Source organism: Podarcis cretensis (genome assembly GCF_951804945.1).
Source record: "Podarcis cretensis genome assembly, chromosome: 1".
Lineage (NCBI taxonomy): Eukaryota > Metazoa > Chordata > Lepidosauria > Squamata > Lacertidae > Podarcis > Podarcis cretensis.
In genome coordinates, this window is record NC_137170.1 from 4,295,859 (window position 1) to 4,440,037 (window position 144,179).

At 48.0% G+C, this 144,179-nt stretch overlaps 1 protein-coding gene and 1 long non-coding RNA gene across 6 annotated transcripts; one reads left to right on the forward strand and one right to left on the reverse strand.

Moving 5' to 3' along the window:
• Window positions 1-7,846: 7,846 nt before the first annotated feature.
• TRIM9 (tripartite motif containing 9) lies at window positions 7,847-88,373 on the reverse strand. 5 transcript variants are annotated; one of them, XM_079989908.1, is made up of 13 exons: window positions 87,409-88,373; window positions 57,136-57,231; window positions 52,538-52,660; window positions 39,243-39,353; window positions 37,113-37,266; window positions 32,943-33,088; window positions 29,672-29,810; window positions 25,950-26,138; window positions 20,691-20,726; window positions 19,198-19,221; window positions 17,542-17,845; window positions 14,952-15,114; window positions 7,847-12,510 (listed from the first exon to the last, which is right to left on the reverse strand). In XM_079989908.1, the coding sequence occupies exons 1-13, from the start codon at window positions 88,243-88,245 to the stop codon at window positions 12,448-12,450; spliced, it is 2,385 nt and encodes a 794-aa protein (XP_079846034.1). In that variant the 5' UTR covers window positions 88,246-88,373; the 3' UTR covers window positions 7,847-12,447. The 5 variants fall into 5 exon arrangements, with proteins under 5 accessions (XP_079846034.1, XP_079846033.1, XP_079846035.1 ...); XM_079989907.1 differs by having other exon boundaries at window positions 32,943-33,100; window positions 87,409-88,355; XM_079989909.1 differs by lacking the exon at window positions 20,691-20,726 and having other exon boundaries at window positions 32,943-33,100; window positions 87,409-88,355.
• LOC307221830 lies at window positions 44,399-44,973 on the forward strand. Its single transcript, XR_013841556.1, has 2 exons — window positions 44,399-44,494; window positions 44,852-44,973. It is a non-coding gene; the product is annotated as an uncharacterized lncRNA (long non-coding RNA).
• Window positions 88,374-144,179: the final 55,806 nt, after the last annotated feature.

The following is a 144,179-nucleotide window of genomic DNA, read 5'->3' on the forward strand; positions in this document are numbered from 1 at the left end:
TCTGCTTTAGAGAGTTGGCTGAGGCCCATGATATTAGAGGCAACAGGAGAAATGAGCTTTCCCTGATGCTGCACCTCCGAGGAGGGCAAAGGAGCTGCAGGAGTAGGGCCACGATCCCTGGCTGTGACTGAATATAGACCTGACATCAATCCATCCTGAAGCCATTGCTCTGGGCAGCTTCCTGCATTACGGTTGCTGGGGGGAAATCGGATGTTGAAGCCGGAGTTTCCTGCAGGGAGGAAGTCAGAGAGGAACACAAGATGCTGCCTTCTACTGAGCCAGACCCAGTGGTCCTTCTAGTTCCATAATGCCTGCACTGACCGGCAGCAGCTCCCCAGGATTTCACAGAGAGAGGCATTCCCCCCCCCCCCGTCTGGAGATTGAACTGGGAATGCATTGTGTTGTTTGTTTGTTTGTTTCAGAATTATATCTTTCCTCCAAGGAGCTCAAAGCGACCTACTTATCGTATTGTTCGCTCTATAGGATGCACTTTTTCCCTTCCAAAAATGAAGGGGAAATGTGTGTGTGTCCTATGGAGCAAATGCAGGCTTTCGCTGAAGCCTGGAGAGCGAGAGGGGTCGGTGCGCACTGACCCCTCTCGCTCTCCAGGCTTCAGGCAGCTATCCGCAAGCCTTCTGAGTGTGGTGGGAGTTCCCGCCGGGCTCCCAAGGCTTGCAGATAGCAGCCTGTTCTGGGGGCTGGGGTCGGGGGAAGCTCAGGCTGGCTGGGGCGGATCCCGCTGGCTGTCTTGGCTTCTTTGCTCTGTGGGGCTGGCGGGGGAAAAAATAATTCCCCCCCTTTATTCCCCCCCCCTAAAAACTAGGTGCGCCCTATGGTCCAGTGTGCCCTATGGAGCGAAAAATACGGTAGTTCTTCCGCTCCCCATTTTATCCTCACAAGAACCCTGTGAGGTCGGTTGTGGGACTCCCAGAGGCCTCTGGGTGGCCACTCTGAGAACAAAAGCTGTCCTAGGTGAGCCCCCTTTGGCCTGATCCTGCGTGCGGGCTCCTCGTATTCTTAAGAGCACGTGAGGCTTTGCAGGTACAGGAAACACAGAGACCCAACTTGCTAGGCATAATAGCTTTAGGGACATTTCATGCTATCTCGCCATTCCATCTGAATCAGAAGAGGCAGTTCAGGTACTGAACTGGTTTCCGGAGGCAGGGATGGGGGCCAATAAACCAAACCGGAATCCTGGCAAGGCAGAGGTCATATGAGTCAGTGGTGCTGAGGTTCAGGAATCAGGGTGCTGGCCTATTCAAGGTGAGGTGCCCCCCCAAAAAAGCAGGTAAGTAGTTTGGAAGTGCTTCGCAATTCTAAGCTGTGTCCAGAGACACAGGTGACTTCAGTGGCAAGGAGGGCTTATGGCTACCTGTGGATTGTTCACCAGCTATAGACATTCCTGGACTGAGAGGGTTTGGCCTCTCACTTGTGGGGTGCCTCAGGGTTTCGTCCTCTCCCCCATGCCTTTTAATATCTATATGAAGCCGCTGGGAGAAATCACCAGGAGGTTTGGGCTGGGTGTCCATCAGTATGCAGATGACACCCAGCTCTACCTCTCTTTTAAATCAGAACCAGTGAAGGTGGTGAAGGTCCTGTGTGAGTGCCTGGAGGCAGTTGGAGGATGGATGGCAGCTAACAGATTGAGGTTGAATCCTGACAAGACAGAAGTACTGTTTTGGGGGGACAGGAGACGGGCTGGTGTGGAGGAGTCCCTGGTCCTGGATGGGGCAACTGTGCCCCTGAAGGACCAGGTGCGCAGCCTGGGAGTCATTTTGGACTCACAGCTGTCCATGGAGGCACAGGTCAATTCTGTGTCCAGGTCGGCTGTCTACCAGCTCCATCTGGTACGTAGGCTGAGACCCTATCTGCCTGCGGACTGCCTCGCCAGAGTGGTGCATGCTCTGGTTATCTCCCACTTGGACTACTACAATGCGCTCTCCGTGGGGCTACCTTTGAAGGTGACCTGGAAACTGCAATTAATCCAGAATGCGGCAGCTAGACTGGTGACTGAGGGCGGCCGCCAGGACTACATAACCCTGGTCCTGAGAGATCTGCATTGGCTCCCAGTACATTTCCGAGCACAATTCAGTGTTGGTGCTGACCTTTAAAGCCCTAAACGGCCTCGGCTCAAGATACCTGAAGGAGCATCTCCACCCCCATCGTTCTGCCCAGACACTGAGATCCAGCGCCTAGGGCCTTCTGGCAGTTCCCTCATTGTGAGAAGTGAGGTTACAGGGAACCAGACAGAGGGCCTTCTCGGCAGTGGTGCCCGCCCTGTGGAACACCCTCCCTTCAGATGGGAAGGAAATAAGCAGCTATCCTATCTTTAAAAGACATCTGAAGGCAGCCCTGTTTAGGGAAGTTTTTACTATTTAATGCTGTATTGTTTTTAACACTCGATTGGGAGCTGCCCAGAGTGCGGTTGGGGAAACTCAGCCAGATGGGCGGGGTATAAATAATAATTATTATTATTATTATTATTATTATTATTATTATTATTATTATTATTATATCAGTGACCCATGCACTAATAACCTTTGGGATAGATTACTGCAGTGCACTCTGCATGGGGCTGCCCTTGAAGATGGTCTGGAAATGCAGAATGATCAAGGGGATGGAGTGAGTCCCCTATGAAGAATGATTGCAGCGTTTGGGGCTTAGGGGAAAGGCGGTGAGAGGTGACGTGATATAAGTTCATAGAATTATACATGACATGCAGAAATTGGAAACCGGTCCGCATCGCACACCTGATCTGTCACATGGAGTCTTGCTTTCCCGTAACCTCTCCAACTGAACCAAGAGCCAATGATAGGATTATAGTCTGAAAGGGAGCTTAGATCCCATTTGCCCATCAAGGAGATGCTAACTCCAGACAGAAGAGGAGCTCAGGGGGCCCTTGTAAATGGAATTTAGAAGTCAAGGAGAGGGTGTCCTTTGCCTGGCGACGGCGCCCGCGATAATTCTGCTTTAGAGGGTTGGCTGAGGCCCGTGATATTAGAGGCGACAGGAGAAATGAGCTTTCCTGATGTTGGGTCTGGGAAGGATGCAAAGATTCTGAGCGGGGTGGACTGCTCACAGCAGGGGGTGCCCGCTGCACCTCAGAGGAGGGCAAAGGAGCTGCAGGAGGAGGGCCACCCCCCCCTGGCTGCGACTGAATATAGACCTGACATCAATCCATCCTGAAGCCATCGCTCTGGGCAGCTTCCTGCATTACGGTTGCTGGGGGGAAATCGGATGTTGAAGCCGGAGTTTCCTGCAGGGAGGAAGTCAGAAAGGAACACGAGATGCTGCCTTCTACTGAGCCAGACCTAGTGGTCCTTCTAGTTCCATAAAGCCTGCACTGACTGGCAGCAGCTCCCCAGGATTTCACAGAGAGAGGCATTCCCCCCCCCCCCCCGTCTGGAGATTGAACTGGGAATGCATTGTGTTGTTTGTTTGTTTGTTTGTTTCAAAATTATATCTTTCCTCCAAGGAGCTCAAAGCAACCTATTTAGTTCTTCTGCTCCCCATTTTATCCTCACAAGAACCCTGTGAGGTAGGTTGGGCTGAGGTGAGCAGCTGGCCCAAGGTCGCCCAGTGAGCTTTACGGTTGAGTAGAGATTTGAACCCTGGTCTCTCAGGTCCTAGACCAACACTCTTCACCACAAACCACACCGGCTTAATTCGCAAAGCCTCAACAACAGCACACGAAAGCTCATGCCAAGAACAAACTTAGTTGGTCTCTAAGGTGCTACTTAGGGATGCGGGTGGCACTGTGGGTTAAACTACAGAGCCTAGGGCTTGCCGATCAGAAGGTCGGCGGTTCAGATCCCCGCAACAGGGTGAGCTCCCATTGCTCAGTCCCTGCTCCTGCCCACCTAGCAGTTCGAAAGCACGTCAAAGTGCAAGTAGATAAATAGGTGCCGCTCTGGCGGGAAGGTAAACGGTGTTTCCGTGTGCGGCTCTGGTTCGCCAGAAGCGGCTTAGTCATGCTAGCCACATGACCCGGAAGCTGTACGCTGGCTTCCTCGGCCAATAAAGCGAGATGAGCGCCGCAACCCCAGAGTCGTTCGAGACTGGACCTAATGGTCAGGGGTCCCTTTACCTTTAAGGTGCTACTGGACAATTTTCTTCTTCTTGTTTTTATATACCGTATATACTCGAGTATAAGCCGACTTTTTCAGCACATTATTTATGCTGAAAAAGCCCCCCTCGGCTTATACTCGAGTGAGGGTCCTTTGGGGCTGCTTGTTCTTCCTCCGCCACTGCCTCCACCACCAGGTTTGTGGTGTGGTGAACCGGCTTATACTCGAGTCAATAAGTTTCCCCAGTTTTTTGTCCTAAAATTAGGTGCCTCGGCTTATATTTGGGTCAGCTTATACTCGAGTATAAGTTTAAGAAAGTGATGAGGAATTAAATAACATTTTAATGAGGGTGAAAGAGGAGAGTGCAAAATATGGTCTGTAGCTCAACATCAAAAAAACGAAGATCATGGCCACTGGTCCCATCACCTCCTGGCAAATAGAAGAGGAAGAAATGGAGGCAGTGAGACATTTTACTTTCTTGGGCTCCATGATCACTGCAGATGGTGACAGCAGCCTCGAAATTAAAACACTCCTGCTTCTTGGGAGAAAAGCAATGACAAACCTAGACAGCATCTTAAAAAGCAGAGACGTCACCTTGCCGACAAAGGTCTGTATAGTTAAAGCCATGGTTCTCCCAGAAGTATGGAAGTGAGAGCTGGACCACAAAGAAAGCTGATCGCCGAAGAATTGATGCTTTTGAATTATGGTGCTGGAGGAGACTCTTGAGAGTCCCATGGACTGCAAGAAGACCAAACGCATCCATTCTGAAGGAAATCAGCCCTGAGTGCTCACTGGAAGGACAGATCCTGAAGCTGAGGCTCCAAGACTTTGGCCACCTCATGAGAAGAGAAGACTCCCTGGAAAAGACCCTGATGTTGGGAAAGAAGGAGGGCACAAGGAGAAGGGTCCATTGGGTTATGAAGAGTCGGACACGACTAAACGACTAAACAACAAATACTCGAGTATATACGATATTTCAACAACAGAGACATACCTAGGCTCTCTCCATTGCCCCCTTGGCAAGGAGCTGAATGGGAGCTGCACTCCTAAGTACACCACTGAGCAACTGGGGAGGGGACCCGGCTGCCGTGGCCGGTGCCAGGAAGCAGATTCCTCCGCTGGGGCACCCAGAGAAACTACGCAGAGCAGGGGAAGAGGCGCTCAGGGAGTGGACAGCTGGGTGGGCTCCTACCCACTCCAAGCCAGAGTGAGGAGGCATGAGATTTGTGCCTCCCTGGGCCTGCCTTCTTGGCAGTGGCCAATCTTGCCATTCCATTGGCACTCCGCCACTGAACAACTTAGCCAAACCCTCCAACATCTGGAGTCCCCAACCGATCCTTGGTGGGGCTAGAGAGTCTTCTTCTTTGGCGATCCCTCATAGCTGAGTAAGATTGTCTTCCATAAACACAGTTTTAGCAATGAGTCCATAAGTGACTGTGGAGGCCAATTCTGGATCCACACGTCCTTCCGCAGTGGGGACATTGGTTTCCGGGCAGGGGGTTCCCCCTCCTTCTTGTTGTTATTGTTTAGTCGTTTAGTCGTGTCTGACTCTTCGTGACCCCCTGGACCAGAGCACGCCAGACACTCCTGTCTTCCACTGCCTCCCGCAGTTTGGTCAAACTCATGCTGGTAGCTTCGAGAACACTGTCCCACCATCTCGTCCTCTGTCGTCCCCTTCTCCTTGTGCCCTCCATCTTTCCCAACATCAGGGTCTTTTCCAGGGAGTCTTCTCTTCTCATGAGGTGGCCAAAGTCTTGGAGCCTCAGCTTCAGGATCTGTCCTTCCAGTGAGCACTCAGGGCTGATTTCCTTCAGAATGGAGAGGTTTGATCTTCTTGCAGTCCATGGGACCCTCAAGAGTCTCCTCCAGCACCATAATTCAAAAGCATAAATTCTTCCCTCCTTCTTAGGAAGACTTAAGATATGGGCATGCAAGCAAGAAGAAAGGTTACAACATCTGGGACTTTTCTGTTGGAGAAGAAGTGAGCAAAGTGTGGGGGAGGAACATGATGTGGAGACAGTGGGCCGTCTCTGTCATAATGCTAAAACTCCTGTCTATCCCATGAAGCAGATTGTTGGAAGATTCAGGAGAAGTTTTGGTGCGAAAACGGTGCCATTCATACCACAGAATACGTGGAACATGCAGTGGCGTAGTGTGGGGGGTGCAGGGGGGGCCGGCCGCACCAGGCGCAACATCTGGGGGTTAGGGGCACAAATCCATGGGTTAGGGGGAGCATATCCACGGGTTAGGGGGTGCAAATTACTTGCCTTGCCCCGGGTGCTGACAACCCACACTATACCACTGGGAACATGGCCAGTGGCATAGCAAGGTCAGGTGGTACCCGGTGCGGAAAATTTGAATTTTATTATTTTTCTGCCTGCAAGAATGGTTTTTTTTTTTTTTTTTTTTTTTTTTTGCAGAGCCAAAGTTGTTCAGTTGGCAAAGGCTGGGAACAGAATGTGACTATGGCTCCATCTGCTGGGGGACGATGGTCTCTTCTGATCTCCGGCTAGTTTTTAAAACGAAAGCAGGCGGTGATAAAAAAATAAATAAATGATGCCGTAGCCCGTTTTCCCTTAGGGGGAAGAATGCTGCAAAATCAAAATGGCAGCACCAGCATTTCAAAAATCCAATTTTTTGATCAGCTGCCATTTTGGGGCTTGCAGGACTGCACAGAAAGACCATCTGTGTTTCTGAAGAAGTGTGCATGCACACGAAAGCTCATACCAAGAACTAACTTAGTTGGTCTTTAAGGTGCTACTGGAAGGAATTTTTTTATCATATTTCCAGAGGCACTGAGGAAGAGGGCGGCCAACTCAGCAGCTGTGCCTTGGATTCACTTGACGGATTTGTTTCTGTAGCACAGAAATACATGTCATCATTACTAAAGGCCAAGTTGCAGGGGCCAACGAAAGAGCTGGCAGCCCTAGAATTGCATCAGGATGCAGTGTGAGATGTGCAGCTCTGGAAGGCAATAATAATAATAATAATAATAATAATAATAATAATAATAATAATATATTATTTATACCCCACCCATCTGGCTGGGTTTCCCCAGCCACTCTGGGCGGCTTCCAACAAAGTATTAAAATACAGTGGTCTGTTAAACATTAAAAGCTTCCCTAAACAGGGCTGCCTTCAGATGTCTTCTAAAAGTCTGGTAGTTGTTCTCCTCTTTGACATCTGGTGGGAGGGCGTTCCACAGGGAGGGTGCCACCACCGAGAAGGCCCTCTGCCTAGTTCCCTGTAACTTGGCTTCTCGCAGTGAGGGAACTGCCAGAAGGCCCTCGGAGCTGGACCTCAGTGTCCGGGCAGAATGATGGGGGTGGAGATGAGAAGGGGGAAACAGACCTCTTGCACTTTTAATAGCTGCCATGAAATATACATGTGCTGCAATTCCCTCTTCTACACAACTGTTGAAAGTGCAGGAGGCCTTTGTCCTCTATGGCATCTGGCCAATGTAACCCATGCTTTTATTATCCTTATGACTTAAGAGCAGGAGAACACATTGCAAAACCAATTGAGAGACGGCCTATCAGCCGATACTCTGCAGCAACAACAAAAATGATTCTTCTTCTTACTATTATATTTATTAAATTATTATTATTATTATTATTATTATTATTATTATTATTATTATTAGGCAGATGTTGTATTGTAGACACTCCTGGGCTTTGGGTTGTATTTCGATAGGTGTTCTCTTACACTTCCTCCCTCCCGACTTCCTCTTCCAGATCCAGGCACCCCCCCCCCAAAGAAACAGTCAGAAACACTGACAATTCTCTGGCTAAAATCTTTTATTAGAACAACACACAGGACCCCTTTTGGGCCTGGGAGGGCGGCTGTCTGCAGCTAAGGATTGCAATAAGTTGCCAACAACATGTTACGAAGTCACTAGGAATCTATTCTAAGCATCAGAAACATCATCAAGAAGCAAGATCGATGCTGATGGGAAAACAAGGCCGCAGGTGGCCCAGCCACCCAAGCCCAGGAGGAGATCGGCGTCACCCTGCAACCTGTCTCCTCTGCAGCCGAGAAAAATGGAGAGCGTGACTGCGAGGTTAGCACCCATTCAATAAATTATGTTTAACGTAATGCTGGTACAACATCACCATAACAGAGAAAAATCAGTTCTAAGGGGAAGGAAATCCTAGAAGGGAACAATTACTTATTTACAGACATCTCCTTTGTTGTTTTGCTTTGGGTTTTTTTTTTTTTTTTTTTTGCTGTTAACATTTATTACATTGGATTGTTTTCTTCCCACCATTCCTGATTTATCTCCACTCCTGGTTAAATGAATCAAAGCAGATAATTAAATAACTTACGATGAGAAACAATGGTAGAAGAAAGAAAACAATATCTCAACCCTCTGCAGACAACTATCTCTAGAGAGCGCCACCAATCTGAAAGCAAAAGGAAAGGTCAGACCAGCATGCAGTCCATGAAAGAATATTATGGCACCAACCACATGTATGAACTTGAGGCATCATGGGGTATGTACATGACATTCGCCAAATTTAGCAGCCGGTCCCAAGATGGGAACAGATTCCGATGGAACGGTTTGTTAAGGTTTTCTAAAGTTGCCTCCTCCAAAATGGAATGTGGATGGTTGGTATGACCACAGATATCAGCACCCCTATCATTTATGCCCCCCCCCACTCTCCTGTAGACCCCAAATGCCACAAAACTGCCAGGCTCCAAGACAGAGTGCTGTCCCATTGAAGGATTGGGCTTCCACAAAATCCAGGGTTGCACCATTGAAATACAAGGGCTTCTTCTCTTGTTGGAACAACGTCTCTGATGCTCTGGAGCTGTCCCAGGTCCTGACTTGCCACCTGTTGACAGCTACCAGCCTCCTACCAACCTCCTGACCACATTGCCTGCTCTCAGGCATAATCCAGACTAGTTTCCTTATAAGGTGTTGCTCAGCAACTGCTCAGCAAATCCTTCTGCCCCCGGTGTAAACTGATACATGGAAATACATGCAAATATGCAACTGCCGAGGCCTTATCTGCGCTCGCATTTTACTGGGTCACATGCACTGCGCCCATCTCAAATTGCAGTTAGAGGCAGCTGCTAGGTGGGTCTTTCGGGAGCAGAGGTGGCTGAGTATTTCATTGCAATGTGGTTCCTTCCAGTTCGGCAGAAACGGAATGACAGAGAGCCAGCCTGGGTTGACATTGCGACACAGTTAATCAAACAATGCAAAGAGCAGATAATAATATTATGGTGATACAGAAGAAGTGCGTTCGGATGGGTGGGGGTAATGCTGGTTGGTCTGGTTTCAAACCAGGAAGGTGGCAACCGTGAGAGGTAGCCATGGCAATGAGAATATTTAATTTCCTGAGATTGTGAAAGGAAGGCATTCCTGCTCTCTTCTTTTTTCCCCTCTCCATGTCTGTCGTTGACCACAAAGGAATGCTAGATCTGCCTCGTAGTTGTTGGTTTTTTTAAGGCAAAGTCATCACTGTAGCTAATTTTGAAATGCTGCTATGCAAAACTATGTCCTGACACACACGTGGACATGAGGCGAGATGGATGCTATGCACCGGGATGCAGTCAGAGAAAATGGAAACATGCCACATCAAGCTTGTTTGCAGAATCAAAAAGGACCCCGCAAGCAGCCCCCCACCGAGCAAAAAAGCAGCTGCCCATTTAGAGCGGGCTATCCAAAATTGACAGCTCCGTGTTGACGTGGTCAGAGAATCTCACATTGTTAATACAGCATCAGACTAGCCAAAGAGCTGGTTTCATTAGTTACCTACGTGGTATGGAAGCCACCCATAGATGCCTGCCTCTGATATCTGTAGGAAGCAATCAGTAAGTCCAAGACTACAAAGCCCAGCATCAAGCAGAAGGCAAGAGGGGTGCTATTCAAGGGAGGTCCAGTGGCAGATACCTGCCTCTGCCTTGTTTCAGACCATGCATGAGTTTATTCTTAATTAATATCTGCACCTCTGGCCTCCCAATGGTCTGCACACATATGCAATCCTGTTTGCTTGTTCAAAAGGAAGCCATGCAAGTCCCGCTGTGCTCAACAAGATTTACTTCAAGTTAAGTGCATTTAGGACTGCAGATGTGTCCCCGAGCAACCCTGTGCATGCTTACTCAGAAGGAAATTGCATTAAGCTGTGTTTACCCCCATGCTAGCATGCATGGGGTTGCAGCCACAGTGACCAATGTCACAAACAATTAAATGGGCCTGCGCACCAGGTCAGGGTGTCAAAGGACCAAGCCTCTTTGCCTTGGAAATATAGAGAGATAGAGGAAGGAAGATGACTGTTTGACTGGTGCTGATAATGTGGCATTATTACGGCATGAAAATGAAACACAACGAATTGGCTGGTTTACAAGGGAAACTTGAACATATCTAAGAGACAGCCTTTGAGCCTTGCTGTGAATATGGATCTCTCCCAGTCTGAAATCTCTCCCTGCACCGTGACCAGTCTGGAGTCGCATCTCTGCAAACTGACTTGGCACACAAAACAATCATGTAAGAAGCTGTTTCCAGTCAAAGCCGCAATAATCACTGCAGCATGAAGGATGTCCCACAGGGCCGGCCCTAACAAGAGGCGGCTGCCTCAGGCGGCAAATATTGAAGGGCGTCAAGCAGAAGGAGCTCTGTGTATGTGCGTGTTATGCACTGTCCTGTGCCCTCGGGGTTCAGCGGGGGATGTTGAAATAAGATTCAAAGGTCTGTTGAGGTTTCGTACTTGGAATACGACTAGGAGGACCTCTCACATTTTGCTTCAGTCCGAAACAGCCAGAGGGTATCAGGATAGCAAAGGCCGATGTAAACAAATGAGAAACAGAAGTGCATTATGGGAGCTGCCGTCTCTAGCTTGCAACGGGCCCTTGTTGCACACTAGAGCAAATTGTGGGTGCCTCCTTCTACTTCAGGCATTCAGAGACAGATTGGTGACCCCCCCTCCGTTTACAGAGGTACAGGACAAATGTCTGGATAAGCAGCCAATTAACTTGATCCAGACGTTTGTCACGTTCTGCTGTATACAACCATCCATCCCAATCAGAAAAGAAATGGGATATTGGATATATTTGCTGAATGTGGGTGGCGGGGGCATTTCTGGGTGGCATTTTGGGGGGAGCATTCAGAAATCGGAATGTTGGCATTTGAGTTTTGAAACTCACTGAAAATGGAAATGTTCTGCTCCTACAAAGTGATAATTTACGCAGAACTCAAATACAAAGTTCTGCCAATAGAATTCCAAATTTGAAAATGGTGCTAATTTCATATGCAGATTTAAGTGTTGAGGAATTCTCCGTAGAGTGATCTAAATCGTACACCTCACCCTCACAGGTGTGTTAGACCTGTATCTGAGCTGTACCACTTCAGATGTGGGTACTGGGAGCAGCTCCCATCACATCTGGGCTGGAGAACCAGGCCTCAGTTCCTTAGGGCCCAAAGGATGCCCTGCTAAAGTATCATCCTTCATAACCAACATTATTATTTTCCAGCATTGATTTGTTTATACCTGTGTTCTGTGCTTTGTGGTGAACTGCCTTGAACATCCTCTGGATAAAAAAGGGGGTGCCTGATCTTTGAAAAACAAAAAACTAAACACTGTAATTGGGGGGGGGGGGAATCATGTGACCTTTCCCCTCCAACTCTCTGCTTTGACTGGAAAAAAATTAAGATAAATCCCGTCTCCCCAGGCTTCATTCATCATCCTGCATGGCTTTTGTATGTCAATTAAGTGGTGATACCAAGCTGATGTCTATGAGAAGGTATCATTCAGCAAGGAAGGCCACGAGGACAGAGGAGGCAAAAGTCAACTGGACTCTGCAAACCCTTCAAGGGCCAGCCAATTCTTGCCCGCCCAGGGGCTTGGGGTGGGGGTCTGGCTGATGTTATATGCACAAATCTCCATCCATAGCAAGTGAAGCTCAGTTTTCCTTCTGGCTGGAGAATCCGCAAGTTGGTTCAGCCGCTGCGCCCTTGGGAATCTGATCCACATTTAGGGGAAAGGGGAAATCCCAAACTGAAAGAATAACTGAACCCAAAAGCTGATTCGAGAGAGTCGCATCTCAGGCTCTCTCTGGGAACGCTGTCGTCAGCCGAAAGAGCAAAATTAGCAAAGCAAACACACACTCGTGCACACACACAGAGAGAGAGCACAGATGGGGCTGGAAAGGCGGAGAGGGGTGGCCCTGGCAGGTGCCCAAAGTCTGCTTGGTCCTTTCTCTTCTCTAGATTCCACCCCGCTTTTTGTCTGTTTAAAAAATTTGGTTTCCGCTGGCCTGGAGTTACCAGACGACCAGATATTCTCCTCCGTTCTCCCATGAGGTCAATTCCTGAAGAAAACGAACGCAGGTCTCTCGGTGTGTCCTGAGAAAAAGCCGCCGGGCACCTCCTGACTCCTTACTGCATGGAGCCTCGTGCGTTGTAGAAGTCCGGGACTGGGAGACCGGTGTGCAGTGTCACCTGAAAGCAAAGAGCACTTGCTGCAAATACCCTCCAACATTTCTCCAGTGAAGTTACAGTGGAACCTCGGGTTGTGGACGTAATCTGTGACGGAGGCACGGCCGCAACCCGCAGCGTTCGTAACCTGCAGCGCCACATCTGCACATGTGCGTGACATGATTTGGTCTTCTGTGCATGCGTGAAGCACAATTTAGTGCTTCTGCACATGCACAAGTAGCAAAACCCGGAAGTAACCCTTTCTGGTACTTCCGGGTTTCCCGTGGTCCGTCACCTGAAAACGCGTACTCTGAAGTGTCTGTAACCCGAGGTACCACTGTAGGAACATCTCATTCCACAATGATAAATTTACTATTTACAGTGGTGCCTCGCAAGACGAAAAGAATCCGTTCCGCGAGTCTCTTTGTCTAGCGGTTTTTTCGTCTTGCGAAGCAAGCCCATTAGCGGATTAGCGGATTAGCGCTATTAGCGGCTTAGCGGCTTTTAGCGGCTTAGCGGATAAGCAGCTTAGCTGATAAGCGGCTTAGCGGCTTAGAAAAAGGGGGGGAGGAGAAAAAAGTCGGAAAAACTCGCAAGACATTTTCATCTTGCGAAGCAAGCCCATAGGGAAATTCGTCTTGCGAAGCGCCTCCAAATCGGAAAACCCTTTCGTCTAGCGGGTTTTTCGTCTTGCGAGGCATTCGTCTTGCGGGGCACCACTGTATACCCCACACATCTGACTGGGTTTTCCCAGCCACTCTGGGTCTGGGCAGCTTCCAACATATATAAAAACACAATGAAGCATTAAACATTAAAAAAACAAAACCCTTCCCTATATAGGATTGCCTTCAGACAGCTTGGGGGTTGGATATCTCCATACTCTCCAATGAAAATAGGGACATTCCAGGATCAAATCAGAAACCGGGACGGCGTCTCTAAATCAGGGAGTTCCTGGAAAATAGGGACAGTTGGAGGTTCTGAGTACAGGGTTCAACAAGAGGTGGCAGGGCCGGCCCTACGATGTGGCAAAGTCAGGCAGCCGCCTCAGGCGGCAGATGCTGAGCTGCGGGGATTGTGAGTGTTATGTTGGCATGTTGCATTCAACTGGAGTGGAAGACACTTCCCTTTCCCAGTACTGGAGTAAGATTCAACCACCAGTCCGGTGGGCTTTTGCCTGTGCCTTGGGGAAGGGCACCATCTTGCCCCTTGCCTCGGGCAGCAAAATGTCTTGAGTGGGCCCTGAGGAGTGGGGGTGGCATTTTTAATCCCATCACAGCTGCAGGATTTGATCTTCCCATGCTCACAGAACCATATCTGTGTGTGTGTGTGTGTGTGTGTTTGTGTGTGATGGCCTAGGACTTGGGCTCAGACTCGGAACCAGAGGAGTGTCAGTCCGCACTGGATCCTTTGCCTCAGGCATCATCTGAACCAAGTCTGGGGCCTGATCCTGAAGAGTCTCAGTGTTTTAAATTTGTTGTTAGCCACCCTGAGCCTGTTTTTTGAACCGGGAAGGGCGGGGTATAAATAAAATTTTATTATTATTATTATTATTATTATTATTATTATTATTATTATTATTCCGAGAAAGTCACTAGGACTTGAGGGGTCATTATGGCAGGACCATGACTGTATATTTACATATTACCGTATTTTTCGCTCTATAACACGCACCCGACCATAACACGCACATAGTTTTTAGAGGAGGAAAATCCGTAGGCATGCCACCCGTAGGCATTTCCTCCATAACACGCACAGACATTTCCCCTTACTTTCTAGGAGGAAAAAAGTGAGTGTTATGGTGCAAAAAATACGGTAAATGAATCCCCTGCTTTATTTACATCATAGGCATCAACTCCTAGGGGCCCAGCTCTTTGGGCCCTCCCAATAATTTTTTGGGGGGACTGCCCTTCCCAATGATCAGGGAGTGGAGGAGGCCGAGTATCAGTTGGTGCCTTTGCTTTAGTCATTGTTGTGTATATTCCCTAATTCCACACAAGAGCAGACAATGAGGGCTCGGGCAGAACACTACTCACCCCCACTGCCATGTTTATGAGTAGCAAAATTGGAGTGTTTGGGCAATTCAGAACAGGACATTTGGGGGGGGCGGCTGTTTGAACCTGCCACCTTCTGCCCAGCCCACCCCCTGCCCAGAATGCCCTGCTTGAGGGCACTAGCTTTGAGTACCAAACTGATTCGGAATATTAAACCCAGCAACCTGAGAACCACAGCTTGCTTGCTTTTCGTCAAGGCAAGTTTCTAGTCCTTGGCGTTCCTCCGCCTTTTTCGGACTGCAACTCCCGTCATTGCCAGCCAACGCAACTCTGCGTTTCCCGTTCTGATTCCTGTTCTTCCCACTCTCTGCCCTGCCCCTCTCCAACAACTGACGGGAGCGCCTCATCCTGAGATCCAAGAAACCTCCCGGTCTCTCCTCCCAGAGGCCCAGACTCATTTCCACTCCTCCTTACTTGCACATTTCTGTTCAGACTGACAGCCGGGAAGAAGAGACCTTCCAGGTTCTCAAAGGCCACCGGCCCCTGCTGGTCCTCATTGATGGAGAAGGTCAACGTCCTCCTGGTTAGGTCAAGCAGGATCCCGACCGTAGCCCCTTTGGTGATGCCCCCTTCGGTCCTGCCAAGAAAGAAAGCGCTCCTCATTAGCTCGGGTGAGGGGGGCTAGATGACATTTGTGGGTTTTTTTATATAATATTTATTGGTGTTTCAAAAAGTTACAAGAATAAAAAAAGAAAGAAAAAGAAAAACAGAAAATACAAAATACAGAAAAAAAACAAAAAAACAATTAAGAACAAATCCATCTTTCCATATCTTATCTATCATTTGCTTGTTTCCTTGACCTCCTCGCACCTCCCTTTTTTGTATTCTAGTTCATTAGTTGTTTCAGCAAATCCTTTCCTTCTTTGTTTTTATCTTACTAATTTATCTTAATATATTGTAACTTTACATTCTGACCTGTTAACAATCCATTTTTACTTAATCCTTTATAACATTACTGCTAAAACCACATAGCTTCCTTCCAGCATCCTTCTAACATTCCTTAATTTTACAATGTTTCTGTAGATAGACTTTAAATTTCTTCCAATCTTCTTCCACCGACTCTTCTCCCTGGTCTCGGATTCTGCCAGTCATTTCCGCCAGTTCCATGTAATCCATCACCTTCATCTGCCACTCTTCCAGGGTGGGTAGATCTTGTGTCTTCCAATACTTTGCAATAAGTATTCTTGCTGCTGTTGTAGCATACATAAAAAAATTTCTATCCTTCTTTGGCACCAATTGGCCGACCATGCCCAGGAGAAAGGCCTCTGGTTTCTTCAGGAAGGTATATTTAAATACCTTTTTCATTTCATTATAGATCATCTCCCAGAAAGCCTTAATCTTTGGGCACGTCCACCAAAGGTGAAAGAATGTTCCTTCAGGGGGGCTAGATGACATTTGGGGTCCCTTCCAAGCGTACAAGTCTATGGTTAAGCTCTCTCTCTCTACACACAGTGCTTAAAAAAAAAATAAATGTTGAGAGCCAGTGTGGTGTAGTGGCTAAGAGCAATAGACTCGTAATCTGGTGAACCGGGTTCGCGTCTCCGCTCCTCCACATGCAGCTGCTGGGTGACCTTGGGCCAGTCACACTTCTCTGAAGTCTCTCAGCCCCACTCACCTCACAGTGTGTTTGTTGTGGGGGAGGAAGGGAAAGGAGATTGTTAGCCGCTTTGAGACTCCTTAGGGTAGTGATAAAGTGGGATATCAAGTCCAAACTCTTCTTCTTCTTAAGGGTACTCTGGTACCTCTGGTTGCGAACGGGATCCATTCCGGAGCCCCGTTCGCAACATGAGCAGAAGGCAACCTGCGTCTGCGCATGCGCAGGTCACGATTCACTGCTTCTGCACATGCGCATGACATCATTTTGAGCATCTGCGCATACGTGAGCGGCGAAACCCGGAAGTAACCCTTTCCGGTACTTCCGGGTCCCTGCAGGACGCAACCTGAAAAGACGTGACCTGAACCGAACGTAACAAGAGGTCTGACTGTACTCTCATTTTCACTCAGTAAAACCACCATTTTATAGTTCAAATCAGGAAAAATAAATACAGTAAATGGACAAAAGTACAAAGATTCGCAAAATGTTTAGGGGTATGCGTACCCCTGCGTCGCCCCAGAAAAAAACACTGTGTGTGTGTGTAAATTTTTAATTAAATTTTCTGTTTTACCATTTAAAACACCCATTTTACATCCTTAAGATATCAATAACTTCCCTTCTTCTCTTTCCACAGTTCATTTTACATATCATAAATCCCTGCACATTTTACAAAAAAACTATACCATTCAGTATTGCATTATTGCATCCATCAAAACTTGTTTACACTGTTGAGTTTATCATAATGCTGCCAGCATTTTCAGCTGTGCACAATTATTTCCCGTATACAGTGGTACCTTGGTTTAAGAACCGTCTGGTTTAAGAACGATTCAGTTTACAAACTCTGCAAAACCGGAAATAGTGTCTTGGTTTGAGAACTTTACCTTGGTTTAAGAACGAAAGCCGAATGGTGGAAGGGCACCGGTGGCGGCAGGCCTCATTAGGGAAAGAACGCCTTGGTTTAAGAATAGTTTTGGTATAAGAACAGACTTCCAGAATGGATTAAGTTCATAAACTGAGGTACCACTGTATCCAATAAACATCTCCCAATCTTCTTTAAACATATGTTCTTCTTGTTCTCTTATTCTATATGTTAAGTCTGCGAGTTGTGCATATTCTGTCAACTTAAGTTGCCATTCTTTTTTAGTTGGGACCTCGCTCGTTTTCCATTTTGGGGCTAACGAAACACGGGCTGCAGCAGTAGCATACATAAATAACCTTTTTTGACACCTGGGGATTTCAGTATGAATCATCCCCAGGACTTATCGTAACCCTCTTCTAAAACTATCCAAGTTGGTAGCCATCACACTACGTCTTGTGGCAGAGAGTTCCATAGTCTAACTGCGTGCTTGCAACGTTCCAAGGACGGGGGGAAGAGACAGAGGGAACCAGAGATGCTCTGGGGCCACGTACCTGTTGGTGTGTGAATTGTTATGCATGAACCAGCTCCGGTTGTTGTCCACATACATGGCCCAGGCCTTGTCATCTTTCCCCAGCATGACGTCCTTGAGAACATCCATACGGGCCACACCAAAGGCCGGGTCCGGGTGGTTGTCGTAGCGGTCGATGGACAGCTCCCAGTAGTGGAGCCCCTTGGAGAAGCCCGTTTTGCCCAACACCACCCGGTCGTCATAGCTGTTGCAGGTGACGGTCAGGTTGTCGTTAGAGAAGATGACGTCCGAGTGGGCCGTATTTGGGTCAAACGAAAACCAGGCCACTGCAATGGACACAAGGGAAGAGAAGTTACCTGTGTGAATGGGATGGCAGTCCCTGGGCTGGGGGGGGGGAGGCACAAAATGCATTCCATGCAGGCATGCAGGAGGAAGAGAGTTGCAGGTTGCTCAAAGGCCACGATTCCACATGCTTTCTGGGACAGCGCTGGCCCAAGGCATTTTGCCGCCTGAAGCAGGGGGCAAGAAGTTGCCACCACCCAGTCCCATTCCACGTACAAAAGCTCTGCAGACCATTGCATCTTATTTCAGCATCCTCCACTGCACCCTGAGGGCTCTCTCTGTTAGTTTCTGTTTGCCACTGTGCAGCTGCTTAGAGTCACAAGACTCTGTTTACATTCCAGAGACATTCCGGGCTGTTGGAAGTCTCACGGGAGACGGGAGATGGATGTGATGTTACTGGTTTCCTCTTCCTTTGTTTGTTTCAGTTGCTCTCTGCCTCTCACAGAGAGAGGATGTGGTTTTCTGTCTGCATAGTAAGAAATAAAGCATAGCGGTGTAGCCATAAATCTCATCACTTCCGCATGCCGTTTTGATTCTCTGCATAATGGGGAATGTGCCTGGAGCCTTATCAAAGGCTCAGGTCGTTAATCACGTCGGAGGCAATTCCGGAGGAGCTCGGCCGATCGCAGGTTCCGACACTCTCCACTCAATGCTCATCAGTATTTGCCACCCGAGGCACTTGTCTTACTCTGCCTCATGGTAGGGCCAGCCCTGTTCTGGGGACAAATCCAAAGGGATTTGAATCCCTCCCTATGTAAGTTATGCAAGCTGCGTATAGTAACTCCCCACAGCAGGTAGGGAGATAAATGGTTGAGTTTTTGTTGGAAGGTGACTTGCAGCAGAATGGAAACGATGCTGTGTGCGACAAATAGAGGCAAGAACAGAAAATGGGTGGATGACAGGCTCATGGGGAAGAGCCAGGGGCTGACGCCCCTCCCCTGCACCTGCCGCCTGAAGGCCGGTGTCTCACTCTGTCTAATGTCAGGGCTGCCCTGGGCCTGCAGACTTGGCTCCCTGATTGCCCTTGTCTTTGCCTGCTGGTTTTGTATAGGCTTTTCACTGCAATTGCACATTGTCCGAATGCAGAGGACAGCAGAGGATGCCGCTGGGTTGCTGAGTTTTGCTGCACCAACTGGGAACCCACAGAGCTTTGGGGTTCTGGGCATGTGCCAACTGCATGGCTTGGACTTGGCTACCAGAACTCCTACAGGCAAGACGTCATCTTGAGGACAACACACGTGCCGCAAAGTTTTCAAAACACACTCACAAACACACACAAACTGTTGCAGCCAGTCAGTAGGTTCCATTGGCCCCAAGCATCCAAACTGGGTCCTACCTGCTACCAGTTTTTTAATATCAACTGTTGTCGTTCCGAGCGAAAGGCATGGAGGGGAACAAATGAAAAGCGGGGTCGGCATTGACAGAGGACAAAAGCGCCAACCGCAAGGTTCATTGTAGCTTGGTCTCCTTGGCTGCATACTTTAGTTTGCCCCTCCCGGCCAAAGCTGTCACATCAATTTGGCATTAGCAGAAACCTCGCACAGTTAAACATAATGTGTACCGGAGACCCACACAGCTTTTGCAGACAGGGAAGGGCTCAAGGAAAGGCTACCAAATTCTGCAAGAGGCTGGTTTCCTTTAGCTCCTCCTGCCTCCCCACAACTTGGCTAAGAAACCAAGTAGAATCCCTCACCCAATTAAAGAAAAACCAGGTCTAAATTTCACTTCTTCAAAGGGTTGACTCCAAGCTAGGTTTATTGGACTGCTTCCATAGTGCCATAACTCGATCCATCCCTTATGAGTTTCAGAGGCTCCGACGGACATCTTGAGCCAGGTGTGATGTGATGCTGAGAGTGAGTTCGCTCAGACCAGGGAGATCTGGGTTCAAATCTCTGCTTAACTATGCTGTGTCCAGGCAGGGGGCAGACTGGAGCAGTCATATGCTCTAAGACAGCTTTCCTCCAAAGGCGCCCCCTAGAGGCATTCTAGCAGGCTCTGCGAATTCATTTACCGTATTTTTCGCTCCATAGGACACACCTTTTCCCTCTTAAAAACTAAGGGGAAAAGTCTGTGCAGCCTATGGAGCGAATGCAGGGGGGAGGCAGGCAGGTAACGCCCCCATGAGCCGCACACAAGCTTCCTGCGGCTCTTGCGGGCTTTTCCCCAGGAGGGAGAAGGGACTGACGCAGCCAGTCAGTCCCTTCTCCCTCATCGTAGAAAAGCCCGCAGGAGCCGCACGCTCCTTAAAGGGTGCACGGCTCCTGTGGGCTTTTGCGGGAGGTGAGGGAATTGCCATAGCCGTGCACAGACTCTCCAGCCGGGAGAGGCTGTGCAAGGCTAAAGAATCCAAGGCAGCGAGCGCGATCCATCCCGCTCACTGCCTTGGCTTCCTCTTTAGCCTTGCACAGCCTCTCCAGCCAAGGGATCCCTATGGCTGTCTTGGCTTCTTTGCTCTTTGGGTCAGGGGGGGATAATATTTTTTTTCTTGATCTCCCCCTCCAAAAACTAGGTGCGTCTTGTAGTCTGGTGCATCTTATAGAGTGAAAAATACGGTATATTCTTATGAGCTGATGGCTTTGTCTTCTAGCTAAAAACAGCTGTTTCTCATTTCAGAATCACTTCCTGGGCTGCCTCCCCTCTTCCCCCACCCCTCAAAGATGTTACAAACAAGGTGGGGGGGGACAGACTGGACCAAACATAGTGTTAGTTTAAACATCGGGTGTATAGCTGGAGGTCTCTCCTTGTCACGTACGAATGGGGGGAGTCGAGGGTTAAAAACAAGTGAGCGAAACAAATGCCACCGAAATGTGGAAGGAAGTATATACTTGCCCAATTGGGAGAAAGGTCCTGACTGAGCCTCAAAACCTATAAAGAGACACACTGCATTTCATACGTCGACACGGAGAAAGGGCAACCGGACTCGGGCGGCAGAAGCCACGCAGCTGGGGCATCAGCGGGCGGCAGCCGCCGGAACGGATTTGCCAGATTCACTTGCAAAACCAGAGGCCCACCATCAGAACCAGAGACATGTGCATTTCATGGAGTTTCCCCAACCTGCCTCTCTCCAGGCCAATTGGACTCCCAATTCCCGTCAGCCCCGATCATCCTGGCAGGGGCTGATGGGAGTCGGAGTCAAAGCTCCCGGAGAGGCCCATTCTAGAACCCAGGCCTGGCACCCGTGAAGTGGATCGACAGCAGCGGATTCTAGGCAAGCAACAAGTGGCACTTTGACCATGCACAGCACATAGCCAGTGGAACTCCCTGCCACTGGCTTTTAGACAACCCAGTGGAGAGGTCCATCCATCAGGCCATCACCTGCCTTGCTCCACCTTTTAGTTTCTGCTTCTCAATTTGTATTGTATTATTTTATGTACTGTGGCTTGCCGTTGTCTTATTGATTATAGTTTAGAAATTATTTATTGTAATTGTTGAGTGGATTTCTGTTTAACTTTTATATGCTGATATTATTATTTTGTACTGTTCTAATAATTGTTGAATGTTACTTTTTGATGTAGGTTGCTTATTTTAGTGTTTCGTTTTATTATCACATTTTTTGTATTGCATCAGATTGTTATAAGTTGTACATTTTTTGTTTCTTCAGCTTGTAAACCGCCTTGAGTATTGCAAGATAGAAAGACAGTATACAAATAATAATAATAATAATAATAATAATAATAATAATAATAATAATAATATCATCAACCATTAGCTATGCGACTAGAGCAGGCTTCCTCAAACTCAGCCCTCCAGATGTTTTTTTGGCCTACAACTCCCATGATCCCTAGCTAGCAGGACCAGTGGTCAGGGATCATGGGAATTGTAGTCTCAAAAACATTAAATACAACATTAAATACAATTTGGTATATTGAGCATTCTAGTTTCAATGTCCGCTCCCCCTTCCTTCCTATCTGTCCTACTTTTTCTTCCTATCCTATCTGGGTGGCATTTCAGGGGGTTGGACTAGATGACCCTTGGGGTACCCTCAAACGCTACAATTCTATGATGGTGATGATAAAAATAATAAATTACTTATATTCTGCCTTTCCTACCGAAGGAGGAGACCAGGGCAGCAAACAAGTCAATAACGGAAGTCAATTAAAACTTCTAAAAACAGTTTTAAAACCTGGTAAAAACAGTAAAAGAAACACCCTCATTTCTCCTTGTCCATCACTGTTCTTTTTCGTGTGTGTGTTGGCAAAGACTAGAAAATCACAGGGCCAGTATTAATGGATGAAAAAATAAAAATAAGGGTGCCTAATTGAGCTGGCATAAATTGGAGAATGAATTGGTGGGGGTGGAATTTGAGCATCAATGGAAGAAATGCACATAACCCTGATCATGTGGAACTTAGCAAAAGCCTTTTAAATGAATCTGGACTCAGACCAACTTAGGGGATTGTGACCTTCACATTTTGGGGGGCAATTTCCCATTGTGCAACGTCTCCCAAGAGAAGCAAAAGGTGTCAGTTTTAGGGAAGAGCTCCACCAACCAGCTACGGATAGGTGAATCTGTGAATTTCACACACTGTGTGAATTTCCTCTTTTCCCACTCTTAAGCTCTCCACATTTGCACACCAGTTCGTGAATTTTTTAAAAAGACGTTCTCATGAAAATTCGTCAGCATATCACACACTTGTTTTGTACGCAACGTTGTTCGACGTGCACATTTTTGCAAAGCAATTCCTCCCAGAATGCGTTTTTATCTGTTATCTCCACAAATACCATATTTTTGCTCTATAAGACTCACTTTTTCCCTCCTAAAAAGTAAGGGGAAATGTATGTGCGTCTTATGGCGCAAATGCAGGCTGCGCAGCTATCACAGAAGCCAGAACAGCAAGAGGGATTGCTGCTTTCACTGCGCAGCGATCCCTCTTGCTGTTCTGGCTTCTGAGATTCAGAATATTTTTTTTCTTGTTTTCCTCCTCCAAAAACTAGGTGCGTCTTGTGGTCTGGTGCGTTTTATAGAGCGAAAAATACAGCATGTCAATTTCCCCTTAAGAGATTTGTTTTTGTACAAACTACTTGGCTGGGGAACTGCGCTGCAAAGTTCAGAGAACGGCGAATCTCAAACAATGGAAACGTTTCAGTTTCAGAAAGCACAAATTATGCAGCTTTGCTTTTTAAAAGAGAACCGAATCCAGTTTATCCTCCCTTCCGCACATCCCTACTTCCACCCCACAAATCCGGCCCCCAAGCCACCCGCCCAGCTTGAGACCGATTCACTCCAAAGATACAGACTCCAAGAACGTACAAGGAAGCAAGCAGAACCACCAACTCTTCGTACACGGGACACAAGATCAAAAACGTTTGGGGATGGATTATGTCGAAAGCCAGTCGCACAAAAGCAGTGGGATGGGGTAACCCATAAAAGGACGATGGGGAAAATAGAATGAAACCGGGGTTGTGCGTCCAGCCCCTCGGTGTAGCCCAGCAACTAAAAGACTGTGCCATTCCTCATTCCAAAGTATGGGGTGGACGGAAAGAAAGAAATCTATGTCAGGGCTATTCTCCTTTAGCTTACGCCGGTGTCAGGCAGGTGCCAATGGAGGTTACATCAGCGTAAGCTTGTAGCAATGGGAGAATCCTAAAAAAAAAAAAAAAAATGCAACCCAAACGGAAAAGGTTGGTTCTTGCAAAGGTGGGAGGGTAAGGGTGGGTGGTGGCTGCGGAGAGAAGGGGCGCCGGAGGCCTTGGCGCCATAATTCCAGAATATCCCGCAGGAAAATGCATGTGAAGAGCTGCTATCAGTGGCGTAGCGTGGGGGGTGCAGGGGGGGCCGGCCGCACCGGGCGCAACATCTGGGGGTTAGGGAAATCCACGGGTTAGGGGGCGCAAATCCACGGGTTAGGGGGCGCAAATCCATGGGTTAGGGGGCGCAAATTACTTGCCTTGCCCCGGGTGCTGATAACCCATGCTACGCCACTGGCTGCTATTACACCCCAAGGCTCAGGACAGCTTTCTAGAACCTTCCTTCTCCTTGGTTGCTCTCTTGCTGAAGGCATCACAGTGGAAATCACCTTGCCCCTTACTCGGCTGCTTTGATCTGCGGAAACTGGCACTGCTGCAGATGCCATGTAAGACCTGTTCTGCGCTTGCAAGAACTTGATCTTTTCCTGTGGCCTACACTTCGGAACTCCCTGCCTATTGAGATCAGCTTATCATTATTTTAAACCTTTTGAATGTCTTAAATCATTTTTCTTTGTGTTATGTACTGAGTCGAATAGGATTCAAAATGCAGCAGCCTGATTGGTCCTAGAACAATAGGATTCAGAATGCAGCAGCCTGATTGGTCCTAGAACAATAGGTTCCAGAATGCAGCAGTCTGATTGGTCCACAGGAGCCACCCAATCCAGCTCCAGGTGGAAGTGAATCCGCGACCTGATTGGCCTACAGGAGAATCCCGGAATTAGCCAATCACGAGGGGCCCATTGTGTAAATAATGTATATAAAGCAGACATTCTGGGGGAACTTCCATTCCTCCTTACCACTATGAGCTGAATAAAGAGCATGAAATCCACTCTCGACTCCAAGTATATTTCACTTTGTGACCATTTTAATGTTTTCTTTTTTTGTAAACCACTTTGAAGTGTGTGTGTGTGTGTGTGTTTACAATCCAGCGGTGCATACATTTTAGGAAACAAATAACAAATAAATGTGTGGCACCTGGCCACAGATTCAGTGTTATAGACAGTGGGCACCCATCTCCCACCCAGGAATTATACACCTTCAGGAACCCCAACGCAGCTTGGATGTTTTCCTACGTGGCAGCAGCCAACATTTTGCCTTCCAGATGTTGTTGGACAACAACTCCTCTGGCCACTGGCCAAGCTGGCTGGAGGTGATGGGCGCTTCAGCCCAACATCTGGAGAGACAACATTGGGTCTCCTGTCCTGCACCAAAACCTCTGCACTGGGGGAAGTTTAGCCTGTTAGGGAGACGTTTCCTGGCCCAGTCTTCTTGCTGACATGCTGTGCCACAGTTAGTCGGTGTGGTGTTTATTCCAGATATTGTTGGACTACAACTCCCATCATCCCTGATCATTGGCACACCTGTGATCTAACCTGCTTCTTCTGTTACAGCACCAATCGGGTGCTCAACAGTCTTGTTGGACTACAACTCCCATCAGCCTGAGGCAGAATGGCCCTATGCTCCTGAGGGCGCTGGCCGGGTGTTCATGGGAGTTGTAGTCCAAAATATTTGCAGAGCACCAGGTTGGCAAAGGTTGTGTCATGCCCTCAAGTTGCACTTTTAAAATCCCCAATCTAGTAGTGAAATCCAGTAACTGCTGCCTGCCCTGGGCTCCTCTGGGAGGAACAGCAGGATAGAAATTTAATAAATGGAATACTGTTAAGTAAATAGTTTTTTTTAAAAAAATCCTTCTAAATGCTATTTGAACTTTGCATATTTGTGACTTTTCCCCCCTTCTCAAAGACAATGCTGCTGACTGCAGGTCCACGTAAAGGACGTCAGCAACAATACAGTGGTGGCTCGCAAGACGAAATTAATCCATTCCGCGAGTCTCTTCATCTTGCGGTTTTTTCGTCTTGCGAAGCACGGCTATTAGCGGCTTAGCGGCTATTAACGGCTTAGCGGCTTTAAGAAAAAGGAAACAAACTTGCAAGAACTCGCAAGACGTTTTGTCTTGCCAAGCAAGCCCATAGGGAAATTCGTCTTGCAGAACGACTCACAAAACGGAAAACTCTTTCGTCTTGCGCATTTTTCGTCTTGCGAGGCGTTTGTCTTGCGCGGTACCACTGTATCCCTGCTTGCTGGTGCTGTTCAAACAAAGTCTACAAACTTGTAACACAGAAACAAACACGTCACACATTATGTCTACATCCTCAGAGTTTCCTCCACGGTGGAACGCGGGCCACTGACAACATAGAACAGCAAGTCCCGTCTCACACGGATGCCATGGGCAGGGGAAGAAGGGGAGGAGGGTCCCCCCCAAAAAATTAAAAAGAAAAGCAAAAAAAAAAAAAAAAAGCAAACAGCAACAAAACAAGAGCCAAACCCCCAAAACAAAAAACGGGGGGACGTCCAGAAGCACAGCGCAAGAGGCAACGCCAGGCACGCTCGGCTCACCCACCGGCCGAATTCAGAGATTGTAAAGAAGAGTGCAAGCTCATTTGGTGGGACGAGGATCTGAGCTCAAAGTAGGATCTCCCCGGAAAGCTGTTTTGCAGGTTAAGGGTGGAAGAGAAGGGGCTGGATCTACGCAGCTGCAGCCTTTCCAAAGGCACTGGGAAAGTCAGGGCCTGCTCCTCCGGTTCGGAGTCTAGATGCAAGATCAAGGCAAACTCAAGGTCAGAGCTCCCCAAAGAGGCGATTCGAATAAGGCACCAAAGCCCTTCCTTACCTGTGCAGGTACCAGTGGTGTAGCGTGGGGGGTGCAGGGGGGCCCGGCCGCACCGGGCGCAACATCTGGGGGTTAGGGTTAGGGGGCGCAAATCCACGGGTTAGAGGGCGCAAATCCACGGGTTAGGGGGCGCAAATTACTTGCCTTGCCCCGGGTGCTGACAACCCACGCTACGCCACTGGCAGGTACAAAGGAGTCTCCCAAGGGGAGTGTGGCCCCTGGGGCAGAATGTCAGCTCCCAGCAGCGGCGGAGCATATGCCTCCATTACCCAGGGTGGGGGGCTCACAGGGAGAGGAGAGGAAGGGGAAGCCCCACCCCACCAACAGCATTCTGCTAGCTCATAATAATAATAATAATAATAATTTTTATTTATACCCCGCCCTCCCCAGCCAAGGCCGGGCTCAGGGCGGCTAACAAGCAATAATAAAAACAAATTGAATGAATACAACTTAAAAAACAAGATTAAAATACAGCATTAAAAGTAAAACATTAAAATATTAAAATGCAGCCTCATCATAGGAGAAGAAGGAAAAAGAAAGAGGGGGAGGGAATCAAATTGGCTCCAAGCCAAAGGCCAGGGGGAACAACTCTGTCTTACAGGCACTGTGGAAAGAAATCAGATCCTGCAGGGCCCTGGTCTCATGAGGCAGAGTGTTCCACCAGGCCGGAGCCACCACTGAGAAGGCCCTGGCTCTGGTTGAGGCTAATCTGACTTCCTTAGGGGCCGGGACCTCTAGGGTGTTGCTATTTATGGACCTTAAGGTCCTCCATGGGGCATACTGGGAGAGGCGGTCCCGTAGGTACGAGGGTCCTAGGCCGTGAAGAGCTTTAAAGGTCAAAAGCAGCACCTTAAATCTGACCCTGTACTCCACCGGGAGCCAGTGCAGCTGGAAAAGCACTGGGTGAATATGCTCCCATGGCAAAAACCCCTTGAGGAGCCTCGCTGCAGCATTCTGCACCCGCTGGAGTTTCTGGGACAGCTTCAAGGGCAGCTCCGTGTAGAGCGAATTACAGTAGTCAAGCCTGGAGATGACCATCGCATGGATCACTGTGGCCAGGGCAGGGCGAAAAAGGAAAGAGACCAACAATGTCGGATGCAACCCTATATACAAAACTCTGCATACAGATCTACAAAGCTGGATACAAATCTATAGATATACACGTGTGTATGTGTGTGCGTGTGCGCGTGCAAGTGTGTGCACGCACACACACACACTCCTCAGCCGAAATCCTTGAACAAGCAAGTAAGAGCCGTGGAACAGTAAGAAGAGACATTGGCTGTGGACTCTCGTTCCCTGGAGGTCTTTAAGCAGAGGTTGGGTGGCCACTTGTCAAGGATCCTTCAGGTGAGATTCCTGCCTTGCAAGGGATTGGACTAGGGTTGTAGTGTTGGGAGGGGGGAGGGACTCCCAGGGCAATTGCTCTGGGCACATTTTTTGGGAGGGAGCGCTGCTTATGCCACCTTCCTTGAGCCGGCCCTTTGCAAGGCTGGAATATGATCAGATCCCAGCCCCGCAAAGCAGCTCAGGGAGGGTGCCTTGAGAAATAATCTTAATAACAATACATTTTTATTTATACCCCACCCTTCCCAGTTCAGAAAACTGGGCTCAGGGCAGCTAACAACAAATTTAAAACACTTAATTGATGCAACAAAAAAATAGCATAAAATACAGTATAAAACATGAATAACAATAAATTCAGAATTAATCAAAAATCAATTTAGGGGGGAAATCCATCCAATAAATATTAGACGATCACCAGGGCTAGCTGGCTAAATTAGTCCTGTTTGGGCCAGTGAGGAGACCAGGGGAGAATTAGCTGTGGGATCCCAGAGTGGGGAATTTTCATAAAAGGGGAGGGGGAGGGAAGGAAGGGGAATAAAAGATCAGGCTAAGTTCAGAGACAGCCAGAATAGCTCTGTCTTACAGGCCCAGTGGAAGGAGGTTAAATCCTGCAGGGCCCTGGTCTCATGGGACAGAGCATTCCACCAAGTCGGAGCCTTCACTGAGAAGGCCCTGGCCCTGGTGGAGGATAGTCTGACTTCCTTAGGGCCCTCTAAACTATGGTTATTCATGGACCTTAAGGTCCTCTGCGGGGCAGACCAGGAGAGATGGTAGCATAAATACGAGGAAGATGCCATGCACCTTTCGATCCCAGCCCCAGCCTCGAAACCCTTTGCAAAGCATTGCAAGGCCCTGTGCCGCTTTCGGAGGCTGGGGCCATTCCAGCCTCGCAAAGCAGCTTGGGCTGGGGTCACTCCAGTGGCTGTGGTGGCCGGGGCTGGGCTGGTCCACAGCAGGCTACGTTCGCCCTCCACACCCCCCAGTGCGTGCCCCCCCGGCGCCATGGATACATGCTCCACTGCTGGGTTGGACTAGGGGTCCTTTCCAACTCCCCTGTTCTATGATTCCATCTTGCCGAAGTTTCACAAGAGCTCACAGAGAGCAGGGGATCTTGTGAGATTTCGGCAAGATCCTCTGTCGGAAGATGGCACTGCTGCCAGTGCTTTTTGGGCTCTGGCACACAATGCAGGAAGAGAGCCACAGCGCCAGTGGCGAGGCGAGCAGCGCAGGGAGGGGTGGCCCATGCCTGTTCCGTCTCAAGTGGCAAAACCGGGTGCGCCTACCCCACCCCGATTAGGGGCTGAAGGGAGAAATAGGAAAACGGAGGCCAAGGGGGAGTTTGAAGGCTGTGCGTGTCAGAAGAGAGGGAGGCGGAGGAAAGCTTTATGGGACCTGTTTCCCACTCAAGAGAGAGAGAGATAAAAGAAATAGACTCTGGGTCTCAAGGAGTTGCCTCTGCGCTCCAACAAAACACCAGGCGCTCCCACCTGCAGGTGCACCTGCGGACTCATACAAGGTGAAAAAGAAGTCAGGATTAAAAAACTGTGAACGATCTCACTGCCTGGGAGTGGGCTGCCTGAGCCAAGAAGTGGCCCCTCCCCAGGGAGAGGATGTCATCCGCTCTAGGGCTGGTGCCCAGCAGCTCTTCCCCATATTCTGACGTTACTGAATCACACTGACGGATGAATTTGTTGTTGCCCGTTTGCTTTATTCATACGACACTGCGTTAGAGATATTAGAGCGGTCACTGCTGCTGCTGCATTTGTTGCTTTTCAGCGCTGCTGTGATTGTCGCAAGCCGCTTTGAGCCCCACGTACATTGTCGGAAAAGCAGGATGCAACTATTAAATAGAAAACATGGCCAACTGCGCGGCACGTTTTTGGAACGGAGGGGGCAGGGAGGACAGAAATCGCTTTTGACATCTGAATTCCGTTCTTTCCCAGGTGACATTTCTCCCCTTTTTTAAGGGAAGGGGGGTCTCCAGTTTAGCAACCCAAAGAAGGAAGGCCATCTCCTGCAAGAATTCCTAAGATGCGCCTAGGCAAGGAGGACCCCCCTGCTCTTCAGTGGAAAATGCCTCACCCCTGATCCCGGCAGCCATGACTTACCCTCAGAGGTCTGCAGGACTAGCATCTTGCTGTAGTGGCTGACCCCGGTCTTGTTGAAGGCCTTGACCCGAGCACTGTAGGTGCTGTTAAAGTGGAGTCCATCCACAGTGCACATCGTCTCCTTCCCGACATACACCTCCTAAGGACCCAAAGACACAAAGCTGATGTATGTGTGGGAATGTTCAGGGAGGTATACATTGTTTATTAATATCCTTCCTAACTTGCGCTAGCAGGTTCCTTTACTTAGCAGAGTTTACATTCCCCTTCTCACGCACAGCAGATAGCTGGTTGCAGGCTCGTGTGAGTCTCTCACTGTTATACAATTCAGTCTGTCTCAGAATGAATTGTATAGTTCCTGGTAAGTTCCCTTGAATCCCTCTTAAAAGAACGAAGACACGGCAATCTTATTTAAAGCCAATAAAAGAAGTTTACTCACATCAGTTCACAGTTGGATTCCTGAAGGCAGACTTAGTTACAAAATATGTACATGTGGATCTACCCCATATGGGGGAATCATCCAGTGCTTATGCTAGATGAGAAGCTAGCATAGCAGTCCTAGCTAAGAAGGAAGTCAAAGAGAGAGAGAGAGTGCTGCGTGACTTGTCCTTTTTGTTACCTGGACAGGTAAGGTCACAGGTAGTCACATGCAAGGAAGGATGCTCCAGGCCAGTAGGAAACAGGAAGTTTCGACTGGCTGACCAATATCCCCTTGCATGTCCACTCTAGGAAAACAAGGAATGTTGCATTTGACTGCTCCCACAGGGAACGGGCCCTTTCAGGGAAGCTGTGCAACGCAGCAGAGATCTGGTGTGCACGGTGGGAGGCAAGATCATAGCCCAGCCTTTGCCAACCTGACACCCTCCAGATGTTTTGTACCACTACTCCAAAAGTCCACGCTGGTTGGGGCCAGTCAGAGTTGTAGTCCAAAATATCGGTATGCGTCAGGTTGGCAAAGGAAGACTCTGTGTGATGGCCTGGGAATCCGATTCAGAGGCTGAACCGGAGGAATCCCAGCCTGCACAGGAGTCCCCGCCTCCAGGGCCGGCTGAAATGGGGCAGGGCCTTGATTCTGAAGCGCCTGCACCTGTGCCGGATCCTCAGGAGCAGGAACCAGGTGAATCCACTCTGGCTCCGGAGGTGGTTGAGGACTCAGTGCCTACAGGTGAGTCTCCCCCTGGGCCCAGTAACCCTTCAGCCTCTCCTGAACTGCAGAGGCGAAGGGCAGAGAGGCGAAGGGAACTGGTTTCTCCCAGGAGGAGTGCTCGCCTCCAGGCCAGGAGAGGCGGGTCTCCTGGGGGCCGGGACCACCCCTGGCCTCAGAGAAGGTAAAGGCCAGTCAGCCCGGTCCCAGGTTGCGGGAGCAACGTCGTTGATGAGCTGTTTCGGCCAGCATCCAGTCCTGTTTCCCCCAGAGTTCCTGTCCTTGCCCGGCTTCCCTCTGTGGACCCCGCTTCGGCCAAGGAGGACTGTCTGCCGACCCTCAATTCAGGTCCTGGACCTCGCCCCACGGTAACCTCCCCCCTGGACCAGCACACTCTGGCTCAAATCTCGGTTGAGTCAAAGACAATTGCTGAATGTCCAAAAAATTAGGATTGTGGGAAGCTGCCTTGTGCTCACTGCTGTCTACACTGACTTGGCAGCAGCTCTCCAGGGATTCAGGAAGGGAGACTTTTCCAGCCCAACTTGGAGATCTGGGGACTGAAGCAGGGTGCTTCTGCATGCAGAGCAGGTGCTCTGCCACTGAACAATGATCCTACCTTAAATATATAGGGTAATACAGGAATCTGCCTTACACAGCCAGGCCACTGGACCATCCAGGCCAATATTGTCCACACTGGCTGGCAGCAGCTCTCCAGGGTTTCAGCCAGGGGCATCTCAGGGGCATCGGAAATTGAACCTTGGACCTTCTACAAGCAAAGCAGATGTCCAACCACGCAGCTGAGGCTGCTCCCCAGCGAATATATTACATATATATATATTTGTTCTTGTTTTTGTTTTTTGATTGCTGCTCCTAAAAAAAATTGATTGTTGAGTAACTGTCCCTGAAACTCACAGCTCCTCAGAGAAACGAGGAGGCTAGGAAGCAATTGCCTTTTATTTCCAAGATGTTGGAGGCAGCTATTTTAAGCCTGCCCCCCTCCAAAAGGCATCTGTGCTGGCTTAGCTTTCCACCCACCCAAGTCTCACATCACAAATCTATTCTCGATTGCCTACGCACACAAAGCGTCAGTGGTTTCAACCCCTGCATTTCAGGGACTCGGACTAGACCCTTGGGGTCCCTTCCACCTCTGCAGTTCTGTGATTCTAGGGTCCCAAAGCCACTTCTGCCCTTCCGAGGAGGTGGGGTTGTGCGCTTCACGGCCCCCCCACGCGCGCGGTGGGTGGAGGCCAGCCCCCGTGCGATTGGGGGGATCCCCGGCCGCGTCACCCCCTGGCTGGCCAATCAGCCGGTTCAGGGGGCGTGGACTGCCCTATAAAGGTGGGACATGGCCAGGGATCGCCCTCTTTGCCACTCATCAGCTGTTCCGGTTTCCCACCCTCCCGCCCTATAAGGTTTTCATTCCTTGACCTTGCTATGGACCTTGGTTGGTTACCATTGAGGGGCCTGGTATGAATTTCCCCACTTGGCAAATTGGCACCAGCCACTTGGTTTTCGCTTACCTCGTAGCAAATCATCACAACTTTCTGGGTATTGGCAGTTAGGCATTGGTATAGTTCGGTAATTGGAAGAGGAGAGGTAATGCCATCACCTGCCCCACATATTGAAGGGTAGTCCGGTAAAGGATTCCGGGGGGCGTGGCCCTGTCTGAAGCCTGGGGAGGTGAGGACCTAAGGCACGCCCCCAAGTGGTGACCCCGGGGGAGTTCCTAGTTGATGTGCATCAGCAGGACTCCCCCTACTGGTGGTTAACCCCGGACTTTCAGCGGACGGGCTGGAGTCAGATATAGTGGGTTAGGACCAATGCCTAAGCCAATACCGCTCATCACCTGTAACCAATAAAAGTTGTGGCCTTTTTTAGCCCATTAACCTTAATAATTGTGTCATGTGTCATTATTTCCACCTGGGGGGGGGGATCTCGCCACGCAATTCTATTTGAGTTTAATGGTCTTTTAACGAGGTTGAGTGGCCACCTGTTAGTTGAGATCCCTGCATCACACGGGGTTGGACTAGATGACCCCAGGAACCCTTCAAACTCTAAAACCCGGAGCCAGCACTATTCTCCCTCCCACCCACCACCCACAATGTAAAAGCGCCTCTCCATAAAACGTACCCTGAACTGACCACCGTTCCCATCATCCAGCTCCAGGATGTATCCGTCCACTTGCACCGCGGAAAGTGGGGGCTGCTTCCACGACAAGGTGGCGCTGTTGTTCTGGGTGCAGCACTCTTCCAGCTGCAGGATTGGGGGAGCCGGCACTGGGGAGGAAGCTAAACAGAAATTAGTGTAACCCCGACTTCTACCGCCAGACAGGGTGGAAATCGGGGCCTCTGAGTTCTGCAAGAGTTTGTCGGCTTATTACCCATCCTTCACCTCTGGTTGCGAACGGGATCCGTTCCGGAGCCCCGTTCACAACATGAGCAGAACACAACCCGCGTCTGCGCATGCCGCAATTCGCCGCTTCTGTTCAGGGAAGTTTTTAATATTTAACACTGTACTGTTTTTAACACTTGATTGGGAAACTCAGCCAAATGGGCGGGGTATAAATAAACTATTATTATTATTATTATTATTATTATTATTATGCGCATGCGCGCGACGTCATTTTGCGCGTCTGCACATGCGAGTGGCGAAACCCAGAAGTAACTCTTTCATGTACTTCTGGGTCGCCGCGGGACACAACCTGAAAAGATTTAACCTGAAGTAAACCTAACAAGAGGTATGACTGTATTATAATTATAATAATTATAATTTATACTCCAGCCATCTGGCTGGGTTTCCCCAGCCACTCTGGGCAGCTCCCAACAGAATATTAAAAGCACGATAAAACATCAAGCATTAAAAACTTTCCTCAACAGGGCTGCCTTCAGATGTCTTCTAAACGTCATATAGTTGTTTATTTCCTTGGCATCTGCTGGGAGGGCGTTCCACAGGACGGGCACATTGAGGGGCGTCCCACATTGAGGGAACCGCCAGAAGGCCCTCGGAGCTGGACCTCAGTGTTCGGACTGGACGATGGGGATGGGGACGCTCCTTCAGGTATACTGGGTATACTGAGGTCCAGCGCCGACGGCCTTCTGGCGGTTCCCTCGCTGCAAGAAGCCAAGTTACAGGGAACCAGGCAGAGGGCCTTCTCGGTAGTGGCGCCCGCCCTGTGGAACGCCCTTCCAGCAGATGTCAAAGAAATAAACAACTATTTGTTGTTTAGAAGACATCTGAAGGCAGACTTGAAGTTTTTAATGACTGATGTTTTAATGTATTTTTAATCTTTTGTTGGAAGCCGCCCAGAGTGGCTGGGTAAACCCAGCCAGATGGGTGGGGTATAAATTATTATTATTATTATTATTATTATTATTATTATTATTATTACTATTATTATTATCATCATCATCATCATCACTATCATTATCTTTCTTATTATTATTAGTAGTAGTAGTATTGTAAGAGGCTGTCCATGGCTATAATAACCCTTCAAGTAATATAAGTAGTGACGTTTCTGTACCTTGGCATTATATGTTCTGTTTTAATTTTTGTACTGGAATTGTAGATGATAGTCCTGGGGCGAGCTAAAACTTGCCCATTTTTCTTCTATTCTAAATTACTGAGTGTACAGAAATCAGTAAGCTACTTCATCTTCTTGTTCATTAGCCCCACTTTTGGGGGGAAAGCTATATAAATACTGTCATTACTGCAAACTGAGACCAAATTGCCAGTTCAGAACTTCCTTCTCATTAGCCCTGGGAACCGCAGTTCCCCACAAGCCTACAGTTCCCACCCAGGTGGCAGGCACCCTGAGCGTCGCCCTACAACAAAGCCTGTTTCAAGACGGGGGTCTGGATATCCGTTCCCCTTGCGAGGCTTTGAAGTGCCACAATGGCGCAGATGGGCACCTCGCAGCTGGCAGGTTGCCCAGGGGCATCGCCAGCAAACGTCTGCCTGTTGCTGTGTCTCTCTGCTCTGCTGCTCTGCCCCAGAAGGGGCCTGTTGCGATGTGCCAATGCAGCTGAGCTGGCAAGGAGGAGAGGAACGGATGCGAAGGCAGCTGGGCATGTCGCAGGCAAGGAGGGCTGCATTGTGCCCAGTCGTGTGAATGCAGGAAGAACAGATCTTGGAATGAACGGCATACAGAGGAAGGAGGGAGGGAAAGGCTCCCATTTCTGCTTCAGATTTATTTCCCCTGTTTCCTAAAATGGCAATTGTGCAGCCATTACTGCAGGCATGTAAACATGGGGATTTTCCATCCTGAGAAACCTAGATTGTCATACTCTCTCTCTCTCTCTCTCTCTCTCTCTCTCTCTCTCACACACACACACACACACACACACACCACACACATATGAATAATTTTAATTGAATTTTCTGTTTCGCCATATAAAATACTCATTTTACACCCTTAAGATATCAGTGACTTCCTTTCTTCTCTTTCCATGGATCGTTTTACATATCATAAATCCCTGCACATTTTACAAAAACTATACCATTCAATATTCTATTATTGCATCCATCAAAACTTGTTTACACTGTTGAATTTATCTTAACTGTACTGGCTCCCGGTGGAGTACAGGGTCAGGTTTAAGGTGCTGTTTTGACCTTTAAAGCCCTATACGGCCTAGGACTCTCGTACCTACGGTACCGCCTCTCCTGGTATGCCCCACAGAGGACCTTAAGGTCCACAAATGACGACATTTTGGAGGTCCCAGGTCACAAGGTGGTTAGATTGGTCTCAACTAGGGCCAGGGCCTTTTCAGTACTGGCCCCGACTTGGTGGAACGCTCTGTCACGAGAGACCAGGGCCCTGCGGGGCTTGACATCTTTCCGCAGGGCCTGCAAGACAGAGCTGTTCCACCTGGCCCTTGGTTTGGACTTGGTCTGACCCTTACGTTTCCCTCCCCTTATGGTTTTGACTTTTAAAATGAGGCTGCATTTTAAGTTGCATTTTAACCTGTATTTTAAATTGTCCCCCCCCCCCAATTATGCTTTAATTGTAATTTTGCCGGTGTTAGCTGCCCTGAGCCCGGCTCTGACCGGGGAGGGCGGGATCTAAATAAATATTATTATTATTATTATTATTATTATTATTATTATTATTACTATTATTATTACTGCCAGCATTTTTAGCTGCACACAATAATTTCCCATATATTCAATAAACGTTTTCCAATCTTCTCTAAATGTATGTTCTATATGTTAAGTCTACAAGTTGTGCATATTCTCTCAACTTAAGTTGCCATTCTTCTTTGGTTGGGACCTCGTTCGTTTTCCACTTTGGTGCTAACAAAACACAGGCTGCAGTAGCAGTATCATACATAAATAAGCTTTTGACTCTAGTTTTTTTAGGAAAGTACTTTTAAACATTTTTTTTCAATTCCTTAGGGATCGTTTCCCAATGCTCTTTTCCCCTTTTACAGGTCCACTGGACTGTCATTTTCCTAGCCCAGAGGCTATGTCCGCAACTAAGGACATAAGAATGGCGCAATCAGTTGGTGCGCTCCACGTCTGTTGTGCTCCTGTTTTAGTAAGATGGTGTTGTGAATCTCTAGGATTCTATCTAAGAAGAGCCTGTTAAGGTAAAGGTAAAGGGACCCCTGACCATTAGATTCAGTCGTGACCGACTCTGGGGTTGAGGCGCTCATCTCGCTTTATTAGCTGAGGGAGCAGGTGTACAGCTTCCAGGTCATGTGGCCAGCATGACTAAGCCGCTTCTGGTGAACCAGAGCAGTGCACGGAAATGCTGTTTACCTTCCCACCAGAGCAGTACCTATTTATCTACTTGCACTGTGTTGCTTTCGAACTGCTAGGTTGGCAGGAGCTGGGACCAAGCAATGGGAGCTCACCCCATCGCGGGGATTCGAACCGCCGGACCTTCTGATCAGCAAATCCTAGGCTCTGTGGTTTAACCCACAACGCCACCCGCGCCCCTTAAGAAGAGCCTGTTAGATCAGGCCAATTGGAGACTGGAGACTGGGGTGCCAGGTAACATTCCTAAAGAAACAAGTTAACATTACTCGTCTTGGTCCATATGGAAATGTTATCTCCCCAGACTCACTAGCAAAGCTCAGCTTTTAAAACTGGTTTCTAGGGAACAGTGTTTCAAAAAAGACATTTAATTATTATGCAATTGTTAGTCACCCTGAGAACTTTGTTCAAGCATGGGAGATAACATGCCTAAAATAAATTTCTAACTTGCGGCTATTTAAAACCTGCTGTTCTTTCCTCCCCCTCGTATTTTCATGCCTGGCACTCCTTCCAAACAGACAGAGACAGGATTGCTCTGACATTTACCTTTCATTTGCATGAAGTCCAGCTGGTGGATGGTCTGAAGCAAAGGCCCGCTGTCCAGGTTCAGATCAAAGTCTGTCGTCATCCTTGGGGAGAGGGTTCCTTTCCCCCACTGGTCCTCTGTCAGGTGGACTCTCCTTATCAGCGCATCAGAGATCTGGTGGCAACGGAGACGGGTGAATCAGAGTGTGCGAGGCTTGGATAAATATAGGGATGAGGAAGGTCACAAGCCTTGATAGCCAAAATGCAAATTCCATCCTTAGACACAGGATACCCTTTGACTGCCATACACTTGTGGGATGTGAAACACAAGAGCAGTCAAGTACAACATTCCTAGAGTGAACATCTTTACACATGGGGAGGAATGTTTGTCTATCGGTCTTCGGGTCTATCAAGCCCACTACTGTCTCTTTATACCAGCTGTGTTTTCCCCTAAGGACTCAGACAGAGACACTTTGCAGTGACTCTGCCTGAGATCCTTTTAACCAGAGATACCAGGAATTGAATTTAGGGGTCTTCTGCATGTGATGTGCTCAGTCCCTGTACTTCGCTCCGGCCATCCCTGATGGAATGAGAAGGACTGAGTCTTAAAAGGTTAAACAGATCAGCAGGTTTATCTTCTCAAGACGACTTGCAAACCTGCAGCCAATTCCTCCTCTTTCCACAAGCGCCTTGTCCTCCTAGGCCAAGTAGCCTTGAGTTGCTCAGAGGCATAGCTGTCAAGTGTCCCTTATTTGAAGGGACAGTCCCTTATTCCAGCGCCATGTCCTGCTGCTGTCCCTTATTGATGGATGTCCCTTAAATGATGTCCCTTAAATTTCAAAGGAAGCAGCTCCTCTCCCTCCCTCCCTCCCTCCCTGCCGGCCAGGGAGGAGGGAGGCTCCAACTGTGTTGCTTGGCTATGTTGCTCACCCAATAAGAAGTCTAAGAACGACTGGGGGGGTGGAGCTTGCATGCCTTGTGTGTGGCTAGTTAATGCAAGCTGAGGGGTTTTTTGAATGCTGGACGCCATTTTGTGGCACGTGCTGCTGCAAACTTTGCAGTGCAAAGCCAGGCCGGGGAGCCATTTTAAGTTGAGGCTGCATAGGCCTTGTGGTGCATGTGATTCAGATTCTATTCAGTTGAACCTCTGGTTACAAAGTTGGTTGGACAGTGTTCTCGAAGCTACCAGCATGAGTTTGACCAGACTGCAGGAGGAACTGGAGTGCCTGGAACAGGTGAGGCTGCAGGTCCCTGATTTTGGCTGCTGGTCCCTTATTTTCAAATCTGTAAGTTCACAGCTATGCTTAGAGGACTGGTCATGAACACCACCACAATGTACAGTGGACGCTCGGGTTGCAATTGTGATCCGAGTGGGATGCATGTTTGCAACCAGCAGCGTTCACAACCTGCAGTGGCTGCATGCGCGACCCCTGAAACCCAGAAGTAACCCGTTCCGATACTTCCGGTTTTCACCAGTCCGTAACCCAAAAAAACTCAACCTTAAGCGTCTGTAACCCGAGGTATGACTGTATACATGAACTCAAGGAGGTCTGAATTAGGGCTTTTGCAGCAATAAGAGGAAATCTACGCTTCTTTTAGGAGTATGTGAGGAGATTTCACCCATCCCATATCCAAGAATCTCCTGACGAGTCTGCTGATTCTCCAGAGCGGAGGAGCAGTGTTTTGCTTTCTACTTATTCAGCTCCAGCACCAAGTCAGTCAGTCAGTGTGTCGGAGAGAGAGAGAGACTGAGTGTTAGAGATCGTGTGTAGAGATAAGGTTGCTGCTAAGAGCAGCTGCAGACAGTGTAGCATTCATTTATGCTTAGACCTATTTAGCTCTGTATATAGTTTTGTATCATAGTTGTAGTTATAGAATAAAAGAAGATATTCTACGGAGCTGCTCTCCGAGTCGTGTATACACTGCTAGACTCTGCTATACTCTGCTGTGCAACGACTGTATTGTGGAAGTGAATCCGGTGCTCACAACTTTAAGCTGTGAGTCCACAACACTTTGACCTGGTGGTCTCTGGAAGTGCTACCCAGCTCGCCTAGCCCAGTCGGGGGTTGAAGTGCATGAGTCCAGTTGGTGACACTGGCTCAAGGGCGATGCTGACAGTATGAACGGGGGGGGAGGGAATCAAGCCACAACCTGGAGGAATCCGCTGGGATCGTTCTCCTTGATGACCTCCAAGCAGTATTCCATGAGTCCCGTCGTCTGGCGTAGTTTCACTGTGCAGTGGGAGATCTGGTCCCGCACCACCTGCAACGAGACACACAAGACAGCAATGTTTCCAGAGCTAGGAGTTATGCTGTTCTATCTCTGTACCATTGTCCAGCCCAGACACTGAGGTCCAGCGCCGAGGGCCTACTGGGGGGTTCCCTCCCTGTGAGAAGTGAGGTTGCAGGGAACCAGGCAGAGGGCCTTCTCAGTGGTTGCACCTGCCCTGTGGAAGGCCCTCCCGTCAGATGTCAAAGAGAGAAACAACTACCTGACATTTAGAAGACATCGGAAGGCAGCCCTGTTCAGGGAAGTTTTTAATGTGTGACATTTTAATGTATTTTTAATCTTTGTTGGAAGCCGCCCAGAGTGGCTGGGGAGACCCAGCCCGATGGGCGGGGTATAAATAAATTATTATTATTATTATTATTTTATGTATTCAGTGGTCTGTGTTGTCTGGACTAGGGATTCTGAGCCCTCTTGTTCTGATTTGATTAATAATAATAATAATAATAATAATAATAATAATAATAATAATTTATTATTTATATCCCGCCCTCCCCAGCCGAAGCCGGGCTCAGGGCGGCTAACAACAATAAAATAATACAACATTCTAATACAATTACAGAACATTTCAGGATTTGGGCCTCCGCCATTGGCCCTTAAACTCTGACTTGTGATTCGCAGCTTGGAAGTTTAGACAGCCAATCACGTTGAGAGTGGGAGTGGCCCAGGCCTCCAGAAATGTATATAAGCAGTTGCTTTGCCCCTCTTGTCCAGTTCTGTAGTTCGATAAAGGTTCTTGCTGTTATCACTTTGTCTTGCCTCGTGGGAACCCACCTACACTTCAGCTTCTGAACACCAGCTGCTGAAAACAACAGGAGGGGAATGTTGCTCTTGTGCTCAGGTCCTGATCCAGCATATGCTCTTCTTAAGTTCCTATACTGCAATACTGCACGCATCCAGTAGGAGGGGCTCGCACATTGTGTTGCTTCTTTGCGATTACATTTGACATTTGAGTTCATGCAAGTTTCTGCCAAGTTGCAGAAAAGGAGTACATGAAGTCCTTATCACACTGATTCCAAATGGCAGGCCAGATATCGCCTCGCCAATGGTGGACTTGTGGAATCAGCAGCTATTGCCATTCCTGGCTTGGGAAGGTCTTGCCACAGTAATTCCTGGGTCCTCTTTTTCCAGGACACGTCCTCTTTTTCAGGGGTAAAATTTGGGTTTCTTTTATTTGAATGGCCATCATAGTGTCCTCTTTTTTTTGCTCTTCAAGATACGGCAACCCGAGTTATATCAAGACTGGATTACTGCAATGCCCTCTATGCGTGGCTTCCCTTGTGCTTGATCTGGAAGCTGCAGTTGGTGCAGAATGCTGCAGCACAATTGCTGACGGGAACAAGACATACTCAGCATGGAACATCTGTGCTCAGAGATTGGCACTGCTTGCCAATCTGCTACTGGGGCAAATTCAAACTGTTGCTATTATCTGCAAAGCCCTTAGTAACTCAGGGCCACTTTACCTACGAAATCTCCTTACCCAACATGTCCTCCATCAACCACTTCAGTCGATGGAACTGGCAGCACTACATCTGCCACATGTAGTATGTGGGCTGGATGAATCCCAAGCTGGAATTAAGATTGCCGGAAGAAATATCAACAACCTCAGATATGCAGATGACACAACCTTGATGGCAGAAAGTGAGGAGGAATTAAAGAACCTTTTAATGAGGGTGAAAGAGGAGAGCGCAAAATATGGTCTAAAGCTCAACATAAAAAACAAACAAACAAAGATCATGGCCACTGGGAAGAAATGGAGGCAGTGAGAGATTTTACTTTCTTGGGCTCCATGATCACTGCACATGGTGATAGCAGTCATGAAATTAAAAGACGCCTGCTTTTTGGGAGAAAAGTGATGACAAACCTAGACAGCATCTTAAAAAGCAGAGACATCACCTTGCCAACAAAGGCCCGTATAGTTAAAGCTATGGATTTCCCAGTAGTGATGTATGGAAGTGAGAGCTGGACCACAAAGAAGGCTGATCGCAGAAGAATTGATGCTTTTGAATTATGGTGCTGGAGGAGACTCTTGAGAGTCCCATGGACTGCAAGAAGATCAAACCTCTCCATTCTGAAGGAAATCAGCCCTGAGTGCTCACTGGAAGGACAGATCCTGAAGCTGAGACTCCAATACTTTGGCCACCTCATGAGAAGAGAAGACTCCCTGGAAAAGACCCTGATGTTGGGAAAGATGGAGGGCACAAGGAGAAGGGGACGACAGAGTACGAGATGGTGGGACAGTGTTCTCGAAGCTACCAGCATGAGTTTGACTAAACCGCGGGAGGCAGTGGAAGATAGGAGTGCCTGGCGTGCTCTGGTCCAGGGGGTCACGAAGAGTTGGACACGACTAAACGACTAAACGACAACAACACATCTGCCACATAACACCCACCCCGCATTTCTAAGAACTCAATTGTTTAGTATGGCAGCGCCTATACATCGGAACCCCCTGCCTCTTGTACCAAGCAGGGACCTTCACTGTCTTCTTTTTGGTGCCTGCTAAAAATATTCTTGTTCAGGCTAAGCCTACCCAGATGCTTAGAAATGCTAATGTGAATTTTAATCTGTTGTAGTATCTCAACTTTTAGCATGTTGAAAAGGATTGCAAATGTTTCTTGGTTTTATTGCTTTATCTTTTTGTAAGCCGCTTTGTGGGTTGTTTTATTGGTTTATTTTTACAAACAACCAGTTTATAAATCTTATGAAATGAATATAAATAAGATATACAGACACAGTTCTGAGTAGCATTCCCTTTTTAAAAAAACTGAAGTCAATGTGTTCCCAGTAGTTTGCTCCCCTTTGCAAATGTTGATGTCGACTCTCAATGTTCAAATATTTGCCAGTTGCTTGGTGTCTACATTAATGGTATTCAATTTCAATGTTTGCTACCTGGTGGTAGGCAGTTGTCATCCAGTAGTATTCGGGTGCTTAATTTATTACAGGGCATGCAATGGCGTTCAGCATAAGGCAGCTTCCTCTGTTCCTATAAAATCTCCAGCCTCAGGACAAGTAAGCAAAGCATTGAAAGAGCCTTCCCTTTCATCACGTTGGCCTCCGGCAGTGGCGTAGCGTGGGTTGTCAGCACCCGGGGCAAGGCAAGTAATTTGCGCCCCCTAACCCGTGGATTTGCGCCCCCTAACCCTATCCCTAACCCTAACCCCCAGATGTTGTGCCCGGTGCGGCCGGCCCCCCCTGCACCCCCCACGCTACGCCACTGGCCTCCGGTAATGCTCTTTGCGGAGATGAGCCCAGCCCTGGAGAGCGAGATTGCAAATATGGGATTTGCGGGGGAAACCATCTTTTATCTCCTTATCTTCTTTACAGCTTAAGTCGAGGTTCCTGCTCTTCCCAGATAATGAAATCTCTCGCCTCTCCACTCAAAGTTGACACTTTCAGAATATTATTGAAGGAGCCACCATCTGCTCTGCACATAAACTCTGTGTGTATAAATCACAGGGTGATGCATGGTCTGTCTCAGGTATGGCAAGGAAGGAGTTTCAGGGGCTCCGGAAATTCAATAATGGCTCATAATCTTAGCTTCACAGAAGGAGGTTCAACACAGTCCCAGAGGGGCCTTAACTGGCGTCAGGGGACAGTGAGGTTAGGGCTTGACCTGGGCCAGGGGTGACTCCTGACCTATGACCTTTTTATAACCTCTACAGCAAGCCCAGTTGAAGGCCAACATGTCTGTACAATAATACATTACAGACAAAATCTGCAAAGGACTTGATATGCATTGCCTCTGATTCAATGCACTACCAGCTGCCTCTAATTCTCTTGAATAAGGCCCATTCCACACTATATATTTAACGGGGGCTCATACCACTTTAAACAGCGGTTCCTTCCCCCCCCCAGAGAATCCTGGGAACTGTAGTTTGCTATTCCACTCTGAGAGCTGCAATTCTCAGAGTTTCCTGGGGAAAGTGATTGATTATTAAACCACTTTGGGAACTACAGCTCTGTGAGGGCGGAGGTATGGTGAGTGTCTGAATCTACTTGTGCAAATACCGTATTTGCAATACCAGACATCTCTCATCCCTATCAACAAACCTTTGAACCAAAGAATCATAAAGTTGGAAGGCAAGAGCCTGCGATAAAGAATCTCAGCTAAAGCATCCATGACTGATGGCCATCCCAAAATAAAGGTAAAGAAGAAGAAGAAGAGTTTGGATTTGATATCCCGCTTTATCACTACCCGAAGGAGTCTCAAAGTGGCTCACAATCTCCTTTCCCTTCCTCTCCCACAACAAACTCTCTGTGAGGTGAGTGGGGCTGAAAGACTTCAGAGAAGTGTGACTAGCCCAAGGTCACCCAGCAGCTGCATGTGGAGGAGCGGGGAAGCGAACCCGGTTCCCCAGATTACGAGACTACCGCTCTTAACCACTAAACTGCACTGGCTGGTAAAGGACCCCTGACCATTAAGTCCAGTCGCAGACGACTCTGGGGTTGCGACACTCATCTTGCTTTACAGGCCGAGGGAGCCAGTGTTTGTCTGTAGACAGTTTTTCCGGGTCATGTGGCCAGCATAACTAAGCCGCTTCTGGCGCAACGGAACACCGAAACCAGAGCAGTGCACGGAAACGCCATTTACCTTCCCACCACAGTGGTACCTATTTATCTACTTGCACTTTTTGGTGTGCTTTCGAACTGCTAGGTTGGCAGGAGCAGGGACCGAGCAACGGGAGCTCACCCCATTGCGGGGATTCGAACCACCGACCTTCTGATCGGCAAGCCCAAGAGGCTCAGTGGTTTAGACCACAGCGCCACCTGCATCCCTGACGCCCATCCAACCTCTGGTTAAAAGCTTTCAAGGAAGGAGAGTCCACCACCTCCCAAGGGAGACCTTTCCACTGCTGAGCAGCTCTTACCATCAGAAAGCTATTCCTGATGATTAGTCGGAATCTCCTTTCTTGTAACTTAAATCCATTGGTTTGGGACATACTCTTAAAAGCAGGAGAAAACAAGCTTGCTCCCTCCTCCACATGGCAGCCGTTAAGATATCTGAAGATGGCTCTCATATATCCTCTTAGTCTCCTCTTTTTCAGGCTATATTATTTATAATATAAAAGCTTTAATGTAAAATTTCAAACTGTGTTGTATTTGTATACAGAAATACAGTGGTGCCCCGCAAGACGAATGCCTCGTAAGACGAAAAACGCGCAAGACGAAAGGGTTTTTCGATTTTTGAGTTGCTTCGCAAGACGAATTTCCCTATGGGCTTGCTTCGCAAGACGAAAACGTCTTGCAGGTTACAGTTCAGAGAACAAAAGGATGGAAGGTGCTCCGCCTGGTGGCTTTTGCATAACACTGCAAATTGTGGAAATAAATCATGACGGGGAGTCAAGGTTCTAGTTTATGAATGAATACTTCCTCAATGCATTCCTATGGGAATCCGTGCTTCGCAAGATGAAAAATTCGCTAGACGAAAAAACTCGCGGAACGAATTAATTTCGTCTTGCGAGGCACCACTGTAGAAGTTTAGTGTAATTAGGTATATTTTAATTTAGTTAATTATGTAATAGGTTTGTGTTAGAAAATGAATATGGATGTTGAATTTGATGTTTGTAATTTTTCTTTTTTCAGTTTTGGAAGTAAATAATGACGATGATGATGATGATAGAATAATAAAAAAAGATATTTGAAGATGGCTCTCATATCTCCTCTCAGTCTCCTCTTTTTCAGGCTAAACATACCCAACTCCCTCAAACATTCCTTCTAAGGCTTGGTTCAGACCCTTTATCATCTCGGTTGTTGTTCTTTGCACACATTCCAGTTTGTCAACTTCCTTAAATCATAGTGCCCAGATCTGGACACAGTACTCCAGGTGTGGCCTGACCAAGGCAGAATCGAGCAGGAATATTACGTCCCTTGATCTGGACGCTACAAAGCCTTGGCCCTGCAAAGAGTTAAAAACTGGCCCGGGTATGCTGTGCATTATTTAAAACCCAGCCTCTGAGCCACAGCAAAGACAAATGCTGCACTCTAAATAAATGATGCTCATAAAGCAATGCAAATATATTTTGCATAATTAGTGCCACATTATGCATGGTTATTTATCTTTCTGCATCATTTATGATGCTGGGCGCTGGAGAGCGAATAAGTTGTTCTAGTGAGTCCTCAAGCCCCATTCCAGCATCGCTGGAAGTCACACTCGGCCCTTCTCCAGCCCCAGGGACTCTTCCCATGTCCATAAGGGCTAGAAACTTACTTTTATTTAAAAACAAAAGCGTAAGTTTTGGGTACGGAAAATCCAGTCCTCAGTAAAAATGCAGGGAGTTAAAAACTTGAAAGTCCACATAGGGCTGTCATACGCCCAGATTTTCCTGGACATTGCTGGGATTTCAGAGGTGGAAGTGATGTCTGGAGGGAATTTTCAAAATGCAGTGCTTTGTCCTGGATCTTAGGTAAATCAATTGAAAGATCACGTTGTTTTTAACATTTTTGCATAAAAAGAAGGGGGGTTCAAAATCTTTGGGGGTGTCATCCAAAGGCAGCCCTGTTTAGGGATGTTTTGAATGTTTAATGCTGTATTGTGTTTTTAATATTCGGTTGGGAGCCACCCAGAGTAGCTGGGGAAACCCAGCCAGATTGGCGTGGTATAAATTATTATATTATATTATATTATATTATATTATATTATATTATATTATATTATATTATATTATTGTATTGTATTGTATTGTATTGTATTGTATTGTATTGTATTGTATTGTATTGTATTGTATGGAAGAATACAGCAGGAAGATCCTAGAAATAGGTTTATTTAATTTTTAAAAATTGATGGATTTGTGTTTCACTTTTCTACATTCACTCTGAATTACCGGTAATTTCCATTTATTTCAGTGGGTTTTGTTATGGAAGGCTTAGAGGACACATCAGGAAGTTATATGACATTAAAAGATGGTGGAATTTCAAATCCAAGACCAACGAATGTGAATATGGTATGACCCAAATGAGTTCTGCCTCTGGGCCACAATGAAGTATTCAAATGCTCAACGCAACTTTATAGCTCATAAAACAATCCAGGAGGGAGAGAAGATGGGGAGCCGGGAGGGCCTGGGCACTCATTACTGAAGAGTGATGTTGTGTAAATAACTGCTCAAGGGAACTCAAGTTACATCCAAGTCCTTTAAGAGACCCCAAAGCTCATTATCAGCTTTGCAAACGTCATCTGTTTCTTCTTCCTGAGCTTCTCCTCTCTCAAGAATATCTCTCTCTCTCTCTCTCTCTCTCTCTCTCTCTCTCTCTCACACACACACACACACACACAAACACGCACACCCCACTCTTCTAATCAGAACAAGCTGAATGAACACTGTCATTTCACAATCTTGGAGCCCTCACAGGTTGTATGATTCAGGAAAGGGAGCAGAACCCAGTATCTTGAGAACGGTGATCATTTCTTCATCATCCAAACTCTGTGTTCATCATCTGATGCCGTTCTCTGAGTGCCCTGTCCACATGGGGTGGCAACACGAGAATGACATACCCTCCAACTTTTCTCCGATAGAAATAGGGGCATCCCATTCCATAAGGATACATTTTTCAAATTATCACCCCTTTACAATTTATACCCCACACATGTAACTCACTCTACGTGGGGCTGCCCTTGAAAATGACCCAGAAACTCCAGCGGGTGCAGAATGCTGTGGCGAGACTCCATGGGAGCTTATTCATCCAGTGCTTTTCCAGCTGCACTGGCTCCTGGTGGAGTACAGGATCAGGTTTAAGGTGCTGGTTTTAACCTTTAAAGCCCTATACGGCCTAAGACCCTCGTACCTACGGGACCGCCTCTCCTGGTATGTCCCACAGAGACCTTACGGTCTTCAAATAAGAACATCTTGGAGATCCCAGGTCACAGTGAGGTTAGGCTGGCCTCAACAAGAGCCAGGTTTTTTTCGGTGTGGCTCCGATCTGGTGGAACGCTCTGTCACAAGAGACTGGGGCCCTGCGGGACTTGACATCTTTCCGCAGGGCCTGCAAGACGGAGCTGTTCCACCAGGCCTTTGGCCAAGGCACAGTCTGACCCCCTCCTTTGGCAATCCTCATAGAACTCTGGCCCAATGGTTGCCATTAATTTGACTTTGAATTGATTTTAGAATGTATTTTAATTAATTGACTGTGTGATTTTATGTTGTTGTTGTTGTTGTTTAGTCGTTTAGTCATGTCCGACTCTTTGTGACCCAATGGACCAGAGCACGCCAGGCACTCCTGTCTTCCATTGCCTCCCGCAGTTTGGTCAAACTCATGCTGGTAGCTTCGAGAACACTATCCAACCATCTCGTCCTCTGTCATCCCTTTCTCCTTGTGCCCTCCATCTTTCCCAGCATCAGGGTCTTTTCCAGGGAGTCTTCTCTTCTCATGAGGTGGCCAAAGTATTGGAGCCTCAGCTTCACGATCTGTCCTTCCAGTGAGCACTCAGGCCTGATTTCCTTCAGAATGGAGAGGTTTGATCTTCTTGCAGTCCATGGGACTCTCAAGAGTCTCCTCCAGCACCATAATTCAAAAGCATCAATTCTTCTGCGATCAGCCTTCTTTGTGGTCCAGCTCTCACTTCCATACATCACTACTGGGAAAACCATAGCTTTAACTATATGGTGATTTTATCATGGATTCTTCATGGATCACTGCCTTGTCGTGGTGAAGGGGCTTGAATAACTCAGAGAAGCTATGAACTATGCCATGCAGGGCCACCCAAGATGAACAGGTCATGGTGGAGAGTTTTGACCAAATGTCATCCACCTGGAGCAGGAACTGGCAAGCCACTCCAGTATCCCTGCCAAGAAAACTCATTGGACAAAGACAACAGGTGATTTTTATGTACACTGTGCTATTTTTACTTTGTTATTAGCCACTGTGAGCCTGGCTTTGGCTGGGGAGGGCGGGATATAAAAAAAATATTATTATTATTATTATTATTATTATTATTATTATTTATACTGGGTTGCTCCTGCCACTCTGATTTTTTATTTTTTATTGGAATTTTGTTTACAAGATAACGTAAACCCCACAAATCCACCGTCACTAAATGTGAACATAACACACTGTGAGCATAACATACAACAATACAAACAACCAAATAAAAGACTTCCTTTATCCTGTATCTGGCCTCCTTATTTACTCGTTGTAATGGTTGTTAGATAATGAAGCTTAATTGGTTTACGACCCCAATTAGCTGCAGTTTATAGCGGTCCGGCACGCTCCTCAGCCAAGCTGCGCCGATCTGCGTCTCTCCGGTTTCGCCTTGCAGAGTAAAAACACAGCGGAAAAACTGTTGCTTCAGATCCATGCAAACACATCAAGCACTTGTGTGTCCATTTTATCAGTCTTTTATTACAGCAGAATATTTACATCTCAGCATTCCCCTGGGCTGCTAGCAGCCATGGCCACCGTCTCCTTCAGCTGCGGAGACGGAACAGTGAGGAAACGACTCCTCCCTCCTTTCGGGTCACGCGACAGGAATTGAGGGACGTCACACAGAACTCTTTAACCCTGTGAGTTCTGAAACCATTCACAATGGTTATAAGGGGTTACTTGTGCGTAAGATGCCGTTACTTTCGGCTAGATTGCCTGGCTAACCATGCCTTGGCTGACAGCCCTCCACTCCGTGGCCGGTCAGTCGCTTGCAGAATCAGTCAGTGGGCGTTTCTTGAACCTCTTCCAGCATAGAAGCTGTTTGACGCCCAATCTCCGCCTACTCTCCCTGCGCGGAACTCTTCTGCGCAAGGAAGGACTGGGCAGAGGTGTGCCTGCGCTCTCTCCACTAGTTTCAGGCGAAGAGTCTTGGAGACCCCTCTCCGAATCCTCCATCTCCCTCCCTTCTCTGCTGGTGTTGCGCTGAATTCCTTCCCCTCTGCTGGTCCCCTCTCCTGCATCGCTCGGGAGCCTTGCCTCCACCTCTCGCTCCGATGTCAGTTCCCTGACACTCGTTATAATCTGTTTCCTCTATGAATAATTATTAATATTTTTCTAATTATAACTTAAATATCCATAAAGTCTCCTGCAGACATTAATTGAAACAAGTCCAGGTATGTATTTTAGGGCACTGTTTTGCGAAGTATTCTCTGCATTTTCCCCATGCTTTTTGAAACTCTTGTCTAGTGTGATCTCTAATTGCCTCTGTTATTCTAGCCAGTTCAACTTATTCTAACAGTTTGTCTTGCCATTCCTTTTTTGTTGGCACAGTTTCTTTTTTCCAGTTTTTAGCAGTTAGGATCCTTGCTGCTCCTGTGGCATAGAGGAATATGTTCTGATCTTCTCTGGCTATACCTGTGTCCGGAAACAGGTATAGCATGAGAAGATCAGAAAATATCCCAGCCACCCTGGGCAGCTTCCAACATACATAAAACATAATAAAAGATTAAACTTTTTTTTTAAATTTCCCTATACAGGATTGCCTTCAGATGGCTCGGGGGTCAGATAACTCTATACCTTCCAACATTTCCCAATGAAAATAGGGACATCCTAAGGAAAAGTGGGACATTCCAGGATCAATCAGAACCTGGGACGGCTTGGGGGGGTGTCTCTGTATTTGGTGTGCCCCCTCTCAGCTCCTTGCTGGTTAAGATGGTGTTGCTCTGGCAACATCCTGTTTGACCAGAGCCGGCCCAAGACATTTTGGCGCCTGAGGCGAACCACAAAATGGCGTCCCTTGCCTCCCCGCCAAGGAAGAAGGGGCGAGTGAAGATCTACATTGGGAACAAGGCAGGGAATAACAATCTACATTGGGATCTGCTGTCCTTGTGGATCCTGCTGCCTGAGGTGGTCTTCTCACCTTGCCTCATGGGTGGGCCGGTCCTGCGTTTGACTGACAATTGCTGTCTGGGTTATTTTGGCATCCAAGCTGAATCCAGAGGGTATTGGGATGGATTCTCTAAATCAGGGACATCCCTAGAATATAGAGACACTTGGAGGGTCTGGAACAGGGCCTTCTCTGTAGTGGCTCCCCATTTGTGGAATGCTCTGGGCGGCTCACAATAAAATATTAAAAACACGATAAGACATCAAACATTAAAAACTTCCCTAAACTTCTTAATCTCTGGGTTTGAGCCCTACATTGGGACCATGGTGGGGGGTTGGCCCAGTCGTTGGAGTCCCTTCCGACTGCAATTCTATGGTTCAGTTTGCATCAACCACCCCACCCCAACCGCTGAAAAACGTGTTGCAGCCCCTGCTGCATTCTACTGTAAGGAGCGACAAGGTTTTGCCTTGAAGAGACATCTCAGTTCTGCTCTGAAAATGCCAGCGGTGTTCAAAGACACACAGAGAGAGGTGTAAGGGAAGGATGAGGAGGGAGCAGCCAAAAGCTCTGAGCTGGCCGCCTCTGTGCATGCAGGGAAACCTACTGGAATCCTCTGGTGAATAGGCAGAAATGTGCTTGAGTTTACTGGGCTGGAAAACATCTCAGCACTGCTGCCTTTGACTATTCCCAGGGGGAGAGACTTTTGGCTCCGGCCGACCCAGTTAGGACCAACCTTCTTCCTACATTCAGCCTGTGTTGCAGTGGTGCATTGAAAATGCCCGGGAGATGGACTCTCTCGTTCCTCCGCTAGTCCATTTCCTTTCAATCAATTCTCTTGTGCAACCGCAAACCCCCTCCTGGGAGAGGAGCTATAACCTTTCCTTGGAGGGGAGTGTGCACAGCACAAACGCAGCTGACCTCCATCTCCAAGGTCAATTCTCCCTGGGCTTATCTGTTGCTGCTGGTCCTCCGCATGCCACACACACTGCCATCCCTCCCTCCATCTCCGGGTGTTTCTATGGCAACTGTTGCCACGGCAGTTTCCAGGCCCCCTCCCTCCCATGGTGGCTGCACCCTCATCCCTAAATCATCCTAGCCCTCTAATCATTCCTGCGTGCGCTGGAGGGGGGTGGGGGCTTCAGGGAGTCTGGGTGACGCTGTGAGAAGCCATGCTCAGCTATCCCTGAATTGTGTGTGCAGGTCCGTATAGTTCAAGCTATGGTTTTAAGTGAGAGCTGGACCATCAAGAAGGCTGATTGCCAAAGAATGGATGCTTTTGAATTCTGGTGCTGGAGGAGACTCTTGAGAGTCCCATGGACTGCAAGAAGATCAAACTGATCCATTCTGAAGGAAATCAGCCCTGAGTGCTCACTGGAAGGACAGATCCTGAAGCTGAGGCTCCAATATTTTGGCCACCTCATGAGAAGAGAAGACTCCCTGGAAAAGACCCTGATGTTGGGAAAGATGAAGGGCACAAGGAGAAGGGGACGACAGAGGATGAGATGGTGGGACAGTGTTCTCGAAGCTACCAACATGATTTTGACCAAAGTGCGGGAGGCACTGGAAGGCAAGAGTGCCTGGCGTGCTCTGGTCCATGGGGTCATGAAGAGTCGGACACGACTAAACGACTAAACAGCAACAGCAAAGCAAGTGTGCTGGCTTGAGGCGATGGCAGTTGAAATCTAAAATAACTGGAGGGCACCAGTTCTGACAAATGTAGAGAGACAGCTACCTATATGGATCTATATTTTAGGGACACAGGTGGTGCTGTGGTTCTGGGGCTTGCCGATCGGAAGGTCGGCGGTTCGAATCCCCGCAATTGAGTGAGCTCCCATTGCTCTGTCCCAGCTCCTGCCAATCTAGCAGTTCGAAAGCACGCCAGTGCAAGTAGATAAATAGGTGCTGCTCTGGCGGGAAGGTAAATGGTTTTCTGGGCGCTCTGGTTTCTGTCACGGTGTCCCGTTGCACCAGAAGCGGTTTAGTCTTGCTGGCCACATGACGTGGAAAGTTGTCTATGGACAAACGCCATCTCCCTTGGCCTTAAAAGTGAGATGAGCACTGCAACCCCATAGTCGCCTTTGACTGGACTTAACTGTCCAGGGGTCCTTTACCTTTTACCTTTATGGATCTCGTCTCACCAACCTCAGTCTGCCCTTAGCCAGCCCCCACCTTCTTATCTTCCTGCTCTGCTGGGCCATGATGATGGCCCACTGAGTCCAGCATTCTCTTCTCACAGTGGGCAACCCTTAGCCCCAATGGGAAACCCCCAAGTAGGACCCCAGCACAAGGGTACTCTCCCCTCCTGCGACTGTCTCCCATCTGTGTCCATCACCCATGTCAACCTTGCTGGCCGTTCTTGTCCAAGGGCCGTACGGTGCTCCCAGATCCTACATCATCACCACCCTCACCCCGGACCAACCTTCAGCTTGTGCTCATGTTCCTTGTTGACCCGCGTCAACAGCTGAGCTTTCCTCCGGTTGAGGGCATCAATGAGGGCATCACACTGGGCGACGAGGCAGGCTTCAAACTCCACGCTGTTCTCCTGTGGGGCAAAACACGTGTCAGATGGTCCCAGTGACGGGGACAGTTGAAACAGCTCCCATTACATGGTCTTGTCCTCATGCAAGTCTACCCCGACTTGGTGCCCTCCAGATGTTGCAGAGTAGCATTCACATCAGTCCCAGGGGGTATGGCTGATGAGAGATGCGGCCCCAAACATCTGGAGGGCACCTGGTTGGGGAAGGCTCTCCTGAGTAGCATAAAGATTCCCCAAGGTCCGCTGGAGGTGGCGGATATTGACTAAGAAACGTACACATTTCGTGTACATATGATGTCCACATTCTCCAGGAGGCCTGGTGAATGTTCACAATGGCTGGTCGTTATGCACATTTACCGCTCAACTAAGGACTCACCCACACTTTTGCTTGTCTGTTGCCTAGAAAGCATGGACCTGAGCCGTTTCTACCTTGCCATGCTCCTTTCCTAGGAAAAACCCAGTCTTTAGCTCTAAATCGGAGCAAACAGCAATCTCTGCAAAAACCAGATTGCTGTTTGCTCCAACTGAGCGCTAAAGAGCAGTTTTGCCTGGAGGTGGGGGAAGCAGTGGGATAAGAGTAAGTGTGGATCAGGGCGAGATTAAGACCTTTAGAGACCATAAGCACTTAAAGGATTTGGGTGCCCTGTATATATATCTAGTTCAAAAAATAAACCATAATAAACCATAAAATAAATTTACACTTTTTGAAATGAAACAAAGCCTACAGTAAAATGGAAAAGAGTGTTTATTTTTGTCTACTTCCACTTTATTTATATCTGGAAAAAATTCTCCTGCTTTTTCTAATTGTAGTCTTTGACCAGATCCTCAAAACTAATCTTATGTAAAACATCTGCTTCTACACTTAGTTGAGATAAGGCATGCAGCCTGCCTTGTTGAATAGTTGTTCTGCTGGAATTTTAAATATACTTTAGCTGAGGAAATGAATGCTCAGCTGAGCCATTTGTGACCATGAATGTTAAAAAATCCAGCAATGGAAAATTTCTGCGGTGCCCCCCCCTTTCCCTTGATGCCCTAAGCGTGTGCTTATTTTGCTTAATCCTGCCCTGATGTGGCTCAGCCCTTACATTACCCCTCCTCCACACAAAAACAGGTAACACACTTGAGCTACCCAGGCAAAATCAGGCCCTTACAATCGAACAGCATCTCTGTGCTGCCTTGAGAAAGCAGAGCTCCTGCAAAACCTCCTCGACCTTTCCAACCCATTCCTGGAGATCAAACCCCTTGACTGAAACAGTTGTGCGTCTCCATCCACAGCAGGACTGCTCTGTTAGGCGAGACAGGATTAGTCCCAGGAGAGATTACTAACATCAAGGCATACAAAGTGGGGCGAGGCAGCGGTAGGGGGTGGGGGTTTAATTTGGCAACAGCTCAGCCTGGCTATGATGGATGACTCTCCACAGCTTAATGGGGAAAGGCGGGGAAGAGCAGCCTTCCTGGAAACCAAAGCCAGCCATCCACAGCGCAGGAGCCACACTTTAAATCAATGCGGCATGGAAGCCCAATTCCTCCGGAGGTTTGCATTAACCCACCAGGCACATTTGCAGAGATGTTATCAGGCTTGGCTGGGGGGCAAGGAGGCTGCACGGAGAATAATTGCCTCGGCTGTGCCATATCTTTAGAAGATGCTGCTGCAGCAGCAGTGGTACCCAACACCTCTCCATCTTGCCAAATACTACTGTGGGGGGAATTTAAACTGTCCGATGGTAATATTATTTTGAACTATATTCCAGCTGCCTGGGGTTGGACAAAGGGTCAGTGCAAACGGACTCTCCGTGCCGTTACTTCTGAGAAAAGACCGATATTATTCTGTCGGAAAGATAATGTGCCATGGCTCCCTTCGATCAATGGATGAAAGAGATGACGACTCTAGCAACATACGAACGGATTGCTTTGAAACACAGATTGGGTGTGGATAAATATTTGGAATCAGTTTGTAAAATCATAATGTTGTGTTAAGAATTTCTTGGATTAATTGTATACTAATGTGCAGGGGTTATTTTGGAGCAGGAACTTGTGGGCACCAAGGTCACTTACTTTTTTTAAATTAAATATATATTTTTTTGGTCTGGGCAGGCTGGAATGGATGTAAAACCCAATGCCCGAGCCAAAAATCCACTTATATCTGCAATCAATAAAGTTGTGGACATTTCTAATTGAGATCATTGTCTGCTTGGATTTATGAATCACATCTTACATTTAGCCACTGCCTGGGGGTGGGGGTGGGGTGGCACTGCGACTGGGCCAGCAAAAACAAACAAAAAGTGCTGCTTATGTGCAGTGGTACCTCGGGTTAAGTACTTAATTCGTTCCGGACGTCCGTTCTTAACATGAAACTGTTCTTAACCTGAAGCACCACTTTAGCTAATGGGGCCTCCTGCTGCTGCTGTGCCGCCAGAGCATGATTTCTGTTCTCATCCTGAAGCAAAGTTCTTAACCCGAGGTACTATTTCTGGGTTAGTGGAGTCTGTAACCTGAAGCGTATGTAACCTGAAGCGTATGTAACCTGAGGTACCACTGTACTTATATATGCTGTTGTATTGAATAGTTTTGATAACTTTTCCTCTTTCTTTCCTTTCACATTTCCTTTCTTTCATATCATATTTTCACTGAATTTTTAAAATAAAATATAAATATTTTAAAAACCACGTAAGTGACATGGTCCAACAGAGCAGGCTTTGCCAACCTTGTGCCCGCCAGCTGTTTTAGGCCACAGCTCCCATCAGCCCCGGGGTTCAAAGGACTTCCGATGCACAGGAAAAACACATGACTTTCTCCCCCCAAATGAATTATGGGAACTGTAGTTTCCTCCTCACAGAGCTGCAATACCCAGGACCTTTAACAAACTACCAGTTGCTGGTAAAGGAATGGATTTCTGTGCAGTCAGTCTGAAACTTCTCCAAGGGAGAATTTCTAAAATGTATTAACTTGAGCACTTGAATCAATGTATAAACAGAAACCCAGCTGTATAAACAAGTGCTCAAAGCCCTCTCCTTTATCAGTCCATGACGGCAATGGATGGCCTTGCCAGTTCCAAGTGGAGCAGGGATGGCACATCTGGGTCTTATCTTACATCCTGACCACAAAGACGCACAGACCTTGTCAGGTCTGACAAGAGACCCGGGAACGGCGCCAGGAGTGCTCTTAGAGTTGGTGACCTCCTGTCCCAAGATAAGAGTATAGGAAAAGGAACAACCTTTTATGGTCAAGAATGCCGGAACAGGAATATCTGTTTATGGTCATGGATGTCAACTTACGTGTATAAGCTGACGTGGCTGGATTCCTGGGGAAGGGGGGAGAGGGTGCCTGGAGGATATATATACTGCATGAAATTTCTCACTTCTTTGGACTTGCTATGGACTGACCACGCAAATGCCTTCTGGTATCCGGAGAGCAGAATAAACTCTTTCTCTGACCCAAACCTCGGTGTCATTTGACTTCCTTTCTCCCGTCCGGGAGCAACGCAGACCCCACCAATCAGTAGAGTCTAATAAGGCTACAAAATGCACAGAAAAAGAACACGACTTTCTCCCCCCAAATGAATCCTGGGAACTGTAGTTTCCTTCTCACAGAGCTGCAATTCCCAGGACCTTTAACAAACTACCAGTTGCTGGGAACTATGGGACAGAAGAATATTGCTCTTGTGTTTGAATCCTGCTTGTGCGTTTCCCACAAGCATCTGGGTGGCCACTCTGAGAACAGGACGCCGGACTCAATAGGCCATTGGCCTGATTCAACACGTTCATCTCATGCTCTTAACCATTCCTAGGATACTTTGGGGGAAGTTATGTGCTTGACATGCACGCCGGATGCTTTAAACTATGGATGATTTAAATTATGGTGTGGATCTGCCCCCAGTCATCATGGTCGGGGCTGATGGGAGTTCTAATCCAAAACAGCTGGAGGTATTTGTTGTGTTTAGAATAGATTTATGAAAGATTTAGAAAACTTAGTGATTAAAATATTTGTGTGAGGTAGTATGGGGAAAATACAGAATAACAGATACAATCTTGCTTAAAATGTATATAGGAAGTGCAGTGTAAGCGATGGAAGTCAATCAATGAAATTTTATTATTCATTTCATATTGAGATATTTATAGAATAAATTTGGAAGAAATTCCTCCAACTTTTCTTCCTCTTTTTTTCTCTTTATTTTTTCTTCTTTTTTCTTTTCTTCTTTTTATCTTTTGTTCTTTTGTTCTTTTTTATATATGTGTGCTTATCTGAAATATATATGTATGTATATATGTATTTGCAATATTTTGCTTATGTTTTGTAATAATTATGTTAAATAAATTAAATAAACAAACAAAAATGGCTGGAGGGCATCTGGTTAGGGGGCAGCTTGGCTGGGCAGTGAGCCTTGTTAACTAGTGGCCAGGGTTCCAATTTGGGCTTCCGGTTTCAGGTCCCCAAATGCTGCGTCCAGCTCCCATTTCCACCCGGCGGATTTGAGAGCATACCTGGATTTGCTGCACCATGTTCCGTAGTTGCACCAAGAATTCTTTGGCCTCCTTTGCTCTGTCTGAGAGTCCGTTCAGCGCCTGAGACAGCTGGCTCTGTGGACGGGGGGGAAGGAGGAAAAATCTGGGTTAGAAGAAAGGACCCCATTTCCCAGGAAAAGTGCAGGCTGGTTTTAGCTGCTCCAGATGTGAGACTGATATTTACTCAATTTGATTTATTGAACAACATTTAGAGTTTGTAAATGCAGCATAAAAACAAGCAGCCTCATTAAAACAAAACTACCACCCAAAACCGGCAGCGTAAAAGCATATAAAACCAAACAGAAATTCAGGGGATTTGGGTACATAAATCAGGGTCAGGGTCTTATGAGTCTGTGGAAGCCTCTGTACATGCTCAGAGAACTCACGTTCTTGCACCTGCACCAGGGCTGGGCCTCAACATTCTAGGTAGGTTATGGAGCCAAATATTCCAAGCAGCTCAGTGTTAAGTTGTGGGTGAACGTATCAGACGACACAGCGATTCTTCAGACAGCTCTTGTTTATTCACAGGCCAGAACACAACTGAACTGAAGGGTTCAGCCAGCCTGCTTATATAGAGCTCCACTACAACGCAACAGTAACCACTTTCTGTAACTATCCAATCACTGAACGTCACTTTCAATTCCTTATTTGCATATGCGGAGAATGAAAACTATCTACAGTATCCCCCTGCTGGCCCAGGGTGAGAACTTCAGTACATAACACCCAGAATTGCAACAGCTCAGGTTCAGCCAATGATTAGCAGGAGGCGAATTTCACAGAAAGTGGCAAATAATTTAGATCCTACAACCCATTACAGTCCACTGCACTCCTTCCCAGTGGGGTTCTTGATCATATATCCGCTCAGAATGCTCGTCACCAGGATAGCAGGATTGTAAAGCCAGAACAAAATTAAGTGGTTGGGGGTTTTCACAATTTCCCCACTTACAGAAAGAAAAAAGAAAAATGCAATATTACAGAAGAGACACTCTGCTCAAAGTTGTCCCCCCCCCTTATGTGGATTTACTGCAACCTGTGGCTAGAAAAATGGACTCTGCACGTACTCAGATACACTACATGGTGAGGGCGTATTGCAAAAGGCAGATTTCTTTCTGTGCAGAGGAAGTGCCTGTAGAAGAAAACATAGAGGCTGAGATGTTTCTATCTTCAAAGAAACCACTAGCAGAAGTGACATAGTATAGTAGTCTTCAACCCAGGAAAGGGACATCTAGCTAGATTTGACATGGGCCTCAACACCTCCCCTGAAAAAGAAACCCAACCCCAAATGTGCCCCCTCACATGCAGACATGATGGATTTAACCATTGCAAATTGTTGTTTTTTAGTCGTGTCCGACTCTTCGTGACCCCCTGGACCAGAGCACGCCAGGCACTCCTGTCTTCCACTGCCTCCCGCAGTTTAGTCAAACTCATGCTGGTAGCTTCGAGAACACTGACCCACCATCTCGTCCTCTGTCGTCCCCTTCTCCTTGTGCCCTCCATCTTTCCCAACATCAGGGTCTTTTCCAGGGAGTCTTCTCTTCTCATGAGGTGGCCAAAGTAATGGAGCCTCAGCTTCACGATCTGTCCTTCCAGTGAGCACTCAGGGCTGATTTCCTTCAGAATGGATCGGTTGCATCTTCTTGCAGTCCATGGGACTCTCCAGAGTCTCCTCCAGCAACAGAATTCAAAAGCATCAATTCTTTGGCGATCAACCTTATTTATGGTCCAGCTCTCCCTTCCATACATCACTACTGGGAAAACCATAGCTTTAACTATACGGACCTTTGTTGGCAAGGTGATGTCTCTGCTTTTTAAGATGCTGTCAACCATTGCAAATAGATAGCGGTATTTCTAAAAGGGAAAGGGAATCAGGAGTCATCAATTACTCCTTATCTTTTCCTAGCTCTGTGGACCAGCGCTTCTTCCTTCTCTGATTCTTAAAGGGACAGCATCCTTCTTGACAGTCAATATTCTTCTTGACAGCTCCTGTTAGTCATGTGATTCAGGGCAAAGGTGCATTTTTGGCCCCAGGGACAGATGCAATCGCAGCCAGAGGTCCCTGGTTTTTAAAAGGGTCCCTGCTAAACCACCACTCCTGACCCAGCCCCTTTCCAGGGCAGGCCATTTGTGGAGTCTCCTGGGAAGCAGAAGGCAAAGTCACTGGAGGAAGAATTTCCTTCCAGATCTTTTGCATGCTCTCAGTGGAAAAAGCTCCATCAGGCGGCAGTTTGATTGCTGAAGCGGCAGGCGAGGAAACAGTAAATGGAGCCCGGGCTGACAATTACTCATCACCTCCTTGCAATCAATTGCTTCCACATTATGTAAATTGGGTGCCCTGAATTCACTGCACGGCTGGTTCCCGAGGTGCATCAATGCAGACACGGAGGCTTTTTCAGTGACAAGGAACCACTGGAAGATTTATGCCAGGAATTCAGAGGCAAATATATGGTAGCACAAAAGGAAGGGAAAGGGGAAAGCTTGGTGGTGAAACGCCTGCTTTGTACGCAAAAGGTTCCTGGAACATTGGAACATAAGAACCTGCCTTATTCCATAGAATCAGAAAGAGGGGGAAAAGGTAAAGGGACCCCTGACCATTAGGTCCAGTCACGGACGACTCTGGGGTTGCAGCGCTCATCTCGCTTTATTGGCCGAGGGAGCCGGTGTACAGCATGACTGGCCAGCATGACTAAGCCGCTTCTGGCGAACCAGAGCAACGCACGGAAATGCCATTTACCTTCCCGCCGGAGCGGTACCTATTTATCTACTTGCACTGGTGTGCTTTCGAACTGCTAGGTTGGCAGGAGTAGGGAGTTCACCTCACTGCGGGGATTCGAACCGCTGACCTTCTGATCGGCAAGTCCTAGGCTCTGTGGTTCAACAGAATTAAAAGCTTCCCTAAACAGGGCTGCCTTCAGATATCTTCTAAAAGTCTGGTAGTTGTTGTTCTCTTTGATATCTGGTGGGAGGGCGTTCCACAGGGCGGGTGCCACCACCGAGAAGGCCCTCTGCCTGGTTCCCTGTAGCGTTGCTTCTCGCAATGAGGGAACTGCCAGAAGGCCCTCGGCGCTGGACCTCAGTGTCCGGGCTGGACGATGGGGGGTGGAGATGCTCCTTCAGGTAGGGCTTGGAGAGAACCTGCCAGTCCGTGTAGACAATACTGAGCTATCGGGACCAATGCTCTGACTCTGCACAAAGCAGCTTTCTATTTACCGTATTTTTTGCTCTATAAGACGCACCAGACCACAAGACGCACCTAGTTTTTGGAGGAGGAAAACAAGAAAAAAAATATTCTGAATCCCAGAAGCCAGAACAGCAAGAGGGATCGCGAAAGCAGTGATCCCTCTTGCTGTTCTGGCTTCTGGGATAGCTGCGCAGCCTGCATTCGCTCCATAAGATGCACACACATTTCCCCCTACCTTTTAGGAGGGAAAAAGTGAGTCTTATAGAGCAAAAAATACGGTATGTGCAATGTCTCTCTCTCTCTCTCTCTCTCTCTCTCTCTCTCTCTCTCTCTCTCTTTCTCCATAACACACACACACATTTCTCCTTACTTTTTAGGAGGGAAAAAGGGAGTCTTATAGAGCAAAAAATATGGTTAATCGTACGTTCTTATGTCCTCATAGAGTTTTCTGCACACCCCGTCTCTTTTCCGCTTGCATTAACAGATTTTGGAGAAGGAACAAAGATCACCAGCGTGCAGTGACCGGAAATTTGTCTAGGTTAAAGCGCTTTTCTCCTCTCCCACGACTTCAATCTTGGAAAAGGAGCTGGTGTCCTAGGATAGATGAGGGATGAGAAGGGGGAAGGGCACCCAGGCTTAACGAAGTAGAAAACGACCTTACAGTTGTCTCTCTAAAGGGTGGGGGAACCTAATGCAATCCTTTGTCAATTCTTTTCTGGGTAATTTATAGCAGCAAGATCATTAAGATGGAGAGCTAATCAATGGAGGGTTCTCTAATTAAAATGACGCCACTCAACAGTCCTGCTCCCACTCAATTCCCCCCCCCCCCAAGTAACATGGAAAAACACAGGGTGGGGGCACTGCCAAGAAGCTTCAGGGTAAAGATTTTCCAAGGAATACAAAACTAGACACAATCAAGAAATACACAAATGAGATACAGGTGACACTCCTCTGCCATTTAGATTTCAGAAAGAGAGAGGGAATTCTCAGCAAATGTAAAGTCCTATTTAGCTAATGATGTTCTAGGCTGCATCAGCAGAGGTCTAGCGTCCAGATCAAAGGAAGTAATCGTCCTGTTCTATTCTGCCTTGGTCAGGCCACACCTGGAATACTATTTCCAATTCTGTGTACCACAATTTAAGGAGGGTGTTGACAAGCTGGAAGGTGTGCAGAGGAGGGCAGCCAAGATGAGCAAGGGTCTGGAAACCAAGTTATGAGGAACGGCTAAGGGAGTTTGGCTTAGCGTGGAGAAGAGGAGACTAAGAGGAGAAAGGATAGGCATCTTCAAATATCTGAAGGGGAGATGGAGCAAGCTTGTTTTCTGCTCCACCGAAAAGCACAGGATGCAAACCAATGGATTCAAATGATGAGAAAGGAGATTTCAGCTAAACATTACGAAGAGCTTTCTGACAACAAGAACTGTTCAAAGGGGAAAAGACTCCTTCAGAAGATGGTGGACTCTCCTTCATTCAATTATTATTGTTGTTGTTGTTATTAATTTTATTATTTATACCCCGTCAGGGTGGCAGGTGGCACTGTGGTCTAAACCACAGAGCCTAAGGCTTGCCGATCAGCAGGTCGGCAGTTCGAATCCCAGCGACGGGGTGAGCTCCCGTTGCTCCGTCCCTGCTCCTGCCCACCTAGCAGTCCGAAAGCACACCAGTGCAAGTAGATAAATAGGTACCACTCCAGCAGGAAGGTAAACGGTGTTCTCATGTACTGCTCTGGTTCTCCAGAGCTGGCCACATGACCTGGAAGCTGTCTGTGGACAAATGCCGGCTCCCTTGGCCTATAGAGCGAGATGAGCGTGCAACCCCAGAGTCGTCCACAACTGGACTTAACTGTCATGGGTCCTTTACCTTTACCTTTACACCCCGCCTATCTGGCTGGTTTTCCCCAGCCACTCTGGGTGGCTCACAGCATATATCAGAACATACTAAAACGTGAAACATAAAAAACTTCCTGAAACAAGGTAGAGGCTGGATGGCCATCCATCAGGGATTCTTTAGTTGTGATTCCTGCATTGCAGGGACTAGATCATAAAATCATAGAATTGTAGAGTTGGAGGGGACCCAGAGGGTCAACTAGATGTCATTGGAGTCCCTTCCAACTGTACGATTCTATGATTCTATGACTCTTATTTATGCTCAAAATTTAGGATGCAAAGCTATGCCCTCTTCCTCGTGACTGAGCGACTCTCCAGGCATACCGTTTATCGTCCATTCATGATTATTTGCGCTGACGGTTATATCCGGGTGGTTATAGGTGATCCTGCTTTAAATAACATTTATGCCTGCAGAAGTTTCAGGATGGGCATACAGGTTCATTTCCAAATAATCTACAAAAACCCATAAATCCCCACTGAAATCCTATAGCTCTAGACAGTCCCTACAGATGGCGGCGATGGAATAGCTTTGGAAGATCATCACAGACCAACCAAGAAAGCAGTACGATGTGTGGATGGTCCAGTATAAATCCACCTGTGATGGCCTGGGATTCGGACTCGGAGGCTGAACCTGAGGGATCCCAGTCTGCACAGGATTCCCCGCCTCCAGAACCAGCTGAGCCGGGGCTGGGACATGAGCCTGAAGGGTCCTCACCTGTGCTGGATCCTCAGGTGCAGGCTCCAGCTGAGTCTGCTCTGGCTCCTGAGATGATGGAGGACCCATTGCCTGCAGGTGCTCCACTCTCAGCCCCTTCAGAGGAAGCTGAGGTTGCCTCTGGGTCCGGTAACCCGCCAGCCTCTCCTGAGCTGCAGAGGCTCAGGGCATAGAGGCGGAGGGAACTAAATTCCCGCAGGAGGAGTGCTTGCCTCCAGGCCAGGAGAGGCGAGTCACCAGAGGGTCGGGGCCACCCTATGCCTTGGGGCAGATAAAAGCCAGACAGCCCAGTCCCAAGTTGCAGGAGCAACATTGTTGGTTGCTAGTTCCTGTTTGGACCCTGTCCTGCTTATCTGCCTGAGCTCCTGACCCACCCTGGCTCCCTGCTTGCATGCCTGTCCCTGACTTCACCCGCCTCCCTGCCCTGCACCCAGATTCAGCTACTACGGACTGCCTCCACATTGTACCTTTGATCAGGGACCGGACTAGGACCTCGCCTCTCGGGTAACCCACGGGACCAGCACACCACCACTAATCCACTATTATTGTGTCAAGGACATGCTACAAAAGACACACTGGAAGGATCCTCAAGCCCAGGGGTCAGCAAACTTTTTCAGCAGGGGGCCGGTCCACTGTCCCTCAGACCTTGTGGGGGGCCAGACTATATTTTGGGGGCAGAAATGAACGAATTCCTATGCCCCACAAATAACCCAGAGATGCATTTTAAATAAAAGCACGCATTCTACTCATGTAAAAACAGGCTGATTCCCGGACTGTCTGCAGGCCGGATTTAGAAGGCGATTGGGCTGGATCCAGCCCCTGGGCCTTAGTTTGCCTACCCATGCTCTAGCCTATAAGCTCCAGGCTGCAATTTACCAGAAAGAGCATTGTTGTGCTTGGTTTTTCTCATGCCCGATGCCCAATGTGGATTTCTGCCCTGATGGACCACTCTGCCACTCTCCAGGATCTGAGCTGACAGATCCCAGCCTGCTGAGCTTCTCCCCGGGGTCCACATCTCCATTCCCTACACCTTCTCCCCTTCCAACCACCCTCTCCAAGATTGCTCCATGGGCTTCGTAACCATACTGAGCTAGATGGACCGGTGCTCTAACTCAGTATGAGACAGCCACTCGTGTTCCTAACACGTAAACAAGAGTGTCAAGGTTCACCTGGCAACTGGCAAACCAGCTGCATTTTTCAAGGAGTTCCTTATCATGCTCATTTTGGGGCTAAATCCAAGTCATGTGTTGCTTCCAGAAAAGACCGTACAGGTGAGGCCACACACACCTGGGCAAGGATCCAACACTCGAACCTGTGGACATCCAACAACGCTGGATGTTGGAAGATTTGGGACAGATAAAAGGATAAAGACGCCTGCTCCTTGGGAGAAAGGTGATGGCAAACCTAGACAGCATCTTAAAAAGCAGAGACATCACCTTGCCAACAAAGGTCCGTATAGTTAAAGCCATGGTTTTCCCAGTAGTGATGTATGGAAGTGAGAGCTGGACCATAAAGAAGGCTGATCGCCAAAGAATGGATGCTTTTGAATTATGGTGCTGGAGGAGACTCTTGAGAGTCCCATGGACTGCAAGAAGATCAAACGCATCCATTCTTAAGGAAATCAGGCCTGAGTGCTCACTGGAAGGACAGATCGTAAAGCTGAGGCTCCAAGACTTTGGCCACCTCATGAGAAGAGAAGACTCCCTGGAAAAGACCCTGATTTTGGGAAAGATGGAGGGCACAAGGAGAAGGGGACGACAGAGGGCGAGATGGTGGGACAGTGTTCTCGAAGCTACAAACACGAGTCTGACCAAACTGCGGGAGACAGTGGAAGACAGAAGTGCCTGGGGTGCTCTGGTCCAGGGGGTCACGAAGAGTCGGACATGACTAAACAACAACAACAAAAGGATGTACTCATTCACACAGTTAAACTATGAAGGCAAACCATGAGAGACCATGAGAGGGGAGAATACTGGGGTCTTGCTAGCAGGTTTCCCACAGGCATTTTTGACCACTGTAAGAACAGAAGAAGGGACGTGGGTGGCGCTGTGGGTTAAACCACAGAGCCTAGGACTTGCCGATCAGAAGGTCGGCGGTTCGAATCCCCGTGACGGGGTGAGCTCCCGTTGCTCAGTCCCTGCTCCTGTCGACCTAGCAGTTCAAAAGCATGTCAAAGTGCAAGTAGATAAATAGGTACCGTTCCAGCGGGAAGGTAAACGGCATTTCCGTGTGCTGCTCTGGTTCACCAGAAGCGGCTTAGTCATGCTGGCCACATGACCCGGAAGCTGTACACCAGCTCCCTCGGCCAATAAAGCAGGATGAGCACCGCAACCCCAGAGTCGGTCACGACTGGACCTAATGGTCAGGGGTCCCTTTACCTTTACCTAAGAACAGAATGGCAACTTAAATTGGTGGACTATGCGCAGCTTGCAGACCTAACATATAGAATAAGAGAGCAAGAAGAACATACGTTTAAAGAAGACTGGAAAATGTTTATTGAATATATGGAGGAAAAGTACGTTTATTTGAAAATGTGGGCAGCATTAAGGTAAATTCAGCAGTGTATATAAGTTTTGATGGATGTAATAATGGAATACTGAATGGCCAACTCCCAAGAGACTGTGATCTACTCACAGAGTTAAAAAGTGGCAGTGATCCACCCCCCTTTTTTGGGGTGCGGGGCAAAGAGGTTGAGCTTTTTTTAGGGGAGCCAGAGTTGTTGAGCTTCTTCACGGGGGAGCCAGTGATCTGCTGGTGATATACCACAGACGTCCAGTGATCTACCAGTAGTTCACAGTCTACCTGTTGTACATGCCTGGTCTAGTTTATATAAAATATGCAGGGATTTGTGTTTTGTAAAATGAACCATGGAAAGAGAAGAAGGGAAGTCACTGGTATCTTAAGGATGTAAAAATGAGTATTTTAAATGGTAAATCAAAAAATTTAATAAAAATTGTGGGGGGGGGGGAGAACAGGATGTTGGACTAGATGGGCCAAGGGGTGATATGATAGCCATGTTCAAATATATAAAAGGATGTCACATAGAGGAGGGAGAAAGGTTGTTTTCTGCTGCTCCAGAGAAGCGGACACGGAGCAATGGATCCAAACTACAAGAAAGAAGATTCCACCTAAACATTAGGAAGAACTTCCTGACAGTAAGAGCTGTTTGACAGTGGAATTTGCTGCCAAGGAGTGTGGTGGAGTCTCCTTCTTTGGAGGTCTTTAAGCAGAGGCTTGACAACCATATGTCAGGAGTGCTCTGATGGTGTTTCCTGCTTGGCAGGGGGTTGGACTCGATGGCCCTTGTGGTCTCTTCCAACTCTAGGATTCTATGATTCATGTTACATTCTTATGTTTGACACCAGCAAACCTCTCGAATCCGCAGCCAGGAAACTCCCCGGCGGAATTAAATAAGTAATGGGAAGGTTGAAGGCCAGGATGCATCCACAATGTACGGGGGGGGGGGGAGAGAAGAGTACATTATTTCCTGGAGATTGCACACCAGGCATGACGTCAACCTCTGTAACATTTGCAATCCCTTCCCCATTCATCCCAAGAGGCTTTCGCTCAATGGCTCAGCCTGCTGGAGGATTATGAGCGGCTCTTTCAGACAGCTGCTCCAGAGAAGGCAAGGGCTGGGTGGGCTTACGGCTTGCTGGGATGCATGATTTGTGGAAATTGCACAGGGGATCTGCCTAAGCCGCCCCACCCTCCTCCTTTTGGCCTTTTGCAACCCATTAAGGGATTCCAGCACTGGGGGGGGGGGGCTCTCTTGGGCTGTCAGCTTCTGCAAAAGAAGGCTTGTGCTCAGATGACCTTGGAGAAAGAAGGACTGTGTGTGTGTGTGTGTGTGTGTGTGTGTGTGTGTGTGTGTGTCTTTCGGTTCTGGAGGAGGCCGCCCAGATTGTAATTAGCAGGCCATCTTTTGTGCTTGGAAAGCCAAAGTGTTGCTTCGGGGAGAAATGAGATTACTGGAGCAGAGCGAAGGAAGGCACCTCTGGGGAGGGAGTGAAGGGAGAGGGGGGAGCCGAGAGAGGAGGAAGGGAAAGAAGAGGCAGAGAGAGAGAGAGAGAGAGAGAGAGAGAGAGAGAGAGGAGACAGAGAAGGATTAGCCAAATACAGAAGCAGCTAAAGGACCCTGACTCTGGATTCGAATGGGAAGCAGAGGGTGGATGACGATGAACAGGGCATTTTAATTTGTTCCACAGAGGAGGGTATTGATTTCTCCTCTATATGAGCGATGCTCTTTCCACACTTGAAAGAGAATAAAAACGCACAGTCTCAATTCTTGTGTTTTGGGATGTGATGGTACATCTCCTACCTGTTCATTTCTGCCTTTGGTTTTTACTGCGTTTATATCCCATCGTTTTTCTCCAGGGAGCTCAAGGCGGCTTATATGGTTCTTCCCCACCCCGCCCCCCACCCCGCCCCCCAGTTTATCCCCACAACCCTGTGAGGTAAGTTGGGTCATCCAATGAGATTCATGGCCAAGTGGGGATTTGAACCCTGCTTTATCCCGGGTCCTAGGCTGACTCTCTAACCACTACACCACACTGCCTTGTTGTCATGAACTGGCAGGACGACGGGGAGAAGGAGGAAGCGGTGGAATAGGATCCTGGCGAAGGGTGTGGCCGGGACTGGGACATGCCCAGGCAAGCTGGGGCTGGGGAAGAAGAAGTTGGTATAGGAGGTACCATATTTTTTGCTCTGTAGGATGCACCGGACCATAGGAGGGGGAGAACAGGGGGGGGGATTCTCCCCCTCTCTGTTCAGCGCCCCTTCAGCGAAGCGGCAGGAGAAACGGAGCCCCTTCCATTTCTCCTCCCGCTTCGCTGAAGGGGCGCCTCGCAGAGAGGGGAAACTGTGCAGCGCCTCTCCAGCAAAGCCTGGAGAGCAAGAGGGATCGGTGTGCACTGACCCCTCTCACTCTCCAAGCTTCAGGCGGCTATCCACAAGCCTTTGGAGAGCAGCGAGAACTCCTGCTGCACTCCAAAGGCTTGCGAATAGCTGCCTGAAGCCCCCAGAGCACAGCGGGGGTTTCCGCTGCACTCCGGGGGCTTCAGGTGGCTTCAGCAAAAGCAAAGCCAAGCCTCCGGAGTGAGGGGGGAGCTCTCCCTCTGCGCTTCGGAGGCTTCGCGTTGCTATCACTTAAGCCAAGGAGCCTGTATTCGCTCCATAAGACGCACACTCATTTCCCCTTAATTTTTGAAGGGGAAAAAGTGTGTCTTATAGAGCAAAAAATATGGTACTCACAGGCTGTCAGGGACCGAGGAGGAATGTGTTGGTTTCTGTTTATGCCACTGTGCAGTGCTTGGAGTCACAAGACTCTGTTTTGCATTCCAGAGATTCCATTCTGTTGGAAGTCTCACGGAAGACGGATGTGACGTTACTGGTTTCCTTTTCCTTTGTTTTTCCAGTTGCTCTCTGCTTTCACAGAGAGAGCATGTATGTTTCTTTTCTGTCTGCGTAGTTAGAAATAAAACGCTCTTTGCAATGTAGCTCATATTTCTCAACTCCTTCCCTGCTGCTGGATACTCTGCGTTACTCTGGAGCCTTATCAGAGGCTCAGGTCGTTAATCATCGTCGGAGGAGGAGGAGTAGCTCGGTCGTAGCGGAGATTCCAACATTTTTTGTTATGGGCCCAAAGGAACGGAATGCAATGGTGGGAGCCCTGTCCCCTTCTCCTGAACTTTCCCAAAGGCAGGAGGACAGTATTGATTTAGAACAGTGGTTTGCAGAGGGGCATGGTCTAGAAAGGAGAAGCTGGGAAATACTGGGTGAGAAAAACAGTTAGAAGAGGAAACATCAAGAGGGAAATAGCTGGTAGATTCAGTATCTTTGAACAGCATTCCTGACCCCCTTTTGCCTAAGACTAGACGGACTATGAGGGGAGGTAGGTAGCCGTGTTGGTCTGCCGTAGTCGAAACAAAATTTAAAAATTCCTTCCGGTGCATGCACATGAAAGCTCATACCAATAAGAAACTTAGTTGGTCTCTAAGGTGTTACTGGAAGGAATTTTGTTATTTTGTTTCGTCTGAGGGGAGGGCGTTCCACAGGGCGGGTGCCTCTACTGGGAAGGCCCTCTGCCTGGTTCCCTGTAACTTTGCTTCTCACATTGAAGGAACCGCCAGAAGGCCCTCGGCGCTGGACCTCAGTGTCTGGGCAGAACGATGGGGGTGGAGACGCTCCTTCAGGTCTACTGGGCCGAGGCCATTTAGGGCTTTAAAGGTCAGCACCAGCACTGGGGAAAGTTGCAGGATGAAAGAAAGATCTCTCAGACCCATGCCTAGGGATGAGCAGATGAAATTGTGGGACAAAGGGAAGTTGTGAAGGAGCCCTTCATGTTGGGAGATACAGGAAAGATACAAGGAAGTATTTCTTCCCACAGCACATTGTTGAACTATGGAAATTCCTGCCACAGGAGGCAGGGATGGGCACCAATATGGATGGCTTTACAAGAGGATTAGACAAATTCATGGAGGAGAGAACTATTGAGGGTTACTATCTAGGATGGCTTTGCAGTGTTTCTGAATACCAGTTGCTGGAATGCACAGAAAGGCAAGAGGGCTCCTGGGCTCAGATCCTGCTTCAGAGATACACAGGATTGAACCCTGAAGCTTCTACCTGTGAAGCATATGTATGTGCATATTTTGGGAAGAATCTTCCCAAGTTTTGTCTCTGGGAATGATTTCTCACAAGGCGCAAACTCCCAGTGTTGATGTGATGGCCTGGGAATCCGATTCAGAGGCTGAACCGGAGGAATCCCAGCCTGCACAGGAGTCCCCGCCTCCAGAGCCGGCTGAACTGGGGCAGGGCCTTGATTCTGAAGCGCCTGCACCTGTGCCGGATCCTCAGGAGCAGGCACCAGGTGATCCCACTCTAGCTCCAGAGGTGGTTGAGGACTCAGTGCCTACAGGTGAGTCTCCCCCTGGGCCCAGTAACCCTTCAGCCTCTCCTGAACTGCAGAGGCGAAGGGCAGAGAGGCGAAGGGAACTGGTTTCTCCCAGGAGGAGTGCTCGCCTTAAGGCCAGGAGAGGCGGGTCTCCTGGGGGCCGGGACCGCCCCTGGCCTCAGAGAAGATAAAGGCCAGTCAGCCCGGTCCCAGGTTGCGGGAGCAACGTCGTTGAAGAGCTGTTTCGGCCAGCATCCAGTCCTGTTCCCCCAGAGTTCCTGTCCTTGCCCGGCTTCCCTCTGTGGACCCCGCTTCACCCGAGGAGGACTGTCTGCTGACCCTCAACTCAGATCCTGGACCTCGCCCCACGGTAACCTTCCCCCCCTGGACCAGCACAGTTGAACAATGCAATTTCCCATGGGTGACAAATGGCTGGTGGTTTTTCTTCAGCAGTTTGAAACACTTTTTTGATGTAGCGCATGGTTCTGTTTACATCCTTCCCTTCCAGACGCACAATGGGGACTTCTCACAAGGAAAGACTTCATGCATGTCCTTGTAAATCTGAGAAATTAATGCCTTGTTTCATCTGTCAGTAATTTGTTTGGCAGATGTCTCAGTGAGGGCGGCTGCTAGATTTGGTGACTTTTGGATTTCCCTACAGTTTTTGGTCGTCCATCTCAAGATCAGCATTGCTTTAAATAGATTCTAGGGTCACTGGAATCTCTATAATAAGGGTGGTGAACCCATGATATTGGGACTCCAACTGCCATCATCCCCAGGTAACATGACCAATAGTCAGGGCTTTTGACAAAGTCCCCCCATAATATTATTGTGGAGAAGCTGGTGAAATGTTGACTGCATAAGGTTACTCTGGAGTCTTGTGTCCAGGTTTGGGTACCACAATTTAAGAAGGATGTTGAGAAACTGGAAGGTGTGCAGAGGAGGGCAATCAAGATGATCAAGGGTCTAGAAGCCAAGTCTTATGGGGAACGGTTGAAGGAGGTGGTTATGTTTAGCCTGAAGAAGAAGAAGAAGAGTTTGGATTTGATAGCCCACTTTATCACTACCTGAAGGAGTCTCAAAGCGGCTAACGTTTTCCTTTCCCTTCCTCCCCCACAACAAACACTCTGTGAGGTGAGTGGGGCTGAAAGACTTCAGAGAAGTGTGACTGGCCCAAGGTCACCCAGCAGCTGCAGGTGGAGGAGCGGAGACACGAACCCGGTTCCCCAGATTACGAGTCCACCGCTCTTAACCACTACACCACACTGGAAAAGAGGACACTGAGGAGAGATACAATAGCCTTCTTCAAATATCTAAAGGGCTGCCACATGGAAGATGGAGCAATCTTGTTTTCACCTGCTCTGGAGGAAAGGACTTGGACCAATAGCTTCAAGTAGCAAGAAAGGAGATTTGGCTCAACATCAGGAAAAACTTTCTGACAGTAAGAGGTTGGGGACTTTTCTTCATTGGAGGTTTCAAACAAGCGTTTGGATGGTCTTTGTGGAATGTGAAACACAAGAGCAGTCAAGTACAACATTCCTAGAGTGAACATGTTTACACATGGGGAGGAATGTTTGTCCAGCCAGCAGGTCAACTTCCTGCTTCCTTCTGGGCTGGGACACACTTCCTCTGCATGTGACTAGAGGTGGGCATGGCTCACCTGTGCAGGGCAGGGCAGCCACCTCTTTCTCTTTAACTACATGCATTGAAAGAAGCTACATCTGCTTAGCCAACAATGCTCTCTTGGGCCCCAGCCAAGAGAGGACAAGGGGACTGTCTCCTTATGAGATAGTTTCCAGGTGTATGTTACTTTTCTAAGCTAAGTCTGCCTTCTGGGATCTGATTGTGAACAGAATGATGTGTGAGTAAACTCTTTTATACTTTTATAGAAGACTGTGCCGTGTCTTATCTTTTATGAGGGAATAAGGGGGAAATAGGGACGCAGGTGGCGCTGTAGGAACGCAGGTGGTGCTGTGGGTTAAAGCCTCAGCGCCTAGGACTTGCCGATCGAAAGGTCGGCGGTTCGAATCCCTGCGGCGGGGTGCGCTCCCGCTGCTCGGTCCCAGCGCCTGCCAACCTAGCAGTTCGAAAGCACCTCCGGGTGCAAGTAGATAAATAGGGACCGCTTACCAGCGGGAAGGTAAACGGCGTTTCCGTGTGCGGCTCTGGCTCGCCAGATGCAGCTTTGTCACGCTGGCCACGTGACCCGGAAGTGTCTCCGGACAGCGCTGGCCCCTGGCCTCTTAAGTGAGATGGGCGCACAACCCCAGAGTCTGTCAAGACTGGCCCGTACAGGCAGGGGTACCTTTACCTTTACCTTTAAGGGGGAAATACCAGAACAGTTTTTCTAGAGGCTTTAGCGAGCCTGAGCAAATGCATCCGCTGTGAGTTTAAAAGGGGGAATGTTACTCTGCTATAGGGTGGAATTGAAAAAGAGAATGAATTTACATTTAATTGGTTAAGAAGGGTTGCTGAATAATGGTTTAAAATCAAGGATGCAAAAAGGGAAAGGTATGGGGAAGTCCGGGAAAAGAGGGTTATGGAAATAAGGTTAAGAAAATATGAGTTTTTGTGTTTATTTTTATGTTGTTTTTGTTTATGTTAAAAAATTTGGAAATTAATAAAAAATTTATTCAAAAAAAAAAAAAAGGAATGTTACTCTGCTAAAGTGTGAACTTGTTTACACAAGTTGGAAAGGCTATAATCGGATAATATATCCTTTCCTGGATCTCCGAACATTCCCACAGTCATTTGTCATGGATGCTTTAATTGCATTGCAAGGGGTTGGGCTAGATAACCCTGGGACACCTTCAAACTCTGTGATTCTGTGATGACAGCTGGAGTCTCAACATCATCCTGAGTGGGGAGGGGGCAGAGGTCCCTCATCCCTGCTCTAGAAAGCAAGAAGAGCCCCACTGGGTGTCAGACCAAAGGAGGTGGCGCTTCCAAGACAATAATTTAACACACACACACACAAACATCTTTCCCACTTCTTTCTCCAGGGAGCTCAAAGTGGCACACATTTATCATCCTCCCTGTTTTCTCCCCACAACATGGGGGATGTATTTGGTATACTGCCCTTCCGTAGATCTCAGGGCAGTTCATAACATCCAATAAATAAAATAAGAATAGCAACAACAACAACAACAACCCTGTGAGGTAGGTCAGGCTGAGAGGCAGTGTCTGGCCCCCAAGGTCATACCCAGGGAGCGTCATGCCTGGGTGGGAGTTTGAGCCCTGGTCTTCTAGGTCCTGTGCTTTTTTTTTCTAAAAAAAAAATGTTTAGGGGTACTGTCATTTTCCTACTCATATTGAAATACTCCCCCTCAATGAGGCCCAAAAAGAAAGCAATGTCTAGGTCCTAGAATCATAGAATCATAGAGTTGGAAGAGACCACAAGGGCCATCGAGTCCAACCCCCTGCCAAGCAGGAAACACCATCAGAGCACTCCTGACATATGGTTGTCAAGCCTCTGCTTAAAGACCTCCAAAGAAGGAGACTCCACCACACTCCTTGGCAGCAAATTCCACTGTCAAACAGCTCTTACTGTCAGGAAGTTCTTCCTAATGTTTAGGTGGAATCTTCTTTCTTGTAGTTTGGAGCCATTGCTCCGTGTCCGCTTCTCTGGAGCAGCAGAAAACAACCTTTCTCCCTCCTCTATGTGACATCCTTTTCTATATTTGAACATGGCTATCATATCACCCCTTAACCTCCTCTACTCCAGGCTAAACATGCCCAGCTCCCTTAGCCATTCCTCATAAGGCATCGTTTCCAGGCCTTTGACCATTTTGGTTGCCCTCCTCTGGACACGTTCCAGTTTCTCAGTGTCCTTCTTGAACTGTGGTGCCCAGAACTGGACACAGTACTCCAGGTGAGGTCTGACCAGAGCAGAATACAGTGGCACTATTACTTCCCTTGATCTAGATGCTATACTCCTATTGATGCAGCCTAGTCTGACACTAACCTCCTGCACCACCACCAGGGCCCCGTAGTTGTCTCCCTCATGCCATTAAGTCATTTTCTTCAACCGCTAGACTGGACAGTGAACCTGAGCCATTCCATTTCTCCAGGGAGTGTTTTGCATAATACAGTTCCTTTCATGAAACGACTGAAGTTTAGGTCAACTATTTGGCCAGCGACTAGCATTAGCCAACCATGCGGTGGGCTGGCCGTGGCCTCTGAGCTCTGCTTGATTGCATAACTCTTCACTGGGAGGCAGACTGGGAGGGGCAAGGTGGTAGCAAGGTTGGGTGCACCGGATTGCCCCGCTGCTGTGTTTGCACCACGCTGAGCTCACCACCACGTCGCCCACCCCCATTACCGCTTGGTTTAACTTGCACTGTGGGGCTTGCCCTGCCCTCCCCCACCACTTGGGACATCATAGAATGCGCAGAGCAGGTGGGCCATGGACGTGCCATGGACGTGCCACCTTCTTGATAGTGGAAACGTGTGCCATCATAGATGCAGCATTCCAGCATTGGCACCAATTGCTCTAGCTGCCTTCATTGCCACACGTCACAAGATGACAACCGTGACCCATCAATTGCTTGTGGAATGAAAGGTAAAGGGACCCCTGACCATTAGGTCCAGTCGTGGTCGACTCTGGGGTTGCGGCGCTCATCTCGGTTTATTGGCCAAGGGAGCCGGCGTACAGCTTCCGGGTCATGTGGCCAGCATGACTAAGCCACTTCTGGCGAACCAGAGCAGCGCACGGAAACGCCGTTTACCTTCCCGCCGGAGCGGTACCTATTTATCTACTTGCACTTTGACATGCTTTCGAACTGCTAGGTTGGCAGGAGCAGGGACCGAGCAACGGGAGCTCACCCCATTGCAGGGATTTGAACCGCCAACCTACTGATCAGCAAGTCCTAGGCTTTATGGTTTAACCCACAGCGCCAACCACGTCCCTGTCCCTGGAATGACTGTAGCCAGGGGTTAATTGCTACAAATTACCTCCTCTAACATCACTCCCCCCCCCCCAGGCCCCAAATCTCTAGTGATTTAAGAGAGGAAGGCAAAAAAATCCCATGAAACACAACCTGTATCGAAGTGTGGAAATAAGAATTTGAGAAGAATTGGGATTCACCGGTGTTGGAGGCCTCATTGTCATGGAGGTGTTAAACTTATATCTGGACTTTGCCACTGCAGACTGCAAAGCTGGGTATCCAAAGGCACCTGAAAGATTGCAGAAGCCAAGATCCGCAGCCCCCTCGCCTGTTACTGAAGTCGCCCATCACCGACAGCTTTGCCACCTCACCTTTCTGTTCTTGCAAGGATGCTTCACAGACCTGATCTCATCTCTGACCGCAGGCAAAAATCACCTTCCCCGGCAAGGGAGAGGGGAGCAAGGTTTCTTTCAGGCTGCGTCCCATGTTGAGTAAATATTTTGACAGCTTGGCTGAGGAGGCCGCCGGGAGAAGAAGCTCATGCGTGGCGAGCCGTGTTGCACCCAGCGCCCTTTTGCCCTGAGGCGGCCTGGGTGACACCGGAGAGCTGGCAGAGCAGTTTGCGTCTTGTCAGGCAGGCTCTCTTCCGCCTCCTGAGCTCAGGAGTGGGAGGAAGAGGAAAGCGAGGGAGGGAGCAGGAGAGGGCAGAAATGCAGCGGCGAAGAAAGCTGCAATTGTGAAGGAAGGTCCTTCTTCATTCCCCCACCCCCCCACAACCACCTGTGAAGTCAATGAGATGCTCCAGAAAATTCCATGGCTGCTAAGAATAATGGAATTGTAGAGTCCAGCCTGTTGTCTTTGTCCATGGAGTTTTCTTGGCAGGGATACTGGAGTGGCTTGCCGGTTCCTGCTCCAGGTGGTTCACGTTTGGTCAAAACCCTCCACTATGACCTGTCCATCTTGGGTGGCCCTGCATGGCATAGCTCATAGCTTCTCTGAGTTATTCAAGCCCCTTCACCACGGCAAGGCAGTGATCCATGAAGGATCAATGACCAACCTAGATAGCATCTTAAAAAGCAGAGGCTGATTGCTGAAGAATTGATGCTTTTGAATTATGGTGTTCTTGAGAGTCCCATGGACTGCAAGAAGATCAAACCTCTCCATTGTGAAGGAAATCAGCCCTGAGTGCTCACTGGAAGGACAGATCGTGAAGCTGAGGCTCCAAGACTTTGGCCACCTCATGAGAAGAGAAGACTCCCTGGAAAAGACCCTGATGTTGGGAAAGATGGAGGGCACAAGGAGAAGGGGACGACAGAGGACAAGATGGTTGGACAGTGTTCTTGAAGCTACCAGCATGAGTTTGACCAAACTGCGGGAGGCAGTGGAAGACAGGAGTGCCTGGTGTGCTCTGGTCCATGGGGTCATGACTAAATGACTAAACAACAACAACAACCCCTGCAATGCAGGTATCACAGCTAAGGAACCTCTGTTTAAAAACCTCCAGTGAAGGAGAGGTCACCACCGTCCAAAGAAGTCCATTCCACTGTCGAATGGCTCTTGCCGTCAGAAAGTTCTTCCACATGTTTAAAATCATCTCCTTTCTTGACATTTGAATCCATTGGCTGGGGTCCTACCCTCCAGAGCAGGAGAAAACAATATTGCTCCATCTTCTAGTGTGATAGCCCTTCAGATATTTGAAGATGGCTCTCAAATCTCAGTCTTCTCTTCTCCAGGCTAAACATCCCCAACTCCCTCAACCATTCCTTGAGTCAGGGTTGCATGAAGCTGCTTTAGATTCATTTCTCCACATTTCTGCAACAATTTGCAATTTAAAAAAGAATCCTATAAAAGTTCATCAGTATTTCAATGGAGATTTCCCCCTGATAAACACATCTTTGTGTGAAGTTTTGACTAATATGCATATTTTTGCATGCAATTTCCTCTAAAAGAATGCATCCAACCTCTTGTTTTCACCCTATTTCTGTGACTGTAATTTGTTTTAACTGCTTTTATTTCCCAATTTTAAATTGTTGTCACCCTGTTGGTGACTTTTCCTGCCATATATACATTTTCGTATGTATTGCCTGGTTGTAGAACTGCATTGCAAAATTCAGAGAAGCGTGAATTTTGAAGAGGAGACTGGATTTCAGTTTGGGTATCGTTTTGAAAAGTGCACATTGGATTGTTTCTCATTAAAATGCAAACAGTATCCATTTCCCCCTCCATCCTTGCCAGGAGGAGGAACACAAGCACAGGAAGTCCACAGAGCCAAAGGCATGCCTAAGGAACCAGCCTCACACCTGATTGGCGGCTGTGGGGTGCTGCCACTCCCATTCCCCCCTCTGAATTGTGGGAGTGCATGTTTGTCGTCTCTTTTTTAAAAAAAAAAAATTGTTGTTGTTTCTATCCCAGTTGTTGTTTTTTCAAATCCAGGACTTCTATTATTATTTTTTAATTTTTATTGGAAATTTTATTTACAACATAACATAACCCCCCCACCCCCCAGTACAGAAATACAATAAACATAACATACAACAATACAACCAAATGAAAGACTTCCTTTATCCTGTATCTGCCCTCCTTATTTACTGCTTATAAGCTGTTTCCTTTATGAATGATTATTAAGATTTTTTCTAATTATAACTTAATAATAATAATAATAATAATAATAATAATAATAATAATAATTTATTATTTATACCCCGCCCATCTGGCTGGGCCTCCCCAGCCACTCTGGGCGGCTTCCATAGAAAGCAAAAATACAATAAAATATCACACGTTAAAAACTTCCCTGAACAGGGCTGCCTTAAGATGTCTTCTGAATGTCAGGTAGTTCTTTTTCTCTTTGACATCTGCTGGAAGGGCGTTCCACAGGGCGGGCGCCACTACCGAGAAGGCCCTCTGCCTGGTTCCCTGTAGCTTTACTTCTCGCAATGAGGGAACCGCCAGAAGGCCCTCGGCGCTAGACCTCAGCGTCCGGGCTTAAATATCTATAAAGTCTCCTGCAGACATTAATCGAAACAAGTCCAGGTATGTATTTTAGGGCACTGTTTTGTGAAGTGTTCTCTGCATTTCCCCCATGCTTTTTGAAGCTCTTGTCTAGTGTGATCTCTAAATCCAGGACTTCTAATGCAGTTAAAGAGGGAGAAGAACTTCTACTCCTTTTCTCTAAACTGAAAAGTCCCCCAAAAATGCTGCAACCTTTTCCCAGAGTGGAGTTTCTCCATCTCCATCTTGCTAGCCGTTTTCCAACTCTACAAGATCCTTTGGGAGGTGAGGCAACCAGAAAAAGAAGTGAAATAATTTCCTGGAGTGTGGTTCCTGGTTCCTTTGCAACAAGCAAACATGCAAAGCTTAGGCGCCAACATTCTCTTTCACACTTCCTCGACTGCTGAGCAATCCCCCTGGCAATCTTTGCTTGATGCCCTGCATGGTCTACTTTCTTGTGCGCTGAGAGCTGCCAAACTGAAGGTGCTGCAATAGTGGCTTGAGCAGATTCTCTTGGCTTAAAACCAGCCACACTCACAGTCCCAATGTGCACAGACCATGAACCTTCTAGGACAGGGGTAGGCAACCTAAGGCCTGGGGGCCGGATCTGGCCCAATTGCCTTCTCAATCCGGCCCACGGACAGTCCAGGAATCAGTGTATTTTTACATGAGTATCATAGAATCATAGAATCATGGAAGAGACCACAAGGGCCATCGAGTCCAACCCCCTGCCAAGCAGGAAACACCATCAGAGCACTCCTGACATATGGTTGTCAAGCCTCTGCTTAAAGACCTCCAAAGAAGGAGACTCCACCACACTCCTTGGCAGCAAGTTCCACTGTCAAACAGCTCTTACTGTCAGGAAGTTCTTCCTAATGTTTAGGTGGAATCTTCTTTCTTGTAGCTTGGAACCATTGCTCCGTGTCCGCTTCTCTGGAGCAGCAGAAAACAACCTTTCTCCCTCCTCTATGTGACATCCTTTTCTATATTTGAACATGGCTATCATATCACCCCTTAACCTCCTCTTCTCCAGGCTAAACATGCCCAGCTCCCTTAGCCGTTCCTCATAAGGCATCGTTTCCAGGCCTTTGACCATTTTGGTTGCCCTCCTCTGGACACGTTCCAGTTTGTCAGTGTCCTTCTTGAACTGTGGTGCCCAGAACTGGACACAGTACTCCAGGTGAGGTCTGACCAGAGCAGAATACAGTGGCACTATTACTTCCCTTGATCTAGATGCTATACTCCTATTGATGCAGCCCAAAATTGCATTGGCTTTTTTAGCTACCACGTCACACTGTTGGCTCATGTCAACTTTGTGGTCAACCAAGACTCCTAGATCCTTTTCACATGTACTGCTCTCAAGCCAGGTGTCACCCATCTTGTATTTGTGCCTCTCATTTTTTTTGCCCAAGTGCAATACTTTACATTTCTCCCTGTTAAAGTTCATCTTGTTTGTTTTGGCCCAGTTCTCTAATCTGTCAAGGTCATTTTGAAGTGTGATCCTGTCCTCTGGGGTGTTAGCCACCCCTCCCAGTTTGGTGTCATCTGCAAATTTGATCAGGATGTGCCCTTTTATTTAAAATGCATCTCTGGGTTAATTTGTGGGGCCTGCCTGGTGTTTTTACATGAGTGGAATGTGTGCTTTTATTTAAAATGCATCTCTGGGTTATTTGTGGGGCATAGGAATTCGTTCATTATTTTTTTTTCCAAAATATAGTCCGGTCCCCCACAAGGTCTGAGGGACAGTGGACAGGCCCCCTGCTGAAAAAGTTTGCTGACCCCTGTTCTAGGGGGCTCTTCGTTCAGCCCCTGTCCCACCCTATCTAAAATATAGAGACAAGGATACTAACCTACCTTCTAAGGCTATTATTGTCAGGATTAAATATGGCAGTGAAGTGGCCAGCAAGGACCCACTGCAATGGTCACATTTCTCCTCTATTTGAAGATCTAAACTGGTTACCAGTGTTCATGATCTCTTACACTGGGTCAGACCATTGGTGCAAATAGCTCAGCAATTTCTACAGGACCCTATCTGAAATTTAGATTTGTTTCTAAAGGAGTCAATAATACCGGCCTCCCAATTGGATGGAAAGGCCCTCAGCGCTGGACCTCAGTATCTGAGCAGAACGATGGGGGTGGAGACGCTCCTTCAGGTATACTGGACCAAGGCCGTTTAGAGCTTTAAAGGTCAGCCCCAACATTTTGAATTGTGCTCAGAAACGTACATTCCCTAATGAGGCCTTCCATCACCAGTACCCCTTCCACCATTCGGCTTCCGTTCGTAGACCAAGGTAAAATTCGCTAACCGGAACACTACTTCCGGTTTTGCAGAGTTCGTAAACAGGGAGTTCATAAACAGGGCTGTTCTTAAACCGAGTTACCACTGTATCTTACAAAAGTTCACTCTGGTGAAACAAGATTTGGAATACTTTATGGGCCCTACTTTTAATTATGGAAATCTGGCAGACTTGACAAGAAGGAATATGACCATTGTTGGGTTGGACCTCTCCCGAGAACTGCTTTTCAATATTAAAGATTATCAAGAAGATCGGCAGATGGGACATGAAAAAGAGTTAAGAGCCTCGGATTTAAGATCTCCAGGTTGATGGACTGTTGTAAGCTGATGGAACTATTTGGTAGGGGCTGAGACCGGGGAGGGGAGACGGTGAAAGAAAATTGGGAATTTAAAGTGTATATATTGAGATTTTTTTAAAAAATTGCTTTTAATGAGAGATGGAGAAATCATGGAATGGAATTTTTATGACCCATGGGGAAATGTCTTAAGAGAATAAGTTTAAATATATCAGTTTTAATGAGAAATAAGATTAAATAAAGTAAAAGTAGATGGCTAATTGGTGAAAGAGAGAATGGAAAATTACAGCATATTAAGATAAATTATTAGGATAAAAACAAAGATGAAGGATTTGCTGAAATACCTATTTGAACTAGAAAACAAAGAGGGGAGGTGTGAGGAGGTCAAGGAAATAAGTCCTAGAAAGAAAATCATGTAAAGGTTTAACTTGTTCTTTTTTTCTTTTTTGATTGTATGTATTTTCTAACTGGGACGCAGGTGGCGCTGTGGGTTAAAGCCTCAGCGCCTAGGGCTTGCCGATCAAAAGGTCGGCGGTTCGAATCCCTGTGGCGGGGTGCGCTCCTGCTGCTCGGTCCCAGCGCCTGCCAACCTAGCAGTTCGAAAGCACCTCCGGGTGCAAGTAGATAAATAGGGACCGCTTACTAGCGGGAAGGTAAACAGCGTTTCCGTGTGCGGCTCTGGCTCTGGCCAGAGCAGCGATGTCATGCTGGCCACGTGACCCGGAAGTGTCTCCGGACAGCGCTGGCCCCTGGCCTCTTAAGTGAGATGGGCGCACAACCCCAGAGTCTGTCAAGACTGGCCCGTACGGGCAGGGGTACCTTTACCTTTACCTTTATTTTCTAACTATTTTTTTCCTTTTTAGCTGTTTTTGCCTTTTTTTGCTTTTTATTTTCTTTTCATTTTTTTCTTGGAAATGTCTTGTTTCTTGTATTGTGTTTTTTTTCTCTTTTTCTTTTTGTACTGTTTTAAAACCTGAATAAATTATATATATATATATATATATATATATATATATATATATATGTTCACTTTTCTGAGCCCCCTCCATTAAAGTCTTGGGTACAAGATGGGTGGGTTCCTTGCTCAGAAATATGACCTTCACTGCTCCCAGTCATCAAAGGACCCCATCCTCTATGAGGGCAAAGTCAGTTGCGACCAAGCTCTGGGTGAAATATATGAAGTGGCAGTGGCAGCTTGGCCCCATGGTACCTTTTGACTGTGGGATGTAACATCACTGAAGCAGTCAAATACAACATTTCCTGTTTTCCCAGAGTGGACACACAGGGGAACATTGCTCCAGCCAGGAGGACTTCCTGTCACAGCTTGTCTGGAGCATCCTCCCCCTGTATGTGACCAGGTAGGTGGGCGTGACCCTAAAAGGTAAAGGTAAAGGTACCCCTCCCCGTACGGGCCAGTCTTGACAGACTCTGGGTTGTGCGCCCATCTCACTTAAGAGGCCAGGGGCCAGCGCTGTCCGGAGACACTTCCGGGTCACGTGGCCAGCGTGACATCGCTGCTCTGGCCAGAGCCAGAGCCAGAGCCGCACACGGAAACGCCGTTTACCTTCCCGCTGGTAAGCGGTCCCTATTTATCTACTTGCACCCGGAGGTGCTTTCGAACTGCTAGGTTGGCAGGCGCTGGGACCGAGCAGCGGGAGCGCACCCCGCCGCAGGGATTCGAACCGCCGACCTTTCGATCGGCAAGTCCTAGGCGCTGAGGCTTTAACCCACAGCGCCACCTGCGTCCCTTGGGCGTGACCCTAGCAGACCCTATAAAGGGGCTGGTCACGGAGTCATCTTCCTCTTATGCTGCCCTCTTTTGATCCCTTCTCTCCATTTTGCTGTCTGCTGTCTGCTGGCTCTCAGCCAGCAACACAAGGGCTCATCCCTCACAGAAGATGAACCCACACTTTTCTCTGTAACCGTAACTGCAAGATAAAGCCTGCCTTCAGGACCATACTGTGAACTGAATGTATGCAAACCTTAACATTACTTTTAAAGGAAGACTGCTGTGTCACTATTGTTTTTAAGAGGGAACCAAAGGGGATTTACCAGGAACAATCCAATCTGGATTGCTTAACTCAAAGGATTCTCACGAATCCATCCACTAACTTACTGCAGTGTACAAGGAAATGTGCTACATGACTCACTAGTGTGAGGAAGGATAATATTTAATCAATATATCCTCTCCTATTATCCTCAACATTCCCACATGGACAACTTTTGCTTGGTTACGAAAAGCAGGTGAAGTCCCAGGCCCTGTGTCTTGCTCCAAAGAGCTCTCCAGAAAGTTTTGTTTGATGCCATCCACGGCCAGTCCAAGGCATTTTGCCACCTGAGGCGGAAGAAAAGTTGACCACCCCCTAATTCCACATATAGAAGTCAATCTTACTTCCACACTGGTGACATGGTAGCATTCCCCACCATGCCTGAGGCAGCAGGTCAGATTTCTAAGTGGGGCAGGAGTGGCCATGTGGAAACAGCAGAGACTGGTACCCAGGAGGAACAGCCAGAAACTGCTGCTGCTACTCCTGAGTCAATGCTGCCTGAGGCAGTTGCCTTACTCGATCTAATAGCAGGGCCAACCCCAATCCCTTGCCTGCTATTGTCTAATAGCAGTTACTTGGCCATTCACCTGTCAATATTTATGAATTACAGTCTCGAAAACGAGGCAATTCAGTATGTCTCGGAAGATCATTAGAATTCATTGCAATGATGAATTAAAACGTATTTCAGAAGGCTGATTTTAAATGCATTCCTCTTAACAGAACTGGGCCAGGCAAGTTGACTTTGGTGCAGTGATGCCACTTTGCTGAATTGGGATCATTGGGCGAGGGCTGAGGGGACCTGGGTTCAGAGGTCCTGAAACTCATGGGATGGGCCAGCCACTGTTCCCTAGCCCATGGGGATGAAAACACTGTGAACCCATGCACTAAATCATCATCATCATCATCATAGCATTCTCACATGCGAGAGAAAGAGGATGGATAATTAATAAATAAAATATCCTCGCCTACTCATCTAAATCCATCTAACAGATAAGCTGTAATGCCATTCAACAAAGATGATCAAGGGTCTGGAAACCAAGCCTTATGAGGAACACTTGAGGGAGTTGGGGGTTCTTAGCCTGGAGAAGACGAGACTGAGAGGAGATGTAATGGGCATCTTCAAATATCTTAAGGGCTGTCACATGGAAGAAGGAGCAAGCTTGTTGTCCCCTGCTCCGGAGCGTAGGACTCGAACCCATGGATTTAAGTGACATGGATTCCAACTAAACATGAGAAAGAACCTTCTGGAATGCACTCCTTTAGAAGGTGGTGGGTGCGCCTTCCTTGGAGGTTTTAAAGCAGAGTTTGTCTGGCCATCTGTCATGGATGATTTGGTTGAGATTCCAGCATTGCAAGGGGTTGGGCTAGATGACCCTCAAGGCCCCTTACAATTCTACAATTCTATGATGGGGGGGGTGGTGACAGAAATGAGAGAGTAAGGAAGGTTGGAAAAGAAGAGAGAATGTGGGAGAAAGAGAGAAAAGAAGGAGAGAGAGAGAGAGAGAGAGAGAGAGAGAGAGAGAGAGAGAGAGGGATGTGAGTGGCTGAAAGAGAGAAATGGGGTGCTCTGTCCAGTTCTGCCCATCACTGGCTCTGACTCCAATACTTCCCCTCTGTCTATGGCCAACCCTGGTCTGCACCCCCCGACCAATAATTACCTGATGGGAGTTGTAGTCCAAAACACCTAGGGTGCACCAGGTTGCAGAAGGCAAGGCTGGTGCCTTGGCTGTTGGGCACCCTTGTTTCCAAATGCTCCCACCACAACAAATGGCATTTTGTGTATTCCTGGTTCATGCGCTTGAGGAGAAATGTCCCATTGCCACCTCTCACACGGCACCTTGAGCAGCGCTAAATTCATTACAGTGGTACCTCGGGTTACAGGCGCTTCAGGTTACAGACACTTCAGGTTACAGACTCCACTAACCCAGAAATAGTACCTCGGGTTAAGAACTTTGCTTCAGAATGAGAACAGAAATTGTGCGGCGGCAGCAGCAGCAGGAGGCCCCATTAGCTAAAGTGGTACCTCAGGTTAAGAACAGTTTCAGGTTAAGAACGGACCTCCGGAACGAATTAAGTTCCTAACCCAAAGTACCCCTGTATTGACTATGAGACCTGAAGCTAAAAGGTTTGGCTGCTCTTAAGTCATAGCATACCACATACATTGTTTCAGCAATCCATGCAAAAACCCAGAGGAGAGCGAGGCAGTGTGATTATCCCCACATTTGTGACCCTGAGGGCACTTTGCATTTCATGGATGAGCAGAGAGGAAACAGGGTCTCCTTGCTCACGATGCAACACTTAGCCGTAATTTTGCACACCCTGTTGGTTCTGGCTACACCAGGCAGAATCGTAGCTGGAGTTTCAACTGACAGTGATGGGTGTACATGCACTTCATCTCCAACAGAGGCAGATGCTTCTGGTTTGCGCATTGGAACATGGACTTCACAGTCCGGGTGCGACATTTGCAAAAAGCAAAAGCAAAAATATCACCACCGCCAAACCCTCTCCAGGGATAAATGTGTCACTAGGTGGCTTCTTCCTACACACCATACTGAACATGCCACATCCTGGCTCCCTGCCCAGACAGCTCAGTGAGGGTGATCGGGTGTGTGTGTGAGAGGGGAATCAATTATGCCAATGTGCATCCATGCGCTGATGCCTGGCTTACGTGTTCCATCAGGGTACGTGGGGGAGGAGGGGATATCCAGCCACATCAGAGTCGCTTCTCTGCCCTAGTTACCTCAGAGGCAGGGTCACTATCCTGCAGCCAGATCCCCTGTGACAGCTAGACATGGGTAGCAGGTGGGTGGGTGGAGTGGGGTGTAGAATGGGTGGATTTGGTGGGAGACTAAAACCGTACCCCTCATCTCATTCTTCCCACCCACCACTGGAATGGCTGCTCCATATTTATTCAACCAGTCTTTGCCAACCTGGTGTCTTCCAGATGTTGTCAAACTATAACTCCCATTGCATTCGTGCCGGCTGGGGCCAATGAGAGTTGCAATCCGACAACATCAGGAGGGCACTAGGTTGGCAAAGGCTGCATCAAGCAACATCAAGTGTCATCTGAAATAATTTGCAGAGAGGCTGGTCAGCATTCAGGAGAGAAATCTAATCCTCCAGAAAGCAGCCTCCGAAATCTCCTCTGATGCTCTTGAGATCTGTCACTGGCTTAAAGCCCCTCTCTCCACAGACCCTTCATTTGAACCCAATAATTCATTTTCTTCCCAATGCCAATGGCCAGCTCTGTCGTCAATGAAGGATCAGGGCTGAAAATATCACCTCTGACAGGCATAGGCAAAGCGTTCCCCCCTCTTAACAAAATAAACACGACACATTCCTGCGCATATGGCAACACAGAAATGCAGCTGAGAGACCCAAAACAGCTGCACTGAGCCAGGATTGATCCCAGCACCCTGCCCAGCACCCCTGGCTCTAGATATCTGGTCCTGCCCTTTTGCAGCCTTCCTTAAAAAATGAGAGGTGCGTTTGCAAGAATAGCTTGTGGAGGTTCCTGTGGGGAACGTCGCCTAGATATGGGCAAAGGCAATGGAAGCCTGGGCAGTCCCAGGGGTGATATAAGGAAAGTCGAGGGCTGCAGCATAACAAAGTCTATTCCATCCCTGCTCCTAACCACCCCCTACACCCACTCATCTGTCAATGTTAAATTTATCCACCCCCGATGCTCCCACCCCCCCCCCACCCCCAGGACTGTGTTGCTTTGCACTGCAGGCAGCTTGGTGCAAACACTTGAACAGCAGCCAAGAAAATGGGGGGGGGGGTGGCAAGAGCCTAGGGAAAAAAGGCAATGGAGCCCCAGCAGTTCTGCGCTTCGAAATCAGGGTGAGAGACACCCCAAGAAGCAGCCGGATTGGCTGACAGACAGGAGGGGCAGCAGCTGGGGGGGTCTGGAAAGGGACTCCTGGAAGCCCACCGAGGAGCAAAGACTGGGAAGAAGGTTGTTTACATGGAGCTGAGACTGAATCATTAAAGGCGAGGGAGGGAGATGGGGGGTGGGATTGATTAGTCAGGTAGGGAGGAAGCTGGCTGATGAGAGGAAAGGGGTGGGAGGGAGGGAGGGAAGGAAGGAAGGAAGGATGAGAGTGTTCGCTCGTCCATACTGTCATTTAATATGGATGTACATCTATTGATTCTCAGTTACCCGTATGACGTTCTCTTCCAAATCACTGCCTCCACAAACGTTCCTTCTCCCTCAGTCTGGATTTTCACATACCAGGCATGCTCTAAAAATGAGAGAGTATGAGAAAATCCGTAGGGAGCAAGAGGAAAGTGTGCGGAGGCTGTGATTTAGAGGAGAGTGTCCTATGGGCAAATTAAAATTAATGGAGGGACAGGAAGCTTGCTATTCACATTGGGGGACGGTGTGGATGAACCCTAAGGAGGGACCCTGCAGAGAAAGACGAAGTGGGGCAATGAAGGGAGTCAAGAGATGGAAAGGGAAGAAGGGAACTCTTCAAAACTGACTGCCCAACTAGTGCCCACCAGCTGCTTGGGACTACAACTCCCATCAGCCCCAGTGAGCCATGGTGAGCCATGGACTCTGGAGTTGTAGTCAGGTAACATCTGGTGGGGGGCACCAAGTTGAGGAAGGCGGAGAGAGAGAAGGGGGGGGGGAAGGAGAGAGAGAGTTGGAGACTGAAGACCTTTAAACAGAACCATGTGAAGAGGTAGATAAGTGAGAGAGATGGAGAGAGAAGAGAAGAGAAATGAAATGGATGGATGGATAGGAGAGATGGAAAGAAGCCCCCCACATAGAATGGACCGGGAGCTGCCTTCAGGTTACTGCATGCCAGCCCTGTAGTATAGTGGTTAGAGTGTTGAACTAGGGCCTGGAAGGTCAGGGTTCAAATCCCCCCTTGAATCTCCATGGGTGACCTTGGGCCAATCAGCCTACCCTACCTGGCACGGAATTGTTGTGGGTTGAAGTGGGGAGTGGGGAGAACCATGAGCTCCTTGGAGAAAAAGGTAATATATAAATGCAATAAGCAAACAAATAAAAGGTCTTCCCACCTCCCGCCCGCCCACAGACACACTCCCGGGGGCTGACCTTGTGGAGCTTCCACATGGCACCCAGGGCCTTGACCTCGTGGCTGGAGTGCTTGCCCTCCTCCAGGCACTGGTAGCAGACGGGCACCTTGCACTGGACACAGTACATGCTGTGGTTCTCCAGTTCGTGGTCGGTGCAGGTGGAGATCTTGCGCGGGCTGAGCCTCCGGCTGACCCGGCCCTGGGCAGGGGGCAACAGGCGGTGCTTGGCTAGCGGCCCCCGCGGCGGGTGGCAGCGCAGGCGGCAGGGGTCGCAGTAGAAGACGTCGCACTGCTCGCACATGACGGTGGCCTCCTTGGGCGCCTTCTCGCACAGCTGGCAGCGCAGGGCGGCCGCCTTGCTCTGCTGGTAGCGGTCGATGACGCCCTCCAGGACGCGGTTCTTGGGGAAGCCGCGCAGGCCCCGCTCGTCCAGGATCAGGCTGCGGTGGCACTGCGGGCACGTCAGGCAGGAGTTGCGCGGCACTGGCGCCAGAGAAGCGGCCGAGGCCGGCGGCAAGTGCGCGGCGGGCGGCACGGTCGGCGGGAAGACGCGCACGCCGTTGGGAGACTTCTGGCACGGCGTGGTGGGCGCGCTGGCGAAGCCGCCGTACGAGCCGTAGCCGCTGTCCGCCTCGCTGTACAGGCTCATCTTGTCCAGGTCCAGGTAGTCATAATCGGAGGCCGAGCCGCCGGAGCCCGAGGCGCGACGGCTCTGCGGCGAGTCCGCCTCGGGCGTCTGCACCAGGATGTTGCGGGCGCACGCCTGGCACAGGTTGTGCGAGCAGGGCAGGATCAGCGGCTCCCGGTAGAAGGAGCCGCACACCGGGCACTTGAGCTCCTCTTCCATCTCGTCCATGGAGCACAGCAGCCGCCGCTGCCCCTCGACGGCCACAGCAACAGCAACGAGCGAGCGAGCAAGCGGGAGGAGGCGCTTTCAGCACCACGGACGGCGGACAGCGCCTGCTGCTGCTGCTGCGCCGACAGCCAGCCTTGCTCTGCCTGCGCGCCGCCAGCCTCTGCGAGCGCCTGGCTGCCGCAGCCGCCCCTCCACTCCTCGCCCCCCCCCCCCACGCTCGCCATTGGCCAGTTCCATCCCAGTGCCCGGCCTCCATTGGCCCAGGGAAGCCGCCCCCGGAGAGAGGAGCTCCTCCTCCTGCCCCCCTGCCCTCGCCGAGGAGGGGGCGGCCGCAGCAGAGGAGAGGCGCCGCTCCTGCTGCGGAAAAGGAAGCGCACGTCCTCTCGGGAGCGTTGGATGCGGCTTAGGCGCCCACCCGCACTCCCACGACACCCTAGGGTGCTTCGCCCAGGACCCAGGAGGACGCCGTCGCCCAGTACAAGGGGATCACGGCTTGGCTGGCGGAACCGCAGCCCAGTTGGGACTGGGAGACCTGTAAATGGGATTGCGGGGGGGGGGCTGAACGTGGCGGGTTGGATCCCCGTTTAGCGCAGCATCTTAGCCAGACTGATGCGTCTGGGAAGCTTGTAAATCAGGCGGGAAGGCGATTGCCCCTCTCCCTGTTTAATCTCTTCTCCGCCACCCAGTCCCGCGCCACTCGCAGTTAATATCTGAAGACAATTTGCCTCTGAACACAGAGGGCAGGGATGGGGCCCCCGAAGTACTTCAGATGCTATTGGACTGCAGCACCCTCTGACCATTGATCGTGCTGGCTTAGAATGATGGCAGCTGGAGTCCAATAACACCTGGAAAACACCTGTTTTAGGGCCATCCATGCATCACCTCCTCTTGTGGTAGCAAAAGTCCACAATTTAATCCTGGACTGGGAGAAGACTTCCCTGGCGTCTCTTAGGAGTCATTTTTGTCTATGTGGTCTGTGATGGGTCTGTGTGGTATCCAACACAGCTGTTCCACTAGCGCAGTGGATTTCTGCTTGAGCCACAGAATCCCCCCCCCCCACTCTCCTCCTCTATTCACCTCCCAGAGATAACAATCCCCAGAGTTCCCTGGGAAGAGAGATTAATTGTTAAACTTCCTTCCGGCAAATCCTGCAGCCAAGCTGGTGCCCGCCAATCCATACCCACTTGTGGGACATCTTCAGGAATAGAAAAAGCCAAGGTATAAACCCTTTTATACCTGGGACGTGGGTGGCACTGTGGGTTAAACCACAGAGCCTAGAACTTGCCAATCAGAAGGTCGGCAGTTCAAATCCCCGTGACAGGGTGAGCTCCCGTTGCTCGGTCCCTGCTCCTGCCAACCTAGCAGTTCGAAAGCACGTCAAAGTGCAAGTAGATAAATAGGTACCGCTCTGGCAGGAAGGTAAATGGCGTTTCCGTGTGCTGCTCTGGTTCGCCAGAAGCGGCTTAATCATGCTGGCTGCATGACCCGGAAGGTAAACGGCGGCTCCCTCGGCCAATAAAGCGAGATGAGCTCCGCAACCCCAGAGTTGGTCATGACTGAACCTGATGGTCAGGGGTCCCTTTACCTTATAGTTAAACTATGGAGCTCACTCCCACAGCAGGCAGCGATGACCGCCAACATAAATGGTTTTAAAAAGGATTGGACAAATTCATGGAGTAGAGGGTTATCGATAGCTACTGGCCAGGATGGCTCTGCTCTGCCTGAATTGTTGGATGCAGCAATTCTTCTGAATACCAGTTGCTGGAGATCACAGAAGCTTTTGTGCTCATATCCTGCTTGTGGGTTTCACACGGGCATCTGGTTGGCCACTGTGAGAACAGGATGCTGGACTAGAGATACGCCATTGGCCTGTCCCAGCAGGGCTCCTTTACGAGGTCGGGAGCGTTTTCTTGCTGGAATCCATTGCAAGGCCCTTATGCAGGCATTCCTGGGGACTCTTGACAGCTGCTTCCAGGTGCACTGTGCTGGTCCCGGGGGATAACCGTGAGGTGAGGTCCGAGTCCGGTCTGAGGTCGATGGTGCGGTATGGAGGCTGTCCGTCAAAGCTGTAGCTGGGTCCAAGGCGGGGAGTCGGGTGGGGTCAGGAACTCTGGCAGAAGAGCAGGACAGGGTTCAGGCAGGAACAGGCTACCAACAACGTTGCTCCCGCAACCTGGGACTGGGGCTGGCTGGCTTTTATCTGCCCCGAGGCATAGGGCGGCCCCAGTCCACAGGTGACTCGCCTCTCCTGGCCTGGAGGTGAGCACTCCTCCTGCGGGAACTTAGTTCCTTCCGCCTCTCTGCCCTGAGCCTCTGCAGCTCAGGAGAGGCTGGAGGGTTACTGGACCCAGAGGCAACCTCAGCCTCCTCTGACGGGGCTGAGAGTGGAGCACCTGCAGGCAACGGGTCCTCCATCACCTCAGGAGCCAGAGCAGACTCAGCTGATGCCTGCACCTGAGGATCCAGCACAGGTGAGGACCCTTCAGGCTCAGCCCTCAGCCCAGACTCAGCTGGTTCTGGAGGCAGGGACTCCTGTGCAGGCTGGGATTCCTCAGGTTCAGCCTCTGAGTCCGAATCCTAGGCCATCACACCCTCATTTGTTATCCACATTGCCTTCTGTAGCTGCAACCCCTCTACACACACACACACACACACACACACACACACCAAACTAAGCCTGGCTTCCCTTTGGCCAAGTAAAAACCTCCTCTTCTCAATGTCTGCGCCTCTGTGGGCAACCCTGGGTCATTTATCATTGTATCAGGGTGGAGGGTCTGCTTAGCCTGCAAATGAGCAGCAAACCTCCCCATAGGGAAACCAGGAAGTGTGTATCTGAAGAAGTGTGCATGCACACGAAAGCTCATACCAAGAACTAACTTAGTTGGTCTTTAAGGTGCTACTGGAAGGAATTTTTTTATTTTGTTTTGACAGGAAGTGTGGGGCTGCTTTCCCCCTCCCCCTCCCCTTCGTCATGTACCATCATCTCATCCTGTGGCTTTCTACCTGACACGATGTTTCAGCCCTCTTTAACTCGACGAGACAATGCTTTGGGTCATACAAGATGCTGCTGCTCCCTCCATTGTCATGTTCAATATTGCCCCGAGGAGTGTTGCTGTTTCCATAAGCAAAAGAGCTGTAATCATTGCTTCCCTGCTCGCTAAACTCTTTGGAGAGACACAGCGGTGGTTAGGAGTGTGGGAAAAGGTTATGAAACCAGATATAGATTTCCTGATTCGTTTGCGCATGCATTCGGCAGTTAAATAACGAGGAACAGAAAGGCAGTCTTCAAAGTTTGTTTGTTTTTTACATTGAATATGCCCAGGTTTTTCCTTTCTTGAGAGTCGATGGAAGGTAGCCATCTCCAGCAAAAAGTTTTGGGTGTTCTAAAAGGGGGCAGCAGAGTGGGAGGTGGGTCTGAGATGACCTATAGTGCTCTGGTGCAGTTCCTCCCCACCCCAAAAAAAAATTTATTATTGTTTTCAAGTATTTATACAAGAAGCATCAGTACTCAGCAATCCACACACACAGAGAGATGCACTAAATATCTATTTGGTTACATCTAACTTGGAAGTCATTCCAGTTTTTAGGCAAAGGCATCATTCCACAAGTTTCCATGCGTCCTCCGAGGCCTATAACCATGTTCTGCTAGTGTTGCAGGTGTAATAAAACTACGCCAGGTTCCTTGAAAGTATTGGTTTCCATGGGTTGTCGGTTTGTCCATTTATAGTCTTATAAAAGCTGGGTACCTGCCCCTCTCTCTGCTGAGCGGTGGCAAGAGCCCAAGCGGTGCCAGTAACATGGCTTTAGGAATATGGCTTACGGAGAGGCCGGACTGAGATTTGGATATGCTTCAAGGTCCAGACTATGGGAAGTCCCGGAATATTAATAATTGTAATTTGGATGATAATTTGTTCTTTTTTATTTCAGTTTTTTATTTTAATTGGATTATGATTTGACATGTTAATTGGATGTTTTTATTGGAAAATTAATAAAAATGATTTAATGAAAGAATATGGCTTATGGAAGAATGGGGGAAACTGTGGAGAGTAAATTTGAATTTTACTGGTTGTATACTATTAAAAGAAAATTATATGGAAATGATATATAGATGGTACATTACATCTGAAAATGTAGCCAAAATGTACAGAACAGGCTCCAATAAGTGTTGGAAATGTAAAGAAAGGGAAGGTACTTTTTTCACATGTGGCGGAGCTGCAAATTGATTAAAAATTATTGAAATATGATTTATAATGAAATTAAGAAAATGTTTAAGTTCACCTTTAGTAAAAAAAAAAACCCAGAAGCTTTTTTATTAGGCATTTCATGTCAAGAATTGCCAACAGAAAAGAAGAAATTCTTCATGGACACTACGAATGCGGCTAGGATGCTACTAGCCCAAAGATGGAAAAGTGATGAAATACCAACTAAAGAAGAATGGCTACAAAAACTGATGGAATACGCTGATGTGGCGGAACTAACAGAAAGATTCAGAGACAAAGATAATAGAGAATTTAAAAAAAGATTGGGAACCATTCATGCTGTACTTACAGAAACAGTGTAAAGAAATAGATTCACTAGCAGGGCTTGAGTAAACATGTACAATTAACAAAAATAAGTATAAAAACTATAAAGATGATGTCAAGGTGATAAAAGATAACAATAATTAATATAGAGAGTCTCTATGAAGGTACAGGAAAGCAAGCAGAGGAAACCAATATTGGGGGAAACCAAAAGAGGAGGTTGAGGGAAGTCGGGGGGGAGGGGAAATTGGGGTAATGCATATCTTTATTTTGATGAATTGATATGATGTAATATGACAAACCTAGACAGCATCTTAAAAAGCAGAGACATCACCTTGCCAACAAAGGCCCGTATAGTTCAAGCTATGGTTTTCCCAGTAGTGATGTATGGAAGTGAGAGCTGGACCATCAAGAAGGCTGATCGCCGAAGAATGGATACTTTTGAATTATGGTGCTGGAGGAGACTCTTGAGAGTCCCATGGACTGCAAGAAGATCAAACCTCTCCATTCTGAAGGAAATCAGCCCTGAGTGCTCACTTAAAGGACAGATTCTGAAGCTGAGGCTCCAAGACTTTGGCCGCCTTATGAGACGAGAAGACTCCCTGGAAAAGACCCTCATGTTGGGAAAGATGGAGGGCACAAGGAGAAGGGAACGACAGTGGACGAGATGGTGGGACAGTCTTCTCGAAGCTACCAGCATGAGTTTGACCAAACTGCGGGAGGCAGTGGATGACAGGAGTGCCTGATGTGCTCTGGTCCAGGGGGTCACGAAGAGTCTGACACAACTAAACGACTAAACAACAACAACAATATGATAAAAATGTAAAATTTAATAAAAACTTTATTTAAAAAAAGAAGAATATGTCTTATTCACCTGTTTACGCCTTCCGTCTGCATGGAGTCCAGATCTTACTGCATAGGCATTTCAAGAGACCACAGTGCAGGCTGCCTGCAGCCAGTCTCTCCCAAGAACCAACTTGTGTAACAATATTAGACGCCTGAGTTGTGAGGTCCTGATCTCAAACATGCCTGCATTTAGAGTCTTCCAACTCTTTGCAATAGTAAGCCATCAGGCGAGTAACTAGATCCTTGTGGGAAAGTTGTTGAGCAGTACAACAGAAGGGCTATTTTAAGAACCAAAGGGATATCTTGTTTTGTGATAAGACCTGCTAGCTCCTCTCCCATTTCAGCAAGGCTTGCCCAAGAAAGATGCTGTTGGACTCCAACCAATGGCTTCAAGTTAGATTCTAAGCATCAGGGTGGCCTTTCTGGTGGCAAGAGCTGTTTGATGGTGGAACGGACTCCATCAGAAAGTGGTGGGCTTTCCTTCATTGGAGGTTTTAAAGCAGATGTTGAATGCTCATCTGCCAGGCATGATTTAGTTGAGATTCTTGCATCGCAGGGGGTTGGACTACATGACCCCAGGGGTCCCTTCCAACTCCACATTTCTGTGATTCCATGATTCAGCCCATAGCTGTCAACCGTCCCTTATTTGGCGGGAAAGTCCCTTATCCCAGCGCCATGTCCCGCTGCTGTCCCTTACTGATGATGTCCCTTAAATTTCCCGGGTTTCAAAGGATTCAGCTCCTCTCCCTCCCTCCCTGCCGGCCAGGGAGGAGGGAGGCTCCAACTGTGTTGCTTGGCTGTGTTCCTCACCCAATAAGGAGTCTAAGAACGACTGGGGGTGGAGCTTGCATGCCTTGTGCTGATCAAATCAGCCGCGTTGCCTGGGGACTCGCCTCTGCTCAGCGCTTCCCAGCGGAGAGGTGGCGGTGGTTTTCCTTGCTGCATCCCCTTTGCCGGGTTGCTGCGCTGTGGGAACCACCGCTTGAGGCTTCGTTTGGCTGCTGGCTGGGCTTTCTGCCTTTGGCTTCGAGGGGCTCGGAAGTTGAACATACCTGTGCCCTGAAAATCCCTTATTTTGACTGCTGATCCCTTATTTTTGAGGCTGCTGGTCCCTTATTTTCAAATCTGTAAGTTGACAGCTATGATTCAGCCACACAAATGACTGGCATTGTGTGTGTGCTCGGTTCTTCACTGGAGAACCAGCTGCCAGGGGCAAAACTAGGCTTTATTTCACCTGGGTCAAATATGTACACACACACAGGCTGGGAGCCTCAATCGTGCCCCTCTGGAAGCTTCGCCCCGAGCAAAAGAAACCTGGCTAGCTCCCACCCTATCCTGTAGCTACAGCTCTGCCAACAGCCAGGACAAAGCTGCATTTCCTAAGTGTGTGGGCTGGTCCTGAGGTTGATAACTGGCCATTCAAAAGAACAGGGGATCTGCTGAAGCACTGCAGATTTCGTAACGGGCACTGTCTCCTGTCTCATTTCTCCCTGTCTTCCTTGCCAGGATCCAAGACTCAGCTACTTTGAGTGAGTCATCCCTCCTTCCCCAATCCTGCAACGAGAGCCTCATGCCAAAACTCCTTCATCAGCCAAACATCCCCCATCAAGCTGGAGCCAATTCATCATAAACTCACAAAAAACAAAGGCCCATCAGCTCTGAGATTCTGCGTCCACCCGAATGACACAGCTCTAAAGCAAGGCACAGTGGAGATGGCCGATTCTTCCCGGACACCTGCTCTGGTCAAGCCACGCCCCTCACTGGCTCTCCTACATCACAGGATTATAGAATTGTAAAGTTGGCAGGGACACCAAGGGTCATCTGGTCCAACCCCATGCCAAGGGTGAACCTTGGTAATATGGCACCATTGCAAGGCCTAAATTCAAGGCACTCCTGCCCGTTGCACCTCCTCAAAGCTGGGTAAGGGAGATGCTGGGCTTTGGAAAGGAGGCACTGTGGGGTGTAATCCACTGGGAGCAGTCAAATACAACATTCCTTGTTTTCCTAGAATGGACATGCAGGGGAATGTTTGGTCCAGCCAGTCAAAATGTCCTGTTCTTCCTGGGCTTGAGCATCCTTCCTTTTGCATGTGATAGAAGGTGGGCGTGACCTAACCTGTCCAGGTAACAAAAGGACGAGTCACATAGCATTCTCTCCCCCCCCCCCATTTTCTTCTTCTTTGGACCAGCTTCTTAGCTAGGAGTGTTCTGCTAGCTATCTAGCAGAAGCACTGGGACTATTCCCCATATGAGGTAGATCCACGTTTATATATATATATATATATATTTATATATATATATATATATATTATATATTTGTAACTAAGTCTGCCTTCAGGAATCCAACTGTGAACTGATGTAAGTAAACTTCTTTTATTGACTTTAAATAAGATTGTTGTTTCTTTATTATTTTCAGGGGGATTTAAGGAAACTTACTAGGAGTATACAATTCAATCTGAGACAGACTGAATTGTATAATAGTGAGAGGCTTACACAAGCCTGCAACCAGCTATCTGCTGTGCATGTAAGAGAAGGGAATGTAACTCTGCTAAGTAAAGGGACTTGCTAGCGCAAGTTAGGAAGGATATTAATAAACAATATATCCTCTCCTGACACCCTCAACATTCCCACAGGGCTCTGGCAGTGTCCTAGAGCCCTCCAGGAAGCTGGGCAAGCGCTAACTAGGCTTGGGGGAGGAAGAGGGAGGGCTCTAGGACCCTGTCAGAGCCCTCACACCTCCTTCCCAAAGCCCAGCACCTACTAGTGTGAAAGTATCCCCTTGGTCCTTGCACCCTGTGGATGCACTGCCCTAAATCCGTCTCTGTCCATGCAAAGCAGGAATCACAGTTAACAAATCCTGGGAGTTAACAAAAAATGGGAGGGGTAGCTAACACCCCAGAGGACAGGATCACACTTCAAAACGACCTTGACAGATTAGAGAACTGGGCCAAAACAAACAAGATGAATTTTAACAGGGAGAAATGTAAAGTATTGCACTTGGGCAAAAAAAAAAAATGAGAGGCACAAATACAAGATGGGTGACACCTGGCTTGAGAGCAGTACGTGTGAAAAGGATCTAGGAGTCTTGGTTGACCACAAACTTGACATGAGCCAACAGTGTGACGCGGCAGCTAAAAAAGCCAATGCAATTCTGGGCTGCATCAATAGGAGTATAGCATCTAGATCAAGGGAAGTAATAGTGCCACTGTATTCTGCTCTGGTCAGACCTCACCTGGAGTACTGTGTCCAGTTCTGGGCACCACAGTTCAAGAAGGACACTGACAAACTGGAACGTGTCCAGAGGAAGGCAACCAAAAGGGTCAAAGGCCTGGAAACGATGCCTTATGAGGAACGGCTAAGGGAGCTGGGCATGTTTAGCCTGGAGAAGAGGAGGTTAAGGGGTGATATGATAGCCATGTTCAAATATAGAAAAGGATGTCACATAGAGGAGGGAGAAAGGTTGTTTTCTGCTGCTCCAGAGAAGCGGACACGGAGCAATGGCTCCAAACTACAAGAAAGAAGATTCCACCTAAACATTAGGAAGAACTTCCTGACAGTAAGAGCTGTTTGACAGTGGAATTTGCTGCCAAGGAGTGTGGTGGAGTCTCCTTCTTTGGAGGTCTTTAAGCAGAGGCTTGACAACCATATGTCAGGAGTGCTCTGATGGTGTTTCCTGCTTGGCAGGGGGTTGGACTCGATGGCCCTTGTGGTCTCTTCCAACTCTATGATTCTATGATTCCATGATTCTATGAAATCCCTGACTGATAGCCACCCAGCCTCTGTTTATAAACCTCCAATGAAGGAGAGCCCACTGCCTTCCGAGGTCATCTGTTCCACAGTCTAACAGCACTTGCCATCAGAAACTTCTTCCTGATGTATAGCTGGAATCTACTTTCTTGCCCTTTGAATCCATAGGAGTCATGCGCTCCTTGAGAGTCTTTGCGCAGGTGGCGCTGTGGTCTCAACCACTAAGCCTCTTGGGCTTGCCAATTGGAGGGTCAGTGCTTCGAATCCCTACAATGGAGTGAGGTCCCGTTGCTCTGTCCCAGCTCCTGCCAACCCAGCAGCTCAAAAGCACACCAGTGCAAGTAGATAAATAGGTACCGCTGTGGCGGGAAGGTAAACAGCATTTCCATGTGCCCTGGTTTCCATTGCGGTGTCCCGTTGCACCAGAAGCAGTTTACTCCTGCTGGCCACATGACCCGGAAAGCTGTCTGTGGACAAACGCTGGCTCCCTTGGCCTGAAAGCGAGATGAGCGCCGCAACCCCAGAGTCACCTTGACTGGACCTAACTGGACCTTTATATTTGGAAGGGGCATCCTTGAACTCAGATTATAATGCGTAAAATACCACAAAATATACAAAACCCACCAAGAAGGGTCAAATTGAGAAACAAGGACACACAGCTTATAAAATTATTTTTTACAAACATCTCTGAACTCAAAACAAAATAAAAAAATTTCTTCCAGTAGCACCTTAAAGACCAACTAAGTTAGTTCTTGGTATGAGCTTTCGTGTGCATGCACACTTCAGATACACTGAAACAGAAGTCACCAGACCCTTCTATATAGTGAGAAGGTGGGGAGGGGTACTACTCAGAAGGGTGGTGGGATTGGGTGATTGGCAGATAGCTATGATGAGTCTTCCAAAGGTTGCTGAAGACCAGAGAAGGGCAGGGCTGTGGCTCAGTGACATGACACCTGCTCTGCATGCAGAAGGTCCCAGGGTGAATCTGCAATGGCATCTCCATGCAGGGCTGGGAATATCCCCTGCCTGAAGCCATGGACAGCTGCTGCGAGTCAGTGTAAACAATACTGACCTAGATGGACTCACAGTCTGGTTGGGTGTAAGGTGGCTTGCTCTGTTATACTGAATTAGAAAATTTGGTCTTCTCTTCCTTCCAACCCAGTTGTCTTGGTTTTTTCCCCCCTTCCCTCTCCCCAGCTCACACAGAGTTGCAGGGAAAAGGTCAAGAGCCACACAACTGGCAATTAATTTTTGAAGCGCTGTTACTTTCTTGGAAGTGTTCAAACACACACACACACACACACACACACACACACACACACACACATACATATATATATATATATATATATATATATATATATATGGGAAAAATGACATCTAATTTGAATCAAGTGGTAATTAAAAATTCTGCCCTCCTGGTATACTAATTATCTCCCTCCTCTGGACCACTTCAGTCCTCGTGCACCTGAATGTCTCCTGCTGACTTTTTAACGTTAGAAAACTGCCTCACTAAGGCAGAGCTGTATGGAAGTGAGAGCTGGACCATAAAGGAGGCTGATTGCCAAAGAATAGATGCTTTTGAATTCTGGTGCTGGAGGAGATTCTGGAGAGTCCCACGGACTGCAAGAAGATCAAACCTCTCCATTCTGAAGGAAATCAGCCCTGAGTGCTCACTGGAAGGACAGATCCTGAAGCTGAGACTCCAAGACTTTGGCCACCTCATGAGAAGAGAAGACTCCCTGGAAAAGACCCTGAAGTTGGGAAAGATGGAGGGCACAAGGAGAAGGGGGCGACAGAGGACGAGATGGCTGGACAGTGTTCTCGAAGCTACCAGCATGAGTTTGACCAAACTGCGGGAGGCAGTGGAAGACAGGAGTGCCTGGCGTGCTCTGGTCCAGGGGGTCACAAAGAGTCGGACACGACTAAACGACTAAACAACAACAACAAGGCAGAGCTGTGGGTAGCAGCCTTTGGGGAGCTGGGTGCCATAGGCAGCAGTCATCAGTGGGGCTGTGGAGGAAAGAGAAGGAAGTGGTGCTTTTAGGGGGTGGCCCTGGGAGTCCAAGCCCCATATCCTGAACCACCTGCCCCTCTGCTCCTTTTTTAATTTTTGTGAAGAACAGGGGTTCTCTAACTATTATTTGCATTGCAGGGGGGGCTGAATTAAATGACTCTTTGAGTCCCTCCCAACTTTACGATTGGTCATACTGGCTGGGGCTGATGGAAGTCCAACAACATCTCGACTTTTGCACCAATGTTAGCAGGGTGTGGTTTGCTTTTCCTTTTGCTTGGATGAAACCTTCTAAAATAAAAAATAAAAATGAAGTGCTGCTAATCACTGGATTCCTCCAGACAACCTGGATCGGCTTGTACAAAGCTTACATTATGTTACACTACGCCAGGTCTTTGTTGAGCATCCGTTTCTAATTTGTTATACCACAAGAAGCATTCAATAATAAATAATAATAAATTTTATTTTTATCCCGCCCTCCCCAGCCGAAGCCGGGCTCAGAGCGGCTAACAACAGTAAAACCATAAAACACTCTAAAATCATTTCATTATAAAATTAATGCCAATCAAATTAATGGCAACCATTGGGCTAGAAGTTCTGTGAGGATTGCCAAAGGAGTAAGTCAAAGGCCTGGTGGAACAGCTCTGCCTTGTAGGCCCTGCGGAAAGATGTCAAGTCCCGCAGGGCCCTAGTCTCCTGTGACAGAGCGTTCCACCAGATCGGAGCCGCAGCCGAGAAAGTCCTGGCTCTAGTTGAGGCCAGCCTAACCTCCCTGTGGCCCAGGATCTCCAAGATGTTTTTATTTGAGGACCGTAAGTTCCTCTGTGGGACATAGCAGGAGAGGCGGTCCCGTAGGTACGAGGGTCCTAGGGCGCATAGGACTTTAAAGGTTAAAACCGGCACCTTAAACCTGATCCTGTACTCCACCAGGAGCCAGTGTAGCTCATATAGCACCGGGTGAATGTGATCTCGCAGCGAGGACCCCGTAAGGAGTCTCGCCGCAGAATTCTGCACCCGCTGGAGTTTCAGCTTTATTTCCTTGCATTGTGGCTATACACCTTCCCAGTAATCATTCGTTTATTCCACACTTTTCAGTACATTTCTCCATCACTTTCCTTACAGCAAAACATTCAGTTATTTTCAAGTGGATTTACTGCAAAAGGATGGCAGAGGGCTTTAATTCAATTTAATTGTGCAAACCTACATTTCTGATATTCACTTGGGTTCTGCAAAACACTGACTACCTGAGTGAGGGTGACCCATACCTAATATACGGGTGAAGGAGTTGCTATTCCCAAAGGGGGGAGGACTTCACAGGGAAGGAGGGACTTAGAAATGCTAGACCCTGCTGCAAATATATTCATTTCCAAACTACCTGCCCACCTGTCCATTGTAATTCGCCGCAATACAAAGTGGAAATATAGCTGCATTCAGAATGACCCCAGAGAACCTGCCATGGTTCTGAAGTGATCAGACTTGCCAACTGCTAAAAAGTAAATCCCCCTTCTGTTTGGCTAGGCAGCTCAAGAAGAGTTCACCCTTCGTCCCAGATGGCCAGATAAGCTTAATTCCTTGCTCCAATCTGTTCTGAAGAGCTGGGGTCTCCTAAATGGTGCTTCCAAAATGGGAAATTGAAATCTGCTGGAATCTCACCCTGGTAGCTATTTGCACTATGACAGGAATGGGGAACCCCTTTCAGTTTGCCACCCCCACACCCCCACATTTCCTTGTGGAAAACCTTCCAGAAGCTGCATATCAGTTGTGGGTGGGAATGCTAAGAAACCAAAAAAATCAGTGCAGTTTTGAAGGTTGAGTCTGCCATATTGATTCAAAATGGCATCCAGCTGTATCTAAACATAGATGAAAACTCGTTGCCTTGATCTCAGGGATCATCCTGTGAAATTTGGTTACGATATTTTAAGAGATGTCGAAATGCATGGTGAATGAACCAGTTTCTAAAATTTTGTTGTTGTTTAGTCATGTCCGCCTCTTTGTGACCCCATGGACCAGAGCACGCCAGGCACTCCTGTCTTCCACTGCCTATGCAAACCTTTGTTGGCAAGGTGATGTCTCTGTTTTTTAAGATGCTGTCTAGGTTTGTCATTGCTTTCCTCCAAAGAAGCAGGCGTCTTTTAATTTTGTGGCTGCTGTCACCATCTGCAGTGATCATGGAGCCCAAGAAAGTAAAATCTCTCACTGCCTCCATTTCTTCCCCTTCTATTTGCCAGGAGGTGATGGGCCCAGTGGCCATGATCTTGTTTTTTTTGATGTTGAGCTTCAGACCATATTTTGCACTCTCCTCTTTCACCCTCATTAAAAGGTTCTTTAATTCCGCCTCACTTTCTGCCATCAAGTTTGTGTCATCTGCATATCTGAGGTTGTTGATATTTCTTCCGGCAATCTTAATTCCGGCTAGGGATTCATCCAGCCCAGCCTTTCGCATGATGATTCATTGATCATTAAGTGGTTTTGTGCATCTAAACAAATAAATCCCTTGACCATGCCCATCCTTTCTGCACATTCCTGGAGGGGAATTAGCCAACAGCAAGTAGCCCACTTGAATTTGGATGCAAGGTTTATAGACAGAGGTGTTGTCCACGCTCTCTGGGACCATAGAAGGTCTGGTGGGGCTCGGTCCCAACATGGAAAACTGAAAGACAAGGCCCGCTGTCTTTCAAACATATTCTCAAGCTAGGAGATTCTACAATCTCCCTCTCTAGGTAAGATGTTTTTAAACGAGGAACAGGGGATTTCAGGAGCTGTGAAGAATGCCTAATTGTAATCACACCAATTTCAAGGCAGGGAGGCAGAGCAGCTGGGAAGCCCTCACTCAGAGATAAAACTCCTCTGCTAATTAAATGCCGCACCTTTGAATGCCGTTAGAGAGCCATGATTGCAGATTTCAAGTTGGGCACAGTCGACGTCAGAGGAAGCTTGCCAGGGTTCGCCATTTAAAGTAGCACACTTTTTTTTTATTTTTAGCTAATTTGGTTGCCATGGCAGCAGGGAAATTTCAGCACTAGGATGCAAGATGAAACTTAACTTTTTTTCCCTTTCTCTTTTGCCTCCTACTCAATGTATCCTAAAACCCCCCACTGTGGAACAGATTGCACAGAATTAGACTGAAGACAGGCTGTACATTCCCCGCCCACAGAATAACATGCTGACCCACTTTGTCCTTCCACCATTTTACAGAGCCCGCTTTCTCCGGGCTTTCTGGTCCAACCCAAAAAAGCTAGGATGGAACCAGCAAGAGGTGAAAGATCCACTTCAACGTGTCCCTGAGGCTTTGGCGATGCCTTCAGAGTAGTGGCAAGTAAGAAAACCCATTGGCCTAAGCTGGTGGTCACCCAGCTTTTTGGCCTTCTGGGACTCTCCAGATTCTAGGGTCCCTGTTGTGGATGTCATCCTCTCTGGTCTCTTCATAGAATAATGGAATTGGAAGGGACCCCAAGGGTCATCTAGTCCAACCCCCTGAAATGCAGGAATCTCAACTGAAGCATCCATGTCTGATGGCCACCCAACCTCTGCTTAAAAACCTCCAAGGAAGCAGAGTCCACAATCTTCCGAGGGAGACCATCCCACTGTCCAACAACTCTCCACCCCCATCGTTCAGCCCGGACACTGAGGTCCAGCTCCAAGGGCCTTCTGGCGGTTCCCTCCCTGTGAGAAGCAAAACAACAGGGAACCAGGCAGAAGGCCTTCTTGGTGGTGGTGCCCACCCTGTGGAACGCCCTCCCATCAGATGTCAAAGAGATAAACAACTACCTGACATTTAGAAGACATCTGAAGGCAGTACTATTCAGGGAAGTTTTTAGTGTGTGACATTTTAATGTATTTTTAATCTTTGTTGGAAGCTGCCCAGAGTGGCTGGGGAAACCCAGCCAGATGGGCGGGGGACAAATAAATTATTATTATTATTATTATTATTATTATTATTATTATTATTACTGTCCGATAGTTCTTCCTAATGTTTAGTAGGAAACTCATTTCTTGTCATTTGAATCCATTGGTTTCTCCATCTTCTTTGTAGTTGTCCAGGTGTTGTGGGAGGCATTGGCACAGCCCAAGGGGGGGTAGGGGGAGCAGCTGCCCCCCTAGATCAAGTAAAACAATAAAAATACTTAACTGACCAATCACATCTGTTCTGCCCCCCAAAAAAAGTCCTGCCCCCTCAACAAAAACCATGGCTACGCCCATAATGGAAGGTACATGTAGGAGATACTTATAGGAAGGCCACCTATTTGTGAGGTCTTTGGTTAATCGGCTGGAGGGTCTTCTGAAAGTTTTTTGCTGGCACTGTCTCTAATTAGCAGCGTAATCCTCTCCTCCTTAGAGTTAAGTCGCATTGAATTCAGTGGTACTTACCGCGGTGGATTGCAGCCTGAAGATTTCTAATGGAATAGTGATTGAACATTCATTTCACATTTAAAAATTGTGCTTTTTGCATTGGGAAGAGTGGGTTAAAAATATTTTAAAGAAAGAAAGGGATGTCGGGTCCAGAGCAGATTACCATCGTCCTAGAACTGTGCATAGCTGACAGCCAACAGCATATTTCATCAACCATCACCTCAATAGCTAAAGGACTATGGATGACCTTAAACCAGGGTTTTCCAAATTTGGGTCTTCAGCTGTTTTTGGACTACAATTCCCATCATCCCTGACCACTGATCCTGCTAGCTAGGGATGATGGGGAGTTTGGGTAACCCTGCCTTAGGTGACTGCTGACTACTAGGGCTTGCCGATCAGAAGGTCGGTGGTTCGAATCCCCGCGAAGGGGTGAGCTCCCGTTGCTCGGTCCCAGCTCCTGCCAACCTAGCAGTTCGAAAGCACATCAAAGTGCAAGTAGATAAATAGGTACCGCTCCGGCGGGAAGGTAGATGGCGTTTCCATGCGCTGCTCTGGTTCACCAGAAGCGGCTTAGTCATGCTGGCCACATGACCTGGAAGCTGTCTGTGGACAAACGCCAGCTCCCTTGGCCTATAGAGTGAGATGAGCGCACAACCCCAGAATCATCCGCAACAGGACCTAACGGTCGGGGTACCTTTACCTTTAGTAGGTATAAAAAATACAACCCTTCCGTGGAAAGGGCCGTAGGTCAGTGGTAGAGCATTCAGAAGGTGCCATGTCCAGTCCCCAACATCTCCAGCTGTGGCTGGGAATAAGCCCTGCCTAAAACCCTGTTGAGCAACTGCCAGCCAGTGTAGACAACACTGAGCTGGATGGACCAACTATTCTGCCAAGGGCAGGGTTCTTTCCAGATCTGGAGTCAATAAGCACACCAGTGGATGAAGAGTAAGTAATGCTTTATTTGCATAAGTTTAACAGATAGCATAAGGGACGCGGGTGGCGCTGTGGGTTAAACCACAGAGTCTAGGACTTGCTGATCAGAAGGTCGGTGGTTCGAACCCCCGCGACAGGGTGAGCTCCCGTTGCTCGGTCCCTGCTCCTGCCAACCTAGCAGTTCAAAAGCACGTCAAAGTGCAAGTAGATAAATAGGTACCGCTCTGGCGGGACCGTAAACGGCGTTTCCATGTGCTGCTCTGGTTCGCCAGAAGCAGCTTAGTCATGTTGGCCACATGACCCAGAAGCTGTACACTGGCTCCCTTGGCCAATAAAGCGAGATGAGCACCGCAACCCCAGAGTCATCCCTGACTGGACCTCATGGTCAGGGGTCCCTCTACCTTTAACGGCATATTTCATCAATCAGCACCTCAATAGCTAAAGAACTATGGATAACCTTAAACCGGGGTTTCCCAAAATTGGGTCTCCAGCTGTTTTTGGACTACAATTCCCATCATCCCTAACCTCTGCTCCTGCTAGCTAGGGATGATGGGGAGTTTGGGTAACCCTGCCTTAGGTGATTGCTGACTACTAGTAGATATATAAAACACAACCCTTCTGTGGAAAGGGCCGTAGGTCAGTGGTAGAGCATTCAGAAGGTGCCATGTCCAGTCCCCAACATCTCCAGCTGGGGCTGGGAATGAGCCCTGCCTAAAACCCTGGTGAGCAACTGCCAGCCAGTGTAGACAACACTGAGCTGGATGGACCAACTATTCTGCCAAGGGCAGGGTTCTTTCCAGATCTGGAGTCAATAAGCACACCAGTGGATGAAGAATAAGTACATAATGCTTTATTTGCGTAAGATTAACAGACAGCAGCAGGCATACAAAACATACAGGCACACAGAGCTGTTCCACCAGGCTTTTGGCCAAGGCACAGTCTGACCCCCTCCTTTGGTAATCCTCACAGAACTCTAGCCCAATGGTTGCCATTAATTTGATTTTGAATTGATTTTAGAATGAATTGATTTTAGAATGCTGTGTTACTTTTATTGTTGTTAGCCACTCTGAGCCCGGCTTCAGCTGGGGAGGGCGGGATATAAATAAATAAATTATTATTATTATTATCATTAAAACACAAATTATAGCATACCTGACAGAAGTCACACACAATCTCCCCTTCAGCTGCCCGGAGCCCCAGGTAGAGCAGCGAGAGAGAGACCCTGGCCGACAGTCTCACAGCACCTGGTACCTTGACCTGTGAAAAAGCTTTCTGGACCCCTTCAACTGACAGCTTTTATAGCCAACTTTGATTGACTTGATTGATTGCACCTGGTTATCAGGCATCCCTCATGATCAGCCTGGGACACTGGGTGTGACTCAACAGGAATGCGGAGCAGCTGAGAATCTCCAACCCAATTCACTGCCACTGGGTATCCTCCCCACTAGCCAATCAGCGCTTAGAACACAGGAGACCCAGGAAACTCCTGACACAGGTGTGTGGAGAACAAGTTATACCTGCATGAATCAGCAAACTTTAAACCAAGGATGTAAAGGGAAAGAGACATGTCATCAAACTCATGGGTAGGCAAAGTAAGGCCCGGGGGCCGGATCCAGGCCAATCACCTTCTAAATCCGGCCCACGGACAGTTCAGGAATCAGCATGTTTTTATATGAGTAGAATGTGCCCTTTTATTTAAAATGCATCTCTGGGTTATTTGTGGGGCATAGGAATTCATTCATTCCCCCCCCCAAAAAAAAAATAGTCTGGCCCCCACAAGGTCTGAGGGACAGTGGACCGGCCCACAGCTGAAAAGGTTTGCTGACCCCTGATCTAACTCCTCAAAATTACAATGGTCTTCTGTGTTTCCCCTACACCAGCAGTTTGAATTAGTGTACGGCAGCTTCTTACGATCATTTTTAAGGTATCCAGCAAAGGAGAAAGGTTGGTTTTGTGTTTTCACAGCGGCTGGCAAGGAGGAGTCTATGCAAAGTGGGCGTGGGGCATGCTGTAGGTTTAGAGGGGGGTCAGTCTGGATAATGCCCTGAGTCCCTCCCAGTTCATGAGGTCCTGTACCCAGTGAGGTTTAAAATCAAGGGAGGATTCTGCGGATGAATTTAAGTGTCCCCATCAGCATCCCAAAAGAATGAGTTGGGTTGTAAGAGCTACGGCTAAGGGATGGTACCCTTATAAAATCATTTATCCTAGAGACACCACGGTCTCCACTGACCTTCATTCCTAGGAAACCACAGCAGGGTAATTGCCCAGAACCTGGAGTTTCTCACCGCTCTGAGATTGGGGTGGCATGTAATGGGTATATTACCGTATTTACTTTGGGTGGTGGGGGATGGGGAGAAGATGCAGCTGCTTTTAAAGACCAGTTCAGTCAGCCAGAGTCCTGACCTCTTCCTCCCTGTGGTACCTGCACATTTGTGTGACAGAGATCACATGAGGAGGAGCGTCCATCGCCAGAGCCCTCTCATCACCGAGAAGCTGTTGCTGACCCCTTCGAAGGAGCCAAAGCCCCCAATGCATTCTCTGGGCTTGAGCAGGAGCACCCGAAGGCAACACCCCCCTTGTACAAACACACACAGCTCTGTTCACGCCTGCCTTGTGGAGCGTCAGTTGATTTAGATAAGGTTTTTTTGGTGGCCGGGAGAGAGGCTGACACCGTGACCAGAATCTGTAGAGGTTGCCATGGCAGCAGAGGCGCCACAAAAGGCTTCAGAGACCGCCTTGGAACAGCCTATAAAACATGCCCGTTTCCAAGGCAAAGTCTTGCAGGAGAAAGAGAGGGCCTCATGTGTCTTCCCCCCCCCCACCCCACCCCCTGGCTTCATCCTGCGTCCTCAGGATGGCTTGTTATCCCAGCAGGACATTTATGGGCCACGAAAGACAAGGGCTCCAGACAGCAGATCTCAACATCTTTTATGGGAGGAAGGCTGTCCCTACCCTCAATAAACATCTAAGGGGCATTCAGATGTGAGGGGTTTGGCACTAGTTTTTTTGGTAATAACACCTGTACTCCTGTCCCATTTTCTAATGTTCCTTTCACACTGCAGTACAGTGGTTCCTCGGGCTACAGACGCTTCAGGTTACAGACTCTGCTAACTCAGAAATAGTACAGTGGTGCCTCGCAAGACGAAATTAATTCGTTCCGCGAGTTGCTTCGTCTTGCGATTTTTTCGTCTTGTGGAGCGCGGATTCCCCGAGTATTAACGGTTTTACGAAAAAGGAAGCAAACCCGCAAGACGTTTTCGTCTTGCGAAGCAAGCCCATAGGGAAATTCGTCTTGCGAAGCACCTCAAAAAATGGAAAACCCTTTCGTCTAGCAAGTTTTTCGTCTTGCGAGGCATTCGTCTTGCGGGGCACCACTGTACCTCGGGTTAAGAACTTTGCTTCAGGATGAGAACAGAAATCATGTTCCGCGGTGCGGTGGTAGCAGGAGGCCCCATTAGCTAAAGTGGTGCTTCAGGTTAAGAACAGTTTCAGGTTAAGAATGGACCTCTAGAATGAATTAAGTTCTTAACCCGAGGTACCACTGTACCTAGAATCTTAGAACTGTAGGCACCTTTTATCATATGCAGTGGACATGTAAGCATCTTAAAAAACAGAGACATCACCTTGCCAACAAAGGTCCAGATAGTTAAAGCTATGGTTTTCCCAGTCGTGATGTTTGGAAGTGAGAGCTGGACCATAAAGAAGGCTGATCGCCAAAGAATAGATGCATTTGAATTATGGTACTGGAGAAGACTCTTGAGTGTCCCATGGACTGCAAGAAGATCAAACCTATCCGTTCTTAAGGAAATCAGCCCTGAGTGCTCACTGAAAGGACAGATCCTGAAGCTGAGGCTCCAGTACTTTGGCCACCTCATGAGAAGAGAAGACTCCCTGGAAAAGACCCTGATGTTGGGAAAGATGGAGGGCACAAGGAGAAGGGGACGGCAAAGGACAAGATGGTTGGACAGTGTTCTCGAAGCTACTAACTGCGGCAGGCAGTGGAAGACAGGAGTGCCTGGTGTGCTCTGGTCCATGGCGTCACGAAGAGTCAGACACGACTAAACAACTAAACAACAACAACAGTGGACGTGTAAGGTAATAAAAGGGACACGGGTGGCGCTGTGGTCTAGGCCAACCCCTTGCATTTCAGGAATCTCAGTTAAGGCATCAATGACCGGTGGCCACCCAGGCTCTGCTTAAAAACCTTCAAGGAAGGACAGTCCACAACCTCCTGAGTGAGATTTAAAATACAATAAGTTTAAAAGAAAATGAGGATTTGTGGTTTTAAAATGTTAGATTTCTGTTAGAGCTTCCACAAAAACAGCTTCCATGTCTTGACTTGGGTCAGACTCCACATTGCAAGCCCCTCAGGGGACCTGCCTATCGGTCCATGTGGGAAGCCAGTGCGCAAGTTCTCTTGCGACATCATCAGCAGCAGACAGCAAGGTCCTTTGGTGCAACTGAGTTGCCGTCACGTCCCCAGGAAGTGCAAAGGAACTCCTCATTTTTGCTGGTGGAATGAATAGAGGCAATAAAAAGGGGAGTTGGCAAGGGGTCTCTAAAATAAAGTGTTCTCTTGCTGGAAAACCCGAAAACTGATCATTTGCACAGGGTGGGATGCTTTTGTGCACATGTCAGACGAAAGCAGTAGGCATGGGAAATTTCAATACCCTCCAAGGGTGGGGAAAGGGTTTTCTTTTTAAAAAATCTGCCAAACTTCTGAATATCAGTTGCTGGAAGCCAGCGGAGGGGAGAGGGCCATGGCTTAAGGTCCTGTGTCCACACTTCCCTTTGGGGTATCTGATTGCCCATAGTAAGAACTGTTGGGAAATTCCCTTCCACATTTAGTTACAGACATGGAACTGTTGCGTGTCACATGTCTGTTTACGTTCCAGCACAGTCTGCTGGGAACTTCCATTTTGTGTATAGCTTTTGCTTTTGATTCTCTCTCAAGGAGAAGAAAGGGAGACGACATGTTTCTCTAATAAATTCTTAATAAATCTTTAGCTGTTGGTATGTTTCCGGAATCAAGATCGCCGGAAGAAATATCAACAACCTCAGATATGCAGATGACACAACCTTGATGGCAGAAAGTGAGGAGGAATTAAAGAACCTTTTAATGAGGGTGAAAGAGGAGAGAGCAAAATATGGTCTGAAGCTCAACATCAAAAAAACGAAGATCATGGCCACTGGGCCCATCACCTCCTGGCAAATAGAAGGGGAAGAAATGGAGGCAGTGAGAGATTTTACTTTCTTGGGCTCCATGATCACTGCAGATGGTGACAGCAGCCACGAAATTAGAAGACGCCTGCTCCTTGGGAGAAAAGCAATGACAAACCTAGACAGCATCTTAAAAAGCAGAGACGTCACCTTGCCAACAAAGGCCCATATAGTTCAAGCTCTGGTTTTCCCAGTCGTGATGTATGGAAGTGAGAGCTGGACCAAAAAGAAAGCTGATCGCCGAAGAATGGATGCTTCTGAATTATGGTGCTGGAGGAGACTCTTGAGAGTCCCATGGACTGCAAGAAGATCCACCCTCTCCATTCTGAAGGAAATCAGCCCTGAGTGCTCACTGGAAGGACAGATCCTGAAGCTGAGGCTCCAAGACTTTGGCCACCTCATGAGAAGAGAAGACTCCCTGGAAAAGACCCTGATGTTGGGAAAGATGGAGGGCACAAGGAGAAGGGGACGACAGAGGACGAGATGGTTGGACAGTGTTCTCAAAGCTACCAGCATCAGTTTGACCAAACTGCGGGAGGCAGTGGAAGACAGAAGTGCCTGGTGTGCTCTGGTCTAGGGGGTCACGAAGAGGCGGACACGACTAAACAACTAAACAACAACAACAACAACAACAACAACAACAACAACAACATGTTTCCACAAGCCTCGGCGTTTATTCTGTTTGTGCAGCACACTCTGCTGATATAGCATGCTCAGACTTTAGAAGTCTGAGTCGCTGATTTACGTTGCACCAGAGATTGGGGGTTTGTCACTGGAAGGGCATGATCCAGCTGGGGGCTAGCCAGCTGGCATCTCAATCCCCGAAGGATGCCAACAAGAATAGGATGCTGGACTAGATGGGCCACTGGCCTGATCCAGCAGATGCTCTTCTTATGGTCTTATGTTCTTACAGGGAAGCGGGTGGCACTGTGGTCTAAAACACTGAGCCTCTTGGGCTTGCCGATCGGAAGGTCGGCAGTTCAAATCCCCGTGATGGAGTGAGCTCCCATTGCTCTGTCCTAGCTCCTGCCAACCTAGCAGTTTGAAAGCATGCCAGTGCAAGTAGATAAATAGGTACCACTGTGGTGGGAAGGTAAACAGCATTTCCATGCACTCTGGTTTCCGTCATGGTGTCCCATTGCGCCAGAAGCGGTTTAGTCCTGCTGGCCACATTGACCTGGAAAGCTGTCTGTGGACAAACACTGGCTCCCGCTGCCTGTAAGTGAGATGAGTGCTGCAACACCATAGTCGCCCTCGACTGGACTTAACTGTTATGGGGCCCTTTACCTTTACCATGTTCTTATGTCAATACAGGAAACAGGAAATAAAGTACGGTAAATACCGTTTCTGATTCCTGTGCATAAAACTAGACAAAGTTTTCAGTTTGCGGTGGAGTTGCTTTGCTCCAGATTAATAAACAAAAGCTAGACAGATGCTCTTGCCTCCCCACACCGCATCCATTGGAAGTCTCCTAAGATTAGAAAAAGTATTTTGAAAAATATGAGGCTTAAATCTCCCGTTTAGCCTTAACACAGTGCATGATGAATGATCAATGTTTTAACTTCCAACATCCATTTACCAGCGTAATCGGAATGAATGAAAAATATTAAAATACCTGACCTAGTTTTTTTACAAAACCAGTTTTACATTTCCAACATGGATTTGGAAGGTTTAATGGGATGGAGAGGGATTTCTAGGTCAGGAAGGCAAATCCATGTGTAGCAGCCGCCTTCAGCTTTATGCACAAAACGCAGGAATCCCGAAAAATGTGTGCTTCCTGAATCCGCACGTACAGTCTATACTTGATGCTCCCTTAAGAAAATGTTTGCATTCTCATGTTCCCAGTTAGGGACCTGTTCAGGATGACATTTTCTAGAGCCATAGAAACTCTGGTTCAAACACTCACTGGTCTACATGTGCAGCAGAATAAGGTGGTAGAGTCAGTAGAATGGACTGTACCACACTCGGGTGGAAGACCATGTTTTTCTATAATAATAATAATAATAATAATAATAATTAATAATTTATTATTTATACCCCGCCCATCTGGCTGAGTTTCCCCAGCCACTCTGGGCAGCTCCCAATCAAGTATTAAAAACAATACAGCGTTAAATATTAAAAACTTCCCTGAACAGGGCTGCCTTCAGGTGTCTTTTAAAAATAGGATAGCTACTTTTTACCTTCACATCTGAAGGGAGGGTGTTCCACAGGGTGGGTGCCACTACCGAGAAGGCCCTCTGCCTGGTTTCCTGTAACCTCACTTCTCGCAATGAGGAAACTGCCAGAAGGCCCTCGGCTCTGGATCTCGTGTCCAGGCAGAACGATGGGGGTGGAGACGCTCCTTCAGGTATACAGGGCCAAGGCCGTTTAGGGCTTTAAAGGTCAGCACCAACATTTTGAATTGTGCTCGGAAACGTACTGAGAGCCAATGCAGATCTCTCAGAATTAGTGTTATATGGTCCCGGCGGCCACTCCCAGTCACCATTCTAGCTTCCGCATTCTGGATTAATTGCAGTTTCTGGGTCACCTTCAAAGGTAGCCCCACGTAGAGCACATTGCAGTAGTCCAAGCGGGAGATAACTAGAGCATGCACCACTCTGGAGAGACAGTCCGGGGGCAGGGAGGGTCTCATCCTGCGTACCAGGTGGAGCTGGTAGACTCCCTTATGTAACAAAGCCAAACCCTTTTGCAGGTACAATATTTAGCAGAGCTGGCAGAGTGGGCTGCACCACTCAGAGTGGGAGGGGTGGGCGCCATTTTGGAACGCTCCCCCTTGTACAAACTAGTATCCTGGCTCCCACTCAAGGCATGCACACAGAGGCACTCAGCCTGGAGTAAGAAAGAAGTCGTATCCGTGTCCAACTGGTAAAGTAAATTGGATAGAGTAAATTGGAGACAGGCAGACAGTAGGTAGCTTTTATTTATTTTATTTGCATATGGGTGCGAGTGGTGCTGTGGTCCAAACCACTGAGCCTCTTGTGCTTGCTGATCAGAAGGTCAGCGGTTTGAATCTCTGCGACAGAATGAGCTCCCGTTGCTCTCATAGAATCATAGAATCATACAGTTGGAAGAGACCACAAGGGCCATCGAGTCCAACCCCCTGCCAAGCAGGAAACACCATCAGAGCACTCCTGACATATGGTTGTCAAGCCTCTGCTTAAAGACCTCCAAAGAAGGAGACTCCACCACACTCCTTGGCAGAAAATTCCACTGTCAAACAGCTCTTACTGTCAGGAAGTTCTTCCTAATGTTTAGGTGGAATCTTCTTTCTTGTAGTTTGGAACCATTGCTCCGTGTCCGCTTCTCTGGAGCAGCAGAAAACAACCTTTCTCCCTCCTCTATGTGACATCCTTTTCTATATTTGAACATGGCTATCATATCACCCCTTAACCTCCTCTTCTCCAGGCTAAACATGCCCAGCTCCCTTAGCCGTTCCTCATAAGGCATCGTTTCCAGGCCTTTGACCATTTTGGTTGCCCTCCTCTGGACACGTTTCAGTTTGTCAGTGTCCTTCTTGAACTCTCTCTCAGCTCCTGCCAACCTAGCCGTTTGAAAGCACACCAGTGCAAGTAGATAAATAGGTACTGCTGCAGCGGGAAGGTAAACAGCATTTCTGTGTACTCTGGTTTCTGTCACAGTGTCCCGCTGCGCCAGAAGCAGTTTAGTCCTGCTGGCCACATGGCCCAGAAAGCTGTCTGTGGACAAACACCAGCTCCCTTAGCCTGAAAGCAACTTGAGTGTCGCAACCCCATAGTTGCCTTTAACTGGACTTAACCATCCAGTGGTCCTTTACCATTCCTTCTTCACAGAGGTTTGAACTAGATGACCATTGGGGTCCCTCGGGTTAAGAACTTAATTTATTCTGGAGGTCTGTTCTTAACATGAAACTGTTCTTAACCTGAAGCACCACTTTAGCTAATGGGGGCCTCCCGCTGCCACCGTGCGATTTCTGTTCTCATCCTGAAGCAAAGTTCTTAACCTGAGGTACTATTTCTGGGTTAGCGGAGTCTGTAACCTGAAGCGTCTGTAACCTGAAGCGTCTGTAACCCGAGGTACCACTGTATTCCATATATGCAGCGAACCACATAAAAGTCATCAATACAATTGCATCAGTTTAAAAAACAGAAATAATAAATGGTTACATGTGTTTGGCCACAATTGCCAACACCTGCAGAACGACAGTATTTCCTGCAGAGATCTAACCTGTTCCTGGCTTGGGCTACACACACACACACACACACACACACACACACACACACTGTTTCTGCTTTTGTTGCTTTGTGAGAATCAGAGGAGGGCTATCAATGACTGCTAGCTGTGACAGCTCTGCGCTGCCTCCGCGGTCGAAGGCAGCGTTGCTTCTGAATACCAATTGCTGGAAAGCACAGGAGGAAGGAGGGTTCCTGTGCTCAGTTCCTGCTTGCTGGTTTCCCAAAGAGTCCTCTGGTTGGCCACTGTGAGAAAAGGATGCATGTCTAGATGTGTAGCCTTATTGGAGTTCACCGATTGGGTCTGCGTTGCTCCCGGACAGGAGGAAGGAAGTCAAATGACACCAAGGTTAGTTCAAAGAAAGAGTTTATTCTGCTCTCCGGATAGCAGAAGGCACTTGCGTGGTGAGTCCACAGCAAGTCCAAAGAAATGAGAAATTTCATGCAGTATATATATCCTCCAGGCACCCTCTCTGTCCTTCCCCAGAAATCCAGCCACGTCAGCCTATACACACAGGTTGACATCACAGATGTTCCTGCTCCGGCACTCTTAACCATAAAGGGGTATTCCTTCCTGTACTTCTGACCATAAAAGGATCTTCCTGTTCCTACTCTTATCTTGGAGGAAGAGGTCACCATCTCCGAGAACACACTCTGGCTCTGTTCCCGGACTTATGTCTGTGCGTCAGGGTTGTGGTAAGATAAGACCTAGAATGAATGAATTTATTAATACGGTCACAGACCAGCATCACACACACAATATCACAGATCATAAAAATATCAGAAATACAAGGGACAATATGAATATAACAAGGCTCTAAATATAAAAATTAAAATTAATTGTTAGCGTGTCCCCAGTAATTAACATTTAGGGGTAGATAAGACCTAGAGTGTCATCCCTGTTCCACTTTAGAGTGGACAAGGCCATCCTTATCGTCACAGACTGATAAAGGAGAGAGCCTTGTTTATGCAGCTGTGTTCTTGTTATGCATTTGCTCAACAGCTCAAGTTCAAGCATTTTGGAAATGCTAAGAAGAAAAGTGGGGGGTTGAGTCAGTTTTAAACTGACTGCACAGAAACCCATTCCTCCAGATGGACTGTTGGTCTGGTCCAGCTGCAAGCTCTTCCTAGGTTCTTAATTATCAAATTAATTATGCATGGAATACATATTAATTAATATCTCTTGGCGGCAGCAAGAATATTATTGGCACAAAAATGGAAGCAAGAAGAATTACCGACGGAGGAAGACTGGCGGATGAAATTGATGGACTATGCAGAACTGGATAAATTAACAGGAAGGATTTGAAACCTGCAGGACCAGAGATTCTTAGAAGACTGGAATAAATTTACGAACTACAGTATTTGAAAAGTAATTGTAATGATCAGATTACACTAGTAGGATTGCAAGAAGTTTTGTAAGGATGATTATTTGAAACATTGCAAGAAAGGCTATGAGGAGAATTATTAGTTAATGATAATTAAGAGTAATAGAGAAATTAAGAAATGCAAAATAAGTGGTAAAGAACGGAAAATCAGCAGAGGTGTTGGCGGAAGTCTAAAATATTGTATAAGATAAGAAGTTATGTTATATGATTGTTGGAAACGATATGCTAAAAAAACTAATAAAAATGTATATAAAATAATAATTAATACCTATTGGATTGTTCTGGGATCTGAAGAAACTTGATGCCAGCAGCCACCAAGACCAGTGGAAGACCGGCCAAATTAGTGCCCTCTCATTTTAGTGAGTTGTGTGCCAACTTCATCTCCCAAAGAATGCCTTTTCTGTCATTTCTTACACACGCACACACTCTTCTCCAGATTTAAAATGATGCACTCCATGTAGGTGGGAGATGACTTGCTAGAATCCGTATTGAGAGCGTGTGGGAGAGCAGTTGCGAAGTCATTTGCAGCCGGAATTGAAAGGAAGGGAGATCTGTAAGCCTCAATTCCCCTCCCTCTCCCTGCCTGCCCGCCTGCTCTCTCTCCAACGAATAACAGAGCAGGGGTGGAACACCTCAGGCCAAAACCAGCTCTCCAGGCCTCTCTCTCTCGCCCCCAGAGCTCTTTCCCAAGCCACGCCCCTCTCCTCAAGCCACGCCCCTTCATGGGCTCTACTTCACACCCGGAGTGTTTTTGCCTGGCTTGACTATGTCATCATGGTGGCATGAACACCCTTAAATCTTCACATTATGGAATTAAACATATTAATTCATCACTTAACATAAATAAAATCCTAAGCCAATTAGGTATCTGCAAGCTGTTTTCAGTTAATTTAACTTAACATATTTAACTAAATAATCATTAAATTTAATCCACTTTTCCTGATACTCCTCCTTCTGGTCACGGACTCTTCCGGTTAGGTCAGCTAGCTCCGAAAAATCCATCATCTTCATCTGCCATTCTTCTATCGTTGGTAATTCTTGGGTTTTCCACTTTTTAGCTAACAAAATGCGAGCAGCAGTTGTGGCATACAAAAATAATTTAACATCTTTTGGACTGGAGCTCCTGTCAGATGTGGGTTAATGGAAGCTGCAATCCAAAAACACCTGGATGCCACCAGGGTGGTAAAGGCTGGAATATGTCATTCATGGAATCATAGAATTGTAGAGTCGGAAGGGACCCCGAGGGTCATCTAGTCCAACCCCAGCAATGCAGGAATCTCAGCTCAAGCATCCGTAACAGACGACCATCCAACATCTGCTTAAAAACCTCCAAAGAAGGAGAGTCCACAACCTCTCAGGGGAGATGTTGCAAACCAATCAGAGCATCTCTCTATTAACAAAGTTTGGTTTTATAGCAGTCATGGTTCCCCCTCCCAAGCATCCTTTGAGCTGCTTGGGAAGGATGCAGCAAATTTCCTATTGTTGATTCACAGCCCTGCAGCACCGACTGACAGTTCTGGTCTTCCCTGGAGAGAGAGAGAGAATGACAGCTACTAGTCTAAAGATGCCTCCAGACTGTCACTATTCTGTGGAAGGGGTTGCAGAGCAGACCAGAAATTTAGCTTTGCGTGATTAAAGCAGATCAATGTCCTCTGTCACCCTGGAGCAGAGAATCCACTTCTTTTTAAAGGGCTTTTTGCATTTAGGATAGTGACAGGAACGGCACTGAAAAGCATGGGATGAACAGAAGCATAACGGGAAGCCACGTGGACCTTCCACAAGTGAATCAGGATGAATCCTCAATAGAAACTTGGGAATCTACCTTATACCGAATCAGACCATTGATCAATCTAGCTAAATATTGTCTACACTGATTAGCAGTGGTTTTCCAGGGTTCCACTGGTGACTGGGGCTGGCCGCCGAGATCACATAACACCGGTCTTGAAAGACCTACATTGGCTCCCAGTACGTTTATGAGCACAATTCAAAGTGTTGGTGTTGACCTTTGAAGCCCTAAACGGCCTCGGTCCAGGTTACCTGAAGGAGCGTCTCCACCCCGATCGTTCAGCCCAGATGCTGAGGTCCAGTGCCGAGGGCCTTCTGGCGGTTCCCTCACTATGAGAAGCAATGTTACAGGGAACCAGGCAGAGGGCCTTCTCGGTAGTGGCACCCACCCTGTGGAACACCCTCCCATCAGATGTCAAAAAGATAAACAACTATCTGACATTTAGAAGCCATCTGAAGGCAGCCCTGTTTAGGGAAGTTTTTAATGCATGACATTTTGATGTATTTTTAATCTTTGTTGGAAGCCGCCCAGAGTGGCTGGGAAAACCCAGCCAGATGGGCAGGATACAAATAATAAATTGTTGTTGTTATTATATCTGGGAGTGCCTGGGATTGAACCTGCAAAGCAGATACTCTACCTCTGAGCCATAGCCTTTCGCCTAAAAATAAACCAAGATATTGTCATCTATAACATTTGCAATTTCTATGAGTTTTGTGCCTTCTTTAGATAGGCCATGTGTATTCCCCATTCTTGTCCCCAATACTATGATAAAGATGTTGAACCGCATTCAAGCAAAACAAAGTCACAAGGAGCATGACTTGTTCCTTCAACCTGGAATGACACTGAGCTATGTGGGAGTTGATAAAACTTTATACGCATTAGCCAAGGCCATAGCAACAGTAAAACATTACAGTATACGCAGAAAAGGAAGTCTGATATTAAAGCACAATTTAAAGTCCTGAATCAGCAGTCCGTTAGTGGCCCTTATTCTGATTGCCCCTGCTATGAACCTAGCAACCTTTGCTTTTATCTGCTCATTTTGATCTGATAGAAGAAAGGACATTGTGGAAGTGGTTGAGCGCCCTGGGATGGCTAGTATGGGTGGGGTGATGATCTCGTTCCTCAGGTCTTTGTAGAGAGCGCAAGACAGGAGGGCGTGTGCTGCTGTTTTGGTGCTACCATCTCCACAAGGGCAAAGACGTTTCTCAGGCGGGATCTTTTGGAATTGAACAGCTCTTAGCATCAGAAAGTTCTTCCTAGTGTTTAATTGGAATGAACTCCCGCGGAAGGTGGTGGACTCTCCTTCCCTGGAGGTTTTTGGGGTTTTTTAAAGGTTTTTTTTATTAACAATTTCAACATATCAAAATATCAAAACACACCATATTCATTATTTCCCCCCTTTCCCCCCCACCTCCCCATCAAACCCTCCTTCCCTCCCCCTGAGACTTCCATCAGCTCCTCTCTTATTTTTCAGCACATATTGTTCCCTGCATACTGAGGGCTCCCTGCCCCCTTCTGCTTACACGCAAGTAGGAGTTGGGATGGGGCTGCTCCTCAATGTGTTTTATTTATTTATTTATTTATTTATTTATTTATTGTGTCCCCAGATTCATTGGGGGGAAAAATCTGGTAACCTTACTGTACATGCACAGAAGTCCTTAAAAGGGAGCCCTTAAATAAATAAATAAATAAATAAATAAAGCAGAAGAATGGGAGACTTCAAACACATCCGTGCCACTTTGGGAATAAAATCAGGGAGGAAGAATCGCATAAGCAGCCTTGACGCCAACTTTACTCTAGAGCCTGAACCTTGACAGCAACTTCAGATGCTTCTGAGAACAGCCTTGCCCACCATCTGTCCGGTAGATCTTGTGACCGCTGCCAAGCACAGGATACTGGGGTCAGTGAACGAACCGTTTGTTCCATTCAGCCACACTTGGCGTGTTTTAGGAGTTTAGCAAACTGAAGCATCCCTTTGATTGCATTTTAAGGAAGGGAGCAGGAGCAAGTGAAACCTTCATCCTTTTGCAGGTCTGGCACAGCTCAGAGGTGATGCTTATGTGGGGGAGACAGGATCCAGCCTTCTTCCTACCTTCCAGGAGATAAGTAAAAAGGCAATTCATCGATAAGCAAAAAATGCAAGTGGTGGCAGTAGCATCTCTCTGAAACAAGCCAGCAGACAGATGGCCGTGGGCCCTGAAACATCTTGCTGGAACAGACCAAATGTGGGATTGGGGACAAGAAAAGAAAACATCTCCATTATTAATTTTTTTGTCATTGCAGAGGAGCCCTCCTCCCTCAGGCTGGGAACAAAGCAGACAAGCAGGTGGTTGTGTGAATGAGATGATCTGTGAAATGGAGGAGTGAGGCACCTGGACTCAGAATTCGGCTCACCTAAAGGATACCTTAGGTGATCCGTTTATTGAGCATTCGTCCCAGTTTGCTTACACGGAAGTTAGACTATGTCCGGTCTTTAGTGACCATTTGTTCTGGTTTGTGTTCAGGCAGCTTATATGACAATGGGTAGCCCTCCTGACTTGGGTGGGAATGTTGAGGTTGGCAGGAAAGGATATATTGTTTATTAATATCCTTCCCAACTTGTGCTAGCAAGTTTCTTCACTTTGTGCATTCCCCTTCTTGCGCAGCAGAAAGCTGGTTGCAAACTCGTGTGAGTTTCTTAAGACAATACGCAATTCCATCTGGCTCGTCCAGATTTAAATGTGTTCTAATATTTTCCTGGTAAGACCCTTTTGAATGCCTCCTAAAAGAATAAAAACACCACAGTCTTATTCATGAGCAATAAAAAGAAAGTTTATTCACAATCAGGCAGAGCAGAGTGTGATCCCTGAAGGCAGGCTTAAGGCTTAAAGTTACAAGTATATACAAACAGGTTTCCCCCTTTTGTGGGTTGACCTAATGACTGCAGTTAGCAGTCTGGGAAGTTTGCAGGATGAAAGGAAGATGGGAAAGAGGGAGAGTGGCAGCAGGCCTTGGCCTTTGACCAGGTCTGGAAAGATCACGCCCACCCACTAGTCACATGCAAGGAAGGAAGGATGCTCCAGGCCAGGAGGAACAGGAAGTTTCGACTGGCTGGACCAAACATCCCCCTGCATGTCCACTCTAGGAAAACAAGGAATGTTGTACTTGACTGCTTCCAGTGGATTACATCCCACACCTTGTTTTTAATGTTGTTTTTATTGGGGGTTCCTCTCATCCTCTCAAAGGGACGCAGGTGGCGCTGTGGGTTAAAGCCTCAGCGCCTAGGACTTGCCGATCGAAAGGTCGGCGGTTCGAATCCCTGCGGCGGGGTGCGCTCCCGCTGCTCGGTCCCAGCGCCTGCCAACCTAGCAGTTCGAAAGCACCTCCGGGTGCAAGTAGGGACCGCTTACCAGCGGGAAGGTAAACGGCGTTTCCGTGTGCGGCTCTGGCTCGCCAGAGCAGCGATGTCACGCTGGCCACGTGACCCGGAAGTGTCTCCGGACAGCGCTGGCCCCTGGCCTCTTAAGTGAGATGGGCGCACAACCCCAGAGTCTGTCAAGACTGGCCCGTATGGGCAGGGGTACCTTTACCTTTTTACCTTTACTCATCCTCTCATCACTTTTAGAAGACATCTGAAGGCAGCCCTGTTTAGGGAAGCTTTTAATTTTTGATGCATTACGGTATTTTAATATTTTGTTGGAAGCCGCCCAGAGTGGCTGGGGAAGCCCAGGCAGACAGGCAGGGTATAAATATTATATTATTAGTATTAGTATTTTTCATGAGGCTTTTAGAGCACCAGCTGCAAACTGCTCAGAGATCTTGTTATGTACTCATCTGATGTTAAACCACAGCATGCACAGGCTGGTAGGCACACCAGGAGAGCAACCAGGAACCTGGCCATGGGAGGGGAGGAATAGAGGAACAAAGTGTAAGTAGCCTTAATGACTTATCACCTCCCCAGGGTTGTGCCTCCCTGTACCCCTGATGGCTGAAATTGGGGTGGCATCACCCACGTCCCTCCCTCCCTCCCTCAAACGCATGATGCAAACAAGCTCTCGATATAATACCTATTGTGCATCTGATTGTTGCACATTCCATGTTCACCGTGTAATTGGCATTAAATGGCACTAAGATGACGTTCTGACTGGAGGTACGGCGCATTCAGAGTCTTCTAAGTAAATGGAAGGGGGCAACCCTGAGAAACTATTTTCTTTCTGCTCTTTCTTTGCTGGTTATATAACAGGCTCAAAATACGCACTGAAGACATCCGAGCGACAAGCTCCTCTGCTTTTCCTAAACTGTAGAGATATAAATATCCACCCTGTGCTGTGAGCAAGATGTTGCTAGAACAGAAGATGCGAGCATAAGCCCATCCTCGCTACTTCCTCTTCCCTTTATGGTCACCTGCCAACTTTAGGGAAGGGCGGTGAATTTTCAGCGCCCCTTTCCTCTGGTTCCGCTGTTTCCCAATGCAGCTTCCAGCTCCTTCATGCCCAGCTAGTCCTGCATTCTGGTTCCAAATCGAGGAGGAGGACATGAAGACTCTCCTCCAGCAAAACCTCTCATTCAGGGGTTATAGGAATGGGGCAGGAATTTGATTCAGTTCACCATCAGCATTCATCCGCGGTTCCATTTGCTCTGCCGTTTGCCTCCGGAAAATCCCATGGTTTAGCAATGAATCGGAACAAACGACAATTGGGTTTTTCACAGGTTGCTGTTTGTTCCAATTTAGCACTAAAGAGCAGGATTTCCGGGGGGGGTAGGAACAGTGGGGTAAAAGCAAAACCGGTCAGACCCATGATTTCTAGGCAGAAGTGTGGACGAACCCTTAAAGCAGGCTTCCTCAAACTTGGCCCTCCAGATGTTTTTGGCCTACAACTCCCATGATCCCTAGCTAGCAGGACCAGTGGTCAGGGATGATGGGGATTGTAGTCTCAAAACATCCGGAGGGCCGAGTTTGAGGAAACCTGCCTTAAAGGCAACTCTCTCACACTTTCTGAAATAATATAATAGCAGCTGTGTTTTGGGAATTGGCACTTACATATCTTACTGTGGTGGGATAATGAGCTGCTTGTGCGTTGAAACTCGATCCCTCAGAGCTCACTCAGTGTAGTGAAACCCTGCCTTGAGAGGAGCCCTTGAGCATGGCTCCCTCAGTCGCTGGTAGAATCTGACAGTGGGCGTTTGCGGAAGCGTTTCCAACATAAAAGCTGTTTCACAGACATGCGCCTCCTGGATTCCCTGCGTGACAGTTTCCGGCGGGGGGTGGGAGTTCTTAAGGGCTGTTCTGATACCTCCTCGCTGTTCCCACTGGAAGTATCCCAGAGCCTCCCCTCCGACTCCCTTTCCTTTGGAGCTCTCGCACTCCCCCTACTGGTTCCCTCTTCTGCTGAAGAAGAGGCTCTCCTATTCTCCTGAAGCCTTCTCACCACCTGTCCTTCCGATGGCAGTTCCCTGACATCCACCTCCCCCCCAGGGCCCCCTTCACCCCCTCCCGCCTCCTTTCTTACTGGCGGCGAGGACGGAAATCCCTGGAAGGAACTCCCCTCATCCTCCGAGGATTCAAACACTTCTAACCACGGCCTACCGCCTCTTTCCCCCTCTTCCTCTTCTTCGTCGGAATCTGTTTCCACCTCCACTTCCGACTCTGGGAACCCTTCAAATTCCCCTTCCTCATCTGTAGTCCCGAAGTGTTCCCTCCTAAACCTTGCCACTGGTTGTGGTTTACTTGGGAAACGCCGATGAAACGTTTCTATTAAAATCTCGTCTTTGACTTCCTCTGCCGGTACCCATGCGTTTTCTGACTCTTCCTCCCCCTCCCATTCAACCAAGTATTCCACCTGATTCCCCTTCCACCTGGAATCAATGATCCCTGCCACATCCATGTTGCGTTCTCTCTCTTCTATGACGGGTGTCCGGGTGACCTCCCTCTCATGTTCCCCCCACTCACACCCCTCTCTGTATGGCGACAGTAAGGACCTGTGAAATACTGGATGCAATTTCATGTGACTGGGCAATCGGAGTTTGAATGCTACTGGGTTCACCTGCTGTATGACCTCAAAGGGTCCCAACCGTTTGGGTCTCAATTTCTTACACCCTCCCTTGAACGGCAGTCCTTGGGTGGATAGCCACACCCGGTTACCCACCCTTATGGTTTCGCCTTCCCTCCTATTTCTGTCAGCTTGCTTCTTATATTCTTCTTTGGCTTTCTCTAAGTTGAGTTGGAGCTGACGGTGGATCGCTTCCATCTCTTCAACAAAATTTTCCGCTGCAGGTACACTCCACCTTCCCCCGCCCTCCCCTGGAAACGCCCGAGGATGACACCCATAATTGGCTAGAAAGGGACTCATCCCTGTGGACACGTTCTCCGCGTTGTTGTAGGCAAATTCTGCCAGAGGTAACCAGTCCACCCAATCCGTTTCTCTGTCCTTTACATAACACCTAAGATATTGTTGCAAAACCCCGTTTGCCCTTTCTGCTTGCCCATTTGTTTCTGGGTGTCTGGCGGTGGAAAAACTTACCTCCACATGCAACATGCTCATTAGTTTCCTCCAGAACCTAGAAGTAAATTGTTTTCCTCTGTCGCTCAAAACCCTCAAGGGGACGCCATGCAACCTAAAAATGTGCTCCACAAACAACCTTGCGGTTTCTTCCGCTGTCACTGCATGTGAACAAGCTATAAAGTGGCACATCTTAGTTAGTAGATCTACCACCACCATGACCGCGGTTTTCCCTTTGGATCTCGGTAGATCGGTCATGAAGTCTATGGATACCATCTCCCATGGCCTTTCTGGGGTGGGTAAGGGTTCTAATAACCCCGCTGGCGCCAACCTCTCTCCCTTTGCTCTTTGGCACCTGTCGCATCCCCTGACATACTCCCGCACGTCCTCCCGCACCTTGGGCCACCAAAACTCCCTGGTAACCAACCACATGGTTTTGTGCTGCCCGAAGTGCCCCGCCGTGGGGCTGTCATGCAACTGCTTAAGCACCCGCCCTCTTAGTTCCCCACCTGGTATGTAGAGCGCCCCTTTGTAATATAGTTTTCCGTTCTTTTCCTCAAACCCCCCTGCGTTCTCACCTGTCTCCCTGAGTTCCCTAAGTTTCTCTTGGGCATATTCATCGTTTTCAATACCCTCTACCAGTTCTCTTTGCCCCACCAATGCCGCCCCACAAACCCAGTGGTCCTCTGAGATGATATGTCTTTCTTCCGCCCCTCCTTCCCCCTCCAAGTACTCAGGTTTTCTGGAGAGAGCGTCCGCCCTGACATTCTCACCCCCTGGCACGTAGCGAATCTCAAAATTGAACTTGGAGAACTCTTGCGCCCATCTTACTTGTCTCTGGTTCAACACTCGGGCTGTCCTCCAGTATTCTAGATTTTTGTGGTCTGTCCGCACTTGAACCTTGTGTTGCGCTCCAATCAACAGGTGTCTCCATCTCTTGAACGCTTCGTGGACAGCGAGTAATTCTCTGTCGTACACTGTATAATTCCTCTCAGACTTGTTCAATTTCCTCGAGAAGAAGGCACACGGCCTCCATTCCGACGTATTCGCTCCTGGCTGCAGAAGCACGGCCCCCACCGCTCTGTCAGACGCGTCGGTTTCCACCCTCATCGGCTGCTGCAGATCCACGTGCAAGAGTTGTTCTTCTGAAGCAAACGCCCTCTTTAAACTTTCGAAAGCTCGCTGCGCTTCTTCCGTCCAGACAAATTTCTTCTTACTGCTGAGACAATCCGTGATGGGGGCTGTTAAATGGGCGAAGTTCTTGATGAACTTCCGATAGAAGTTTCCGAACCCCAAAAACCTCTGCACATCTTTCTTAGTTTTCGGTGGCCTCCATTCCAGCACCGCTTGCACCTTGCTAGGATCCATGGCCAGCCCCTTGTCCGACAACCGGTACCCAAGGAATTCCACCTCCCTGGTGTGGAACTGACACTTCTCCAGTTTCACCCACAGCTGGTTTTCTTGCAGTTTGCTCAGTACTTCTCGCACATCTCGCACATGCTGCTCTTCATCCTCCGAGTACACCAGTACATCGTCCAAGAACGCAGCGCAGTTCTTGTACAGCAATGGTCCTAGTACGTGATTCATGAATGATTGAAATACTGCGGAACCCGCCTGGAGGCCGAAGGGCATAACGCAGTACTCAAATGCCCCCAAGGGGGTGAACATAGTGGTTTTCCACTCATCTCCCTTTCTCATACGTATCAGGTTATACGCCCCCCTCAGGTCCAGCTTGGTAAAAATCTTCCCTTTTCTCACCCGGGTCAGAATGTCATCGATTCTGGGCATAGGGAAGCTCACGGGTTCGGACACTGCGTTCAGGGCCCTGAAATCCACAATTAATCTCGGTTTGTCCGAGTTTTTTTTGTCTACAAAGAACACTGGACTACCCCCCACCGCTCGTGACTCCCTGATGAACCCACGCTTGAGGTTTTTGTCAATAAACTCCCTTAGCTCCTGCATTTCTCTGTCAGACATTGCATACACCTTGCCCACTGGCAATTGCGCCCCTGGAAGTAAGTTGATTTGGCAGTCAAAGGGTCTGTGCGGGGGTAGTTTATCTGCTTCCCTTTCGCTGAAGACGTCGGCAAAATCTGCATATTGTCGTGGTACCCTACCTTGTTCCATTGCTTCTATCTTTGCTAACGTGGCCTGAGTCCCTACTTGGCCCCCTCTTTCTGTGCAGTGTCCCATACAATGTGCTGACCCAAAGGAAACCACTCTCTGGTGCCATCCCACAAGCGGATCATGCAGCGCTAGCCAGCTCATCCCCAAAATGATGGGCGCTCCTCCCAACGTGGCTATATTAAACGCTATCCGTTCTGTGTGTCTTGCCACCCTCATTGTCATGGGGACAGTTTGCTGGTCTACTTCTCCCCCCAACAGCGCCCTCCCATCAATCGTGGTCACCTGCAGGGGATTTTTTAAAGGAATGGTTTGTATCTGATGGGCGGCTGCAAACTCCTTACTCATAAAGTTGCAGGAGCTGCCTGAGTCTAGTAACGCCTTCACTTTTAGTGGGTGTCCGTTTGCCAGCTCCAGCAATACCTCTATTACAAGAGCTGGTCTTGGGGGTTCTGGCGTGGGCACATTTACTGTTCCTTGGCCTGGCTGCTGTGCCCCGTCGGTGGCAGCCAGGCGTTGGCTTTTACTTGCTCCTTAGCTCCTTCTCCCTCCTCCCCAACAGCTCCCGCCATTCCTTGCCATTCCTTTCTTTGCGGACAAACTCTGGCAAAATGACCTGGCTGTTGGCAGAGAAAACATTTCTTGGCGCCTTTTCCCTCCTTCTTCCGCCCTTCACTGGGGTTTGAAATTGCGCGCGCGCGCGCTGTTCCGATTTCCATCGGCTCTGCTGGCAGAGAAGGCTGCTCTGGCATCTCTGGAATGCGGAAATCCCTCCAACGCTCCCCTTTCCCTTCCCGCTTCTCCAAGGCTCTGGCCTCCTGGCGTGAGCCTATGGCCAGCGCTGATTTAGTCAGAAGGTCCATAGACTCCGCCCTGGGCCCCCGGGAAAGTTCGTCTTTCACTGCCGAAGATAGTCCTTCTTCGAACAGCATTTGTATCGGTTCCGCTGACAAATCCCATCCTAATTTATGGATCAACATGGTGAACTCAGTCCAGTACTCACGGACAGATCGGTTCCCTTGTTTACACGCCATTAACTGCCTGCGCGCCACTCCCTGCTCAATCTCGCTGGAAAACATCAGATCCATGGCGCGAAAAAACTTCCTTGTGTCCCTTAGGGCTTCATTATTGGCTGCCATTAGTGGACTCACCCAATCTCTGGCCGGGCCTTCGAGATGCCCAATCACAAAAGCAACCCTCGAATCCTCATCAGGAAAATCATCAAACTGCAGATTGAGGGCATATTGCATCTCAGTCCTGAAGGCTTGATAATTCCTGGGATCACCCCCAAACTTCTGCACCAGTCCTGGCACTTTCCTCGAGAGCTGGGCGGCTTTCCCCTTTTCTGCATCATGAGCCCTCCTCTCCTCCAACCTCGCCGTTTGCAGAGCTAACTGTACCTCCAACATCCTGTACCTTTCTTCCAGGCTAGGACCGGCTGCAGCTGCTCCCCCATCTCCGGCTCCGGCTGGGTTGCTCATGATGCCTCTCTTTGCACAAGCTGCTTTCAGGGACTGTCAGATTGCTGTGGTGGGATAATGAGCTGCTTGTGCGTTGAAACTCGATCCCTCAGAGCTCACTCAGTGTAGTGAAACCCTGCCTTGAGAGGAGCCCTTGAGCATGGCTCCCTCAGTCGCTGGTAGAATCTGACAGTGGGCGTTTGCGGAAGCGTTTCCAACATAAAAGCTGTTTCACAGACATGCGCCTCCTGGATTCCCTGCGTGACAGTTTCCGGCGGGGGGTGGGAGTTCTTAAGGGCTGTTCTGATACCTCCTCGCTGTTCCCACTGGAAGTATCCCAGAGCCTCCCCTCCGACTCCCTTTCCTTTGGAGCTCTCGCACTCCCCCTACTGGTTCCCTCTTCTGCTGAAGAAGAGGCTCTCCTATTCTCCTGAAGCCTTCTCACCACCTGTCCTTCCGATGGCAGTTCCCTGACACTTACACTTACATGACCGCCGAAGAATTGATGCTTTTGAATTCTGGTGCTGGAGGAGACTCTTGAGAGTCCCATGGACTGCAAGAAGACCAAACCTCTCCATTCTGAAGGAAATCAGCCCTGAGTGCTCACTGGAAGGACAGATCGTGAAGCTGAGGCTCCAAGACTTTGGCCACCTCATGAGAAGAGAAGACTCCCTGGAAAAGACCCTGATGTTGGGAAAGATGGAGGGCACAAGGAGAAGGGGACGACAGAGGACGAGATGGTGGGACAGTGTTCGCGAAGCTACCGGCATGAGTTTGACCAAACTGCGGGAGGCAGTGGAAGACAGGAGTGCCTGGCGTGCTCTGGTCCAGGGGGTCACGAAGAGTCGGACACAACTAAACGACTAAACAACAACAACAACAACTTACATATCTAGATTTTGTGATGTGGTTCTCCAACCAATATTGAGATCTGAATTTAAAATTGGAAAAATGAGAGAGACCCAGAATTGACAGAGCTTTCCATCCCCTCCAAAGATACAGAGACAGCTTGCATTTGGCTCTTGTGGTAAAAAGCAGCTGACTGACCTCTCCTCTCCCTCAACTTCCGCCTTCTGACCATCTAAACTACAGAGGGTGCCTCCAGTCCATCACTACTTTGTGCGGAGGATTCAGTCGCACAGCAGAAATTCAGCTTCGCAGCGTTGAAGGGCTCAGGTGCAACAAATCCGCTCGGAAAACAAACAAACAAAATGTTTATGGTTAGGAAAGTTACAGGAAAATGGATTGAAAAGCAGGGGATGGACTTCCGGTCGGCGCCAGCGCTTAATGGCGGTCCGAGCCTCGAGCTCCGAGGCAGGACTGCTCCGTTAGTTCGGGTCTCACCGCTACGGCAAGCGGGAGACCCCTAAAATCACAGGCGCGGAGCCTGTGAACAAAGGAGATTCGGTGGGCACCCTTTGCGCCCCCCGGTACTGTGAGGGAGCCTTTTTAAAGGCTTCTGAGCGGCATCGGGGTAAGCGCGGTGCTGAGAGTCGTCACCCAGCTAACGGAGTGAAGCCGCGTCGCCATGAGCGGAGAGCGCCGATTCCTTCCTGCAATTGGAATTTGACTACAACACCCGTGAGTAAGATTGAAAAAGTAACGGGACATTAAAAAGAAAAAAAAATTTGGCTGAAAACGGGAAAGGCAAAAATTAAGGAAGTCTGCCTCCCCGGAACTGCAGAAGAGATAAAGCAACGAAAATCAAGCTGCACTTAAAGGGAATCTTTCTAATTTTTTTAAGCTGTCAAACTGACATCGGACTTAAAACCTCCCCCCAGATTGGCAGGAGAAGGGGGGAAGGGATTGGAACGTTGTTAACCTGCTGGAAAATTAATGGAAAATTAAGACCTTCCATTGCCAAATCCCCCGGGGTCGGGCTGCCCAAACAAGACACCGGGACGTGGACTGTCAAACTTTGAGAAGTGGGGACTTGTTTGTAACAAAGTTACCGGACCTTAGACGTACTTTGTTGCATTTTGGCCACATAGAAAATAGAGACATTACAATTTGGATATTGGAAACTTCTGGCTACTGTTATACTTCCTTGCCTCTTTGTTTTCTTCTATCTTTGCCATTTGGATACAATTGAATGCTCCCTCTAGAGGGTTCTATGTGAAACTGTTGCACTTGGAAAAGTAACAGTGGGATTTTCCACTTGGGAATCAACTCTGTGAAAACGACCTTGAGGATATGAGTGCCCCTACAGAAGAGATAGTAACAAGGCAGAAAGCAAAACAATCTCACAAGAAAAGGGCCTCTATATCAGGAACTGCAGCTGTGCAGGAAAAAACACCAGCTTCTATGGATCCTATGACTCAGGCACTACTTAAAATAAACCAATCCCTGGAAGCATTGACAAAGCTATCGACAGAGAATTCTAAAAAATTAACAGAGTTGACAACAAGGTTGGATGTGAATACAGCTAGTGTTACATCGAACACAGATTCTATAAATAGATTAATTCAGGAAAGTTCAGAAACACGAAAGATTGCAGAAAGTGCAAAAATAACGGCTGAAGAGACAAGGGAAAAATTTGGGCCTATTATTAAAAAAGTGAATGAGCATGATGCAGCCCTCTCCTTACTGGAACTTCAACGTAAAGAGAAGAATTTAAAATTTAGATTGGTGCCTGAAGGGGAAGGGGACAACCTTGTGAAATTTCTTACAGAGAACATCATAACTTTTTGGCAGGAGGAATGGGAGGAAGATGAGGAACTTGAGATAATATCAGCCTTTCGACTGGGTAGAAGGCAGGATAAAAAACCAAGGGACTGTCTAATTACACTGAGATCAAAAGAAGAAAGAGATAGAATATTGAATTTGCATTATCAAAAGGCATTGGTGATCCAAAATTGTCAGATACAGATTTTCAAGGACATTCCTAAATACATTTTAGAGGTGAGAACATATTACAAAAGCTTAGTAGACCTGCTGAAGAAAAACACTATACCATTCAGATGGGAGTTTCCACAAGGATTGTCCTTTAACTTCAAAGGAAGGAAGATTAAAATAAAAACAATTCAGGACAAAGAACAATTTCTGGAGAAGTACCTGGAGGATCTGCAGAAAGGAACCGTGGAGGAGAGGGAACCACCTGATATAGCAAATTTGTCATTTGGACTTTCACTACCACCATCGGAGGAAGAGCAGAAGCTTGGAGCAGTTGGAGGAACAGCTACCTAAATACAAAATGTCTCTGCAACTCCTTAGTTGGAACTGTAACGGTCTGAACCTTCCTCGGAAAAGACGACAGGTTTTTCACATTTTGAAGAAAGAACAATTAGATATAATATGTTTGCAAGAAACCCATATTGCCAGGATACATAGGAAATTACTGATAAATAAGAGACTTGGTCAAGAATTTATCTCATCAGACAAAGTAAAGAAAAGAGGTGTGGTGATCTATGCAAAGGAAAAGTTGGCTCCAAAATTGATATTTAAAGATGAACAAGGAAGATACCTGGCAATTGAAATACAAATTCAAGGAGAAAAGATATTAATTGTGGGAGTTTATGCCCCAAATGAAGGGAAGGCCGAATTCTTTAGGAAGTTGCATGAGACATTAGTTGACTTTTTAGACTATAAAATCCTAATGATGGGAGACATGAATGGAGTTGTCTCAACAAACATGGATAAAGCACAGAGACAAGTGATTTCAAAAGAAGGGAGACTACCAAAGATCTTTTTCGAAATGACTGAAACAATGGACTTGATTGATATTTGGAGAATAAAGAATCCTCTAGAGAGAGAGGGAACCTTCTTCTCTGAAGCAAAAATGACATGGACAAGAATAGACCAAATCTGGATTTCTAGTAGTCTGGCGCCAAGAACAAAAAAAGTAGAAATATGTCCAAAAACGTGCTCCGACCATAATGCGGTGAAGATGGAGATGAAACTAACAACAACTGGATCCTTTAGATGGAGAATGAATGACACCCTATTTAAGGATGAAGAGATCCACAAGAAGGCCCTTAAAACATTAAAAGATTACTTTGAGATCAACAGGAAAACAGATGTGGAAAAAAGAATAATTTGGGACGCAAGTAAAGCCGTGATGCGAGGTTTCCTAATTCAACAAAATTCTATTAAGAGGAAGCAACAAAATGAGAAGAAGGAAAAAATTTTAGAAAAAATAAAAGAAGGAGAGAAGAAGTTGAGGTCTAAACCTAAATCCCATGAGATTTTGAGAGAAATAAAGTTCTATCAGATGCAGTACATGGAGCTTATGAACCAACAAATAGAATGGAAGATAAGGCAAATGAGACAAAGAACTTTTGAATCAGCGGATAAATGTGGGAAACTTCTGTCATGGCAATTGAAAAAAAGGCAGAAAATGAACACTGTAACAAGTTTAGAAATGGATGGAAAAATTATCCATAAACCCAATGAGATCAACAATTGTTTTCAAAGCTTTTTTAAGAAATTGTATGCACAAGGGCCAATCAACGAGCAAGAAATAGAAGAATTCATCAGAAAATACGGTTTACCAAAAATCTCGGAACAAAGTAAAAGGATCTTAAATGAGGAAATAACAGAACAAGAAATAGAGGGTGCCATTCAAAATATGAAATTGGGAAAATCACCAGGACCAGATGGCCTGACGGCCAAATACTACAAAATGTTGAAAGAATGGCTGACACAACCATTGAAGGAAGTTTGCAATGAAATTTTGAAGGGGAAAAAGGCACCTGAATCGTGGAAAGAGGCTTTCATCTCACTTATACCGAAAACAGAGACTGAGAAGAACCAGGTTAAAAACTACCGCCCTATATCTTTACTCAATGTGGATTACAAAATTTTTGCAGACATTTTGGCAAAAAGATTGAAAAGAGTTTTAGCAGAAGAGATTCATAAGGACCAAACAGGCTTTCTCCCAGGTAGACATATGTCAGACAATGTGAGAAACATTATAGATATTTTGGAGCTGCTGGATGTTGACATTAATAGGAAAGCAGTTTTGATTTTTGTGGATGCGGAGAAAGCCTTTGACAACATTTGTTGGACTTTTATGAAAAAGAATCTCCAAGGGATGGGGGTAGGCCAAGGTTTTGAAAACGGTATAGGTGCAATATATTCTCAACAAAAGGCCAAATTAATTGTAAATAATGTGGTAACAGAAGAAATACCTATAGAAAAAGGTACACGACAGGGTTGCCCAATATCCCCTTTGCTTTTTATATCAGTCCTGGAGGTATTGCTAAACATGATTAGAAAGGACCAGTTGGTTAAAGGAGTTCAGGTCGGAGTTAGACATTATAAATTAAGAGCATTTGCAGATGATCTAGTATTGACTTTGCAACAGCCAGATACTAGTACTAAAAGAGTATTAGAATTAATTGATATATTTGGTCGAGTAGCAGGTTTTAAATTGAATAGACAAAAAACGAAAGTGTTGGAAAAAAATTTAACAATGGAAGAAAGAGAGAGTTTTCAGAATGAAACAGGCTTGGAGATAACAAAAAGGGTAAAATACCTGGGGGTAAACTTAACATCCAAGAATGTGAACTTATTCAAGGACAATTATGAAAAATGTTGGTCAGAAGTTAAAAAAGATCTGGAAATATGGTCAAGGCTGAAACTTTCCTTGCTAGGCCGAATCGCTACTATTAAGATGAATGTATTGCCTAGAATGTTGTTTTTATTCCAGACGTTGCAGATTGTGGACAAGATGGAATGCTTCAAGAAGTGGCAGAAAGATATATCAAAATTTGTCTGGCAGGGCAAAAAGCCCAGAATTAAATTTAAGATTTTAACTGACGCAAAGGATAGAGGGGGGTTTGCCCTGCCGGACTTAAGACTTTATTATGAATCAGCAGCTTTCTGCTGGTTGAAACACTGGCTACTTCTTGAGAATACTGACATTTTGGATCTGGAAGGGTACGATAATAGTTTTGGTTGGCATGCATACTTATGGTACGACAAGGTAAAGGTGTATAAAAGCTTTAAAAACCATATTGTAAGGAAAGCATTGTATAACGTTTGGATTAGATACAAAGATTTGTTGGAAAGTAAAACCCCTAGGTGGGTGTCACCAATGGAAGCTAGGGAAGTAAAAAAGCTTAATATGGATTCTAAATGGCCAAAATATCATGAGATTTTAGAATACGATGGTGAAAGGGTGAAACTTCAGAGTTATGAGAAACTAAAGCCTAAGGTCCGAGATTGGTTGCACTACCATCAAATAAATGAGACGTTTAAACAGGACAGGAAAATAGGATTTCAGAAAGAGAAGTCAAAATTAGAAACAGAATTGTTGGAACCCAATACTAAGAACTTATCAAAAATGTATAACTTGCTGCTAAAATGGAATACACAGGATGAAACGGTGAAATCAGCTATGATTAAATGGGCACAAGATATCGGACATGATATTATGTTTGCTGACTGGGAACAGTTATGGACCACCGGTATTAAATTTACTGCATGTAATGCATTAAGAGAAAATATTATGAAAATGATCTACCGGTGGTACATGACCCCAGTCAAGCTTGCAAAAATATATCATTTGCCTAATAATAAGTGTTGGAAATGTAATGAGACTGAAGGCACTTTCTACCACCTTTGGTGGACCTGCCCAAAGGTTAAAGCTTTCTGGGAAATGATCTATAATGAAATTAAGAAGGTCCTTAAGTGGACTTTTCCTAAGAAACCAGAGGCTTTCCTCTTGGGCATGGTGGGCCAAGCGGTGTCAAGGAAGGATAGGACTTTCTTTATGTATGCCACTACAGCAGCAAGAATTCTACTGGCAAAGTATTGGAAGACGCAAGAACTACCTACTCTGGAAGAATGGCAAACAAAGGTGATTGACTTTATGGGACTGGCCGAGATGACGGGCAGAATCCGGGACCAGGGGAAAGAGACAATGGAAGAGGACTGGAAGAACTTCAAAATATATCTTAAAAATAATTGCAAAATTGAGGAATGTTAGGATGTCAGGGGGTAAGAAGTAAAGAATTGCAGCAGTAAACAAAAAAACTTAAGAAACTTTTACGAAAGGGAACTAAGACAATGGACTTAAGGATTGCTAAAGAATTATTAAACAAGGATGCAGGGATGGGGAGGTATGGGGAAGTCAAAGAAAGAAGGGTAAGAACCGATGAGTATGATGTGATACTGTTTTATATTGTTCTTTATTATATGTGTGGAAATTAATAAAAATTATTATAAAAAAAAAAAAGAAAAGAAAAGCAGGGGATGAACAAATCACTAATAGGAAGATGTATTCATGCAAGCAAATTGGGATCAAATCAGGATGAATGTCTTGAACTGCTGAAGTCCCATCTGTTTTAATCTGTTTTTAGTTTGTCGCTGATTTTCTCTTTGGAATGTTTTTAAAGAGTCCTTTTATTTTGTTCTTTTTGTAAACTGTTATGTACTGAAGTTCGCAGCCTGGGCCAGCAGGGGGATACTGTAGATAGTTATGCAAATAAGGAATCGAAAGTGACGTTCAGTGATTGGATAGTTTTAGAAAATTGTTACAGTTACGTTGTACTGGAGCTCTATATAAGCAGGCTGACTGAACCTTTCAGTTCAGTTCTGTTCTGGCCTCTGAATAAACAAGAGCTGTCTGAAGAATCGCTGTGTCGTCTGATATGTTCGCCCACAACTTAACATAAACCACATGGAGCTTTTTTAAAACAACAACAACAACAACACACCTGTCAAATCGTGTAGACATTTTATGAACTAAACAAGCAAAGGTCCACTCAGTGTACTCTGGTTCCAAAAGCTCTCCGTGTAACCCTTTTGCACAGAGCGTTGTTTTTCTCTATGTACAGAAAAGAGAGTTTTTACAGACATGCTGAGTGCTGTGAAGAAATAGGCTAAATTATATACCAGCAGCACAGCTGAAGGACACCTCTTATGGTTCTCCTGATGAGTCAAATTACAGTGGCGCTCCAAACAGCTGGGCTACAACAGTCCTACATCCATTGCGTACCTGAGGATGCTGAGGGTGAGGTGAGAGACACTGCGGACTCAACCCTGCCAGGACTATGGCTTGGAAAAATGAGAAACCGAGAGAAACCAAAACTGACAGATTTGCTCATCCTTCCTTGTGCTTGGTAGCCAAGCCTGATCCTCCAGCTTTCATGCATTTCTGCTAGATTTGAGAAAAGGGACGCGGGTGGCTCTGTGGTCTAAACCACTGAGCCTCTTGGACTTGCTGCTCAAAAGGTTGGTGGTTCGAATCCCCGTGACGGGGTGAGCTCCCGTTGCTCTGTCCCAGCTCCTGCCAACTTAGCAATTCGAAAGCACACCAGTGCAAGTAGATAAATATGTACTGTTGTGGCGGGAAGGTAAACGGCATTTCCGTGAGCTCTGGTTTCCATCAAGGTGTCCCGTTGTGCCAGAAGCGGTTTAGTCTTGCTGGCCAAATGACCCGGAAAGCTGTCTGTGGACAAACGCCGGCTCCCTCGGCCTGAAAGCAAGATGAGCGCCACAACCCCATAGTTACCTTTGACTGGACTTAACTGTCCAGGGGTCCTTTATCTTTACCTTTTTTAGATTTGAGAACATAAGAAGAGTCTGATGGATCAAGCCAATGGCCCATCTAATCCAACCTCCTGTTCTCACAGTGGCTGACCAGATCCCTGTGGGAAGCCCACAAACAGGATTCGAGCACATGAGACTTCTTCCCACCTGTGGTTTCCAGCAAACAGTATTCAGAAGTCTCGCTGGAGGCCTTTTGCTGTTGGCCTTTTGACTCCCTTCCCCCTTTCTCCCGCTAGCTGACTTCCTCTCCTGCCTCAGAATCCATTTCACCTGTAATTTATTTCCATTCATATTCATTTCCTCTGTAATTCATACCTGAATGGAAAACGCATGCAGGGGAGACTGAAATTATGACATCCTGACAGGCTGGATAATAATGCTACTTTCACATAACTTGATGGCTTCCCCTCTCCTGCAAGTCAAAAAGCAATAGTCAAAAATCCCATAGGCATCTGGTTGAGGTCTTGGATTAAATGGGCCTTTGGTCTGATCCAGCACAGCTCTTGAAAGGGACAGTTCTAGTTACAGGTAGGTAGCCGTGTTAGTCTGCCGTAGTTGAAACAAAATAAAAAAAATTCCTTCCAGTAGCACCTTAGAGACCAGCTAAGTTTATTATTGGTATGAGCTTTCGTGTGCATAAGAAGTGTAAAGGTAAAGGGATCCCTGACCATCAGGTCCAGTCAGTGGCGTAGCGTGGGTTGTCAGCACCCGGGGCAAGGCAAGTAATTTGCGCCCCCTAACCCGTGGATAACCCGTGGATTTGCGCCCCCTAACCCGTTGATTTGCCCCCCTAACCCGTGGATTTGCGCCCCCTAACCCGTGGATTTGCGCCCCCTAACCCGTGGATTTGCGCCCCCTAACCCGTGGATTTGCGCCCCCTAACCCGTGGATTTGCGCACCCTAACCCATGGATTTGCGCCCCCTAACCCGTGGATTTGCGCCCCCTAACCCGTGGATTTGCGCACCCTAACCCTAACCCCCAGATGTTGCGCCCGGTGCGGCCGGCCCCCCCTGCACCCCCCACGCTACGCCACTGGGTCCAGTCATGGCCGACTCTGGGGTTGTGGCGCTCATCTCGCTTTATTGGCCGAAGGAGCCGGCGTACAGCTTCCGGGTCATGTGGCCAGCATGACTAAGCCACTTCTGGCGAACCAGAGCAGTGCACGGAAGCCCCGTTTACCTTCCCGCTGGAGTGGTACCTATTTATCTACTTGCACTTTGATGTGCTTTCGAACTGCTAGGTTGGCAGGAGCAGGGACCGAGCAACGGGAACTCACCCCGTCATGGGGATTCAAACCACGGACCTTCTGATCGGAACCGCCGACCTTCTGATCGGCAAGTCCTAGGCTCTGTGGTTTAACCCACAGCACCACCCGCGTCCCTTAAGAAGTGTGCATGCACACAAAAACTCATACCAATAAGAAAACTTAGTTAGTCTCTAAGGTGCTACTGGAAGGAATTTTTTTTATTTTGTTTTGAAGGGGACAGCGTTTGGGCTAAAAACTGGAAGTGAATTAGTAGATGGGACTAATGCAGGCTTCCTCAATCTTGGCCCTCCAGATGTTTTGAGACTACAATTCCCATCATCCCTGACCACTGGTCCTGCTAGCTAGGGATCATAGGAGTTGTAGGCCAAAAACATCTTACGGGCCAAGGTTGAGGATCCCTGGGCTAGTGGGTTACCATTGAATCCTAGAATTGTTGGAAGGGACCCAGGGGTCATCTAGACCAACCCCCAACCCCCTGCAATGCAAGAATCTCTACTATAGCATCCTCCTTTCGCCCATTATTTGAGCACCGGTGCTCCCAACTTAATGATAAGATCATAATCAGCAGCTAAGAGCTATTAGAATAATTCAGATTCCCTGTTACTTAGCAACGGGAGGCCTTATTTAATTATAAAATGCAAAATAACTAACCCACAGCAGCGCTGGCAGCAGTCATGAGTTGCAGCTAAACACCTGACATGGTTTGTCTTTAAAAAAAGCAAAGTTCAGGCCAACCAATATGGCAGGGAGAGCTGAAAAATTGCCTGGCTTTTGCTTTGCACCCTTTCTTGCAAATGGATTTGGGGACGAAGGCTGCTTCCACTCCAGCTGTTTCAGCCCTCTACCCATCACACCATCACCTGTAACCTGGCTGTGTGCCAGGGGTCAACTAGTCCAACTCTTTCCCCCAACCTGGGCTCGAACACACGGCCTTGAGATTAAGAGCCTCATGCTCTACCTACTGAGCTATCCCAGGTCTCCATCACAGGGCGGGTAATTAACAATAAAATCACATGGGTTGCTCCGCCCACTTTTGCCTATGCCCCGCCCACCACGGTCATGTGGCCTTTAGAAGATTGCCCAGTGGTACCTCGGGTTAAGTACTTAATTCGTTCTAGAGGTCTGTTCTTAACCTGAAGCACCGCTTTAGCTAATGGGGCCTCCCGCTGCTGCCGCACCACGGGAGCACGATTTCTGTTCTCATCCTGAAGCAAAGTTCTTAACCTGAGGTACTATTTCTGGGTTAGGTGAGTCTGTAACCTAAAACGTCTGTAACCTGAAGCATATGTAACCCGAGTTACCACTGTAGTCTGGTTGAGCCATCCTGCTTGCTTTCCTCAGAAATGCTCTGGGATGAACAGCCATAAGCAGCAGCGCTTAGTTTATTTCTTGGTTGCTATTTTGTTAATGTTGTTCTATCGATTATTAGATTATTACTATTATTGTTATTATTATAATTTATTAAATTTCTATACTGCTCTTCATCTGAGGCTCAACATAAAAACACAAATATACATACCACAGATTACACTTTTCTTCTAGCATATTGTTTTATTTTGGCATAAATATGAGGGGTGTCAAACACCTAAAGAACTTTTAGTTACCTAAATGTTGAAAGACAGACGATTAACACACTGTAGTACTTTGTGAATCCTATAATATGGCTTTTGGTATAATGGTGGCATTTTCAAAGTTGTTTTGTTAATAGTGTTCCATCGATTGCAATTGTTTTGCTGGTGATTTGTAATCGATTTACTGAAGATTTGTGAATCATTTCATTTGATTTATGTTGTATTTGTCTATCGCTCTTAACCTCTACACCACACTGGCTCTCACTGGCTTAGGGCCTCATCAAACCTAAATCCGGCTCTGCCCCAACCTACCCATGGCTTTAGCAAGGTGTGCTGGTCCCGAGGGTTAACCGTGCGGTGAGGTCCGAATCCAGTCCGAGGTTGAGGGTGCGGTATGAAGGCTGTCCATCAAAGCTGAAGCTGGGTCCAAGGCAGGGAGTTGGGTGGGGTCAGAAACTCTGGCAGAAGAGCAGGACAGGGTACAGGCAGGAACTGACAACCAACAATGTTGCTCCCGCAACTTGGGACTGGGGCTGGCTGGCTTTTATCTGCCCTGAGGCATAGTGCGGCCCCGATCCTCAGGTGACTCGCCTCTCCTGGCCTGGAGTCCCTCCACCTCTCTGCCCTGAGCCTCTGCAGCTCAGGAGAGGCTGGAGGGTTACCGGACCCAGAGGCAACCTCAGCTTCCTCTGACGGGGCTGAGAGTGGAGCACATGCAGGCAATGGGTCCTCCATCACCTCAGGAGCCAGAGCAGACTCAGCTGGTGCCTGCACCTGAGGATCCAGCACAGGTGAGGACCATTCAGGCTCATGCCCCAGCCCCAGCTCAGCTGGTTCTGGAGGCGGGGAATCCTGTGCAGGCTGGGACCCCTCAGGTTCAGCCTCCGAGTCCGAATCCCAGGCCATCACACCAGGCCATCACTGTGTGTAGGTTGGGACCCTTCCATTCTTGGCAAAGGTGGAGATGCCACCAGCAAGCATCATTGAGGCTGGTGGTCCCTGCACCAGGGACCCTGAGGCAGCAAATGACTCTGCTGGCACGGTTCTGTCTCTCCTTTCCACCCTGGTGCTTTTCTGACTGCCATGCCAGGAGAGCCCAGGATAATCCTGAGCACTTTTTGTGGGGGTAAGGCCCGGCGTAGGAGCAGCTGGATTGTGGGGCCGGTCCATCAAGCCTCCAGAAATAATTAGAAGTTGCCACAAGGAGTTTTCTGATTCCGAACAGCTTTGTGTTTCTCCGGCACCAACCGTCCTCCGTGCGGGTGACTCACATGCTGTGGGCAGGCAGGAATGACTGTACTGCTCGACTGGCATGGCTTCCAGCAGAGAGCCGGGCAGCCTGCCAGCGTTGCCCCCAGAAGCAGAGATGGTGGGATGGTGATACAGCCCAATGACAAGGCGGAGGGGACTCAGACGATCAGGATTCAGAAAGCGTGTGCAGTTCTAGGAAGGGGGTATGGCCCAAGGGTTTGGCTCCTGCAGATTTGAAGGAGGGTCCCGTCCCATGGGAGTCACACCCACAGCCACACACACACCCACACACACACACACCCACACACACACACACACACACTGCTCCCAAAGATCTAATTGAGCTCCCATTGCTCGGTCCCTGCTCCTGCCAACCTAGCAGTTCGTAAGCATGTCAAAGTGCAAGTAGATAAATAGGTACCGCTCCAGCGGGAAGGTAAACGGCGTTTCCGTGCGCTGCTCTGGTTCGCCAGAAGCGGCTTAGTCATGCTGGCCACAAGACCCGGAAGCTGTACCCCGGCTCCCTCGGCCAATAAAGCAATATGAGTGCCGCAACCCCAGAGTTGTCCGCGACTGGACCTAATGGTCAGGGGTCGCCCGCAGAGGCTGATAGACCCTGATAGATTCCGTCAAGCCTTGCGGGACCTTTCTCCCCCTGGCGACTCATTGACTGAGCTTGTTGAGGGCTGGAATACCCATCTCTTGGCAGCCATCAATGAGACCTCAGACGGCTAGAGCGAGTATGGCGGGGTGTACGTGACGGAGCCTCAAGAACATCTTATAGGGTTTTTATGAAAACCTACAAGATGGCAGTGAAGGCCCCTAAGAAGTCCTACTTCTCGGCCTCCATTGCATCCGCTAGCTCTCGCCCGGTGCAATTATTTACTATAATTCGGTCTTTAACGTCCCTCGAAGGACAGCCAAATTTAAATAACAATTTGACACACAGCTGTGAGGCATTTGCGAGCTTTTTTGCAGAGAAGGTCCTGTTGCTCCACCATGACCTCCCTGCCAATTTGGATACAATAAAGGAACTGAAGGCCCCTTGACTGTCCTCAGGTCCAGTATTGGACCACTTTGACCGGATATCCCCAGCCGATGTGGACAGACTCCTCCAAGCTGGAAAGCCCACCACTTGTCCTCTCGGCCCATGCCCGTCCTGGCTGATTAGTGCGTGTCCAGACGAGGTGCGGGCCCCCCTGGGGGATATCATCAATCTGTCCCTTGGCACCGGGACATTCCCAGGGGAACTGAAGGAGGCAGTGGTGCGCCCGCTCTTAAAGAAAACATCATTAGATCCCTTAGATCTATCCAATTACCGCCCGGTTTCGAATCTTCCATTCCTGGGTAAGGTGATTGAGAGAGCGGTTGCTGAACAGCTTGGTAGGTTTCTGGATGAAACATCGGCTCTGGATCCATTCCAGTCCGGCTTCTGTGCTGGTCATGGGACCGAGACGGCTCTGGTTGCCCTAACAGATGATCTCCGCAGGCAGCTGGATCGAGGCGGGTCGGGGCTGCTGATCCTTCTAGACCTGTCAGCAGCCTTCGACATGGTCGATCACGAACTCCTGGACCACTGCCTTGCCAATGTGGGGATCCAGGGCACAGTCCTTCAATGGCTGCGCTCATTTCTCTCTGGTCGGGGACAGAGGGTGGCGCTTGGGGGGGAATTGTCATCCCGCCACTCCTTGGTGTGTGGTGTGCCCCAGGGTGCAATTCTCTCCCCGATGCTTTTTAACATCTTTATTCTCTCCCCGATGCTTTTTAACATCTTTATTCTCTCCCCGATGCTTTTTAACATCTTTATTCTCTCCCCGATGCTTTTTAACATCTTTATGCGCCCCCTCGCCCAGCTTGTCCAGAGTTCTGGGCTGGGCTGCCATCAGTATGCTGATGACACCCAACTCTATCTGTTGATGGATGGCCACCCTGACTCGGCCCCAGACACACTGATCAGATGCTTGGAAGCTGTGGCTGGATGGTTACGTGGGAGTCGGTTGAAGTTAAATCCTTCGAAGACAGAGGTCCTCTGGCTGGGATGGGACGATATGGGATTGAGGGGGCAACTCCCATCTCTTGCGGGGGCGCAATTAGTGCCAGCACCATCCGTTAAGAGTTTGGGTGCAATCTTCGATACCTCCCTCTCCATGGAGACGCAGATTGCAGCTATTACAAAGGCGGCATTCTTTCATCTCCGCCAAGCTAAGCAGTTGGCTCCTTACCTCTCTCGCCCTGACCTAGCCACTGTGATCCACACGATGGTCACCTCCAGACTCCAGTGGGTGCAGAATGCCGCAGCGAGACTCCTTACGGGGTCTTCGCTGCAAGATCACATTCATCCGGTGCTATACCATTCATCCAGTGCTATACCACTGGTGGAGTACAGGATCAGGTTTAAGGTGCTGGTTTTAACCTTCAAAGCCCTATACGGCCTAGGACCCTCGTACCTACGGGACCGCCTCTCCTGGTATGCCCCACAGAGGAACTTACGGTCTTCAAATAAAAACATCTTGAAGGTCCCAGGCCACAGAGAGGTTAGGCTGGCCTCAACTAGAGCCAGGGCTTTTTCGGGTGCGGCTCCAACCTGGTGGACGCTCTGTCACAAGAGACTAGGGCCCTGCGGGACTTGACATCTTTCTGCAGGGCCTGCAAGACAGAGCTGTTCCACCAGGCCTTTGGTCAGGGCGCAGCCTGACTCCCTCCTTTGGCAATCTTTACAAAACTTTAGTTTATGGTTGCCATCAATTTTGATTTTAATTAATTTTTATAATATTTTTATAATGTTGCACTACTTTAGTGTTGTTAGCCGCCCTGAGCCCGGCTTCGGCTGGGGAGGGCGGGATAAAAATAAAATTTATTATTATTATTATTATTATTATTATTATTATTATTATTACCCTTTAACTTTAGGGTGGTGGCCATAACACTGCCTCCTCCCGTGGCAGTGAGTTCCATGGTTTATGTGCGGCATGAAGAAGTACTCTCTGCATAGAATTGCCCCTCACCTCTGAACTTGGCGAATAAAAGGAATTATGATGAAGGCACCAAACGAAAGGGACTGAATTGGTTCAGGAGAGAGCCTTTTTATCCTCATCAAGAGATGCTTTCTCCTGCCGATTCCATGGCGATAAGGATCTCTCTCACACACACATGCCCAGCTCCCTCCGGATCCATAAAAGGATTTGCGGGTGAAAGAACATTTCGCATCGGCCCACACACTGATCCCAGCGCTCACAGATAAACGGCGTGTGGGTGAGCCTCACAAAGCATCTCGCAGCATCATGTCGATGAAGTGTGCCAGAGAACACTGCCTACCCCCCAACACACACACACACACAAATTCAATCCAGGGCACAGCTATTATTACAAATGTTCTGGCTTAATTATTCCTCGCGGCATTAGTCCTCCTCTGCTGCCTTTTTCCTGCCACCCCCCACTGGGCCCTGAACAAAGCGAGAGGGAGCAGGGCAGGGGCTGCCATGGCAAAGCTTAGGAGTTGAACAGCGCCAGGCTCTTGTCCCTGGTATCCTCTCCAGTTTAACAAGAGGAGGAGGAGGAGGAGGAGGAAGGGCCAGTGGCGTAGCGTGGGGGGTGCAGGGGGGGGCCGGCCGCACCGGGCGCAACATCTGGGGGCGCGCACTCGCCGCCTCCTGAGTTGCCAAAGAAAGAGCCTCGGGCGCAGGCTATAGCAGAGCCCCATGTCTCGCAGAACCGACGAGCTGTGCGCGCGTCCGTGCTGAAGGCGTCCGGCAGGCAGCGGCTCTCAGCGCTCGCCGTGGTCCCCGCGCGTCAGGGCCGCGGAGGGCGTGCCAGGCAGCCCCTCCTCACAGCCCCACCGGCGCCGCTGCTGCTGCAGCGGCTGGGCCATGTTGCATTTTCCTCGCCTCTCTACCCTCCTCCTCCTCCGGGCAAGCGGCGTCGTTTGGGCGGCAGCGCCAGCGGCAACTCGCCTCAGATCTCCTGACAAGGACCCGCCGCCGCCGCCGCTGTGGCTACCTTACCGTAAATACCCTAGTCCAGGCAGCAGCAAGAAGAAGCTGGCAGCGGCGGCAGGTTAGGGGTTAGGGGCACAAATTACTTGCCTTGCCCCGGGTGCTGACAACCCACGCTACGCCGCTGGGAAGGGCTATAGATGGCTGCTAGTTGCCAAAGCCTCCCTCTCCTGGCTTGTGTGGACGCGGCTTCAGGCAAGATCTCCCCAAAATCTCATGAGCTCTGCAAGATCTCACAACATTTTGGGAAACCTGAAGGCAGAACCTGAACACAAGAGCCCCCTC

Coding starts and splice junctions, on each gene's coding strand:
- TRIM9 (XM_079989907.1), bottom strand. CDS start 88,245: ATGGACGAGATGGAAGAGGAGCTCAAGTGCCCGGTGTGCGGCTCCTTC. Junction 39,354..52,537: donor AACATGAGCACAAGCTGAAG/GTTGGTCCGGGG, acceptor GTCTCGTTGCAG/GTGGTGCGGGACCAGATCTC. Junction 29,811..32,942: donor GGAACGGTGGTCAGTTCAGG/GTACGTTTTATG, acceptor TTGGGTCCTTAG/GAGGTGTATGTCGGGAAGGA.